Source organism: Nerophis ophidion, linkage group LG01 (assembly GCF_033978795.1).
Source record: "Nerophis ophidion isolate RoL-2023_Sa linkage group LG01, RoL_Noph_v1.0, whole genome shotgun sequence".
Taxonomy (NCBI): Eukaryota; Metazoa; Chordata; class Actinopteri; order Syngnathiformes; family Syngnathidae; genus Nerophis; species Nerophis ophidion.
The window spans coordinates 59308636-59452814 of NC_084611.1; the positions used below are offsets into that span (position 1 = coordinate 59308636).

Below are 144179 nucleotides of genomic sequence, written 5' to 3' on the forward strand. Positions count from 1 at the left end.
TAATACCACTTCTAAATTAAAAATGTTACTCCTTGAAAAATCCTTGCAAGATTTAAACAATTACAACACCAACCAACTCATCTCATTCAGGACATGCATTCTCTTAATATTTTTTTTAAAATCCCACTTTACCCACAATTCCCAGAAAGTTCCCATTGAAATGAGTGCAACATTTTTCCAAGTTGCACATTCCCACACTTTTTTTTTAACCTATTCAAACAATTACGTCAACACAATCCACTCATCCTGGACATTCAAACTAACTTTCCCAAGTTTCATACCAAATTCCTGTTTTCCTGGAAATTCAAACAATTCTGACATTCATACTACATTCTGTCGGCATTTCAGTTCAACTTCAGTATTGGAGCATTCACATGTAATTCCTTCAGGAATTGGCTCATCTAGTTTATATAATGGTTGAAAAATGTCTCTATTGTGCATTCATCAGACCAATTTTAGGAAGAGTCTGATCAGTGAAAAAAAAGGATCTTAACCTTGAGCTTAAAATAAACACTTTAAAATAAGATCAAATTTGATTGTGGAAAGAAAATGGACAAGACCTTATCTTTTATTGACATCAACATTTCTGCCTTTAAGCGGAAAAAACACTTATTCTCTCGTTTTTCACCAAGATGTGGTAAAAGGGTCAACAACACATGAAAGATTATCATGGTGGAAAGGGTAAATTATTTATTATAAGTCATGTACACAGAAATGAGAGAAAACGGTCTGTTTCTAAGAATTCATCCGTGGTAAACTTGTATATAGAAAATGTAAATTTATCCCAAAGTCTGATGTATTTTACAGACAGTAGTCATTGAACATTATCTTACCGGAAACAAACTAGGAAAATGACAAATGAATTTAACAGCAAAAAAAACCAAAAAACTGTTTTTTTAGTTTGGTTTTAATACAAAAATCCAGATATACATGGAAAGCTCAGGTTCTTTTTTCTTTCACAGCCGAATTAGAAGGAAAACAGGGAAACAAGGGTTAAAAAAAAAAACAAAAGATCAAAATTCAGGTGTTGAATCTTTGCCTTTTAATGTTTGAAAGTTTTACCCCAGAAAAACAGGTTTGGATGACAAATATTGACCTCGAGAGTAGGATTTCAGTGGAAGACCCCGCTGCAAGAATTCTTGTGTTGATGCAAAAAACACTCCAATGACGTCTGAGCAATCCCCGAGCTTTAAAACTAGAACTGCTGCAAGATGGACAGGAAGGTGTCTTACAATATTGCTTGGATCCATCGCTCTCTTCCAACAACATGTTGAACTGGAGCAGTCTATTTGAGAAGCGCAACCTTTAAGTTTTCATTCTGTGCTACGAGCTGCTCAGTACTGGTAAGATTTCAACCGTGTATGTGTGTGTGTGTGCGACAGTCATGGTTCCTGCAAGGTGGTTTGTGAGAACGACTGCTGCCTAAATGATTGTTACAGCGGATACAAATCTGCTTAACGCCTACTTCAAGTCCCCTTCAGAACTCTTTGTGCTGATCTGATGACTCAAATCCAGTCCAAATCCCACTGACAACTTAAATGTAAAACAAAGAATGAGTTTGTAGAAGCAGCACAGAGTCAAACTCCAGTGGTTGTCATCTCAGAGAAACCGCAGTCAGCTCAGTTTCACATTTGCCAATAATTCTTTTTTTTTGAAAATTCAGTGTGGTTGGTAGCGCGATTTAAAAAAAGTAAAATGGCCATTTTGTTATCTTCCTCCCCTTTTATCACAAATAAACAACCGCACACATGCTCAGATTCATTCACACCCTTGACACACACACGCACGCACACAGTCCTGATTTTCAGCATATGGGAAAGAGCCAAGCCATGCCGGGTCAGACCCAATTAAGCTGAGCCAAAGAAGGAAACATTATTTCGCTTCCCGTGTGTCTGGCTCTACAAAATGACTGCCAGGCGTACCCACAAGGCTCAGTGCAAGGCCCATTTCCGTTCCGCATCCCCTAGTGTCTGGTCATGCTCACATCTCGTTGGCTAGCTCTTCTGTTTCTGTGGAAACGTCTCCGTTGACGATCTTGGCGTTCTCGTATCCGGGCGGCATGAACGCTAGCGTGTAGGGGTAAAGCTTGTGACACTCGGCGCGGTAAATCTCAGCACGCTCCTTTGAGTCACCCAGGACGCTGCTCCGAAGATTCTCCAGAATCTCTGTACAAATCTGACTCACACGCAAAGCACAGAGGTCAATATCTACTTTTAATTTGTGATTACATACCACAATGAATGTATGGGAACACACCTGGATAGTTCTGTTGTCGAGTGACTCATCGAGTGCGGTGGTCAACTCTACTGCCTTTGACACAGTCGACGAGTCCATGTACACCATCATCTTAGCGGCTGAAGAAGGCACAACAATGCAGTTGGAAGCGTCAGCTAATTCTTTACTTGGCTGTGTCCGTGAGTGTGTAAAGCATACCGGCAAATCGGTGGGGTATGGAGTTGGAGTGTTTGTGGAGGTAGGCCTGGTTGAAACTTTCAGCATTGCTGTCCCCAAACAGTCGGGAAACTTCTTGTTTCAGGACCGTTCGAACCACCTCAGGCAGGTCTTTGCTCTCTGAGACTGAGGGAACACAGCAGAGAACATGAGAGCCGATGGTTGGGGCCCCCTATGTCAAATCCAGTAAACACCAGCGCGGCCATTTTGAAGAGCTTCGAGGCTAGCAGCACTTCTGACAAGTTTATTTCCAAAATTGTCTGAGCTGCATCTTAGAGATCACTTTATGTGATAAGAACACACTTTAAATGTGTCTACACTGTCACAGTCATGCTGTATTGCTTTGAGTTGCTAAACAACCACTGAGCTAGCATTTTAGCTAAGTAGTTCTCTGGCTTGCAGAGCCTTCATTTGGAGAATTTTATCAGCCGACAGGGCTTTGTTCCGCAGAAAATTCTTAATTGTGATGAAACCGAAAATAATTTAATAAGGACCTTTTTTACAGCGAAAGAAAGCACCGAAACTAACAGTTGTCAACAATGCTACACATATTCACAGACAGGGTCAAATGAAATTAATGCGCCGCCGTATGCTTAAAATGAGCAAAACAAGTAAATATTACATGTTATGAATGTTCCTGTTTCTACATTACATATATACCGTATTTTTCGGAGTATAAGTCGCACCTGCCGAAAATGCATAATAAAGAAGGGGAAAAAAATATATAAGTTGCACTGGAGTATATGTCGCATTTTTGGGGGAAATTTAAATACATAAATGATAAATGGGTTGTACTTGTATAGCGCTTTTCTACCTTCAAGGTACTCAAAGCGCTTTGACACTACTTCCACATTTACCCATTCACACACTGACGAAGGGAGCTGCCATGCAAGGCGCTAACCAGCACCCATCAGGAGCAAGGGTGAAGTGTCTTGCTCAGGACACAACGGACATGACGAGGTTGGTACTAGGTGGGGATTGAACCAGGGACCCTCGGGTTGTACGCGGCCACTCTCCCACTGCGCCACGCCGTCCCTATTTATTTGTATTTATTTGATGAAACCCAACACCAAGAATAGACATTTGAAAGGCAATTTAAAATAAATAAAGAATAGTGAACAACAGGCTGAATAAGTGTATGTTATATGACGCATAAATAACCAACTGAGAACGAGCCTGGTATGTTAACGGAACATATTATGGAAAGAGTCATTCAAATAACCATATTTACCAAACAATCTGTCACTCCTAATTGCTAAATCCCATGAAATCTTATACGTCTAGTCTCTTACGTGAATGAGCTAAATAATATTATTTGATATTTTACGGTAATGTGTTAATAATTTCACACATAATTTCGCTTCTGAGTATAAGTCGCACCCCTGGCCAAACTATGAAAAAACTGTGACTTATAGTCCGAAAAATACTTTACATGTATATAAAATGATGGAAGTTTTTGGATGTTTTCTATATGCAGAATAGACTAAGTTGACTTTGTATCACATTTATTTACTAGTTGGAATGTATACAAAAATAAAAACATGTTCTTGTGTTACATAAGGATTGTGAATGATGGCAGAATTGCAAAAAAGAGTAGTTCCCCTTAAAGCCAAAAAGCTAAACAAGATGAGATGTTTTCACCTCCTTTGAAGAAGCGCACTAGACACTGGTGTAGCCATGGGTGGTCTTGGTCAATGGCCAACGCTCTCTTCACTGACTGGAGCATCAACATGTACTTTTCTGAAAAAACATAACATAGAACTGATTTTAGTGTAACGTTACGACACTGAAGGAGTTGTATACAGTAGTTTTTAAAAAGAAGCTTAGATTTGATTACACAGTAGACCAAAATTATACACATTTTTCCATCCCTGGCATGAACAGAGACAAACATACCTTACCCCTGCTTTTCCGATCAAATTCAGTGGAGAAATGTATTTTGGAATTGCGTAAGATTATAACCGAGTGATACCTTGGTTTTAGTTAATCCGATCCAAAGAGTGGAATCGTATTAAAACCAGAACAATATTTCCCATAGAAAATAAAATACCAGTAAATCTAATTAGTCCCAGATACACAAGTAGTATTAACGCATTTTTTATTATAAAGAATAAATATTGTTTTACATGCAGAAAACAATATAAAATACATACCATATCACAAATTAATTTGTTGTAGTTTACATATAAGCTTCAACTGTTGAAATTAACAATCGACAAGTTTGTTGTCAATGTTAATGTTGCTATTATTTATCTGTATAACAAAATAATTATTCCTGATAGCGAGAATTTTTTTATATCTGGATCTATATATTTTTTCAAATTCTAAACTTTTCTGATCTATGTTGTAAGAGGTTCTCAGTTTCATATTTTCTTGATCAGCGATTTTTTATCCAGCAAATAGAATGTCCATTAGTGTGGATGAATCTGATCTTAAATCCAGGTATTCTTGTACAATAGGGCCTTGGAACGTAGTAATGTCGATGTAGAATGTAGATTATTCAGAGATTTCCTACCACATCCCTTTTCAGATCATCTGTTTCTTAAAATTACATATGTGAACCAGTAGGTTCTGGTTTGGAAGTTTTGCTTTAATTACATTTATGCATTGCTAAGCAGCCAAATTGAAGCTGTTAACATTAGCTTCAGCAGCCAGCAGCACTTCTAGTTTTAATTCAACAAATATTGTACCTTTCGCCAATCTGATTTGTTTCAGCCTGTTTTGTAGATCCTTTGTGTGATCAAACATGCTTAAAGTTTGTACAATGTTTCACGGTTTGATCGTTGTATAGATTCAGGTTGCTAGGCGACCACTTTGAGCTAGTTTACGGCTAGCGGCACATTCAATTTGCTTATAATAGCATACCCGTGTGTCTCACTGTTTAGAGTTCAGATCGAATATTTTTGCAAGCTGTATTGTGGCTGTGATCACAAACAGTGATCAGGAAAAACTCCTATTTTAGTCAAAACTTGTAACGACAACAGTTTTTTGTTTTGCTTCCACTCATGGTAATAGAAAATCAGATCGGTAATGGCCAAAACTCAAGGCTCCAATATCGGGATAGAACCAAACACCTCTAGTACAGAATTCACTTTCTATAGGGGCTGAGCAATGATTGATGATCACAATAAATTCCAGGTCGATCACAGTGATCAGCAGCCACTATTTTTAACTCGATGAAATATGCCGGCAATATTTCTGACTACTGCCAATCAGAATCTACTTTTTCCCGCCACACCTCCTGTAAGATTGGGTACTTAACAAGTAGTAAGCAAAATGACGGAACTTTGAGATGGACGAGGAGCCGAGAGCAGCGAAAAAAATGTCAGTAATGACTTGGAGAAGGAGTTATCCTTCAAAGATGAGGCTATTGTCGATAAAAAGGGTTACTAAACAACTTTGTGGTGGTGGTTTGAATATCACCAAAGTGACATGGAGTAAATTAAGCCAATTTGCAAGGCATGTTGGCAGCCAATGCCTTCAAAAACCAGCAAAGAGACACATTTATTTAATCAGTTAAAGAAGTACCACATAAGTGACTATATGGAAAGCCTTATAATTTGACAGGAGTCTGCACAGCCTTCCATTGCTTAGAGCACAGGTAACATTAGCACTTTAGCCGCTAATAGCGCTGGAGTAATAGTCTCATCTTTTGCAGCCATTGAGTGGTACGGGCAACATTCCAAGAGGAGAAAAACTATTTCATAGGCATCTGCTTCTTGTCTCGCAAAACAATTATGCCTCAAAACTTAATGGAAAAGGATGTAATAACACATTCAATTAAAGTGTTGGACCCGAGGTACAGATTTCCTGGCAACAAACAATGGTCTAGATCTACTTCTGAAAATCAGCAGGCTACTGAGGTGGAACTAAACAGTTACCTGCAACCACTAAATGCAGATGGTGAAACCAATCCATTGGCATTGCGGAAGACCCACTCCACAACATTTACTCGAATTAACATCTTAGCAAGACATTACCTCTGTATTCCTGCCAGCAGCTCACCCTTGGAGAGAGCTAACTTTAGCACATTGGACAATGTTGTGTCTTGCCACGGAGCAGCTTTAAAGCCAGACGTTGTAGACAAGTTAGTTTTTATTGCAAAAAACCTCATCCTATATCTTAAATAATGTGCATTAGGTCCAGCATGTATACTCGGATGCCTTGCACTTTTTATTCGGGAGGTTTATAATATATTTCCTGAGGAAACTCTCCTGAAGGAATCAATAAAGTACTATCTATCCATCTATCTATCCCAATATAGCCCATTTTTATGGTTATTAAAAATGACATTTAAAAGTAACAATTAAATTAACAAGATATGTAGTATCATAACTTGAAAATAACATTTAACATTTCAAGGTCTGCCATTATATATTAGTTCATATGTATCTTGTGAACTTCCTAAAATCCTCAAAAATATACATAATGCAGTGCTTTATTATAGGATAGGATATACTATTTATCCCACAATAGGGAAATTACACTGTTGCAATTCATTTTTTACATACAAGAGCAGAAATAAAACGTAATGAAAAACAAAAAAATATTAATAAATACTACATATTTTACACAAATAAGTATCGGTAAAAGATAAAATAAAACAGTAACATTTGTATTGCACACAAAAAAAGTTATCACATAAATGCGTTGTAAAGTCTTATGGCTGTGGCAAAAAAGGACCAGCGGCAGGGCTCCTTCTTGCACTGTGGATGTAACAGTCTATTACTGTGTTCACATCCAAAAGGAACCACATGGGTGAGCCTACTTTATACAGCATTTACAACCTTACTAGTTAACTTCACAGCCACAGATTGTTCATCTTGTTATTTACATTATTTACTATAGCATGTTTGCTTTGATGGCTATGACATGAGCTTTTCTGTCAAATTCCTGAGAAGCCTGCATTTTCCTTTTTGTTTCTGCTTTAGTGGATTTTGCCTTGGATTTTACAGCCAAGTTCTGTCTCTCCACTTCTAACTGTTCCAAATGCAAAAATCATAAAGAGCACAAACAATGTTTATTATGTTAGCTAACTTCCTTTATCTGAATATCATGCTATAAATGTGTGATTTATAGCATGAAATAACTAATATCTTGCAGTCATGTCGTTTGTTTCAAAATTATTAAACTAGTCAATGTCAAAATATAAACAGTAATGACCAAAATGTCAGTTACTGTCTTGTTCTAAAACACCAATGAAAATGAAATGTAGAATATAGACAGGCTATACTGTAGCAAAACTCATCACGTCTGCCACAATCATGTGTGTTCTTAAATGTGTATTCCACGTCTTCCATGTCGAGAGCAGTTTGGATTTGGGCTTACATGGTAAAAAGCTAAAAATGAATGTGTGGGGAATTGTTTTATCCAGACGCTTACATTTGTCCAAATGTGGCCAAGTAGACGCATTGTAGGTTTCCTGGACGTCGTCTACATCGCTAAAAGAAAAATCTAAGGAAGAGAACCCCTCTGCCATCTTCCACTAGTTTTTTTTAAAATATAAATCGCTCCCTTGAATATTCCCTCTTCTCTCCTCCGACACTCTTGTCGTCAATTGGGATGTACGTGTCTGTTCTGAGTTCCCTTCCTGGTTTGATGACCCGCCCTATCTTGCCTCTGATTGGCTTGTCCGTAGTGTTTTGCCCTAATCTTAACCAATCGTGACTCATCATAGTACAAACCCCGTTTCCATATGAGTGGGGAAATTGTGTTAGATGTAAATATAAACGGAATAATATGATTTGCAAATCATTTTCAACCCATATTCAGTTGAATATGCTACAAAGACAACATAGTTGATGTTCAAACTGATAAACACTTTTTTTGTTGTTGCAAATAATCATTAACTTTAGAATTTGATGCCAGCAACACGTGACAAAGAAGTTGGGAAAGGTGGCAATAAATACCGATAAAGTTGAGGAATGCTCATCAAACACTTATTTGGAACACCCCCCAGGTGTGCAGGCTAATTGGGAACAGGTGGGTGCCATGATTGGGTATAAAAGCAGCTTCTGTGAAATGCTCAGTCATTCACAAACAAGGATTGGGAAACGGTCACCACTTTGTGAACAAATATGTGAGCAAATTGTTAAACAGTTTAAGAACAACATTTCTCAACAGGCTATTGCAAGAAATTTAGGAATTTCACCATCTACGGTCCATAATATCATCAAAAGGTTCAGAGAATCTGGAAAAATAATTGTACGTAAGCGATGATATAACGGACCTTCGTTCCCTCAGTCGGTACTGCATTAAAAAGCAACATCCGTATGTAAGGGACACTTCAGAAACCCACTGTCAGTAACTACAGTTGGTCACTACATCTGTAAGTGCAAGTTAAAACTACTATGCAAAGCCAAAGCCATTTATCAACGACACCCAGAAACGCCGCCGGCTTCGCTGGGCCCGAGCTCAGCTAAGATGGACTGATGCAAAGTGGAAAAGTGCTCTGTGGTCTGACTACTCCATCCATCCATTTTCTACCGCTTATTCCGTTTTGGGGTCGCTGGCGCCTATCTCCACATTTCAAATTGTTTTTGGAAACGGTGAACGTCGTGTCCTCTGGACCAAAGAGGAAGAGAACCATCAGGACTGTTCTAGGTGCAAAGTTGAAAAGCCAGCATCTGTGATGGTATGGGGGTGCATTTGTGCCCAAGGCATGGGTAAGGCACCATTAATGCTGAAAGGTACATACAGGTTTTGGGGCTACATATATTGCTATCCAAGCAACGCTATCATGGACGCCCTTGCTTATTTCAGCAAGACAATGCCAAGTCACTTGTTACAACAGCGTGGCTTCCTATTAAGTGAAGTGAATGATATTTATATAGCGTATTTTCTCTAGTGACTCAAAGCACTTTACATAGTGAAACCCAATATCTAAGTTACATTTAAACCAGTGTGGGTGGCACTGGGAGCAGGTGGGTAAAGTATCTTGCCCAAGGACACAACGGGAGTGACTAGGTTGGCGGAAGCGGGTATCGAACCTGCAACCCTTAAGTTTCTGGCACGGCCGCTCTACCATAGTAAAAGAGTGCGGGTACTAGACTGGCTTGCCTGTAGTCCAGACCTGTCTCCCATTGAAAATGTGTGGCGCATTATGAAGCCTAAAATACCACAATGGAGACCCCGGACTGTTGAACAACTTAAGCTGTACATAAAACAAGAATGGAAAAGAATTCCACCTGAAAATCTTCAAAAATGTGTCTCCTTAGTTCCCAAATGTTTATTGAGTGTTGTTAAAAGAAAAGGTGATGAAACACAGTGGTGAACATGCCCTTTCCCAACTACTTTGGCACGTGTTGCAGCAATGAAATTCAAAATTATTTGCAAAAAAAAAAAAAGTTTATGAGTTTGAACATCAAATATCTTTTTCTTTGTAGTGCATTCAATTGAATATGGGTTGAAAAGGATTTACAAATCATTGTATTCTGTTTATATTTACATCTAACACAATTTCCTAACTCATATGGAACTGGGGTTTGTAAACCACTCAACCAAACATGGATTTTCTTGTAAACCAACCAATCACCTTTGATGTTTCCCGTATATCTTGTGCACTGCCGGTGGAGTTGCTTGGCTATTTAGCTTCGATTTTTAAATTAATAATTTTTAATGGAAAACTGTAGTTTTTACCACTGGAATATCAAAAACCATATCCAATGCGGGGAAACCGTAGTAGGTCAGAAAAAAACGAAAACTATTTGTAAAATATTTTACGGAGATAAAAAAGACAGATTTCCGACTGTGGACATAAAAATCACATGTCTGAACAGATTAAGTTTTGTGTTATTGTTCAATAGACGTGAGATTAAAATGTGCAGTTAACACTGGAGGTTTATAGCTAACACGATGCATTCATTTTAGCTGCTGCTTCTCCTGCCAACATGGCGATTTAAACAAAACTACTCAAGTGATATTCAGAGCTCTATTGTATTTCTCACCTTCTATATCAGAGTACTGCCTTATTTTAGGGGCTGAATCTACAAATCGTACAAAACCAGGGTACAACTGTATAAAAGGTTGTAGCCTTTTTTTAACTGAAGATATATAGTTTTTGGTTCGTGTTACGATACTTTCACAAACCATTTGAATGATATCCAAACAATGTGTTGCCTGTTTTGAATTCACATGTTTAAAAGCAAACTTTAAGACTATTCTATAGTATTCACAGATTTTCCTGCATATGATAACACTTATTTTCTATTTTTTTACCTTTGGATGAAAACAAAGTGACAGAGTTTTCTAGCTCTTCATTTCCTACAAACCTTTTCTGAAGTAAATTTCAAATGCCAGTAGGTGTGTGTCTATTTTATCTTTGACGAGGTGTTTGAGAGGTATCAGGAACTTGACTGCTTCTTCCAGTGGATTTTCTACCTGTAAACAAGATGTCAGGAACAGTCAACACCACCTTGACCTAGTTGGTCATCTCTAATATCTCCAACTAACCTTGACCAATTTGTCAGGAATGAGCTCCTCTTTCGGGCCTCCAATCTCTTCGTCGTCATCCTCCTTTTTCTTTTTCTGATTCTTCAACTGCTTCTCCTTCTCCGCAATCTTCTTTTCCTCCTCCACCTGAGCCTTCTTCTGGGCTCTCCGTTGTTTGTTTCTGATCTTCTTCAACTCTTTGTCCGACAGGTTAGCTGCAAGAGAGTTCCAAGATGGGTGATGGTAGGAAAGAAGCACAACTGCTCCCCTCACCTCCCAGGGGGTGATCAAGGGTGATGGGTGAAATGCAAAGAATAATTTCGCCACACCTAGTGTGTGTGTGTGACAATCATTGGTACTTTAACTTTAACTGCATTTGTTTCAGAAAACGTTTTCTTTGTTTCCCAGAGGACTACAAAATATTTGTGGCGGTGGGCTGTGACTCCATTTATTTTGCATAATTTGCCATGATGCTGTAGGATTGATTGATACTTTTATTAATAGATTGCACAGTACAGATACCGTACAATAGACCACTAAACGGTAACACCCAAATAAGTTTTTCAACGTGTTTAAGTCGGGCTTCACGTTAATCAATTCATGGAGACAGCAACACCTGCTGCTTGTTTAGGAAAGAGATACATGATTTCATGTTAACCTCCAAAAAGGCCAATAAAAGCCAAAGTTGCATTTGAAAAACAGAATCTCGATAGGTCAGAATTAAATTCACTGTCAATATTGGATCCTTAAACATAGTCCGATAACAATATTGATCCGAAACAGTATTAGCAAGAATCATATATACATTTATTATTATAAGCGTGGAATGCTAGAAAGGGTTTGATCAAGTAAAATTACCCAAACAGAGAACAATGGTTGGTACGAAGAAGTTGAGCTGAAGTGGTAAATATTTTTGGGGACACCTACAGGCCACATTAATTCATTCATCAAATTCATTCATCAAGGTAAGTTCATAATGCACTGCAGGCTTTCTCCTGAATGAATTGATTGTGCTGCAGCGCCACAACAAAAAATAAAAGCAGTAGCACCTTAAAAATGAGTTTTTTTTTAAACATGAAAACAAATTTAAGTAATATGCAGTGGAACCTTAATTTATGTACCCCCGTGTGCAAACTTTTAAATTTTCGAAGCGTGTGCCTCCGTGTGAGAACCATGTCTCTATATACGAACACTCCATTCAGTCATTTATTTTACATGCCTGCCAGGCAAAACCCGGGGCGCATCATTTTAGCAAATGCGGAGCCTTTTACTCAGGTCCTGCTTTCCTAGTCACTTTTATCCTTTTAACAGTCTGAAAAAGGGGTCGGGAACCTGCGGCTCTTTGATCACACTGATGTGGCTAAGCTGCATACTTGCCGACACCCCCGATATTTCCAGGTTTCAGTGCCTCTCCCAGGATTCTCCCGAGGCAAAGTTTCTCCGATTTTACCCTGACAACAATATTGAGGGCGTGCCGTGATGGCAAAGACTTTAACGTCCTCTAGAACATGTCGTCGCGTCCGCTTTTAAACCATGCTATCTCTACGTGCCGGATGTTCACATGTAGTATGCGACCGCTGTTGACACACGTATGTGACTGCAAGGCATACTTGGTCAACAGCCGTACAGGTTACACTGAGAATTGTGATACAAACCCCGTTTCCATGTGAGTTGGGAAATTGTGTTGGATGTAAATATAAACGGAATACAATGATTTGCAAATCATTTTTAACCCATATTCAGTTGAATGCACTACAAAGACAAGATATTTGATGTTTAACCGCATAAACTTTATTTTCTTTTTGCAAATAATAATTAACTTAGAATTTAAGCCATAATAAGTTAGAAAAACATCTTAATATTTGAAATGTTTATCAATGCTTTTATTAAAAAAAAACTTGCATCCGAATCACCCATCAGCAAAAGCATTACAGCTGATTGCGAAACACAGTTGGCCGTCGGGAAAAGAAAAGAGAGAAAACACATTTAGTGAAAAGGTATTTCAAGCTAATGCATTTCTTGTTCTAGCTTGTGAAAACTACCCAAATTTTGACATTACTACCAAGAGTAACATCTCACTTTATGCCGTGTGTGCCTTCAAACCTCTGTTTGGACATCTGTGTGGGTGAACCCCAATGCGTATGTGTTTTATCTGGATACTCCTGCATCCTCTCAAATTCCAAAAACATGCATGTTAGGCGAATTGGAAAATCAAAATTTTTCATAGGTTTGGATGTGAATGATTGTATGTCTATTAGAGGTGGGGAATCTTTGGGCACCTCACGGTTTGATTCGATCATTAAAAATTAATTATTGATGCACCCCTCCGCTACCCCAAAAGGGACAAGCGGTAGAAGATGGATGGATGGAATTATTGATGCATCTTTAATTTATGTATGTTGATGCAGTTTTACAGTTTTTCATGTAACTAAATATTTATTACTTGCAACTTAAAAAAAAATATTCATTTGGAATAAGAAACAGTTAAATGTATTCCCACGTTTTAAATTAGTAAAAATTTGTGCAAAACTGGACCATAAGTGCCCTATATTAAAAGGAGCTGGTCTGATCTCTCGGTGAGGTGGCTCGCTAAAGTCAGCCACAGTTTAGAACTGTCTGCGTTACTTTATTTACAATAAATGACCCCAAAAGGGAATAAGCGGTAGAAAATGGATGGATGATTGATTATTGACGTTTACTAAGCGATTCTATAATTGTCTATGTCCGAATTGCTATGCATCTAAGAATCCATTACGGGGGAAGGCATGGCTTGGTTGGTAATCCGTTGTGTCCTTGAGCATGACACTTCACCTTTGCTCCTGATGGTTCGTGGTTAGGGACTTGCATGGCAACTCCCAGTCAGTGTGTGAATGGGTCAAGGTGGAAATAGTGTCAAAGCGCTTGAAGTACCTTGAAGGTAGAAAAGCGCTATACAAGTATAACCCATTTACCATTATTTCACCCACCTGTCTAATTATGTGCCCTGCGGTGGGGTCATGCTAATTTGGGATAGCTTGTCAATGAGCTGGTCCATTGTATGTCAGCATTAAGCTAGTGGCATTAGAGCAAACCATCATGCTGTAAAATTGTATGGCTTTTCTTAGTTTATTCCAAACTGTATTATTAATTTAACATGATTCCTACATGCATGTGCACTTCATTTGTACTTTCCTTTGTGTCCTTAGTTTCACAGGGTTTTAATTGTGTAAAATATCAATAAAACACCTCAAGTTTAATTTTTCCATCACTAATTCCGCCCGATTGTAGCTGAGATAGGCGCCAGCGCCCCCCGCGACCCCGAAAGGGAATAAGCGGTAGAAAATGGATGGATGGATAATTCAAAGGACTGTTTACATATTTGGCAAACTAAATTCCAACATTCAGAGGTCAAAATACAGTGCAGTCTGTGTTACATTTTACAAAAAGTAAAAACAATTGAAAAATAGAGCAAAACAATATAAGAAACATTTTTAATACTACAGCTGTCAAAATTAAATTACCTCATGTAAATAATCAAAATTATTGCATTAATAATTTACACACCTAAATTAATAGTGCAATTTATTTGGACAGTAAAATCTATTTTACCCTAACCGCTAGACGGCCAGTGATCCGATCAATGCATATGAATGTACGAAAATGAGTAAGGAGACTCTGGCTGGTGTGCTTACTGGTAAATTTCACTGAAAAATACAGTCTGAAAGATCCTTGGATAAAACTGTAACCAGGTTTTGTGAAAATAAATGACATACATTGAAGTAAAACGTTCCTGGATGACATTGTGACAATAACATTGCATTTGTGTACACATATCAGGGTCTTTTCTTAAGATAATTAAAATTATTCAAGCAAATAATCACTCCGGATTAATCTAAATTCCAAATTTAGATTGATCTGATTTAAATAATTAATAATTTGACCATCTGGTTAATACTAAAACATACTAATATACGCTATTATACACACACACACATACAATATATATATAAAATACACTAATATATGTCATACAATAATATATATATACACACACACACTAATATATATATATATATATATATATATATATATATATATATATATATATATATATATATATATATATAAATACACTCGCACGCACTAATACACACACACACACACACACACACACACACATTCAGATTCTCACACATACATACACAAATAGATTCTCGCACGTACATACGTACATTCATATCTAGGTATATGTTTGGCCTTTTTAAAGAATATATATGCATCATTGGGGATTAAAATAATCATGGCACCATATATATATATATATATATATAGGGATGATGTTTGATAAATTATCGAGTTCAAGCATATTTTCGAATCCTCTTATCGAACCAATTCCTTATCGGTTCTCTTATCGAGTCCAGATAGGTTGTTGTACATGTAAAAAAACCCAAAAAACAATATTTGGTTTAACAAAAGCTCACTTTTATTATATAAGAAAAAACATAAAATCTAATAAATATTGACTGTTACCCCCCCCCCAAAAAATAAAATAAATAAATATTGACTGTTGTTACCCAAAGTATATTAAGTGGGATTTTTCAGATAAACAAAAACAACCTGTCTCTGTGATCACTACAGGTGTATAAATAATAATATAGTGTTAAATAAAATCAGGCCCTTGGGCACAAAACTGAAAATAATACAGCTCTCCAAAAAGTGCACTTCTGCTACTATTCGACATAACTGTTTGTTATGATGCTTTGACATTTTTGAACTTTATTTCTTTATTGAAAGAAAATTCTATGAAGAGAAACGTTGTTTGCAAATGTGGTTACAATGCTAAAATATGAAAAGTTAAAGCTAAAAAAAGAAATAAACTTTGAGTTAACATTATTTCTTTATGAGCTACGGAATATAACAAATACACTACCCAGCATGTAACGGGAGTGACGAGAATGCACGGCAGCCCCGAAAAGTGTGTTGCATGTCGTCACCCGGCAGTAAACGTCAAGAACTCAGCCAACACACCTAGTCTGCATTATTTATAATTAGACTGACAACACATACACAGTGTGATTTTGCTTTGTTTACAAGGAAAGAAAAACAAAAGTTAAAAAAGGGGGATATGTTGTATATATATGTATGTGCTGCGTTTGCGTTAAGAACGTTGCGACAGCTGCCGTAAAGGAGGTGCGTTGCTAGCCTGGTTGCTATGTTTCCGGTTGGTTGTAAAAGTGTTGGTCATGTGTTTGTACCCTGCTCAAATCTCTCAGTAAAGCTATTCATTGGATTATGTCTTTTGTTTTGAACTTTATTACACCTTGGAGCGCTTTTTCCTGTCCGTTGTTTTCCTGCTTTCGCTATCCGCGCCTAATGACTGAGCTACGTGACGTCGTTTCTTGTGATGTCTCACGGAGCATTTCTGGTCGGGACGGATTCGAATAAAACACCAACTATTTTTCTTTACTATGGTGGTCTCGATAATGGGTACCGGATATCAAAAAGGGGTTCGAGTCCGAGGACTCGGTTCTTTTCTTATCGAACAACCGGGAAAACCGGTTTCGAGTATCATCCCTACATATATAATTTGTAATATTGGCGACGCGATGAGCCGTGCCCCCATCGCCACATGTATATTGGCAATCCGGGGGGAGGGTGTCCTCCTACAAGCTGAATCATGTTATTTTTAGGACTGATATCTAAAACAATATCATATTGTCTGAATATTCGCTAACAATAGCAACAAAATCGCTAAGTTAGCAACACTGATCCCTCTTGCTGTCTCTTATTCTCTGGTAGACCAGGTGTGTGTTGAGAAAAAGCATTAAAATGCCATCTACTGTACAAAGTTGTAACGACAAGTTTGTTTTCTTTACCAGTGTCAGCCTGCAGTTCCTTGCTGTCATCAGTTAGAGGATTGTCATGAAGGCTCAGGTATATCTGGATGGCTGTGACAGCAGCCTTATAGTAAAAGGGATGCATGCGGAGCACATCCTCTAACTTCAGCAGGTCCACGTACGAGCGCAGCGTCATCTTCCTCATGCAGTAGGTGTGAAAATCAAACTGGTCGTCCGTGATCTCCACAAAATGCTTAACAAAGATAGCGAGGAAAATAATATATAATGTTAAAATATATGTCTGCAATTGCAATTAGGTAAAACCTACCCTTTCAATTTCATGGCACTTCTTGAGAGCATCCCCAAATTTGTTCATTGCTTTGTAGGCAAGTGCACACTCTGTCTGGAACCACATACACTGCATTTCATTCAGATTCTCAACAGCTGACGCCCCCTCCTGGAAAAAAAAACATTCATAACATTGGAATCCTATGGCCAAACCATAAATCATGAGGAAATGCAAATATTTTATTTGATTTTATGAGTTTAATACAGTCTCCGAGACCAATTAAAGTGTTTGTAGTTTTTCACATTTTATGGGATCCTAAATTTGGGCTTTTAATTAGCTGTTAAGTATAAATGATTAAATATATGTTTTAAGTTATTTTTAAATTTACTCTGTGTGTAGTTTGTTCCTGGAAATTGGTTTAAATTTTTGAATACTAAAATGAATGCACTTTTAAAAATAAGCTATCTAAATAATTTTTCCTTTATTGCAAACTACTGCAGTTTTATTCACTTTCTTGAATGTCACACACTCAGTGACATTTGTTTTAAGTTATTTTGTCAAACACTGAAATTATGGCTCAACGTTGACTTTGCCCACTGATGGATGATGTACTACTAAATCAACTTCGTGCATATAAAAAAATTGTAGACTGAGTGTGTGCGCTAAGGGTTCTGGTCCTGCTCCTCCTTTTGCATGGTGCAAGAAGGAGGGACAATCACAGCTTTTAGTGCGCACAGAGTAATCAGTGACACTTCCGTGTCAATCACATTTATTTCAAGCATGTGAACAAATGGGCAAAAATTTTACTCTAGTTTGATCAAATTTGGATGGATTCATTTTAGGAGCAAAATGCCAATTAAGGGGTAAAATCTGTATTCGAACATGTGCTACTTCCACCACCCCCCAATACTTGCATGTCCTTTTATCGCACTGTACAGCCCTGATATATGTCCAATTCTTATCCACATACAAAACAGATGCGGGTTAGGTATAAAAAAATTGGAATTGCACTATTCAGACTGACATGAAAAAAATCTGATACAAGTCGCATAAGGGCAAACAAAGCAGAATTGACCCGAAGAGTGAACAAAGCATTTGTATATTTTCCGTTTTTTTAAGTAGTGGTTTGGGCAATGTATTATAAGTAAAAATTTGGTAGTAGGATCTGTTAAAATACAAACAATACCCACATTCATTGGACCCCAAAAAAAAGGCTGTTGTGATAAAAATTTCCACTGTTTTCTCTATTTTTTTGTTTCTTTACCTCAGACACAAACCCTGCATGCTAGATTTCTGAAAAATAATGATGTAACTATTTTGCTGTTTTAAATTGAAGTTTTTATAGAGCCATCATTAAGCTCAAATTCTTTTTAAGCACATTTTAGAATGTATTTTTGTGTACACTCTCACAGCTTCTCACCCTTGTGAACTTGGAGCACATTTCCTCCGCCTCTTTGACCATGCCGGCCTTCAGCATGTACTTGGCACACTTTGAGTTGATGAACCTATCAGCAGTATCCAGAGCTTGGGCCTCATCCATCCACTGAGCAGCCTCCCGGATGTTACCGGCATGCTGCAGGGCGATAAAAAGCTCAGTACCTGAACTATTTTCAAATATAGGTTGGTAAATGTGCAATTAAGCAGCACAGGCTACCTTGTAAATCTTGGCTTTGATAAGGAAGAGTTCAATGAGGGTTGGCGTACTATCAATGGCTGCATTGATGTAGTCAAGAGCCAGTGTCTGTTGGCCAACCATGTCATAATGCTGAGCCAGGAAGTACTGCACCCAAAGCAATGTGGTAGGTGGCTCCTCTTTACCCTCATCTGGAACAGTTCAATTTAACAATCCGTTCAACTTGACATTCATATACATCGGACTGCAAGAACAAATGCAATTTGACCACTACAATATTTGTATTTTGTGTATTAGTTTTATCTATCAAATAACTTGCATTTGAATTACATATGACTGTGGGTAATGTTGCTGACTGGCCATGGATGATCAAAACTATTCAACCCCCACACAATTTTGGTGTTTTAACAAGTTGGACATTTACTCCATATTTTGTTTATAGTCATATCAAATAAAGATGTGTCAAATAGACAAATGCAACTTAAATTGTAACACTGTATTTTACAAAATACCATAAAAGGACATTTTTCTTAATATCTCATTGACAAAATTATTCAACCCCCTAGTTACATGCATCTTTAGTACTTAGTAGAACACCCTTTGGCAGTAATTACATCCTTCAAACGTGATACATAACCGGACACAAGCTTCTTGCAACGATCTACAGGTATTTTAGCCCATTCCTCTTGGGCAAAGGCCTCCAGTTCATTCATATTCTTGGGCTTGCGTGCTGCAACTGCCTTCTTCAAGTCCCACCACAGGTTTTCTATAGGATTTAGGTCTGGCGACTGTGAAGGCCACTCCAGAGTCTTCCAGCCCTTCTTCTGCAACCACACTGATGTTGATTTAGAGGTATGCTTGGGATCGTTGTCCTGTTGGAAGGTCCAACGTCTCCCAAGCCTCAGCTTCGTCACTGACTTCATGACATTTGCAGCTAATATATCCTCGTAGGAAAAATAATTCATAATACCTTGAACGCGCTGGAGATTCTTGGTACCTGAGGCAGAGAAACAGCCCCAGAGCATGATTGACCCCCCACCATGCTTAACAGTAGGCAAGGTGTTCTTTTCTTTGTAAGCTTCATTTTTTTCTCCTCCAGACTTAACGTTGATTCATAAGCCCAAAGAGTTCCACTTTTGTCTCATCACTCCATAAAACAGTTTCCCATAACCTTTGGGGTTTGTCCAGATGATTTTTGGCATACTGGAGTCTATTTTTCTTGTGCCTGGTAGTCAGAAGTGGGGTGCGCCTGGGAGTTCTGGCACGGAGGCCTTCATCTCGTAGTGCGCGCCTTATTGTCTGGGATGAAACCTGCGTTCCCCCCTCTGCAATGTCCTGTTGTAGTTCCTCAGCTGTTACCCGGGGGTTTTTCACCACTGTACGCTTCAAATACCGGACAGCAGTTGCAAACAGCATCCTCTTTCTACCACGCCCAGGTAGTGTTTCTGTGCCTTTAGCTTTAAACTTGCAAATTATGGTCCCAACTGTGTCTCTTGGAATGTGTAATGTCTTTGCTATTTTTTTATATCCATATCCTTTCTTATGAAGAGTAATTACCTCCTCTCTTGACTTCTTTGACCACTCCCTGGACTTCACCATGTTGCAAATACACCATTGACCATCTACAAGAAGCTGAGCATCACAGTCTTTTTCAATCAGTTTAATTGTTGCTCGTTATGGTTCTAATCACATCTACAGGTGTTTTCAACACCTGATTGAAAATACCTTATTCAAATTCTGTTCTTAAGAGTTATGATCTTCAAGGGACTGAATGATTTTGTCAATGAGATATTAAGAGAAATGACACCGTTTGGTATGTTACAAAATATAATGTCGTAATTCAAGTTGCATTTGTCTTTTTAATGCATCTTTATTTGATATGACTATAAACAAAATACAGAATACATGTCCTACTTGCTAAAACACCAAAATTGTGTGGGGGTTGAATAATTTTGATCACAACTGTAGTAGTATGGATGATCATTCCAATCACAGTTAGTTCTTACCATTTTGGCTGAACAGTCTGGAGCTTTTTAACGAAGTCTCAAACCCAACCACCAACTCTTCTATAATTGACACCTGTAAAGGGAAAGTTGCACAATGAGAGTAAATGTTGTCAAATGAGTCACTTTGATATAATTGGAGTTAAGGCTGGGCGATATTGCCTTTTTTAAAAAGTGCCCTCTTTGGGGATTGTAATAGAGATCCATCTGGATTCATCAACTTCATTCTAAACATTTCATCACAAAAAAAGAAATCTTTAATTTCAATATTTATGGAACATGGCCACAAAAAAATCTAGCTGTCAACACTGAATATTGCATTGTTGCATTTCTTTTCACAGTTTTTGAACTTGCATTCATATTTTGTTGAAGTATTATTCAATAAATATATTTATAAATGATTTTTGAATTGTTGCTATTTTTAGAATATTATAAAAATATCTCATGTACCCCTTTGCATATCTTCAAGTACCCCCAGGGGTACGCGTACCCCCATTTGAGAACCACTACTCTAGCGAGTGACTTTCCAAATGATGCTCCATATTAGCAGTAATGCTACTTTTTATAGCAACGCTTTCCCCCCCACACTTGACAAATTACGGTTGTCTGTTCGACATATTCCCACTTGAAGCCGAACCACCGCCAGACGATGGAAACCCTGCTGTTGTTATTGGGAATTAAGTCTTCCTTCATTTGTTACCAGATCCGCACCATACCATCTTCCTCTCGTACGGCTAGGTTAGCAGCTAACGTTAGCCACGTCGCTACCTCTCTGCCCTGCAAGGGCGTGTATGTGACGTATGACGTGCCAGTTTGTGACGTGTATAAGAAGGTGCGCCTGCTTGTCTGCGAGAAGGAGAGACAGGAAAGAGCGAGGAGAGCCTGAAGTGTACGCCCGCAGCTAAAAGTCCTGCGTGTGAACGTGTACTCGAATTTTACGATATAGTCATTTTCTTTATCGCACAGAGACAAACCCGCAATATATCGTATGTATCGATATATCGCCCAGCCCTAATTGGAGTAATATGTGTTCTGTACAAATTGACAATTGCAGAACTGCCAGTCTTGAAGAAAATGGTACATAGTTTTTACATTTTATTCCACTGTCCTGCCCCCACGTTCTACAAGCCGACCAATCACAGCCTCTCCAGTAGGCGTCGCTGTAATGCAAGGTACATTTTTTTGCAAGCGCACGTCACGCAATAGAGAGGAATGAGCCAGTATGTTGCTGCCTTGACACAGGACCATAATCCAGGTGTCAGGAACTGAACCCCATTCTGGCGAAATGCAGTAAGATGCATATTTGGACAGCTGCAAATTATTCCATTGTCTGACTTGTACTTAAATGTGATTTACATCATTGATTAGGGGCGGAACTCGTTGGTAACCTGATGACCTCTTGTACAAGTTGGCAGGTCTGCATTTGTGTGGTTTAGACATTGGTCTCTGCAGTCACCTTTTCTTTGTCGTTGTAGAGAGACTTTAATGTGGTGAAGACAGGTGGACATCCTTTACTGAAGTTCATTCTCAGGTACCGGTCCAGACAATCTCGGAATTTCTCACCTAATAGATGAAGACAAAGTGAGATGAGGAATTTTGAAAAAAAAAAAAAAAAAAAAAAAAAAAGAAGCAAATAGAGTGAATGTGTTCAAACAATTATTAACAACAGAGATGTAACGATATCAAAATCTTACGGTACGATACTGTCATGGTATCAAGGCCATGGTACAATATTATGTTATTGTCCCAAAAAAATACTTGGTAAAAATGCCATAGTGTGTAAAATAAACTTGTTGCCTGAATGTTTAAAATAACACATTTAATTGAACACAAACATAATACCGAATTACTCTAATCAAATTTGTCACACAAACATGTATTTTCAAGAGCAACGCATTTTGCTGGAACATCCACTTGTAAAGAACATAATATCATGGCTGTCTTGAGTTTCCAATAATTTCTACAACTCTTATTTTTTTGCGATAGAGTGATTGGAGCACATTCTTGTTTGTCACAAAAAACATTCATGAAGTTTGGTTCTTTTATGAATTTATAATGGGTCTACTGAAAATGTGACCAAATCTGCTGGGTCAAAAGTATACATACAGACAGCAATGTTAATATTTGGTTACATGTCCCTTGGCAAGTTTCACTGCAATAAGGCGCTTTTGGTAGCCATCCACAAGCTTCTGGTTTAACTTTTGACCACTCATGACAAAATTGGTGCAGTTCAGTTAAATTTGTTGGTTTTCTGACAGCTGTGGCTACAATGTAGCTTACTACCACCAGGTTCCCACTTCTCTGTGAGCGCTTTGAGTATCTAATAATGGAAAAGCGCAATATAAATGTAATCCATTATTATTATTATTATAATTATAGACTTTTTTCTTCAGCATGGTCCATACATTTAAGTCAGAAATTTAGGAAGGCCATTCTAAAACCTTAATTCTAGCCTGATTTACCCATTACTCACTTTTTCTCCTTCAAACATATTGCTGGGTATTGTGGCCAAACAGCTAAATTTTTGTTTCATTTGACCACAGAACTTTACTCCAGAAGGTCTTATCTTTGGCCGTGTGATGTCAGACAAAACAAAAATGGAGCTGTTTGGCCACAATAAACAGCAATAAGTTTGTTGGAGAAAAGGTGAGGCTTAATTTAATCCCAGGAGCCCCATCCTACCGTCAAGCATGGGGGTGGTAGTATTATGCTCTGGGCCTGTTTTGCTGCCAATGGAACTGATGCTTTAATGAGAGTAAATGGGACTATGAAAAAGGAAGATTACTTCCACTTCAGGACAACCTAAAATCACCAACCGTTAAGTTGGGTCTCAGGCGCAGTTGGGTGTTCCAATAGGTCAATGAGCCCAAACAAATTTCAAAAGTGGTAAAGAAATGGCTAAATCAAGCTAGAATTAAGTTTTTAGAATGGCCTTCCCAAAGTCCTGACTTAAACGTGTGGACAATGCTAAAGAGACAAGTCCATGTCAGAAAACCAACAAATTTAGCTGAAATGCACTATTTTTGTCAAGACGAGTGGTCAAAAATCCAACCAGAAGCTTGCTAAAAGCTTGTGGATGGCTACCAAAAGCGGCTTATTGCAGTGAAACTTGTCAAGGGACATGTAACCAAATATTAACATTGCTGTATGTATACTTTTGACCCAGCAGATTTGGTCACATTTTCAGTAGACCCATAATACATTCATAAAAGAACCAAACTTCATGAATGTTTTTTTGATCAACAAGTATGTGCTTCAATCACTCTATCACAAAAAAATAGGAGTTGTAGAAATTATTGGAAACTCAAAACAGCCATCACATTATGTTCTTTGTTTGGGGTCATTGACCTATTGGAACACCCAACTGCGCCTGAAACCCAATCTCTTTTGACTGTATATATAAAAAAAAATGTATGTCTTCTGCAGTGGATCTTTTTTTATATTAGTTCAGAAAATGTGGTTTCTCAACTGACAACATAACTTTTAATATTGTAAATACCTCAGAGATTAATGTTGAGTAGTTTCTCATATTACTCTTATTCCCGGCAGTGTACACGCTCCAAGCTGGCGCTTTTCCGCCTCGTGGTGTTGGCCTGGAAATACTTAATACGAAGGTAGCGGACTTCGCTTTTCAGTACGCAGACATTATTACTGCAGCAAATGAGGTTTTTTGGCAGTTTTTTTCCCCCTGTTTGTTAACACCATAACTTAAAGTGGAACTACTTTTTTGGGGGGAATTTTTCCTATCGATCAGAGGGACAAAAAGTTGAGAGACAACACAAAATGTTTTTTTTTATTGTTGCATTCTAATTTATAAAAATTGTCTCGTTCTTTGTGACTGACATTAGCCGTAAGCTTGTTTTTGCATGAGCAGCTGAATCGCTTATGAGTTTGTAATGCACAACACAATGCAGTAGGGCAACAATCTGCACTGACTGAAAAACATGAACAATCTTAATGCAGTATCTGTAAATTATTAGCCCCCATTTCATGTTTTGTTTGACAGCTAGCCCGACCGTGTATGTAGTTGTAATCACAAGCATGGTGTGCTGAATAAAAAACAGTCAAGACAAAGGTGGCGCGCTTTGCTTTGCAGTGGGGAAACTTTGAAACCGGCGGCAAAGAGGTTATATTTTCGGCAGGGTTTGTTTATTTGTTAGCAACGTAACTTTAAAAAGTTATGAACTGATTTTAATAAAATTTTCAAGAAACTTCTGAAAAATACAGGTCCTCTTCTCTCTACGAACATGCTTCTCTCACACGCTTCTTCTTATTCTCCGCTTTACGGTGTTAAACAACCCCATTTTGTTGGTTCCGTGCTGCACAGAGGATATGTTGTATATTTTCAGACCGGCAAACGCAAAAGTGCCAATAAAAAACTATACTCACTAAGTTTTCCATAAATACAGCCACAAGTCACGGAAATATTGTGAGGATTTTGAAACCGCAATACAATATCTACAAACCCCGTTTCCATATGAGTTGGGAAATTGTGTTAGATGTAAATATAAACGGAATTCAATGATTCGCAAAATTTTTTCAACCCATATTCAGTTGAATATGCTACAAAGACAACATATTTGATGTTACAACTGATAAACATTTATTTTTTGTTGCAAATAATCATTACTTTAAAATTTGATGCCAGCAACACATGACAAAGAAGTTGGGAAAGGTGGCAATAAACAATGATTAAGTTAAGGAATGCTCATCAAACACTTATTTGGAACATCCCACAGGTGTGCAGGCTAATTGGGAACAGGTGGGTACCATGATTGGGTATAAAAGCAGCTTCCATGAAATGTTAAGTATTTCACAAACAAGGATGGAGCGAGGGTCACCCATTTGTAAGCAAATTGTCGAACAGTTTTAGAACATTTCTCAAAGAGATATTGCAAGGAATTTAGGGATTTTACCATCTAAGGTCCGTAAAATCTTCAAAAGGTTCATAGAATCTGGAGAAATCACTGCATGTAGGCAATGATATTACGGACCTTTGACCCCTCAGGCGGTACTGCATCAAAAACAGGCATCAGTGTGTAAAGGATATCACCACTTGGGCTCAGGAACACATCATAAAACCACTGTCAGTAACTACAGATGGTCGCTACATCTGTAAGTGCAAGTTAAAACTCTACTATGCAAAGCAAAAGCCATTTATCAACAACACCCAGGAACGTCGCCAGCTTTGCTGGGCCCGAGCTCTTCTAAGATGGACTGATGCAAAGTGGAAATCTGTTCTGTGGTCTGACGAGTCCACATTGTGGCGATGGGGACATGGTGTCCTCCGGAACAAAGAGGAAAATAACCACCCGGATTGTTATAGGCGCAAAGTTCAAAAGCCAGCATCTGTGACGGTATGGGGGTGTATTAGTGCCCAAGGCATGAGTTACTTACACATCTGTGAAGGCATTATTAATGCTTAATGGTCCATACAGGTTTTCGAGCAACAAATATTGTCATCCAAGCAACATTATCATGGACGCCCGTGCTTATTTCAGCTAAACAATGCCAAGCCACGTGTTACAACAGCATGGCTTCTTAGTAAAAGAGTGCGGGTACTTTCCTGGCCCGCCTGCAGTCCAGACATGTCTCCCATCGAAAATGTGAGGCGCATTATGAAGCGTAAAATACGACAACAAGACCCCAGACTATTGAACAACTAAAGCTGTACATCAAGAAAGAATGGTAAATAATTCCACTTTCAAAGCTTCAACAATTAGTTTCCTCAGTTCCCAAACATTTATTGAGTGTTGTTAAAAGAAAATGTGATATAAAAATAGACTCCCTTTTTAGACCAGTTGATCTGCTGTTTCTTTTCTTTTTCTTCTATGTCCCACTCTCCCCTGTGGAGGGGGTCCGGTCCGATCCGGGGGCCATGTACTGCTTGCCTGTGTATCGGCTGGGGACATCTCTGCGCTGCTGATCCGCCTCCGCTTGGGATGGTTTCCTGGTGGCTCCGCTGTGAACGGGACTCTCGCTGCTGAGTTGGACCCGCTTTGGACTGGACTCTTGCGACTGTGTTGGATCCATTGTGGATTGAACTTTCACAGTATCATGTTAGACCCGCTCGACATCCATTGCTTTCCTCCTCTCTAAGGTTCTCATAATCATTATTGTCACAGACGTCCCACTGGATCATTATTGTCACCGATGTCCCACTGGGTGTGAGTTTTCCTTGCCCTTATGTGGGCCTACCGAGGATGTCGTGGTGGTTTGTGCAGCCCTTTGAGACACTAGTGATTTAGGGCTATATAAGTAAACATTGATTGATTGATATAACACAGTGGTGAACATACCCTTTCCCAACTACTTTGACACGTGTTGCACCCATGAAATTCTAAGTTAATCATTACTTGCAACAAAAATAAAGTTTAGGAGTTTGAAAATCAAATATATTGTCTTTGTAGTGCATTCAATTGAATATGGGTTGAAAAGGATTTGCAAATCATTGTATTCCGTTTATATTTACATCCAACACAATCTCCCAACTGTTATGGAAACGGGGTTTGTACATTATCGTTACATCTCTAATCAACAATGACTAAATAAACTAAAACGATCTGCTAGTTCTTTTTCACTAGAAGTTGCAATGTTGGTCCTACCAGTAAGAAAGTTGAGGGGCAGTCGGCGAGGAACCAGTCCTTTAGGAAACTTCTCCCAGGCATCCTCATAGACCCTAAATCGTTCCTCCACACTACCTAAAGAAAAGGAAAACACAGGAAAGCTACTTCAACAAGCAGGAAAGACTACTTTTACTATATTTCGTAAACAGTAAATGCCCACCTATTTGTGATTGGCATTTGCTGTGTGCATATAATAACAGATTTATTTTCTTTGCTTTAAATTGTAAATAATTTATTTTCTTAGTGTAACCTAACAATAGGGGCGAGAAATGCATGTTCAGCATAATAGGTGGCCTAGCATGATGATTTCAACTTTCAACTCAGGTAAAATGTCTCAAAAGAGTTTTCGAATAGTGAAAATCGGTCAAGTAAAACCAAATTTGTGATCACAGCATTCGTCATTATTTTACGTTACTTCTCATTTTTAAGCACTTACTGCAAAGGAGGGGAGCTGCTATAAAAGGAAGAGTAAACAGGCAATGAAACATGACACCACCTTTCACCATTCTATATTAAAACAACTCAGTCTATCATCAACCAAAACATGGACAGTAGTTTGGTTATAGAGAAAGAAAAAATGAGGAAAGGTGAGCTATTAGTACCATCAAGTGGCCAACTTACACCAAGATGCACATCATAGCTTTGAAAAGCCAACACAGACCTTTTTTTTCTCTAGACAATGCATGGGGTTACATATATTCAGCTTTTGTTTTTCAGGTTAACAAAAAGTTTTTTTAATGAGATATTTGTCAGTATAGTATGTAATACAACAACTATAATAATAATTCTTGTTAGTGTGAGTTCGTGAATTATACATTTTATGCAGCTGAGACTGGCTCCAGCACCCCCCGCGACCCTGATAGGGACAAGCGGTAAAAAACGGATGGATGGATGGATATTTTCATTCTAAATTAGAAGAAGGGCCTCTAGAGGGGGGCTGGTTGCAAACCCAAGAATTGTCTAGTGCCATCTGGTGGTTCATCCCAATAACAATCGAGAGGGTTTATTACAAGTCACACAATTTTTACTAGGGCTGCGTAAACAAAAACACTTAAAATTTTGCAATATCAATTCACAAGGTATGATATCGATTACACCCACACCGCCGTCTTGCGCGTGAACAACAACAAAAACAAGTGAGGGATTGAGGCCACGAAGATAGAGTAAAAAAGGCTGTAGCAACTTCTTTTGGCAAAGATTTACAATGCTCTTGCCAGCTTCAAGCTGCTTCTTCAGATGCTTAAAGTGAACCATACTGATGATCATGCATCATATATCTCTGACTGAAACTGTTGTTGTTCATTATGCTGCATATATAACTGAAAATCCATCCAACCATCCATTTTCTACCGCTTGTCCCTCTCAGGGTCGCGGGTGGTGCTCGAGCCTATCTCAGCAAATCTTGTAAGATAATTGCTAATGTGATGCAATCTCACTATTACAAAATTATGGCAGCCATACTTAGGAAGCTACTTTTGTTTACAAACCTCCCTAAACAAAACAGTGTCTAATGTGCCAGAGAAACCAAGAGCATACTTCCCACATTTACAATAAAATAGCTGTTTGTTACATCCTGTCTGACTGTAGTAACAAGGGCCTCAAGGAAAATAATTTACAAATTTGGCGTTATTTCACACTTTAAGAAACAATACCTTAATGCCATTTGGAGTGATTAAATGTTGTAATAAAATAAACTATCATTTGCAATTCAGTTATGTCATAATTTTAAGACTTTGGAGAAAGTTTACCCAAGTTATTTATGGTGAAGATATTTGTTTTAAATTTCATAACAGAGTTAAGACATTATTTAAGTGCATATCAAATAAAGCCGGGATTTTTTATTTTGAACCTTATAAATCAAAATCAAATTGATTTAGGAAATTGAAAATGTCCATTTGGATCTCAAGCCCAGTGATAATACATATACTACGTAAAAATAAAAAAATATGTACAGTTTGAGCCTGTTTAAACAAGTACAAAAGCCATAGTCAATTATATGATCATGTCATCTTTGACTTGGCCCCCTGGTCACGCCACTGACCACACCCATGGCCAAACCCCCAACACCACAAATGGAGTTGCATTTTGTGGGGATCGCTGTACTGTTTGTCTTCGTTTTCGAATGTGTGTAACTGAATTTTAGATATTTCTATATAAAAATTAAATGCATTTTATAACATTAAGACTATGAAAAATTGGGATTTCTTTTTTTAATCGTTTATTCATATATGTTTGCCATTTTCCCTATGGCACTTGGAACCTGTGCATAGATGCATCTACTGGATAAGATAATATTTTTTTAGAACTACAATATGTGTGTTTTACATAGGAAGGACAACATATTTTACTTGGCTTTAGGGCATTCTCCATGCCGTGGTAATAGGACCAGTTTTCTGGATTCCTCTCTTGCAGGCGATGGTAGACATCCGTTGCCTCATTCAGGCGCTCCAACTTCAACAGCAACTCTCCTAAATAAATAAGACATTATCAAGTAAAGGCAGTTGTACTGATTCCCAGTAATGCATTTGCAGATTACATTATATGTAGTATGTAGTATCGTAAAGCAAAACTTTCGATAGCCACACACCTTGAATAATATAGCCTGTACCAAACTTACAGAAAAGTTACCTGCTTGCACTATGCCAAAAAATTTAAACTTTCATTGGTCTAGTTCAGGTGTCCAAACATTTTCCACCGAGGGCCACATAGAGAAATAATGAAGGATGCAAGCGCCACTTTTATACATTTTATATATAAAAAAATACTCAAACCAAAACAATGTGGGTGAACATATGCTAACATTTGAAAAACACTTCTATAGTTGTGATCAAAATGATTCAACCCCCGCACAATTTTGGTGTTTTAGCAAGTTGGACATTTATTCCGTATTTTGTTTATAGTCATATCAAATAAAGATGTGTCAAATAGACAAATGCAACTTAAATTGTAACACTGTATTTTACAAAATACCAAAAAAGGACATTTTTCTCAATATCTCATTGACAAAATTATTCAACCCCCTAGTTACATGCATCTTTAGTACTTAGTAGAACACCCTTTGGCAGTAATTGCATCCTTCAAACGTGATACATAACCGGACACAAGCTTCTAGCAACGATCTACAGGTATTTTAGCCCATTCCTCTTGGGCAAAGGCCTCCAGTTCATTCATATTCTTGGGCTTGCGTGCTGCAACTGCCTTCTTCAAGACCCACCACAGGTTTTCTATAGGATTTAGGTCTGGCGACTGTGAAGGCCACTACAGAGTCTTCCAGCCCTTCTTCTGCAACCACTCTGATGTTGATTTGGAGGTATGCTTGGGATCGTTGTCCTGTTGGAAGGTCCAACATCTCCCAAGCCTCAGCTTCGTCACTGACTTCATGACATTTGCAGCTAATATATCCTGGTAGGAAATAGAATTCATAATACCTTGAACGCGCTGGAGATTCTTGGTACCTGAGGCAGAGAAACAGCCCCAGAGCATGATTGACCCCCCACCATGCATAACAGTAGGCGAGGTGTTCTTTTCTTTGTAAGCTTCATTTTTTTCTCCTCCAGACATAACGTTGATTCATAAGCCCAAAGAGTTCCACTTTTGTCTCATCACTCCATAAAAAAGTTTCCCATAACCTTTGGGGTTTGTCCAGATGATTTTTGGCATACTTGAGTCTATTTTTCTTGTGCCTGGTAGTCAGAAGTGGGGTGCGCCTGGGAGTTCTGGCATGGAGGCTTTCATCTCGTAGTGCGCGCCTTATTGTCTGGGACGAAAGCTGCATTCCCCCCTCTGCAATGTCCTGTTGTAGTTCCCCACTTGTTACCCGGGGGTTTTCACCACTGTACGCTTCAAATACTGGACAGCAGTTGCACACAGCATCCTCTTTCTACCACGCCCAGGTAGTGTTTCCACTGAGCCTTTAGCTTTAAACTTGCAAATTATGCTCCCAACTGTGTCTCTTGGAATGTGTAATGTCTTTGCTATTTTCTTATATCCATGACCTTTCTTATGAAGAGAAATTACCTCCTCTCTTCACTTCTTTGACCACTCCCTGGACTTCACCATGTTGCAAATACACCATTGACCATCTACAAGAAGCTGAGCGTCACAGTCTTTTTCAATCAGTTTAATTGTTGCTCGTTATGGTTCTAATCACATCTACAGGTGTTTTCAACACCTGATTGAAAATACCTTATTCAATTTCTATTCTTAAGATTTATGATCTTCAAGGGGTTGAATAATTTTGTCAATGAGATATTGAAAGAAATGACACTCTTTGGTATGTTGTAATTCAAGTTGCATTTGTCGATTTAATGCATCTTTATTTGATATGACTAGAAACAAAATACGGAATAAATGTCCTACTTGCTAAAACACCAAAACTGTGTGGGGGTTGAATAATTTTGATCACAACTGTACATCTTAGCTGTGTGTTATAAATAACAAAGCAATAAAATCATTCGTGATTATTTTAATGATTTTATTCGTATTTGTTTTAACTGTGCTCTTAAGTATGCTTGTATTTACTAATATTGCTACTATACCGTCAACTGAAGTGCTTTTGAGGGCTTTAGTACACTCAAAAACAAAGAAATGTGTACACTTTTTCATGACAGGGCACACGGAAGTCATCAAAGACCTTATTCAGTAAGACGCTCAGGTTGTCCGACGTTTTAGATTTCAGGTCCCATTTTTGGGGGATTTGGTCCTGTTGAACTTTTCATAGTTTTTTGTTCTAATTTGGGACCTGTTTAGTTTGTCTACAGAATGTGTCGCGGGCCAATAAAAATTACGCTTCGGGCCACAAATGGCCCCCAGGCCGCACTTTGGACACCCCTGGTCTAGTTCAACGTGGAAAAAAGTTAGTGTCAGTGAGACAAACTGAGACTTAACACACCTCGTGTCTCCTCGACTGCCAATTTGTCACAGATTTGCTTTTCATAGTTGGAAAGATGCTCCAGGGCCTCCTTGTAAAGACCTGCCTCTCTCAGCACCTGGTTCTGGTAAAGCAGCAACTCACTGTACTCGTAGTCCACTTTGTCAGGAGATGTCTGGATGCACGCCATTTGATACAGAAAACAAGAGAAAGTGGTGATTATTTTCCACAAGCCAAAGTGACCTCTGAGGGCAAAAGTTCCAAGAAACTGCATAACTAAGTAGGGCTGGGAGATATGGCCCCACCCAGGCAGTGGCACAAACATTCATGTCATTTCCAAAACAGAAAGTGCAAGATTGTCAGAGACATTTTAAAACAAGCTATAAGTGCACAAAAACAAATAAAGTGCACTTTTGTGCATGATGTCACACAACGTATTTCAATAACTGTCAAATAAAAATGAGCTGCATAATTGGAAATTAAATAGTGTATTATCTTCGCTATGTGGTAGGTTACTTCGGACGTTATCTCCTGTTGTTGACTATTTTTTTCATACGGTGTCGATCTGGAAATAGTTGCTTTGGCATTTTGTTGGTGTGGCACCGGCCGGAGATGTTGACATGCACGGTTTCAAACACTCTTCATTCTCTAGCGGTTAACTTTTCAAATGATGCTACATTATTAGTGGTGCTACTTTTTGTAACAATGCTTTTGCCGCATAAACGTTCAACGTATTCCTGCTTGAAGCCAAACCACCGCCAGACGATGGATCCCGTGCTGTTTTTCAAGGGAATTAATTCTTCCTCCATTTGTTACCAGAGTCGCACCTTCTCTCTCTCATATTACCACCCGCACCGTACCGTTAGCATCACAGCTAACATTACCATGTCGCTACCTGCCTGTTCCGCTGAAGCGTGTGACGTTGCACACGTGACGTATGTAATAAGGTGCGCTTGTTTTAAGTCACTGTGAGAAAGAGAGACAAGAAAGAGTGGGAAACGAATGCAGTATAATGCCCGCAGCTAAAAACAACTGTGTGAAAACGTACACTCTAATATCACGATATAGTCATTTTCTATATCGCCCAGAGACAAACCCGTGATATAATAAACCGTCAGGGGGTGAAATTAGTAGTTGTACAGTTTGTAGGAAACACAAGGAAAGGGCAATTCATTTAAATAAAATATTACCCGGAATATTTTACCTAAATAGAAGAATTGGCGTTGAACTGAATAAAGCCAATAAACGCACAGCCCAGAAACAACAACAAACATGTGAAAGCTTCAAGTACAATATGCACACTGAAACAACTCAGATGAAAATAGAAACAGTTACAGACAATCAAATTGTATCCAATGGGGAAATCTCTATATGTTGCTGTCCCAATGTTACATTAGGGAAAACACATGCAGCATATTAGTTGCTTTCTTGATACAATACATACATAATGTACTCCAAAAATTCTCACATTAGAAGAAAAACATAAATTAACATATTCTGCTATTAATACAAATGGAATGCTGGTTGTCATACTTTGCAAATATATTAATGTCCAACCTGTTGTGTTTTCCTGAACTCTTCAATGATCTTTGCTGCCATTTCATAATCTTCCAAGAGGTGATAGGCAATGGCATAGCCGATCCAAGAAGCTCGCTGAGCAGGACGTAGCTGCAACAGCTGGTACCTTGTCTCCTACAAGAATATGAAATAATATAGCACAGCTCCAATTTTATTTTGACTTTTCACTAAAAATTCATATTGGAGAGCAATTAGGTTTATGCTCACCCGGTAGCCTTCCAGGTCTCTCATCTGGATCTGCAGCAGAGACAAGTCTCGTAGGATCTGCAGGTTGTCCTTGTCCCACTTCAGCGCATTTCGGTAACACTTGATGGCCTCGTCATACTTCTTATCTGAGCGCTGCAGTAAACCGTATACGTGCCAGCCTGAGAGGTACGGGGACTTAAGAAACATAACAATTCACTTCATTCCATTAGGCAAATAGTATGGAAATTGATCAAGTCAAGCAAAGTAAGTTATGCTCAAAATCCACTAACAAGGCTGCAATAAAAGGGACCAGTAATAATACCTGGCATAGTTAGAAATATTAGTATGAGTCTAGTGATGGTAATTTACTGTAGAGATTGACCGATTATCGGTGCCAATATTTGGTGTTTTGACGTTATCTGTATATACTTTTTAATAAAACTTGACTACAACAGAACTACATTATCAGATACAATAAATATACCAGTATTTATAACAGTATATTAAACCCATAGGCACTGTCACTTAATGCCAGTTTGGTGTTGAAGCATGGTTCTGTCTGATATGGATTAGGAGTCAGAAGGGAAAGAGCTAAAAAGAAGATGTACTGACTGTACTCCACAGACTCAAGCGCGCTCCAACAGCGTGTCCAGTAACACAATGTTTTGTGGCTTGAAGACTAAAGCAAAATCAGATCATGTCAAAAATCACAAACCGAAGCACATATTTTGTCTCCAGTTACAGTATTTTTAAGTATGGTTCCGTTTTGACTAAAAATACTATTGATCACCTTACAGCTCTTCTCCTGTTCACAGTCATGGGGAAGCTGGAGTTTATCCCAAATGGCTTGGGGTGGCAGATGTCTACATCCCAATAAAAGGCAGACAGAGACAGAAGCATTTAAACCCAAACATACATGTTTTTATTCTTTGAAAAAATGCCAGAAAACAGACAGAACCTGCAAACTCCACACAAAAATCTAAAGATGCCAACACACATCTCCTTGCTAAAGAACTTCTATTTTTACTATAATGGAAGACATTATACATACAAATGTAACCAGCCTGGTCCAGGAACTTGTTCAGAACCCGGCTCCCACAAACGCTGGAGTGTTATTCAAAAGACAGTATCACAACATGGCAAATTGCAATACTTGTAAAGTAGATATTTCATCACAGAGAGGAAATACTACCAGAAACATTAACATACACAAAATGTAATAACTTTGAATGAATCCCCTTCAACCCAAAAATTAATCATGTCCTATGCTCTTAATACTGCAGGTAGCTAACACTGCCTAACATGGTAGCATCTCATTGTAAAACCAGCTCCTCTATGCAAAAACCTATACTGCAACAACGTAATTTCCCCATTGTGGGATAAATAAGTCTATCCTATGCCAGCCCATCCTAAAAATAATGATTTTATTAAATATTTTTTATTTTTAAATTACAATATACATTAGTTATTTTCAAAACAATGTTTTTTCCCTGAGGACCTCTAGGACATGGCACCCCATTGAGGCTGTGGTCCTCTTACGACCTCTGTTATTTTTACATTTATGCTTCTTCTTAATTAAACAAAGTTGATGCCAAAAACACGTTTGTTATACAAAATAGCGCATCCTGAAGAAACGGTCAGAAAGCGGTTTGGTGGTCTGTCAAACAGAAAATCTGTGCAAAAATGTTGACCTAAGAATCACCATTGCATGTTATGTAGACCACAAGGAAGTGTTTTAAATCATAATATGGCCTCTTTAAAATGTATTCAAGGATACAGACATGACTCTTAAGGTCATTGCGCAGGCCTCTTCTGACAAGGTCATAGGCCTCCTCCTTCTTCCCCAGACAGTTCAGAGTGAGACCCTTCATCGCCAGGGTTTCTGTAAAGAACAAAAGTATGTTAAAAAACAATGACTGTCCCGCATGGGTCATCATTACACACATACAGTACATCCACAATTTGGATATTTACCTCCATGCTCTGCAAACTTGGGGTTGGAAAGTATTTGTTTGCAGAACTTGAGTCCATTTCTGTACTGCTTGTGCTCGTAACATCGCTGTTAAAGAAAGGAGAAAAGAAACCTTGAGGTCAAAAGTACAGGTAACTCTTCACAACTTCAGAGAGCAAATTAAAAAGGATGGTCGGATGAACTAGAAAAGCACTCAAGGGCAGCGTGGCTCGGTTGGGAGAATTGCCGTGCCAGCAACTTGAGGGTTCCAGGTTCGACGCCCGCTTGCGCCATCCTAGTCACTGCCGTTGTGTCGTTGGGCAAGACACTTTAGCCACCTGTTCAGAGTGCCTTTCACACTGGTTTAAAAGTAAGATAATGGGTTTCACTATGTAAAGCGCTATGAGTCTTCCGCCCGATTGTAGCTGAGATAGGCGCAAGTGCCCCCCGCTACCCCAAAAGGGAATAAGCGGTAGGAAATGGATGGATGAATGGTTTGTTCTGTGTCGTGTTTGTGTTTCCTCTCAATTACTCAGTTTTTTGCAGTTCTGAGTGTTGCTGGGTCAGGTTTGGTTTTGGAATTGGATTGCAGTGTTATGGTATTGCTGTGTATTGTTTTATTGGATTGATCAAAAAAATATATATATTTTAAAAAAAAAATTGATTTAAAAAAAAAAAAGAGAATCGATTCTGAATCGCTAGGGGTGTAACGGTACCTGTATTTGTATTGAACTGTTTCGGTACGGGGGTTTCGGTTCGGCACGCGGGCGTACCGAACGAGTTTGAAAGTCTTCACAAGCTGCTCTGCTTTCTGCCTCTGTCTGAGCAGTGAGCATCCAGCATTGTCCCGCCCACACAACCATCTGATTGGTTACATACAAAGCCAATCAGCAGTGCGTATTCAGAGCGATGTAAGAGCCAATCAGCAGGGCGTATTCAGAACGCATGGAGTCACTGCTTCAGTCGAGCAGATATGTGTTTAGCAGGTGAGCAGCGGACATTGTACACTCCCCAAATTATAAAAAACACTTCCAAGTCAACTACTTTCTAAACATCACTATGAGCCCGTTGACTTTCTAGAAACTTAAACTGCAGCCAGCTTGCTCGCAGTTCTGGCTTGAGGTGAAGGCTAGTTAGCTTTTAGCGTAATGCTAGCTCATTTTGCTGTGTGTGTGTGTGCGCGCGTGTGTGTGCGTGTGTGTGCGTGTTAGGGGCAGCAAAGCCCTGTCTGTCTGTTATTTCAATGAACTCCATGGTCTTCAGGGATGAATAGTCTCTCCTATTGCTTTTGTACTATTTTTTCAGCTATAGTTACATTAATCATTAGTAATGTAGCAGCCTAGTTTTGAATGGCAGGGTCCATGTTATCACATATTGATACAAATATAACATTTACATAATAAAAGTCTTCCCAAATGCTGTAATAAATTAAGCATGATGAGTTGACTTGAAACTGTTTAATGTTGCACTTTGTATATGTAGAAGAAAGGTTTTTTCATTTTATTTAATCAAAGCAAAAACTTGAGTCAGTTTAATGTGGATTAACGTCGGCAGAATTATTATAGTGTACCCAATGTTAAAAGGATAAAGCGATTGTTTACAAATTTGGTAAATAAATAACCAAAAAATTTAAATTTTGTTGTTTTCTTACTGTACCGAAAATGAACCGAACTGTGACCTCTAAACTTAGGTACGTACCGAACCGAAATTTTTGTGTACCGTTACACCCCTATGAATCGCACAACAAGAGAATTGTGAATCGTATTCGAATCGATATTTTCCCACTCCCCTACTGATAGCCTTTGTGACTTAACTACTGCGGGCTACTGGTCCCGACTGGGAGAATAAACTCACCTACTAATTTAGTTAAAAAAATAAAATAAAAAAAATTGATATTTTTTTTTTATCCAAAAACTTTGAATTAGACTTTGTTTGCACTCTGATTACTATCCTTATTTATTAACATGTACTAAAAACTGCAGACACTTTTCTTTTCAAATCATTTTTGAGTTTGTGGATAGAAACACTTTGTTCCTGAAATTAAACTTGTTTTATGTTGGTATACATTATTTTACACAACCTCAAGTTTGAAAGGTACTTTAATATACTTTCAATAAATATAAACTACAGTGTTTAACCACTTGCCGTTTGCCAAACCACCGACGAAAACCACCGACGTATACAAGTAATTATAAAATACACATTAGGGCTGTGCGGTATCGCAGTGTTATAGTTAATACCGGTGTATTTTAGAAAGCGGTAGGCTATATATTTTAGATAATACCGCCATACCTGTATCTTTTAATGTGCCTTTGGTAAGGCTGTTTGCGCTTCTCTGCGTCTGACAGACAAACCACACCCCTTAAAAGGTAAAGAATCTGGGTATTATCTTCAACCCAACTCTCTTGTTTGAGTCACACATTTAGAGTGTTACTAAAACAGCCTTCTTTCAATTTCGTAATATTGCTAAAATTCGTTCCATTTTGTCCTCTGGCGACGCTGAGATCATTATCCATGCGTACGTTATGTCTCGATTACTGTAACGTATTATTTTCGGGTCTCTGTATGTCTAGCATTAAACGATTACAGTTGGTACAAAATGCGGCTGCTAGACTTTTGACAAGAACAAGAAAGAGGAGAAAAACTGTTATGTTGGATCCACTATGGACTTTCACAATATTATGTTCGACCAGCTCGACGTCCATTGCTTTCGGTCTCCCCTCACTGGGATGAGTTTTCCCTTGTCCTTATGTGGGTTCTGTATGTCATTGTGGCTTGTGCAGCCCTTTGAGACACTTGTGATTTAGGGCTATATAAATAAGCATCGATTGTCTGATGATTGAAAGCACGCTTGAAGCACAATGACGCACTGCGCATCAATTTTTTTTTGTTTTAAATACGGTGGCGCGGTGTGGACTTGTCTATTCTCAAGTGATGCAATGCTTTGGTCAGCGACTCCATTTGGTTATTGCTGAGTGACTATAGCTTTATCCAAACCTACACCAATTTGCTTGAGAACCTGCTGCTCGCTCAATGTGTCAAAATGTTTAGGTACACCTCGGCTCTTCCTATAGCCTGTACGGACTAAGGTACTGTAGTATAGTGGCTGAAAAATAGTTTTAAACAGTCAGCGGGTTTTACATAGCGCAATGAAGAAAAACTTCTTTGACATAGCAACAACAAACTAATTACTTTATAAGAATAAAAAACATGTTACTACTTACAACGAAAATAATCTGAGTAGTCTCAACACTGGTTATCTAGCCGTAGCGACTTAGGCAACCTTAAGCACTTTGCACATTTTTTTCCAGATACCGGTATATACTGTATACCGCCCTCTGGACTAAAAATACCGCGACTGTGTTGAGGTCAAGGATAAATTGTAAATTTGACCAATCTGACTGAGAAATAACTGATCAGCAACGATAAATTGTTTTGTTTTTTCTTCTCTTGCTTTCAAACAGGGTGCAAGAGGTTTTAGTCGTTGCACCGCTCTCAGCACCTGAGCGTGTTTGTTCAATATCAGAATAAAATTAAACGTTGCGCTAAATGGCTATTTTTAAGAATTTATTTTCAGGACCCCAAAAATATAAAAATGTTCGCTGAACCTGACGTGCCAGCATACTTTGAGGACTTTTAGTGCATGTAAAGGGCCTCAAAAAGGAGACATTTAACAATTTAACACATACACATTTGGAAAAGTATTAATTGGAGAACTGGTGTTTGATTTTTGGACACCAACTGCAGATACTAAAATATCCTCATCAGGGCTGAAAGCTTAGCTTTTTCACTAGTAGCACCGGTGTTACTAACTGAAAAGCATTTGTAGTACAGACAAAATCTTAAAGCAATATGACATTTCTCAAATATCACTCAAACAGGGTGCACGTGTGCACTCATACATATAAACACATTGCCATCACAAGGCCTTCTGTATCACTGTATTTAAACACAGAGAACATGTGCTATAAATGGAAATATCCTGTGACAAAAGTAATTATCTCTACAGTGCCTTGATTTAAAATTTTTGGGACTGATGGGGATCTAAAATATAACAAAAACAAGTACCACCAAGTAAGAAGCGTATGTTTTGCATATTAGGATCCCAATTTAAGAGATGTTTTGCAGTAAAACAAAAGGGCTGTGAAAATAATTTAAAAAGTAAAATATACTCTCCAAACTCCTTGGAATAAAAACCTTTAGCTATACTCAATTCTTCAGCAAACAAAAACAAAAGAACATGTGACATTAAGTGCCTTGGTTTAAGAGGACATGTTTAAACAGCAGCAGCAACATGAAAATAATTCACTTTCAACTATGGCTGTTTTTTATGTATATCAATAGCGATAATTTTTTATACTTTTTAATGACTTATTTAGGACTGCAACAATTCGTCGGTTTAGTCAACGTCAATTGCCCTGCGTCGGCACATTGTGCGAAAATGTCCGCGACTCTTTGCCATTGTTGATGGAGAAGGTTCGTGAAAGGATTAATACATATCACTTAGGAATACACACTTCCCACCACAGAGAAAAAATATGAAACCACTATTGAAAAAGTGAGAGTGGAATTTAAAAATGCATCAAAATATACACTCACTTTAGATGTTTGGACAAGTCTTGCCACAGAGGCATATCTTGGAGTCACATGCCACATTGCTAATCAAATTGGAACATTGATTCATACGCACTTACCACAATGCCACTTGACGAGCGACATACAGCAGAAAATATTGCTGGTAGAGTGGAAAAAGTGGCAGAAATGTTTGGTATTTCTCTAAGAAACGTACTGGGTGTCATTCAAGATAAGGCCTTGAATGTAGTGGCCGCTCTAAGGATCTTGGAAGGGAAGCATGCAGCAGTGTGCAGGCCATACCCTTCAACTAGTTGTGAATAACTCCCTAAAAGAGGGTTTCGAGATAAGAAAAGCACTTTGGGCTGCTGGGAGCCTTGTGGAACTTAAACAAAAAAAAGGACGTTGAACACTATAAAATACCGAGACTACAATGACCTTGATGAATGACAACATCCATAGACATGTTTTTTTTTAAATTTGCTTCCAATAAATACCTCTACAAATACAATATGTGGGAAATTAATCCGTAAAATTTGTTGTACACCTACCTAAAAAAAAAAAAAAAAAAAAACAGATTTATCAAAAAAATGATCAATAGATTAGTTGGGTTGGGGAGGAGACCCTGCCCCAAGTGGAGGAGTTCAAGTACCTAGGAGTCTTGTTCACAAGTGAGGGAAGAGTGGATCGTGAGATCGACAGGCGGATGGCTGCAGCGTCTTCAGTAATGCGGACGTTGTACCGATCCGTTGTGGTGAAGAAGGAGCTGAGCCGGAAGGCAAAGCTCTCAATTTAAATAAATGATAAATGGGTTGTACTTGTATAGCGCTTTTCTACCTTCAAGGTACTCAAAGCGCTTTGACACTACTTCCACATTTACCCATTCACACACACATTCACACACTGATGGAGGGAGCTGCCATGCAAGGCGCCAACCAGCACCCATCAGGAGCAAGGGTGAAGTGTCTTGCTCAGGACACAACGGACGTGACGAGGTTGGTTCTAGGTGGGATTTGAACCAGTGACCCTCGGGTTGCGCACGGCCACTCTTCCACTGCGCCACGCCGTCCCTACCAGGACGGCGTGGCGTTACCAGTCGATCTACGTTCCCATCCTCACCTATGGTCATGAGCTTTGGGTCATGACCGAAAGGATAAGCTCACGGGTACAAGCGGCCGAAATGACTTTCCTCCGCCGGGTGGCGGGGCTCTCCCTTAGAGATAAAGTGAGAAGCTCTGCCATCCGAGAGGAGCTCAAAGTAAAGTCGCTGCTCCTCCACATTGAGAGGAGCCAGATGAGGTGGCTCGGGCATCTGGTCAGGATGCCACCCGAACGCCTCCCTAGGGAGGTGTTTAGGGCACGTCCAACCGGTAGGAAGCCACGGGGAAGACCCAAGACATGTTGGGAAGACTATGTCTCATGGCTGGCCTGGGAACGCCTCGGGATACCCCGGGAAGAGCTCTACGAAGTGGCTGGGGAGAGGGAAGTCTGGGCTTCCCTGCTTAGGCTGCTGCCCCCGCGACTCGACCTCGGATAAGCGGAAGAAGATGGATGGATGGATGGTCGATTTGAGAAATAAAATAGTTTGATGCAACACTAAATTTTAGAAATAGTTTGATGCAGATCTAGACTTATTTAAAGTGCAACTGCACTTCAATTTTTTTTTGCCAACCTTCAATCATTATGAGAGACTACACACATTTTAAAAAAAAACATTTTAAAAGATCAGAAAAAATGTTTGCAATTTGCTGCCAATGGGAGTCGTTGCTTTCAAAAGTCTCTAAAACAACTTCAAAGCTCTCCGTCAATGTTTTATATACACGCTGCAAATCTCTATATAATGTATTAACAGACACGATCATAAAAATATGCAATATGTAAAATATTTACCGTATTTTGGTCATTTTATGCACAGCCAAAACTAGTTCTTCGGCACATATTTTTCCTTTTCCGTAGCAGCGTTCTTCAGACTTCCCGCAACAAATATGTTCCTTCTCCCTGTTTTCCAATCATGGCAGACTTGGTAATAAGACAACAAAGACAATTATTTTTGGATAAACAAGGATTCACGACCTTATCTTATTGAAACTTAATATATGGAGGATGAACTACTGACGAAGTAGGCCAAAACACTGGAGGAGATGGAAGAGAGAGTGCTGCAAGGTCACGCCGCAAATCTGGAACTTTTAAGCCAAGCTATGCTATGTAATTGGAAAGGTCCCTGCTTGACCACACGGACAACGGTCTATCGATTGAGTCACTATACTACTGATAATGATACATGCAGCACATCACCGTACACTACAGTGCAAGCTGTGTACAAACAAAACATGAAATGTGGGCTAATACTTTACAGATACTGTAAATAAGATTGTTCATGTGTTTTAGTCAATACAGATTGGTGTCTTATCGCATTGTGCTGTGCATTAAACTCAAACACATTTCATGCTGGCGTAGACGCTAGCTTATCTCTTGCCGTGATTAGCTACTACAGCTACTACCGTAGCACGCCAATGTATTTATACGCTAGAAAAAGAGTTCCTCCTATCGCTACAGTTAGGTTATTATACAGGTTACCGAAAGTAAATGAAGTACAAACCCCGTTTCCATATGAGTTGGGAAATTGTATTAGATGTAAATATAAACGGAATACAATGATTTGGAAATCCTTTTCAACCCATATTCAATTGAATGCACAACAAAGACAACATATTTGATGTTCAAACTGATAAACATTTTTTTTTTTGCAAATAATCATTGACTTTAAAATTTGATGCCAGCAACACGTGACAAAGAAGTTGGGAAAGGTGGCAATAAATACTGACAAAGTTAAGGAATGCTCATCAAACACTTATATGGAACATCCCACAGGTGTGCAGGCTAATTGGGAACAGTTGGGTGCCATGATTGGGTATAAAAGCAGCTTCCATTAAATGCTAAGTAATTCACAAACAAGGATGGAGCGAGGGTCACCACTTTGTAAGCAAATTGTCGAACAGTTTTAGAACAGCATTTTTTCAACGAGCTATTGCAAGGAATTTAGGGATTTTACCATCTACGGTCTGTAAAATCAACAAAACGTTCAGAGAATCTGGAGAAATCACTGTACGTAAGCGATATTACAGACTTTTGATCCCTCAGGCGGTACTACATCAAAAACCGACATCAGTGTGTAAAAGATATCACCACATGGGCTCAGGAACACTTCATAAAACCACTGTCAGTAACTACAGTTGGTCGCTATATCTGTAAGTGCAAGTTAAAACTAATATGCAAAGTCAAACCCATTTATCAACAATATCCTGAAACGCCGCCGTCTTGGCTGGGCCCCGAGCTCATCCAAGATGGACTGATGCAAAGTGGAAAGGTGTTCTGTGGTCCACATTTCAAATCATATTTGGAAACAGAGGACGTGGTGTCCTCCAGAACAAAGAGGAAAATAACCATTCGGATTGTTATAGGCGCAAAGTTCAAAAGCCAGCATCTGTGATGGTATGGGGGTGTATTAGTTCCCAAGGCATGGGTAACTTACACATCTGTGAAGGCACCATTAATGCTGAAAGGTCCATACAGGTTTTGGAGCAACATTTGTTGTCATCCAAGCAGCGTTATCATGGACGCCCCTGCTTATTTTAGCAAGACAAGTGTTACAAGAGCGTGGCTTCGTAAAAAAAAGAGTGCGGGTACTTTCCTGGCCCGCCTGCAGTCCAAACGTGTCTCCCATCGAAAATGTGTTGCACATTATGAAGCGTAAAATACGACAGCGGAGACCCCGGACTGTTGAACGACTGAAGCTCTACATAAAACAAGAATGGGAAAGAATTCCACTTTCAAAGCTTCAACAATTAGTTTCCTCAGTTACCAAACGTTTGAGTGTTGTTAAAAGAAAAGGTGATGTAACACAGTGGTGAACATGCCCTTTCCCAACTACTTTGGCACGTGTTGCAGCCATGAAATTCTAAGTTAATTATTATTTGCAAAAAAAATAAAGTTTATGAGTTTGAACATCAAATATCTTGTCTTTGTAGTGCATTCAATTGAATATGGGTTGAAAATGATTTGCAAATCATTGTATTCTGTTAATATTTACATCTAACACAATTTCCCAACTCATATGGAAACGGGGTTTGTGTTGTTGGCGGTTTTGGAATGCATTTTAAAGTGATTTAGAGGTAGAATTGATTGCTCCCATTGAAAGGCATTGCTAGCTACCAAGAACAAGACGATTTTTATATGTTAGAAAGCGATTGTGAACAATAGGCAAAATTCCAATTTTGGGTGAGTGAGTGGAAGACGTACAAGAGCGAATGGTAGCATGCAGCAGTAATGGTAACTGGCGAACGTGTCCTGCAGAAATAAGAACAAAGCGACCAAATTGTCACAAGTTTGCGGCTCGTCATTCTGACCCGAAAGCGGAGCTTAGCAGACCCATTGTCAGGTGAAGTGAAGCGTGTTACCCCCGTCAAAAACATCGGCCTTGGAGGGGACGTCTCCCCTGCATTCCTCGACTACTGTCTGTGAGCTGAACCGCTGGAAAGGTGTAGTTGATACTATCACGTGATTGGCTGTAAGCGTGTCACTCCCATTGCTCAGTCAATACTGTTAACTGATTTTGCTGTTAGCGTGTCCCTCTCATTGCTCAGTGACACTTCCTCTTTCCTGTATTCCCAAAGCGCGAGTGGCTTCATGAAACAAATCTTGCTTTATAATTTCTGGCTTATTCCAAAAAAAAAAAAAAAAGATAAATATGTATCAAATATCTTATTGAACTTATTTTATACTGATATCCATTATGGGTCTATTGCAATATAGATTGGTATTGTATTGTTGGCCCAGCTTTCCTTTAACAATGGTGACATACATACAAAGATTTTAGCTAGGAACACCAACTTGCTAACTGCCCCATGATGCTGTGTGACAGGCTGTTTTTTGACAATTACTTTAAAAAGTAATCAGTTACTTTGCCAAAAAAGTAATTGAATTACTAACTAAATTACTCTTTCATAAATGTAGTATTACAAAGGAAAGTAATTAATGTGTTACTTAAAAAAATTCTAATATCTGGCATAATGCTGTTGAGTGTAAAGTAGGGCTTGGCGATATTGCCTTTTTTTTAAATGCCGCGATATTTTTAGGCCATAATCGCGATATATGATATATTTCTCTGTATTTTGCCTTAGCCCTGAATGAACACTGGATATATATAATCACAGCAGTATGGTGATTCTATGTGTCTACATTAAAACATTCTTGTTCATACTGCACTAATATATGTTACTTTTAAACTTTCATGCATAGAGGGAAATCACAACTAGGTCAATTTACCAAAACTGTATTTATTAAAGTTATTAGCATGTGACTTTTCAAATGATGCTACATATTAGCAGTAATGCTACTTTTGGTAGCAACGCTTGTGCCCCACACTTGACAAATTACGGTTGTCTATTTGACATATTCCCGATTGAAGCCGAACCACCGCCAGACGATGGGCACCGTGCTGTTTGTCTTGGGAATTAATTCTTCCTTCATTTGTTACAAGATTCGCACCTTCTTTCTCTCGCAACAACCCGCTAGCATCACAGCTAACGTTAGCCACGCTGTTACCTCTCTGCTGGATGAGGGCGTGTACGTATGTGACGTATGACGTGACAGTATGTGACGTACGTAAGAATGTTCGCCTGCTTGTCTGTGAGAAGGAGACACAGGAAAGAGCGAGGAGAGCCTGTAGTGTAATGCCCGCAGCTAAAAACAACTGCGTGAGAACGTCTACTCGAATATTACAATATAGTAATTTTCTATATTGCACAGAGACAAAACCGCCATTTATATTGTATATCGCCCAGTCCTAGTATAAAGCATATACCATAAATCCCGGACTATAAAAGGCTACTTTTTTCCTAGATTTGGAACCCTGCAGCTAATGAAACGTAGTGGCTAATTCATGGATGTTTTTCCTGCTAATGCCCGTAATGTTTTGTGTTCAATAGTTTGCAATAAACCCACGCAGAGGACTGAAATGGTGTTATTGTTTGTGCTATGGCGCCATCTTTTAGACAAGTACGCTCACTGCAGGCATTGTGGGTTGAACATGTACTTCCTTTTTTGGTGCCGTAAACCAGAAATAACGTAGCGTTTTTGCACGAAGGGATTCTTCATTTAAAACTCCAAACAACGTTTGTAAGTTTCTCAGTTTAACTAAACCAATTCTTACTTATTAAACCGTCCCATGTTTGTCGTCTGTAGGAGTGTTTTCATGCATATTTTTACATGCTGTCATAATGTTACGAAGTTAGCGTCGATAGCATTAGCTAGTATGCAAACACGTTTGAGTATCTTTGTAGTTCAAATCCCGGCCGAGTCATACCAAAGACTAAAAAAAATGGGACCCTTTACCTCCCTGCTTGACACTCAGCATTAAGGGTTGGAATTGGGTGTTAAATCACCATTAATGATTTCCGGGCGCGGCACCGCTGCTGCCCACTGCTCTCCTCACCTCCCAGGGGGTGATCAAGGGTGATGGGTCAAATGCAGAGGATAATTTCGCCACATCTAGTATGTGTGTGACAATCATTAGTACTTTAACTTTAATATTAGTACCTCACAAGGGCATTCTTTTTGTATGGTTTAAGTTTCACAAATTTCTTAATAAATTTGCCAAAACGTAGCCGCGGCCTAAATGAGTTTGTTTAGCTGATTGGAGAGCTAGCTTCCACAGCTAGTGGATCCATGATAGGGATGTCACAATTTTTTTGTTATTGTGACCAAATGTATCAATTATCATCGCGGTATTATGAAATGTGCTAAAGATTTGCAAAAAGTACTTCTACTGAACTCTTTGAATCCAGTTTTATTGAAATAAACAAACACATTGAAAACTATTTCCTTTAAATAGATAAGAACACTGTACTTGTGCCTGAAGCAAACATTTTATGTGCATATTGAAAAAACAAGCACAAATATGACATAACTGCACTTTTTGTTTATATAGATAAAAATTGTGTTTTCATATATGAGATCTAGTCTTAAACATAGGACTGCACGATTATGGCCGCAATAATACAGATTTTATCAATAGTGAAAACACGATTCTTAATCAGGATTATTTAATTCATTGTGAATGTGACGCCGTCATGTAATTTGAAATTAGATCACATCCTCCCTCCAGATGTCTGACATCATGCCTTCGCATTAAATGCCAGGGGAAATTGTCATAAATAAAACAGAAATATTTTCATTGCCAATATGTCACCTATACTGTCATTGAATAACTGCTCCAAATATCCATGATAGGCCTCACTCACTACTAATAATTGGTATCGGCCCTGAAAAAAACATATCGGTCGATCTCAATTGTGGACATTAAGGTTTCCCATTATGTATTTGATTGTGGCAATGGCCACGGCAAAATACTAGCCGGCACACCTTAAAAACTAGTTTTTTTTTTCCTTTGTGAAAATATCCATCAATCGATCCATTTTCTACTGCTTGTCCCTTTTAGGGTCACGGGGGTGCTGGAGCTAGGGCTGAGCGAAATGGGTTTTTTTTAGTGTTGCGATATTTTTAGGCCATATCGTGATACACGATATATATCTCGATATTTTGCCTTAGCCTTGAATTGGCACTTGATACATATAATCACAGCAGTATGATGATTTTATGTGTCTACATTAAAACACTGTTGTTCATACTGCATTAATATATGCTCATTTTAAACTTTCATGCAGAGAAGGAAATCACAACTAAAAAAATCACTATTTTTTCATATGGTGTTGATCTGGAAATGTTTGCCTCAGCATTTTGATGGCGTGGGCGTGTGGCACCGAACGGAGGTGTTGACTTGTGGAGTAATCACTCTTCATTCTCTAGAAGCTGACTTTTTAAATGATGCAACATATTAGCAGTAATGCTACTTTTTATAGCAACGCCGTTTTGCCCCACACATGACAAATTACGGTTGTCTGTTTGACATATTCCCACTTGAAGCCAACCACCGCCAGACGATGGACCCCCTGCTGTTTTTCTTGGGAATTAATTCTTCCTTCATTTGTTACCAGATTCGAACCTTCTTTCTCTCTTATTACCACTCGCACCACAGCTAACGTTACCCATGCTGCTACCTCTGCTCCGCGAGAGCGTATACTTATGTGACGTATGACGTGACAGTATGTGACGTATGTAAGAAGGTGCCCTTGCTGTCTGGGAGAAGGAGAGACAAGAAAGAGCGAGGAGAGCCTGTAGTGTAATGCCAGCAGCTAAAAGCAACTGCGTGAGAGAGTATACTCGAATATCACAATATAGTAATTTTCTATATCGCACAGAGACTGTCCTGCGATAGAGTATATCGATTTGTATCGCCCAGCCCTAGCTGGAGCCTATCACAGCTGCATTCGGGCGGAAGGTAGGGTACACCCTAGACAAGTTGCCACCTCATAACAGGGCCAACACAGATAGACAACAATTTAAAGTGATGTAATGCACTATTGGGGTTAACACACTTTTTGTGTCTTTTTACGCATTGTATTTAGAAAGGACGCGCTTTTACGGAAGTTTGCGGGTCCACGAGAGGCCTTTTCTTTTTTTTTACCGACCCTGCCTTCTCTGTGTCAAAACTTTGTCTTGAATTAAAAAATAAATAAATACATTTATTTTTCACTAAAGAAGGGTTCGGTGAATGCGCATCTGAAACTGGTGGTGTTCTGTACCTCCAACAAGGTTAAGAACCACTGCACTAAGGTGAGTGTAAAGTCAACCTTTTTAACTTCATCCTGTGCAATGTCGCCAGTAAATGAGTTGTTTTAGTCTTTGTGAGTCCATAGAAACGTCACTTTTATCTACCACTAGATCGACATAGTTCGAGGATGGATACAGGCTAGCGGTTATCTTCAAGTAGGGCTGGGCGATATGGCCTTTTTTTATTATGTCGATATTTTTAGGCCATGTCATGATACACGATATATATCTCGATATTTTGCCTTCGCCTTGAATGAACACTTGATGTATATAATCACAGCAGTATGATGATTCTATGTGTCTACATTAAAACATTCTTGTTCATACTGCATTAATATATGCTCATGTTAAACTTTCATGCAGAGGACAATCTCAACTAATTCAATTAACCAAAACTATTTATTAAACAGTTATTAAGCAGTGGCACAAACATTCATGTCATTTCAAAACAAAGTGCAAGATTGTCAAAGAAATTTTAAAACAAGCTATGTGTCCACTTTTGTGCATGATGTCACTAAGATGACATATCAAAACAACACTAAATTAAAGTGCACTTTTTTTTTTTACAGAACGCCACTACAACAGTTTAAAACAAAGTGCACTTTGAGCGTGCATGCGTTGCCAGGCTTTGATTTTTATCAATAGACTTATCAGATTTTAATTTTTATTATCTACAGCAGAGGTGTCAAAAGTCTGGCTCGGAGGCCATTTGTAGCTGCAGCTAATGTTTTAAAGGCCCATGGCATATTCTAAAAATACTGTTAAAATAAACAAAAACAAAACAAAAGTGGAATAAGAAAGCTTACAGTAAGCAATGTTGACTAATAAAACAAAGCTGTTTTTTTCTTTAAAACAGTCATTGCCCAAAAAATATTGAATCAAAGTCAATGTTGTTCTGAATTATTGACATATACAGGGCTCTGATTACTTCACATCAAATATTCCACTTTGAAAAATAATTTTTGTGGAAGATTTAGCATATTTTGTGTGTTTGCCATAAAAAAAGTTTTCTTTGACAAAAAGGGCAGAAAACAAACCAACAGAAAAACATGAAAAAAAAAACCCACTTAGAATTGACGGATAGATCTGAAGTTGATGTAGACTCTAGAGATTTAACCGTTAAATAATGTACATGTATGTCCTGGCACACGATTATCATCATTTCCTGACCGCAGCAAAACATTTTTTACACTTTTATACTGAAATAAATATGCCTACAACTTATTAAATACAAATATATAGGGGTGTAACGGTACGTGTATTTGTATTGAACCGTTTCCGGTTCCAGTTCCAGTTCGGTGCGGAGGAGTTCCACACAAACATATGCTAAAGTCTTAACAAGCTGCTTCGCTCCGTTCTGCCTCTGTCTCCTGCACAGCACCCTGCATTGTCCCTCCCATACAACCATCTGATTGGTTGCAACAGTAGCGATAACAAGCCAATCAGCAGTGCGTATTCAAAGCACATCTAGTCAGCGCTTCAGCGTCGAGCAGATAGGTGTTAAGCAGGGGAGCAACGGACTTTTCCCAAATTATACTAAACACTTCCAAGTCAACTACTTTCTAAACAACACTATAAGCCCATTGACCTTCTAGAAACAAACTGCAGCTCAGCTCATTCGCAGTCCTGGTTTGAGGTGAAGGCTAGTTAGCTTTTAGTGTAACGTTAGCTCATGCTGCGGTGTGTGCGTGTGTGTGTGCATGTGTGTGTTACGGACAGTGTTGATTGAGGTGTGTTGAAGCAACAAAAAAGGACATTATGTTAAAAGAAGAGTTTCTGATAGTGTATTTAATAATGTAACTGCATCATAAAGCCTACATGACCTCCATGGTGTTCAGGAATGAATAGTTTCTCCTATTGCTATTGTACTATTTTTCAGCTATAGTTACATTAACCATTAGTAATGTAGCAGCCTAGTTTTGAATGGCAGGGTCCCTGCTATCACATGTTGACAAATATATAACATTACTTAACATCGAAATTAAACACTAAAGAGTGGGCCAGAATTTAATTGTTTATTTTTTATCGGAATGCTTGATTAATACCGGTAATAAAAATTGGATGGGGAACTTTAAACTTGGGCGGTGAGGCAAAAACTGAGACAATGCTAGAAAGTAGTTCTGCTCCCTCTGATGTGCAACTTACCCTCCAAATGCAACTGAACTACACACAACTATTTGTCTAGACCAGTGGTTCTCAAATGAGGGTACGTGTACTCCTGGGGGTACTTGAAAGTATGCCAAAGGTACGTGAGATTTTTTAAAAATACTCTAAAAAAAGCAACAATTCAAAAATCCTATATAAATGTATTTATTGAATAATACTTAAACAAAATATAAATGGAAGTTCATAAACTGTGAAAAGAAATGCAACAATGCAATATTTAGTGTTGACGGTAGGGCTGGGCGAAATATCGATATAAACGATATATCGCGGGTTTGCCTCTGTGCGATATAGAAAATGACTACATCGTAATATTCGAGTATACGTTCTCACGCAGTTGCTTTTAGCTGCGGGCATTACACTACAGGTGTTTCTCATTCCTTCTCGTCTCTCCTTCTCACAGAGACGTAAAACAAGCCCACCTTCTTACATACGTCACATACTGTCGCGCATGTAGCGTCATACGCCCTCGCAGAGCAGAGAGGTAGCAGCATGGCTAACGTTAGCTGAGGCAGGTCGTGCAAGCGGAGCGAGTGACATTACAAGAGAGAGAAGGTGCAAAACTGATCACAAATGGAGAAAGAACAATTAATGCCCAAAAAAACAGCAGGGGGTCCATCATCTGGCAGTGGTTTGGCTTCAAGCGGGAAGATATTCAGCAAACAACAGCAATATGCAAAGTATGCATTAGAAGTGTTGCTACAAAAGGTAGCAGCACTACTAATTCATTATTTCCAGGGTTTCCCACACATTCATTTATTTGAGGCGGCCCGCCACAAAAGAATTACGGCCGCCAAAAATAGATTTTTCGGCTTTTGACTCGCTCGACCGCTCATAAAAGCTATGGGACTCTTGTCTGTGAATGGAGCCTGTAGTAACAACTCCGGTGCAGTAGGTGCCGGTAGCCTACTATGCATTGTAACTCCGCCAATTGCACTTAATTCACCTGGTGGGACAGAAGAAGAAGAAAAAGACAAGGACGATGAAGTAAAGGAATAACGGACCGACCGGATCAAAATACGAGGGTAAGACGTCTTGGCAAACAAGTTCAAAAGTGGTCCGAACCTGTGCAGTGTGCAGCACCGACTCAGATTTTCTTAATTTTTATTTTCGGGACTGGGGCAGACGCACGCAGTAACAGTCACCTGTTACTAGGGCTGGGCGATAAAACAAAAGCAATACATATCGCGATAGACGTGATCAATATCAATAGAAAATAGGGTCGATAAAACATTCGATAATTTCACTCAGTTCTGTTAGAAAAAAATAGGAAGAAAGGCCGATGCGGAACCGCACGGCATTCTGGGGGGTGTAGGCAGAGGAAGGGCTTTGGCTTCTCGATCTATCACGGCCGAGCCTGAACCGCAAGGCAATCTGGGAAATGCGAACAGGAAAAAATAAAAATAAAAAAAGCAACAACGGCTAGCTGACGACGAGGAGTGATACGAAACGGGAATATGAGTGCGGCAGCACGAGAGGAAATTGTAAATAAAAAAGGAAATGTCACGTCACCAGTTTGGCAGTATGTTGTCACAGATGTTCAGACGCAAGTTTATTCCGATGTTTACAATATTCTGTAAGACGTTTGTTTCTGCTAGCTTAATGTGACTGTTATTTGCAAATATTGTTACCAATATGGCTTTAAAGCCTGAGTTGTACACTACTAATTTCTTGATTACAATACTTTCCACATTTTGTTGGATTAAGCATTTATTTAATTTCATTATTTGCACATCGACCAGTATTTTCATTTATTTGACTGTTTTTCATAATGCTGACCTTGTTCCAAAGGTTAAAGGTTATATTTAAAATAAAAGTATTTAAATTCAGCCTTTTTTCTCCAGGTCTTTATTTAGAATATATATATTTTTTTTTTAATCAATAATTTTAGATATCGACTGATATGTAGGGTTGGGTATCGAGTATCGATTGGAACCGGGACTAATTTTCCGATTCTCCCGGAATCGTTCAAAAGTTTAAATTTCGATTCCTAGTTTCGATACCCTGTCCACCGACCGGAAAAAAATAATAATTCCGCCGACTCGGAAGAAGAAGCCGCTGAACACCAACGAAGAAGCGCCCACCGCCGGAAGTGTTAGCATAGCCGACCGAGCCTATGTAGCCGAGCGAGTCAGTCAAGCATGGATAGCGGGCGTCGACGGTCGAAAGTGTGGCTTTATTTTACTAAAATAAATGAACTATCGGCGAAATGTAACACGTGCGACAGGACTGTTTCATGCTTAGGAGGGTGCACGTCGAACAAGATGAAGCAACCCCGAGTTCATGGAGTATAAATAAATGCGTGTCCCGTCTTCGACAGGAGACACCATCTGTCCAGAACGCTCACGTATCCTGCCTGAGAAGGTGGATATGGTCATTTTCCTAAACAAGAACTGTCTCTGATTTTATACTATACCTGCTGATAATCTGGACTGGGTTTTGCAAGTTGTTTATTATTGTTTATTTGCTTTTCTGCACCAGGTTAGCCCATCAGTGGGAGCACGGTAACATGTTTAAGTACCTGCAGCATCATTCACTTGTGTGTGTAAATGTGTTTTCATGAGGGAAACTGTAGCATCATACACCTTTATGGAAATGTGTTTTCATGAGGTTTTCAAAAATAAAACTCTCTTGATGAAAGTGTGCCCCTGTGAAAATGTATTCATAATTTATAATATTTATATTCATGTTCATAGATTTGATATTTATGTTCTAGTTGAAAACAGCCCTGTGAGGAATTTATAGTAAAGTTCATAAAAAGTTAATAGAAATAAAATTGATGGACAATGTCAGACTATTTCATTCAGAAAGACTGTAGGTAGGGCTGGGCGATATATCGATATATACGATATAGCGCAGGTTTGTCTCTGTGCGATATAGAAAATGACTATATCGTAATATTCGATTATATGTTCTCACACCGTTGCTTTAAGCTGTGTGCATTACATTACTGGCGTGTCCCACTCCTTCTCATCTGTCCTTCTCACAGAGACGTAAAATAAGCCCGCCTTCTTACATACGTCACATACTCTCGCGCATGTAGCGTCATATGCTCTCGCCGAGAGCTAACGTAAGCATGGCTAACGTTAGCTGAGGCAGGTCGTGTTGCATTTAGCTGCGTCACATACTCTCGCGAGTCTTGCGTCAGAGCTCTCGCCGATCGGAGAGTTAGCAGCATGGCTAACGTTAGCTGACGCAGGTCGAGCGAGCGGAGCTTGTGACAATACAAGAGAGAGATGGTGCGAAACTTATCACAAATGGAGGAAGAACAATAAATGCCCAAAATAAAGAGCAGGGGGTCCATCATCTGGCTGTGGTTTGGCTCCAAGTTGGAAGATATTCAGCAGACAACAGCAATATGCTGTTCAATGTATATGCTCTGATGATTAACCTGTGTGATGACTGTATTATGCTGATAGTATATATTTGTACCATGAATTGATTAACGTGGACTCCGACTTAAACAAGTTGAAAAACTTATTCGGGTGTTACCATTTAGTGGTCAATTGTACGGAATATGTACTGTCCTGAGCAATCTACTAATAACATTATTAATCAATCAATGCAAAGTATGCAGCAGAAGTGTTACTACAAAAGGTAGCAACATTATTAATTTGTTCTTTCATTTAAAAAGTCACCCGTGAGAGAATGAAGAGTATTTAATGAATACAGTTTTGGTCAATTGACTTAGTTGTGAGCTCCCTCTCTGCATGAAAGTTTAAAATGAGCATATATTAATGCAGTATGAAGAAGAATGTTTTAATGTAGACACATAGAATCATCATACTGCTGTGATTATATGCATCAAGTGTTCATTCAAGGCCAAGGCAAAATATCGTAAAACATATCGTATATCGCAATATGGCATAAAAATATCGCGATATTGATAAAAGCCAATATCGCCCAGCCCTAACCTTTAAGCTAGCTCATTTAAAATATCCTAAACTTTTTTTTGACCCTGCCTTTTTTTTTTTTTTTTAAAAGAAAGAATCGGAATCGAAACAAGGAATCGCAATCGTTCGAATTCAAACGATACCCAACCCTACTGATATGAAACACTTATATCGTGATACATTTTTTAGTCATATCGCCCAGCCTTACCTGTTACCATACCGACGAGCTAACATGTCCAGGTTATAACTCTGTTGTCAATAAACACACGTGAAGACGGTGCTTCAGATACTGCATTAATACTGAAAGCTAAATTGTGCACTGTCCACTGCAGCATGTGAATGAAATGAAAAGAAGAAAATCTGAGCAAACCAGCAGTTAAAATGTTATCCAGGTTAATGATTTAGCCATAAAAGGCCCTTCATTTCAAGATTTCAACTGTGATCGGGCACAATTAATAAATATATTTTAGTGAATAACTAATTGTTCAAATCTGTATATAAATTTGTACATAAAGTGTTGTAACTATATTCCAACCCCCCCGCCCACCACCACAAATAGATAGCCTGACCTGTGGGAAACACTGATTTCATCTAAAAAGTCACCTGCGAGAGAATGAAGAGTATTTAATGAATACAGTTTTGGTAAATTGACTTAGTTGTGATATCCCTCTGCATGAAAGTTTAAAATGAGCATGTATTAATGCAGTATGAAGAAGAATGTTTTAATGTAGACACAGAATCATCATACTGCTGTGATTATATGCATCAGGTGTTCATTCAAGGCTAAGGCAAAATATCAAGATATATATTGTATATCGCGATATGGCCTATAAATACAGAGATATTAATAAAAGCCAATATTGCCCAGCCCTAGTTGACAGCTAGATTCTTTGTGGACATGTTCCATAAATATTGATGTTAAAGATTTCTTTTATTGTGTAGAAATGTTAAGAATTAAGTTCTCTATTACAATCCCTAAAGAGGGCACTTTAAGTCGATGATTACTTCTATGTGTAGAAATCCTCATTTATAATTGAATAACTCGTTTATTTTTCAACAAGTTTTTATTTATTTTTATATCTTTTTTTACTAACAGTTCAAGAAAGATCACTACAAATGAGCAATATTTTGCACTGTTATACAATTTGATAAATCAGAAACTGATGCCATAGTGCTGTATTTTACTTCTTTATCTCTGATTTGCTCTGATTAGGGGGTACTTGGATTAAAAACATGTTCATGGGGGTACATCACTGAAAAAAGGTTGAGAACTACTGGTCTAGACTTAGTCGTAAGTACACATGGATCCTCTCTGACAAGCACCGAGCAGACACATGGGTCTAAACAGGGACCAGGGAAGGAGGGGTCGGGAGGGTTCATGGGTGGTTGCTTGCTAGCTGTGCAAGTAACAGCAGGCCCAAAAGCTGCAACGGAATTGCTGACACAATCATGCCGGACCTAACTCGACTGTAAACTGTATTTCCATGCAACATTTACAGTTGCAAATGGATACGACTCGATTTGTTTTAAGCAATCCATAAATCAACAAGCCTCGCAAAACAGAGAAATTACCAAAGTGATTGAACTCAAGTCAATAAGCTAGCTATCTTGCTAAGATGAGCCTGTAGACGTCACATTTCTTAGCAGATGTTTACATAATACTTTAAAATGTAGGAGAAACTATTTGTTCATACGAGGCTGCTTCACATGCATTCCATCATCCAGACGACACTTGACTCCTTGACAGTCCAAGCAGACGAACCACGCGACACCTCGCTAACGTTAGCAGGAAGCCATGATGGGCTTCTTTGTAGCCGACCATGTTTGGCACATAACGTTGTTGTTGTCTCCACATGTATTCCGTCATTTTAACCGTTTTGTATAAAGCGCTACCAATGTGCAGCCCCCATCACCTCAAAGCCACGAACAAGCATTTTGGCACCGTGACACGGCCTGGCGAGCAAACCCATTCAATGATGCCATTTTGCTAGCTCATGTGCTAACAGCCCGAGCGCTGCCGGTGGTGGTGGTTCCGAAAACTCGGCACTTCCACGGCACTGACACCACTTATCACATATTTCGAGACGTAGACTCACCAAAATCCGTTTAAAGAGAGCATTCTCTTTTGGTGGTAAAGTAATTGTCGGCATCTTAGCAGCAGATGGGATCAATTCCCCCTCGACCTCAGCACATGTAACGCTAGCTAATGCTAGTGCGGACAGGCAAGACAAGTCGAGCGGAGGCGAGTCAAGTGAGGGCCCTGGCTGCCTTGCCCCAGTCGCTCCGTTCGATTGCTCGGTTTTCTTCTTCCTTCTTCCTGGAACCTGACCGTTTCAAAATGGCGGCGGTCAACCGTTGTCATCTACTGGGAATGAATTCGCTAATAGGTACGCAAAACAAGCAACCACTAAAACAGAAGTAAACATGGACACTAAGCACAGTAAATAAGAAGTGATGAACATAATCAAGATAGAACACAATAAAAAGTGGCAGGATAATTGCAATAAGGAAAGAAAAGGTAGAGAGTATTAGAAAGTCCAGAGGAGAGTAGGTGCCGGTGTCAAGCGAAATAAGTGCTCGCTGCAAAATAGGTGCCCAAGCGTGTTGGGACGGGACATATATTTAGCGCCTTAAGAGCGAAATATATGCCCACCCTATTGTATACAGCAGGGGTCTCAAACACGCGGCCCGCGGGCCATTTGCGGCCCGCGAGATGTTATTTGGCGGCCCGCACCTTGATTTGAAAATTTAATGTTGGTGCGGCCCGCGAGTTTTACATGACTGGCGCTTTACAGCATCATGCTTTCATGCCCTCGATTTTTCCAGGAGACTCTCAATGTCAGTGCCCCTCCAGGGATTATCATCTTCTCAATTTACACTTTAACATCAATATTAAAAGGGTAACGTGGAGGCACTGCTTTAAGCTTCCTCTTCAACCTGTACCAACAGCGTGCCAGCCCACCCACATGTTGTAGTCGGTATAAACAGACGCAGTAAGCGACAGCAAGACATAGTTGATCAACAGCCACACAGGTCACACTGAGTGGCTGTATAAACAATTTTAACACTGTTACATATGTGCCACACTGTGAACACACACCAAACAAGAATGACAAACACATTTTGGAAGAACATCCGCATCGTAACACAACATAAACACAATAGAACATATACCCAGAATCCCATGCATCCCTAACTGTTCCGGGCTACAATATACACCCCCGCTCCTCCCAACCCCGCACAGTTACTTCTCATCCCAGTGGGTCTGCAACAGACGGCACCATCATTGATTGATTAATTGATTGATTGATACTTTTATTAGTAGATTGCACAGTACAGTACATATTCCGTACAATTGACCACTAAATGGTAACACCCGAATAAGTTTTTCAACTTGTTTAAGTCGGGGTCCACGTTAATCAATTCACCCATCTCAAGTGGGTCTGCAACAGACGGCGCCATGATCTCCGGTGGGTCTGCAACCAACGGCGCCACCACGCACTCCGGTGGGCCAGCAACCTACGGCGCCACCACGCATTCCGGTGGGCCAGCAGAATCCGCCATCTTCTCCGGTGGGCTAGCAGCAGGGGGCGCCACCATCATCTTCGATGGGCCGGCGGCAGGGGGCGGCAGGGGGCACCAGCAGCAGGGGGCGCCACCATCCTCTCCGGTAGGCCAGGAGGGCCAGCAGCAGGGGGCGCCACCACCATCCTGTCCGGTGGGCCACCTGAGGGCGCCACCATACTCTTGTCAGCCACAGAGGTGGTCGTTTCATGGGCGACCGCCTCGCAAATTGCAGCGGCTTTCTATTTGCTGTCGCCACTTGACTCTTCCCCGCTAGATGCGGGGACACTTGGCCTGGGGGCCCACCGCCTTGTCCTCCCTCCACCCTCCCTTGACTTTGGACTGTTTTTTGTGGGGGGGGTTTTCTAGGGGGGGAGGGTTCGTAAAACGTCTAGTATCCGTTATGGGAGGGGGGGCTACTGTCAGGCTTGCCATTGACAGATTGTTTGTGTTTTAGTTTTTCCACTCTGTGTGTTTAGTATTTCCTGTTTTTAGTTCCTGTCAGCGCTCTTATTTTGTCTGTTTCCTGTTTTTTTCCCTGTGCGCTGTTTTCCCCTCAGTTGCGGCTGATTGGCACCTGGCCACACCTGGTGTCAATCAGCCCGATTCCTGTTTTACCTGCTTTGTTCCTCCAGTCAGTGCTAGATTATTGTCGATGTCACTTCTTGTCATTGCTACCTGTCGTGTCGTATCATATTGTGTCAATGCAGCATTGCGGTAAGCTATATTTGATAGTGGTTGGTAGCTTATTGTCTTTTGTTCCCTGTTTCCAAGTTTGTTTTCATATAAGTACGACTTCTGTTTCTTGCTCAATACCTGCTAGCTTCCACGCTAGGCCTTTTTGTTTGTTACCCACCTACATGCGCGCTTTTTGTCTGTACCCTTTGTTTGTTTTTTGTCTTATTGTTTTAAATTGAATCATGTTTTCTCACTCCATGCCTGCCTCCTTCTCTGCATCTTGGGGTTTGTCACAAACAAACTCTGACAAGGAGCTGTAAGTCTATCTTTATAAGTTTTTTGGAAGGAAGTGTCCAAACCGTATACATCTCTAGATCGTGCGTTTGATAGTGCAGAGAGGATTTTGTTTACCTTTGTTTCATTTGTTAATTCTAAACTTAGACCATCCTGAATAAATGGCAATTCTTTGCACTGATTTTGAGGAAATGTTTTATTCAGGGTTTGTTCTGACTGGATGAAATGTTCATTAAAATGTCTATGTTACTTATACTTATGTTCAGAGTGTCTGTGACAGTAGTGCCATTAATATCTAATTTTATAGTGTTGTTTCTTGTTTGTTTTCTTCCAGTGAGTTTGTCAATGGTTTGCCGTAACTGTTTAATGTTCCCTTTTGCAGCTTTGATTAATTCTAAGTGAAAGTCAGTCCTAACCTTCCGCAGCAGCATTGTAACTTTGTTCCTCAAACTTTTAAAGATCATACGATCCGTATTTAGACCTGTTTTAATTGCTCTTTTGAGAGCTGAGTCACGATTTTTCATCAGAATCCAAATTGTTTCATTAATCCACGGTTTTTTTATTTTTGCACTTTTCTTTCTGGGTTTTGTTTTAGTGTATTTACAGATAATCTCTTTGATTTTTGTCAATAGGTCGTCACAGGCATGTTCAGTGCTTATCCAATTTATGTCACTCCATGGTACAGTTTTAAGTTCATTCTCTAGTAAGTGTTGGTCTTTTTTAGGGATATGGAGCAAGCACTTTTGTGCACCTTTTTGGCTGTGATGCCTAAATCTTGACAACTTCTGTGTCATCAATGTGATTTTATGGTCTGATAAGCTGGTTAGTAAATTGTAAGTTTTTTTTATGCGATCAGGTTTATTAGTAAATACCAAGTCCAGCAAGGTTCGGGAGGAATGTGTAATTCTAGTAAGTACTGTACTGTGCAATCTACTAATAAAAGTTTCACTCAATCAATCAATCAGTCCCTTTCAGGGCTGTGGGGGGTGCTGGAGCCTATCGCAGCTGCATTTGGGCGGAAGGCGGGGTATAGCCTGGACAAGTCGCCAACTCAATCATGCTTAAAAACTGTGCACAATCTAACGCAGGGGTGTCATACTCATTTTACTGGACAAGTCGCCACCTCATCGCAGGGCCACAGTTCAGTACATATTCCGTACAATTGACCACTAAATGGTAACACCCGAATAAGTTTTTCAACTTGTTTAAGTCGGGGTGTAAATAAATCAATTCATGGTTAACATCATCATGTGGTTTAATTTTTTTTTTTAATAAGTAGCAAAAACTACAAAGATTCAAAGAATTGCTATTGCGACATCAAGTGGACACATTTAGAACAGCAGTTTCTTTCATTAAAACATTTCAGCTAATTTTTATACTTAGCAAATTTATCCCGCGGGCCGTATGTTTGACACCCCTGATCTAACATGTCTGAAAAATGTTAGGAAGGGGCAGAATGTATCTAATCAGATTATTATTTGATTAGTATGTCCGTCCATAAATCTATTTTCTACCGCTTGTCCCTTTTGGGGTTGCGGTATTTAACAAAAATAACCAAATGTATCAAATGAAATATTTCCATCGTTCTTTAAATGTGCATAACGTGCAATAAAAGTGTGTTTTAAGTATGTTATTGTTTTTGTTTTTTTTAGACATAGCATTTTTAATATTAAACAGTAAATAACAAATTAACTGTTGGATAAAAAAAAATGGTGGACTCTCCTCCCCAAATAAATTAAACAGATAGAAAGCCACTTGGATTTGAAATTTCACTAAAATAAATAACTCTGCATTATAAATCACAAGCCTGAGAGTTGACTGTTTTATAATATACATGCTGATACAGTCAAAACCTACACAGTCACACAGAAAATATACAATGTGACAGAAAAAAGTATGTATTAGTACATTTGACTGAATGACAAATAAGTGAAATGCTCTTCGGTTTACCAGAGCAACTGTGTAGTTTGAAAATGAAAAAAAAAAACAAGTAAATAAAAAAGTGAATACCGTGACGCTTCGGTGGCATCGTGGCGGTGTTTGCGTTCTCCCGTGGGTGCAGCGAAGATGGACACAGCGTAAAGGTAGGAACAATAATTTATTTATACTATAAAACAAACTAGAAACAAAGACACTTGCACAGAGGCACTACCAAAAACCAACAGAACTAGCAAGGGAGCTAGAAGGAACAAAAAGCGCTAGCGTTGGAGCTCGGGGCATAAACAAAACAGGAATAGCGTGGAAGCTAACAAGTAACAAAAGTATTTTTTTACCATAATGCAGGATGAGCGGCGTCAACTGTTGCGTGGGAACAAACAGGAGTCCAAGGACGTGTGTCAAACAAAGGTGGTCTTAAGGAGATAATCTCAAATCAGGTGCGCGACGACAAACAAGAGACAGGTGACACTAACGAGTTACCATGACAACAGAAACCAAACAGGAAGTGCCACAGGGAACCAAAGACATCAAATACAACAGGATGATAACAAAACAAAACAAAACCTAGAATATGACATGGTCCAAGATCCCAGATGTCCCCAAAAAGTCTAACATGAACCCCCCCACACAAAAAAGTCCAAACATGAAGGGAGGGCGGAGGGAAGACATGGTGGAGGGTCACCAGGTCGCGTGTCCCAGAGTCCACCGAGGACAAGTCAAGTGGCGGCGTAAAAGTCTTGGAGGGCGACTTCGTAGAGGCCCCACCCGTGGCCGACTTGCAGGAGGAGACACCCGGCGAGGAGGACGACCTGGGCACGGCCACATCCGTGGCCAATGTGGAGAAGGAAGCGCCCTGCGAGGACGGCGACCTCATAGAGGCCACACCCAAGGCCGACGTGGAAGAGGAAGCACCCGACGAGGAGGGCGACCTTGTAGAGACCCCACCCGTGGCCGACGTGGAGGAGGAAGAGCCCGGCGAGGAGGACGACCTCGTAGAGGCCACACCCGTGGCCGACGTGGAGAAGGGCGTTTCAGCGCCAGCATGGCAGGCTAGGAAGCTGCCGACGAAGGTGCGGGGACTGCAACCAAAGCAGGCCCGAGTGCAGCAGGCGAAGACAGCGCTGGGGCTTGGAGCGTCAGCCGAGGAGCAGGAGCTGGTGTCGGCCGAGGAGCAGGTGCTGGTGTCGGCCGAGGAGCAGGTGCTGGAGTGGGATCCAGCATTGAGTCCTGTGCTGGAGTGGGATCCAGCACAGTGTCGAGTACTGGAATGGGATCCAGCACGAGTCCGGTGCTGGAGTGGGATCCAGCAAAAAGTCAGGTGCTGGATTGTGATCCAGACCTGGACTAGGACTATGACGCAGACTCAGACTAAGACTTGGACTCAAACTATGACTACGACTGCGACTAGGACTACGAGTATGACAAAGACTAGAACTAAAACAAAGACTAGGTCTAAGACAAAGACTAGCACTAAAACAAAGACTAGGACTACGACTGGGACCAGGACCCAAACTAGAACTAGAACTGTGGCTAGGACTTGGGCTAGAACTGTGGCTAGGACTTGGGCTAGGGCTGTGGCTAGGACTAGGACTAACAGTCACACTAGGGCTTGGGCAAGATCTAGGACTAACAGTCATACTAGGGCTTGGGCAAGGACTTGGGCAAGGACTTACTACAGCTAGCCGTGGTGCTGGTGGAGGCAGCCTAGGAGGTGCTAGCCGTGGTGCCGGTGGAGGCGGCCCAGGAGGTGTTAACCGGAATACCGTTGGAGGCGGCCCAGGAGGTGCTAACCGGAATACCGGTGGAGGCGGCCCAGGAGGTGCAACCGGAATACCGGTGGAGGCGGCCCAGGAGGTGCTAACCGGAATACCGGTGGAGGCGGCCCAGGAGGTGCTAACCGGAATACCGGTGGAGGCGGCCCAGGAGGTGCTAACCGGAATACCGGTGGAGGCGGCCCAGGAGGTGCTAACCGGAATACCGGTGGAGGCGGCCTAGGAGGTGCTAACCGGAATACCGGTGGAGGAGGACGTACAGGAGGTTGCGGTCAGGCGAGACGAAAGACCCGTGGAGGAGGTCATTGTGGAGGTAGAGGCTTGGCTGAAAGCCGCTGTGCTACGGAAGTAGCACAGCTACCAGCACGAGCCCCCCCTTCCAAAAGCGGATGCCAGACGCTCTCTCTACGGTCTGAAACTACGTCTAGGGGTGGGTGGGGGGAGGAACAGAACGAGGTAGACAGGGTGGGGGAAAGGTCAACGGGGAAGAGGGCCAAGTCACAGGTTGAGGGGTTTCAGAAAATAAAGACATACTGTGACTGAAAGCAAATGTCTTTAAGGAGTGTGATGGCTTCATTTAAGTCCCCTGTGGACGCTGAGGGAATGCATGATTTAAAAAAAAATCCTCATCTCCACTCTCCTCAGGAGACGTCGGAGGAGTGACGTCACGGCTGTAGTACCCGTTACTGACAGGCACGCCGGAGGAGTGAAAGGAGGGACAAAAAAAACAAAACATTACCAGATGTGTAGGGGGAGTCCTGGACGGGTTGGAACTGGCTGTGTCCATGAGGTAGTGATGGCGGGGTTAGCGCGTCTCTGTCGCTAGGCGAAGCCTTTCCTTTTGACTTCCGCCCTTGCTGACGCGTGCGAGCCGGGCGAAGCCACATCGAGTCGAGAGGCGTCGGGAGAAGCCCGGGCTCCCAGATCCACTCTGGCGTGTGGCGAAAGTCCCTGCCTCCATTGCTTGGGCTATCTGCCCCTTATGCACATCAAAAGCCTCAATTTCGGCTGCTAGAGAACGTCTACTTGCTTGGACTCTTCTGTGACGCTTCAGTGGCATCGTGGCGGTGTTTGCGTTCTCCCGTGGGTCTAGCGAAGAGGGACACAGCGTAAAGGTAGGAACAATAGTTTATTTATACTATAAAACAAACTAGAAACAAAGACACTTGCACAGAGGCACTACCAAAAACTAACAGAACTAACGTGGGAGCTATAAGGAACAAAAAGCGCTAGCGTGGAAGCTAGGGGCATAAACAAAACAGGAATAGCGTGGAAGCTAACAAATAACAAAAGTAGTTTTTTACAAGAATGCAGGACTAGCGGCGTCAACTGTTGCGTGGGAGCAAACAGGAGTCCAAGTACGAGTGTCAAACAAAGGTGGTCTTAAATAAGGAGATAATCACTAATCAGGTGCGCGACGACAAACAAGAGACAGGTGACACTAACGAGTTACCATGACAACAAAAACCAAACAGGAAGTGCCACAGGGAACCAAACGCGTCAAATACAACACAGGATGATAACAAAACAGAACAAAACCCAGAATATGACATGGTCCAAGACGTGGACTATGACAAATACACTGTAATTAGCTTTCATTTTATGTGGGACATTAGGTATTCCCTGCCTACTGCCTGAATGCAGCTCCAGGACCCCCTCGACCCCAAGAGGGATAAGCAATAGAAAATGGATGGATGGATGGATAATAATGCACTGAGAGAAAAAATATATGTGCTATTATGTTTATATAAAACAATGTCCTTTTTATATTGTAAATAATTTAATGTTTATCGTTTTTAAAAAGCATTTTAGATTAAAAATGCACCTTAATCCTGGATTGTGCCTCTCTATTTTTCTCTCGCAAACATCATTCAATTAATCAATCAATGTTTACTTATATAGCCCTAAATCACTAGTGTCTCAAAGGGCTGCACAAACCACTATGACATCCTCGGTAGGCCCACATAAGGGCAAGGAAAACTCACACCCAGTGGGAAGTCGGTGACAATGATGACTATGAGAACCTTGGAGAGGACGAAAGCAATGGATATCGAGCGGGTCTAACATGATACTGTGAAAGTTCAATCCATAATGGATCCAACACAGCCGCGAGAGTCCAGTCCAAAGCGGATCCAACACAGCAGCGAGAGTCCCGTTCACAGCAGAGCCAGCAGGAAACCATCCCAAGCGGAGGCGGATCAGCAGCGCAGAGATGTCCCCAGCCGATACACAGGCAAGCAGTACATGGCCACCGGATCGGACCGGACCCCCTCCACAAGGGAGAGTGGGACATAGGAGATAAAGAAAAGAAACGGCAGATCAACTGGTCTAAAAAGGGAGTCTATTTAAAGGCTAGAGTATACAAATGAGTTTTAAGATGAGACTTAAATGCTTCTACTGAGGTGGCATCTCAAACTGTTATCGGGAGGGCATTCCAGAGTACTGGAGCCCGAAATGAAAACGCTCCATAGCCCGCAGACTTTTTTGGGGCTTTGGGAATCACTAATAAGCCAGAGTCCTTTGAACGCAGATTTCTTGCCGGGACATATGGTACAATACAATCGGCAAGATAGGATGGAGCTAGACCGTGTAGTATTTTATACGTAAGTAGTAAAACCTTAAAGTCACATCTTAAGTGCACAGGAAGCCAGTGCAGGTGAGCCAATACAGGCGTAATGTGATCAAACTTTCTTGTTCTTGTCAAAAGTCTAGCAGCCGCATTTTGTACCAACTGTAATCTTTTAATGCTAGACATGGGGAGACCTGAAAATAATACGTTGCAGTAATCGAGGCGGGACGTAACAAACGCATGGATAATGATCTCAGCGTCTTTAGTGGATAGAATGGAGCGAATTTTAGCGATATTACGGAGATGAAAGAAGGACGTTTTAGTAACGCTTTTAATGTGTGGCTCAAAGGAGAGAGTTGGGTCGAAGATAATACCCAGATTCTTTACCGAGTTGCCTTGTTTAATTGTTTGGTTGTCAAATGGTAAAGTTGTATTATTAAATAGAGGTCGGTGTCTAGCAGGACCGATAATCAGCATTTCCGTTTTTTTGGCGTTGAGTTGCAAAAAGTTAGTGGACATCCATTGTTTAATTTCATTAAGTAACGCCTCCAGCTGACTGCAATCTGGCGTGTTGGTCAGCTTTAGGGGCATGTAGAGTTGGGTGTCATCAGCATAACAGTTAAAGCTAACACCGTATTTGCATATGATGTCACCTAGCGGCAGCATGTAGATGCTGAAGAGTGCAGGGCCAAGGACCGAACCCTGGGGAACTCCAAACGTTACCTTAACGTAGTCCGAGGTAACATTGTTATGGGAGACGCACTGCATCCTATCAGTAAGATAAGAGTTAAACCAAGACAGGGCTAAGTCTGACATACCAATTCGTGTTTTGATACGTTCTAATAAAAAATTATGACCGACGGTATCAAAAGCAGCGCTAAGATCGAGGAGCAGTAACATAGATGACGCATACATAAAAAGCATTTTAGATTAAAAATGCACCTTGATCCTGGATTGTGCCTCTCTATTTTTCTCTCGCATACATAAATGGGCTTTTTGATAAGTACATCTAGATCAGGGGTGTCCAAACTTTTTCCACTGAGGGCCACACATGGAAAAATTAAAGCATGCGGGGGCCATTTTGATATTCTTCATTTTCAAACCATAACAAAATATATGGATTTTTAAAATATATTTTCCCTTTAGGGGTCTTGGGAACCATAAAGGGTCTCAATTATTAAAATGTTAAAAATAAGTCAAATTTTAATTATTATTTTTTATTTAACGCTTACAGTAAATCTCTATATCAACTTAAAAAAAAAGGTTTAATGGCTTTTCTGTCAATTTTTTTATTTTTATAGTAAAACTAAAATATGCAGTATTTAGTAATTAGAGCCCTAAAAGATCAATAATGCAGGACCCAATTGATTTTAATTCTTTATTATTTTTGAGTAATCACTGAAAAGATAAATAAAATACCACTAAGTATATTTGAGATCCAAAAGGTGCCTCACTCATAAAGTAATACATTTTTATTAGGTTGTTGTTGTTTTTTTTACTTTCAACACTTACGTTACGAGATCAACTTCAGATATATCTGTTGATTTTATGTTTAAACTATTATTTTGTTTGTTTTATGCTCTTTTGTCAAAGAAAACGTTTATGTTTTTATATGGCAACTACACAATATATGCAATATTTACCACGTAAAACAATTTAAAGTGAATTATTTGAACTAATTGGAGCTTTGAAAATAAATCATTATGACATGGATTATTTTGTCATTATTTTTTTTTGAGCAATGGCAAAAAAAATAAAAATAAATTGTAGATTAAAACTTGTAATTAGTAGATTGCCCAGTACAGTACATATTCCGTACAATTGACCACTAAATGGTAACACCCGAATAAGTTATTCAACTTGTTTAAATCGGGGTCCACGTTAATCAATTCATGGTAAATATGTTTTTTACATGTTAAAATTGTCATGACGCGGAGTTGAACCTACTGCGCGCGCCCCTGCTGGCAGCGGGCTAAGAGGCGCCTTTGCTGACAGCGTGATAAGACGTGCCTCTGCTGACAGCACGTCCACGCAGCAATGAGCCTGCACACAATCAAGAATCAACACGCCCGGAATTGATGAAAGGAAGCGGCATACAAACCAGCAGACCCGAGGAACATTTGACAGAACGTCGCTAACTCTTCAGTAAGCATTACATCTGGCATTCCTTTCCCCGTGATTTTCTTGCCTTTGTTTTTGCTCTCTCTCTCTCCGTGTATTCCTGGTTCATGTTCCTTTGTGTTTTTATAGTGACTCCTGTGCCTTCCGGGATCGAGCTTTGTCATTTGACACCCATCCGTATTACTGACTGCTCTCCTCGATCCACGACCTCCCTGCTCGGACCCAGGCCACGCTGCCTCGCTCCTGCCCACGACCCCTTGCCTGTTCACGAACTGCCTCTTCGCTTTGCCCCTCTTGATTCGACGAAAGATTACAACCAACACTCACAGACAACAGCCCTTGGTAACATTTACATTATTAATACTACACATAGTCACACTCATTCACTTGGAGTAGCATACACACGCCACATATTCATCAAAGGTTTAAAATAAACCTTGAAAATCGCAGTTCCGCCTTGCTTGTCGCCTCCTTCCCTCCTCTGTACATAACAAAAAAATTGACAAAAGAAAAAAATCGCCTGCATGGCAGCTTTGTGTCAAAATTGCAACTTTTTCCCGATAGATTTTACCTCATTCCAATATTTTTAATGTTGTTTTTTATTTTTGCAATAGCATTTCCAGAATGCTGCGGGCCGCATTTTGGGCCCCCGGGTTGCACTTCGGGCACCCCTGATCCAGATAAAATAATGAGCTTTGTAGACAAAGTTACTGTACCAACAAGCCTGTCTTTACCATGCAATGTTACATAAAAAAAAATAAATAATATAATCAAGTAATTTTTTTATTTTTTTTTTGCTGCCAGTGGCTGAAACATCCTGGGCGAAACCTTCAGAACAAAAGCACATTCACAACTTCAATTGCCGACCTTTTAATTATGACATTCTGTGCTCTCAAATTTTAACATATGACTATTTATATGCACAATTAGATATGTTTCTGTTTACCGGTTTCACACCTTATTCTGTAAAGGGCGCTGGAAGTTGGCAGACCCGTCAGCGATCCTGTTCTGTCTCCCTTTAATGTTTTCTGCTCTTTAATGGGATTGTGCTGAAAATCTCAATTTTCCCTCGGAGATTAATCAAGTATTTCTGATAATAAGAATGGGTTTAAAATGATATCAGTTTGTTAGATTAACCACTTGGGGGCACTATTTCAATAGAAAAGGTGAACACTAAGGACCGTCGTCGGTCAAAAAAAACAACTATTGACATTAATTTATGAGATGAAATATGTACTGTTTTCATCAACTAATCATGGACTTCACTGTCATCTTAAATCAAAGGTTAAATGAATAGTCTTTTTTTTGCCAGGATTGAATAATATAAATACAACCTGCATCCTCAATTACTTAAAAAATGTATCATTATGGTAATTTCTAAATCATTTTGGATTTCCTCAAATTGAAGCAAAGTCATAATCATACAATGTACAGAATGAACGACCTGTCCTCTGCATTTTATTTTGTTGTTGCCTCTACATGCTGTCATTTGTGCGTCCGCCTCAGCTCACGTGTTTCTGGTGGTCCTGAGCGGAACAATGAGCACACTCGCAACCGTAACCATATCAAACAGGAATAAAAGCCGCATTGGGTGCTGTGGTGCAAGAAATTCGGCCGCCATCTTGAACCGGTATTATGCTCCTTTTTGAGCAGCAGAAAGAACAAAGAAGAACACAATGGCAGTGCGTATTCATGCCCAGGGGACCATGGAAAGGTCACGGGGAAATTTCTTATCACTAATAAGAGTGAACATTTCTGTTGGTTATATTTTGTGAATCAAATAATATTGTACTGTGTAGGGACGGTGTGGCGCAGTTGGGAGAGTGGCCGTGCGCAACCCGAGGATCCCTGGTTCAATCCCCACCTAGTACCAACCTCGTCACGTCCGTTGTGTCCTGAGCAAGACACTTCACCCTTGCTCCTGATGGGTGCTGGTTAGCGCCTTGCATGGCAGCTCCCTCCGTCAGTGTGTGAATGTGTGTGTGAATGGGTAAATGTGGAAGTAGTGTCAAAGCGCTTTGAGTACCTTGAAGGTAGAAAAGCACTATACAGGTACAACCCATTTAACATTTATGCCCACCAGCAAAATTGTTGGTAGCTTAGTCAGATACTGTTTGTTGAGTGCCAGTCTGTCCTGGGCATGACGTTAAGTGCATCCGGCAGTGGAGGTTCCTCTTAGGGGTCTTGGGGCACTAGAAGGTTAACTCCTTTACTACTGTTACCCCATGGCAGGTGGCCCTTGGCAAAGGCCTAGTACATGACTGCCCACTAGCCGGGGATACGGTGAAGACCTCAACGGCGGAGCAGGCGCAAGACGGTAGATTTAAGAACAACCACAACGGCTGCGATGGCGGAAAAGGCTGCAGCAAAAAAGGGTCCCTAGTCATCTTGGACTCCATGCCACTGGACCCTGACCCGTTTCTGTCGGGGTAGTTAAAGAGGGAGGAGTTTATATATATATATATATATATATATATATATATATACATATATTATTAAAGAACTACCTGCATTTCAGTGTTCATTTATTTAAACATGTAAACATTCCTCTATACTCATTGTTGTATTTGAAAGTGCAATGCTTTGCAGCCAGTAGCAAAGCCTTTGAAGGTGCATAAGTATGGGCAGCATTTGTGACATTTAATTTGCAGAAAAAGGAGTGAGTTTAGGGTTGAATTGTTCATCCTCGTTCTATTCTCTGTCACTATCTTTTTGGACATTACTACTTGCCATAGTTTTGAAGCAATGCATGATGGGAATCCGGATGTTGTGTGTCAGTGTATTAATCTCCCGGCTGGAATAAACACACGCTGAGAAATAGCTTTGTGCCAGTCTACTTTATAGGTTATAGATAAACCTTTGGATAAAGGAGACATATATAATAGTCTACTTCTTGTTGTGTGTGCAGTTGTGCACTCCCCAAAAGCCGTAGATGTTATAACGTGAATGGGTCGGCACACTGTTTATATGGAGGAAAAGTGGACATGACGACAGGCAGTCCTCACTCAGGTCCTGCTGGAAATCGGATAATAAACAGGATAATGATAAAGCGTGATAAAATTCCCGACGGTTAGTAATACCATCTAATTTTGTAATTACTGAAAAACCGTCATTTATTAATGTATTTTAGGCAACACTGCTTTTTTTCCTGGAAACAAAGTCAGGTGCATGCACACTAGCGTCGTTTGGCTTAAAAATCATGGTGGACAAACTACACCGACATTGCTACGGAGCTTTCCCCTTCAACGTCATTTTCCCTCACTTCTTGGCGTGCGTTTAAGAGCACACTGCTTTTTTAAAGATAGAGACAGGTGTGGACAATATTGGAGACAAACGCACTTGTCCCACACTAAAAGTATACAACGAAGGAGAAAACCATTTGATGTTGCTTTTATTTTCTCAACATAGCTCTCCTCAGCTGCTGTCACTGAGAGTTAATGACGTGAGGAAACATGCAGCGGGCGATGCGTGGTGAACGTTGCCACAACTTGTTTATAAAGTCCTTAGTTTGTTTACTGGGATGTTAACTCATCCTTTATTTAACTGCAAACTTTATCAGTGTTCAAATTCCATCAATACTAACTATAATGTTTTGTCATTTCATTAAATTGAACGCAGGCTGTGAAAATTGTGTATTCAATGTGAGAAGTGTGACTGTTTTTTATTTTGTTGGACAAGCTGTTGCACTGAACCACATGGCGTTGCTAGAGAAGAACAAAACTTGTTTATTAGACTTCATCTTCATTAGCCAAACGGCTTTGAGTTTTATATTGATATCAAAAAGTAAACATGTTTTTTTTACATTACTTGTGTTTTTTCACGTCACAAAGGTATTACTTTAAAAACCATTCATGTGACACAGCATTTTGTTAACGTTTTATTGTGTATAGTTAAATTACTGTACAACATATTTCTGCTCAAACTCTTAATGAATCTGTCCCGATACAGCATCTACATGTACACATAAATTGAGAAAAATAAATAAATAATAAAAAAAATGCATCCCTTTATTAAAATGTAAAAATAGAGATAAAGACATCATGGAATGGTAAAAAGCTTATACGTTGATATCATTAATGAACAGAAAAAAAACAAATACTCATCTGGTGGTGCGGTATAGCTTGGTTGGTAGAGTGGCCGTGCCAGCAACTTGAGGGGTACCAGGTCCGATCCCCACTTCTGCCATCCTAGTCACTGCCGTTGTGTCCTTGGGCAAGACACTTAAACCACCTGCTCCCAGTGCCACTCACACTGGTTTAAATGTAACTTAGATATTGGGTTTAACTATGTAAAGCGCTTTGAGTCACTAGAGAAAAGTGCTATATAAATATAATTCACTTCGTCTTTAGATATATGGATAATGTTTATCTACAGCCTTTTTACAAACCCCGTTTCCATATGAGTTGGAAAATTGTGTTAGATGTAAATATAAACGGAATTCAATGATTTGCAAATCCTTTTCAAACCATATTTAATTGAATGCGCTTTTACAAAGACAAGATATTTGATGTTCAAACTCATTAACTTTATATTTCTTTTGCAAATAATAATTAACTTAGAATTTCATGGCTGCAACACGTGCCAAAGTAGTTGGGAAAGGGCATGTTCACAACTATGTTACATCACCTTTTCTTTTAACAACACTCAATAAACATTTGGGAACTGAGGAAACTATTTGTTGAAGCTTTGAAAGTGGAATTCTTTACCATTCTTGTTTATGTAGAGCTTCAGTCGTTCAACAGTCGTATTTCAGTCGTTCAACAGTCGTATTTTACGCTTCATAATGCGCCACACATTTTCGATGGGAGACAGGTCTGGACTGCAGGCGGCCCAGGAAAGTACCCGCACTCTTTTTTAAAGAAGCCACGCTGTTTTAACACGTGCTAAATGTGGCTTGGCATTGTTTTGCTGAATTAAGCAGGGGCGTCCATGAAAAAGACGGCGTTTAGATGGCAGCATATGTTGTTCCAAAACCTGTCTGTACCTTTCAGCATTAATGGTGCCTTCACAGATGTGTAAGTTTCCCATACCTTGGTATCACAGATGCTGGCTTTTGACCTTTGCGTCGATAACAGTCTGGATGGTGTGCTTCCCCTTTGGTCCGGATGACACAATGTCGAATATTTCCAAAAACAATTTTAAATGTGGACTCGTCAGAATACAGAACACTTTTCCACTTTGCATCAGTCCATCTTAGATGATCTCGGGCCCAGAGAAGCCGGTGGCGTTTCTGAATGTTGTTGATAAATGGCTTTCGCTTTGCATAGTAGAGCTTTAACTTGCACTTACAGATGTAGCGACAAACTGTATTTAGTGACAGTGGTTTTCTGAAGTGTTCCTGAGCCGATGTGGTGATATCCTTTAGAGATTGATGTCGGTTATTGATACAGTGCCGTCTGAGGGATCGAAGGTCACGGTCATTCAATGTTGGTTTCCGACCATGCCGCTTACGTGGAGTGATTTCTCCAGATTCCCTGAACCTTTTGATGATATTATGGACCGTAGATGTTGAAATCCCTAAATTTCTTGCAATTGCACTTTCAGAAACGTTGTTCTTAAACTGTTTGACTATTTGCTCACGCAGTTGTGGACAAAGGGGTGTACCTCGCCCCATCCTTTCGTGTGAAAGACTGAGCATTTTTTGGGAAGCTGTTTTAATACCCAATCATGGCACCCACCTGTTCCCAATTAGCCTGCACACCTGTGGGATGTTCCAAATAAGTGTTTGATGAGCATTCTTCAACTTTGTCAGTATTTATAGCCACCTTTCCCAACTTCTTTGTCATGTGTTGCTGGCATCAAATTCTAAAGTTAATGACTATTTGCACAAAAAAAAACATTTATCAGTTTGAACATCAAATATGTTTTCTTTGTAGCATATTCAACTGAATATGGGTTGAAAATGATTTGCAAATCATTGTATTCCTTTTATATTTACATCTAACACAATTTCCCAACTCACATGGAAATGGGGTTGACCATTTGAGGGTGTCGAAGTCCTGTGGGGAGTGCTCAGAGAGTATGGGGTATCGGACTGTCTGATTGTGGCGGTCCGCTCCCTGTATGATCCAGTGACATGCAGTCAGGGGAGGCAGGTGAGGCGGGGCCTCACCTGCCATCATGGAAAGAAAAAAATTTAAAAAGAAAAACAAATAAATTATGTTGTTATATGCATCCAGTGATTATACTATAAAGTTATTTTCCATTTAACTTCACCAGTTTTAAATTATTTTTTATTCAAAATCGCTTAATTTTCACATTTGCCGTTCAAATACTGAGAACAGACTTGCGGTGAGTCACAGCCACTTGAGCCTCACCATATATTGCGCAATGACTCGGCTAACTGATGTCTGCTGTGCAGTGAGACCATACTGCTATATGAATTATATTATACATTTCCATAGTTTAGTTAGCTGAGGTATATAATATACAGTGTATTTTGTCAACAACTGTATGTGTGTAACGTATTTCTTATGCTGGGCAATCATAAAACGGTTGCGAAACACGTACAATCTGAGGCACCTGTTGTCCGGCCTCCTGGTTTTAGAGGGCAATAGTGATCCCAGAGATCATTCTTGCACTACTCGGCTAAGCCTGGGGACATCTGAAGCCGGTATGTTTTAAAGTTGTCGTTTGCTTGTATATTGTAAAAACAACTGTCCAACATTTTACAACTAATTGTAAATTTATAGGTGCCGACCATCAGGGCTGAGTTGCGACGAAAGAGTGTGTCGATGTTGAGATATTAAGCTGAGTTGGTAAGTGAATTTGTTTGCTAATAGTAGCTACTAGCCGTACCCATGTACTTTCTATGGGCGCTTAGCATTGGGTTTTAATCCCGTTTCCTCCAATGTTTCTGATCTAATTGAATTTATATTTATGTCGAGTCTTTATTTTGGGTACTTAAATATGGTGACTGAGTATTGTGGCGTTTTAAGGCCATTTGCATTTTTTATGCTACAGCAAAGACAATGAATGAACACTAACGCTGGAGCGCGGTTACACCTGTCATAGTGACAACATTGTGTACTGTCGTGTTTCTTATTTTGTACATACATGTGATTATTTAATATTGTTAATGTCAGCAGTATTATCGCCAATAATGATAATAATAAGTGTAATTTATTTATACTATACTATACTAGCTAAAGTAACTGCTACATTAAGTTAAAGTACCAATGATTGTCACACACACACTGGGTGTGGTGAAATTTGTCCTCTGCATTTGACCCGTCCCCTTGTTCACCCCCTGGGAGGTGAAGGGAGCAGTGAGCAGCAGCGGCCGGGGATCATTTTTGGTGATTCAACCCCCAATTCCAACCCTTGATGCTGAGTGCCAAGCAGGGAAGAATGCTGGTATGAGCTTTTAAACATAACCCGTTAACTGCTGCCAATCAAATGGTGAAAAAGGTACTCTATAGGGTTCATATGTTTATAAATCTGACTGTGATGAAGTCAGTGCCCCACCAGCCATGAACCTCACCGCACGTCACTGGTATGCTCAGTCTCAGAGCTTGGTCCGCATTGCCGGCAGTAAGTCGAACATGTTTCCAGTGAGGGTTGGACTCCGCCAAGGCTGCCCTCTGTCACTGATTCTGTTTATAACTTTTATGGACAGAATTTCTAGGTCGAGTGTGACAGTTTGACCCCACACTGTAACTGTTTGACCTTTTGGCTTCCTCTCAAACCATGCACATTTTTTTAGTCAGTGGAAAGCATGCTCAACAAAAAAATTGTAACCTGTCACTCACCATGGCTCTGCATGTCTGGCTAAAAGAGTCAGGGTGGGACTGAAGGCTTTATGTAGCTGAGCACACCTGCTTTGACTGATTAGGCCTAATTTGGGCCAAACCATGACTTTCAGGAGCTGCGCGTTGCTGAGGGACACTGGACATTTGAAAGTTGTGTTGTCTAAACCTGAATACACTGTGTACAAAAATGACTGCTTTAAAAATGCAAACGTACTATGTGAATACTTTTTAGACATCTGATGGTTATTTATGGTTAAATTTAGAAAATAAGTGTTTTCTTAATTTCCCCTGTCAAATTGGTCCCAGCTAGTCGGCGGGGCTATGGGCTATTTAAGTGGGGCAAATGCCATTTTTCTGCCAGTCTGCTGCCTGTCACTGCCAGAGGAGGTTCTCTGTCCTGACCAAGAGTTTCGGTCTTCATACATCAAACAACTACTGAGATTGTGGGTGCAAAGGCTCTCAAACCAGTCCTCTTGATAGGGGACTATTCCACTCTAGTGTTGCCAGGAGTGAGTGACGACGGTGGTTGGGGTGTCCCTTTGGCTCATTGGACTCCAGAGGCAGAGGAATGGTACCGACAAGCCAAGCGGTGAGAAGCTTTGGCGGTTGCGGAGGCAAAAACTTGGAGTTTGGAGAACCATTGGAGGAGTTTGGAGAACCATAGAGAACAACTTCCGGACGGCTTCGAAGCGATTCTGGACCACCATCCGCTCTCCTCCTCAGGAGGAGAAGCAGTGCACCATGCACACTGTGTATAGTAGGGGACGGTGTGCTGCTGACGTCGACTAGGGATGTTGTTCGTTTGGGGAAGGAATACTTTAAAGACCTCCTCAATCCCACCTACATGTCTTCCACTGATGAAGCTGTGCCTGGGGTCTCCGCGGTGGGCTCTCCTATTTCTGGGGCTGAGGCTGCCGAGGTAGTTAAGAAGTTCCTCGGGGGCAGGGCCCTGGGGGTGGATGAGATCCACCTGAAGTTCCTTAAGGCTCTGGATGCTGTGGGACTGTCGTGGTTGACTTGTCATGGTGGTGGAACTTTGGACCAACTCTATACTCTCGGCAAAATCCTTGAGGGTGCTTGCCCAACCAGTCTACATGTGTTTTGTGGACTTGGAGAAGGCATTCGATTGTATCCCATGGGAAGTCCTGTGGAGAGTGGTCAGAGAGTATGGGGTATCGGACCGCCTGATTGTGGCGATCCGCTCCCTGTATGATCAGTGTCAGCGATTGGTACGCATTGCTGGCAGTAAGTGGGACTCATTTCCAGTGAGGGTTGGACTCCGCCAGGGCTTCCCTTTGTCACCGATTCTGTCCATAACTTTTATGGGCAGAATTTCTAGGTGCAGCTAGAGCGTTGAGGGTATCCGGTTTGGTGGCTGCAGGATTAAGTCTGTGCTTTTAGCAGATGATGTGGTCTTGATGGCTTTATCTGACCAGGATTTTCAGCGATCACTGGATCAGTTTACAGTTGAATGTGAAGCAACTAGGATGAAAATCAGCATTTCCAAGTCAGAGTCGATGGTTCTATCGAACACTACTAATATAGTAGAGCATAAACTTGATTGCGTGAGGGACGGCCTAACCATGAAGGCATCATCATTACTGTCTAAGAACACAGATTATTGTTTGTGTCACACTTGACTAACTACACTAGAGCAAGCTCGGTCACAGGCAATTACAGTGTCTGTTAGTCCTGGTGAGGAGTCAGTTAAGCTAGAACGAGCCAGCGCCAGGCTGGAAAATCCCTGCACACTGCATTTCTTCTACAATGATACACAACTCACATCATTTTTTTCTGCAGTGACTGTGCCAGAGGTGGACATGCATTCTACTGAGGTGGAAAATTATGACGCGTTCCGTGTACCGCAGCACTGAGTAAACAATCACAAGATTGCGTCAAATCAATTCCTAGATATGGTCGATATTATTTAAAATACACTATGCAAAATGAACGCAAAATTATTAATAACACTACTACGGATAACTTTAACAAAAAATCCTCAAAACAGCCCATTACCTATAATATGGGCTTTTTAAACATAAGATCATTGTATCCCAAAACGTTATTAGTTAATGAGGTCATTAGAGACAACAATCTTAACGCCATTGGTCTCAGCGAAACCTGGCTCAAACCAGATGATTTTTTTGCGCTGAACGAGGCATCTCCTCTGAACTATACGAATGCGCATATTACCCGTTCCCCTTAAAAGGGTGGGGGGGGGGTCGCACTAATATACAATGAACCTTACCCCTAGCCTAAGTAATAATTATAAATCATTTGAGGCGCTTACTATGAGTTTTGTGGCACCGCTGCCTCCCTACCTGACTGTTATCTACCGCCCCCCTGGCCCTATTTGGACTTTATCAGTGAATTCTCAGAGTTTGTCGCTGATCTAGTGACGCACACCGACAATATAATTATAAATACCCCATCAGACCCTCCGTGCATGCCGCTCTAGACTATAATTGATAGCTGTGGTCTTACACAAATAATAAATGAACCCATGCATCGCAACGGTAATACGATAGATTTAGTGCTTGTCACCACCTCCAAAGTTATGATACTCCCGTATACTAAAGTAATGTCCGATCATTACCTTATAAAATTCGAAATTCTGATTCATTGTCAACAAGCTAATAATAATAACTGCTTTAGCAACCACAACATTAATGCTGTCACAACGATGACTCTTGCTGGCCTACTGCCTTCGGTAATGACGCCATTCCCAAATTATGTGGGCTCTATTGATAACTTCACTAACAACTTTAACGATGCCCTGCGCGACACCATTGATAGTATAGCTTCGCTAAAGCTAAAAAAAGGCCCCTAAAAGGCGTACTCCATGGTTAACAGAAGAAACTAAACCTCTTAAACTGTCATGTAGAAAGCTGGAACGCAAATGGCGTGCGACTAAAATTGAGGTTTTCCATCAAGCAAGGAGTGATAGTTTAATAACTTATAAATGCATGCTATCATTAGTTAAAGCAAATTACTACTCAAATCTCATCTGCCTCAACAAAATTGATTTTATCCATATTTGTTCAGTACAGTAGGATGGCTAACCCAACAAGGGACTCCTCCCAGTAGCTCCACACACTCAGCAGATGACTTTATGCATTTCTTTAATAAAAAAATTTAACTCATTTGAAAGGAGATTGAAGACAACGCATCACAGCTACAACTGGGTTCTATAAACACAAATACGACTGTATATAAGACGGATATGGATGGAATATGGATATGGATGGAATCACATTAGAGGAACTGCTACGGTGTATAAATGGGATAAAACAAACATGTTTACTTGACCCACTTCCTGGGAAACTTATCAAGGAACTGTTTGTAATATTAGGACCATCACTTTCCTCTGGCACTGTTCCCTTAGCATTAAAAAAAAGCGGTTTTTCATCCTCTGCTCAAAATACCTCACCTCAATCCTGACCTCATGGTAAACTAAACTACCGGCCTGTGTCCCACCTACCGTTTATTTCGAAAATCCTTGAAAAAATTGTTGCACAGCAGCTAAATGAACACTTAGTGTCTAACAATCTCTGTGAACCCTTTCAATCCGGTTTCAGGGCAAATCACTCTACGGAGACAGCCCTCGCAAAAGTGACTAATGATCTATTGCTAACGATGGATTCTGATGCGTCATCTATTTTGCTGCTTCTTGATCTTAGCGCTGCTTTTGATACCTTTGATCATAATATTTTATTTAAACACATCAAAACACAATGGTATGTCAGACTTAGGCTTGTCTTGGTTTAAGTCCTATCTTACTGACAGGATGCAGTGTGTTTCCCATAACAATGTGACCTCGGAGCATGGTAAGGTGGAGTTCCCCAGGGTTCGGTCCTTGGCCCTGCACCCTTCAGCATCTACATACAGCCGCTAGGTGACATCATACGCAAATACAGTGTTAGCTTTCACTGTTATGCTGATGAGACCCAACTCTACATGCCCCTCAAGCTGATCAACACGCCGGATCGCAGTCAGCTGGAGGCTTAATGAAATTAAACAATGGATGTCCGCTAACTTTTTGCAACTCAACGCTAAAAAAAGGGAAATACTGATTATCGGTCCTGCTAGACACCGACACCTATTTAATAATACCACCTTAACATTTGACAACCAAACAATTAAACAAGGCAACTCGGTAAAGAATTTGGGTATTATCTTCCCCCAAACTCTCTCGTTTGATTTACACATTATGAGTGTTACTAAAACAGCCTTCTTTCATCTCTGTAATATCGCAAAAATTTGTTCCATTTTGTCCAGTAACCGACGCTGAAATTATTATTTCTGCGTTCGTTACATCTCGTCTCGATTACTGTAGCGTATTATTTTCGGGTCTCCCCATGTCTAGCATTAAGAGATTACAGTTGGTACAAAATGCGGCTGCTAGACTTTTGACAAGAACAAGAAAGTTTGATTATATTACGCCTGTACTGGCTCACCTGGACAGGCTTCCTGTGCACTTAAGATGTGACTTTGAGGTTTTACTACTTATGTATAAAATACTACAAGGTCTAGCTCCAGCCCATCTTGCCGATTGTATTGTACCATATGTCCCGGCAAGAAATCTGCGTTCAAAGAACTCCGGTTTATTAGTGATTCCCAGAGCCCCAAAAAAGTCTGCAGGCTATAGAGCGTTTTCTATTCGGGCTCCAGTACTCTGGAATGCCCTCCCAGTAACAGTTAGAGATGCTACCTCAGTAGAAGCATTTAAGTCCCATCTTAAAACTTATTTGTATACTCTAACCTTTAAATAAATCCCCCTTTTAGATCAGTTGATCTGCCGTTTCCTTTCTCCTCTACCCCCCTCTCCTTCGTGGTGACCACAGATGAGGCGCTCGCTGTCCAAATTCGGGACCCAGGATGGACCACTCATCTGTGTATCAGTTGGCGACATATCTGCGCTGCTGACCTGTCTCCACTCAAGATGATTTCCTGCTGATCCCACTATGGATTGGACTCTCACACTATTATGTTAGATCCACTATGGACTGGACTCTCACAGTAATATGTTAGATCCACTCGATGTCCAGTGCAGCGGTCGCCCTCCAAGGTTTCTCATTGTATCCCATTGGGTTGAGTTTTTTCCTGCCCTGATGTGGGATCTGAGCCGAGGATATCGTTGTGGCTTGTGCAGCCCTTTGAGACACTCGTGATTTATGGCTATATAAGTAAACTTTGATTGATTGATTGATCGTGTTTTATAGAAAATATTGCGTTATATCGAACTTTGAGTGTATCATTATGATATACAGAAAAAACATTTGTGAACTTACTTCTGTTCTTTCACTAGCCTGAAGAGGATGAGAACGATCCAACTTCCTGTGGACCATTTGACTTGTGGAATTTTCCAAACTTTTCAGGAAGTGAATGAAAACCAGAGGACTTACAGTATGTGTGAATTTTACTATTTTCCGGACTATAAGGCGCACTTAAAATCCTTAAATTTTCTCAAAAATCGATGGGGCGCCTTATAACCCGGTGCGCCTAATGTACGGCATAATTTTGACCTCGAAGCAATTTTATTTGGTACATGGTGTAATGATAAGTGTGACCAGTAGATGGTAGTCACACATAAGAGGTACGTGTAGACTGCAATATGATTCAAGTAAACAATACCAAAACTTTAAATGTTCCATTGAAAATAAAACACATTACACACAGCGCTCAAAGCCCGCCAAAATGTTTTAGTTTGACTTTGAAGCTGCACAGTTTGATGGATTGTCGGACTATTACGGTTATTGTAGTCAGACATACAAGTATTACGATGGTGTGTGTCTCAGGACCGCAAAATGGCACCCATGAGCAGACATACTATCTGGCCTTTTGTTTCACAATATTATGCAAAACTAACTTTTCTTACCTTCTGGTACCTGCTGATCTGTATTTGGGATCTGCATAAGTCCTGAACATTATTCTGTGCCAATGCCGTTGTCGATAAGCTTCTTCTTTTTCACTATCTTCTTGTTATAGGGCATTCAACATCTACTGTTGCCATTTCTAATATAATTTAGTGTTAAGTTCTAACTAATATCTCGCTATGGAAGCGCTAAAAACTACCAGTGTAGTGAGTTTACATTATTCACATAAGGAACTTTAGTTATTACAGAGTTCCGGTCGGACGGTGTTTCACGGGACACATTTCAGGCGTTGTTATTGCACTAGTGAGTCACGGATGAGGAGATGCTCCATTTTTGATTTAAGTAAATTCTGAATGGCATTAGCTCCATCTTTTAACACTTCTTCCACTACCATTCTTGCACGCATCACCGCTACAACAAAGATGACGGGGAGAAGATGCCGTCGAAGGTAAGCCACGTAAATAAGACTGCCTAAAAAAGGGCGCATCCTGAAGCGACTGTCAGAAAGCGGCTTGAAGATGATCTGTAAAATATAAACTATGCAACACTTTCACCAAAGAACCATCATTACATGTTAGGTAGACCACAAGGAAGTGTTTTCAATTCAGAAAAAGATCATAATATGACCCTTTTATTGTGTCGGTGCGCCTTTTGCATGAAAATAAACCAGACTAAACCCGCTTATCGGCAGGGCGCCTTATAATCCGGTGCGCCCTATGGTCCAGAAAATACGGTACATAGTTTTATATACAGTAGTACTTCGCAATACGAATTGAATCGGTTCTGTGACAAAGTTTATATCCGTAAAAATACCTCTAAAATATACTTAACCGGTGCTTTGTCCCCAAAACAGCACACTTTTAAGATGTAACTTGATTATGCACTTTTCTACTGTCAAGGTACTCAAATCGCTTTGACAATGTTTCCACATTCACCCATTTACACACACACATTCATACACTGAGGGTGGGGGCTGCCATGCAAAGGGGGTGGGGACCCTAACCACGACCCATCAGGAGCAAGGGTGAAGTGTCTTGCTCAAGGACACAAGAGATGTGACAAGGTTGGTGGAAAGTGGGGATCGAACCAGCAACCCTCAGGTTGCTGGCACAGCTGCTCTCCCAACTGCGCCACGCCATCTCTAAGATGTAATATACTTCTTGGATAATAAATATTGCATGTGACACAATATATTAGAATGTACTACAAACAGTTACAGTATGTAATGTAATAATAAAGTAAAACACTTACCTTGGAGAGTGAATTTGTACGGTTTCTCCTTTCTGCTGCGTCTCCGCCGAACAATCAGCAGTTTCTCCATATTTTCATGGAGAAATGTCCACCGTTGAGATATAATTTCAACGCACAGTGCTGGGCTTATTGACTCACTCTGCTTCACGTTGTTGCAGACAAGCAGTCGCACAGCAAACGTCACAGCATAAATTAAAGCGTAGGAATTAACCAAGAGACGGGTCTAATTCCGCAAAACTCATAAGTTGGAGCAGGTAATACTTGTGTCATTTTACTTAAAACTTGCTCCTTGGTTCAATAGAGTGAAAAGGAGTTTGTCTTGTTTTATTCATGCACGGCCGACAGCTAAGGCCTTGGTCTGCTGTTATCTGGTGGCCCCCGACTCCTAAACCACCACCATGGCTCCTGCTACCACATTCATCACTTTGACACAAATCTCACACACACACACACACGCACGCACGCACGCACGCACGCACGCACGCACGCACGCACGCACGCACGCACACACACACACACACACACACACACACAGCCATATAACACCCCCCAGCATCTGCATTTGTCTAGTTCCCACTTTACATGAGTCCACACACTGCATTTTTTCACCTAATTTGTCTGTGAGGAGCAAGCCAATGATCCTGCTACAAGAAGTCATTACAGTATCAGTCGGGGACGTCTCTGTGCCCCTACGTGTCTCCATGCAAGAGGATTCCTGCAGGCCCCACTATAAATAAAAACAGAATGATTTGCAAATCCTTTTCAACTTATATTCAAATAAATAGACTGCAAAGACAAGATACTTAACATTCGGACTTATTTTCTTTTTGCAAATATTAGCTCATTTGGAATTTTGATGCCTGCAACATGTTTCAAAAAAGCTGGCACAAGTGGCAAAAAAGACTGAGAAAGGAATGCTCATCAAATGCTTATTTGGAACATCCCACAGATGAACAGGCTAATTGGGTGCCATGATTGGGTATAAAAGCAGCTTCACAAACAAGGATGGAGCGAGAGTCAGCACTTTGTGAGCAAATTGTCGAACAGTTTAATAACAACATTTCTCAATCAATAATTGCAAGGAAATTAGGGATTTCACCATCTAAGGTTTGTAATATCATGAAAAGGTTCAGAGAATCTGGGGGAATCACTGCAAGTATGCGGCAATGCCTGTGACCTTGGATCCCTCAAGTGATACTGCATCCAAAAGCGACATCAGTGTGTAAAGGATATCACCACACGGGCTCCGGAACAGTCGAGGATTCCTGCTGGCCCCACTATGGACTGGACTCTCACAATCTTAACCGTATCCTCTCGGCATCCATTGCACCGGTCGGATCATGACCCCTTTAATGCGCCTTATTATCCGGTGCGCTTTTTGTATGAAAATAGACCTAAATAGACCCACTCATGGACAGTGCGGCTTTTAATCCAGTGTACCCTATGGTCTGAAAAATACGGTAGTTGCATTTCAAGTTAGAATGCAGAAAAACCCTGATCTTAATCTCATAATGATTGTGAACGATAGGCACAATTTAAAAAAAAGTGCAGTTCCCCTTTAAAAGAAGCTGAACTAAACACTCTATTACTTGCTTTCCTTGCATCTCTTTCCAGACAGTCAGAAATTATACAATTATCTTTAAAATTGCAAACTTTTCTCACTCCTTGATTAAAACAAATTTGAGAAAGCCACAACAAGGAGACAGAAGAACAGTATGTGGCTCCAGAGCCCTGGTCTACACCCTTAAGAAAAATTAAGATACATTTATTGGAATATTTTTCAATCAATTAAGAAGACTCACATCACAGTACAAGCTGTTTTAAAGGTTGAATTTCAAAATAAAATGTTTGATCAAACAATTGGATTTGTGTGTTGTAAGTCATGACGTTCAATTTTCAAACTAGTAGATCTACTTGCCCCACCCCATTCATTTAAGGCCTCACTGTCCATTGCACTCTCAGGAGATGAAGCGGTTGTGGTGGAATGGAGCAAACATCTCCATTGCCCTCCATGCCGTCTCCCCGCTGTCCTTCATGTGGTCCTCCTACAACTCAGCATGAGTAATAACGTTGTAATCGCTGCAAGTCTTCATTTATCAACGTCAGATGGGAGAACCATGGATGCACCAGGGAGTGCAGGAGAAAGAAGGCAGTGGGCGAGACGCCATAGAGCAGTGGTCCCCAACCACCGGGTACCGGGCTGCGGCTCGATTGGTACCGGGCCGCAGAATAATTTTTTATTAATTTAAAATTTTTTTAAATAAAAAAAAAAATAAAAAAAATGTAAATATTTTTTTTTTTTTATTAAAACAACATAAAAAACACACGATACACTTACAATTAGTGCACCAACCCAGAAAACCTCCCATTTTCATGACAAAAAAAAAAAAAAAAAGAATTCCCCCCGCCGGGCCGCGGGACAAATTATCAACCGTTGACCGGTCCGCAGCTACAAAAAGGTTGGGGACCACTGCCATAGAGGAAGGAGCGAGGCATTTGAGGTAGAGGAAGGTGGCTGCAGTGACCAAGACATCAAGGGTGGGAGAAACATTTTTTTGAAGACAGAGCAACAAGGTCAAACAAGTTTTTGGGTCTGCATGTGAAGCAACACCATCACCGTTAATGCAAGATACATCAGTGATTCTAAAATTGTGCCTTATTTTCCTATTTTGAAACACAGTGTTACCGTTCAAACCTCTGCCTTGTTGGCAGGGGACTCTCAATATAGTGGTATGCCAAAAATTACCTTGCTAAATATTTAAACATAGTGTTACTGTTCAAACTGTCTGTAATGTTACAGTGGGCAAAATATCAAAATATCAAATATGTTTGATATATATAAATATATGTATATATAAACATATATATATATATATGTATGTATAGATGTATATATATATATGTTTATATATATTAATACATATATATGTATATATATGTATGTATATATATATATATATATATATGTATATATATATATATATATATATATATATATATATATATATATATATATATATATATATATATATTGAGAGGAGACACAAACACGACACAGAAAAAAACAGAAGTAGTGAAACAAAAATGAATATTATCAACAACAGTATCAATACTAGTTATAATTTCCACATAGCAGTGATTAAAAATCCCTCATTGACATTATCATTAGACATTTATAAAAATAAAAAAAAGAACAATAGTGTCACAGTGGCTTACACTTGCATCGCATCTCATAAGCTTGACAACACACTGGGTCCAATATTTTCACAAAGATAAAATAGGTCAGAATTTTGGTCCATTTAATAGTTAAAACAAATTTACATTATGACAATCAGTTGATAAAACATTGTCCTTTACAATTATAAAAGATTTTTACAAAATCTACTACTGTGCTTGCATGTCAGCAGACTGGGGTAGATCCTGCTGAAATCCTATGTATTGAATGAATAGAGAATCCTTTTGAATTGGAAAAAAAAAACGTTTTTGAACGGAGAATTGTGTTGAATTAAAAAAAATTAATCGATTTTGAATCAAATCGTGACCCCAAAAATCGATATTGAATTGAATCGTGGGACACCCAAAGATTCACAGCCCTAAAAAACATGTATGCATATAAATACAGATATAGACACAAATATATATATATATATATATATATATATATATATATATATAGGTATATATATATATATGTATATATATATATATATATATATATACAGTATATACCCGTATATAGGTATATATATGTATGTATATATGTATGTATATATCAGTGACGTGCGGTGAGGTTCATGGCTGGTGAGGCACTGACTTCATCACAGTCAGATTTATACACATATGAACCCTATAGAGTATCTTATCCACCATTTGATTGGCAGCAGTTAATGGGTTATGTTTAAAAGCTCTTACCAGCATTCTTCCCTGCTTGGCACTCAGCATCAAGGGCTGGAATTGGTGGTTAAATCACCAAAAATGATTCGCGGCCACTGCTGCTCACTCCTTCCCTCACCTCCCAGGGGGTGAACAAGGGGATGGGTCAAATGCAGAGGACAAATTTTACCACACCTAGTGTGTGTGTGACAATCATTGGTACTTTAACTTAATGTAGCAGGTACTTTAGCTAGTATAGTATAGTATAGTATAAATTAGACTTATTATTATCATTATTAGCAATAATACGGCAAACATTAACTATATTAAATAATCACATGTATGTACAAAATAAGAAACACGACAGTACACAGTGTTGTCACTATGACAGGTGTAACCGCGCTCCAGCGTTAGTGTTCATTGTCTTTACTGTAGCATAAAAAATGCAGACGGCCTTAAAACGCCACAATACTCAGTCACCATAGTCTGGGGGTAGGCAGTCCTTTTGCAATTGCTTTGTTGTGGTTTGAAATGATTTGTTGCATGTTATTCATACAGCTGTAGCTCAATTTATTGTTGTTCTTGTTGAATATTTTTCTTAGGGTGTTGCCTTTGGGGAAGTGTTTGTCGATCAGAGTGAGGAACTTGTGGACGATATTGGTTGAGACATTCTTGCTCTCTCTCTCTCTCTCTCTCTCTCTCTCTGTCTCTCTCTCTCTCTCTATATATATACATATACAAACCCCGTTTCCATATGAGTTGGAAAATTGTGTTAGATGTAAATACAAACGGAATACAATGATTTGCAAATCCTATTCAACCCATATTCAGTTGAATGCAGTACAAAAACAAGATATTTGATGTTCAAGCTCATAAACTTTATTTATTTTTTTTGCAAATAATAATAAACCTCGAATTTCATGGCTGCAACACGTGCCAAAGTAGTTGGGAAAGGGCATGTTCACCACTGTCTTACATCACCTTATCTTTTAACAACACTCAATAAATGCTTGGGAACTGAGGAAACTAATTGGTGAAGCTTTGAAAATGGAATTCTTTCCCATTCTTGTTTTATTTAGAGCTTCAGTCGTTCAACAGTTCGGGGTCTCCGCTGTCGTATTTTACACTTCATAACGGGCCACACATTTTCGATGGGAGACAGGTCTGGACTGCAGGCGGGCCAGGAAAGTACCCGCACTCTTTTTTTAAAGAAGCCACGCTGTTTTAACACGTGCTGAATGTGGCTTGGCATTGTCTTGCTGAAATAAGCAGGGCCGTCCAAGAAAAAGACAGCGCTTAGCAGCATATGTTGTTCGAAAACTTGTATGTACCTTTCAGCTATAATGGTGCCTTCACTAGTAGTGTAAATTACCCATGCCTTGGGCACTAATGCACCCCCATACCATCACAGATGCTGGCTTTTCAACTTTGCGTTGATAACAGTCTGGATGGTTTGCTTCCCCTTTGGTCCGAATGACACAATGTCAAATATTTCCAAAAACTATTTGAAATGTGGACTCGTCAGAATACAGAACACTTTTCCACTTTGCATCAGTCCATCTTAGATGATCTCGGGCCCAGAGAAGCCGGTGGCGTTTCTGAATGTTGTTGATTAATGGCTTTCGCTTTGCATAGTAGAGCTTTAACTTGCACTTACAGATGTAGCGACAAACTGTATTTAGTGACAGGGGTTTTCTGAAGTGTTCCTGAGCCCATGTGGTGATATCCTTTAGAGATTGATGTCGGTTATTGATACAGTGCCGTCTGAGGGATCGAAGGTCACGGTCATTCAATGTTGGTTTCCGGCCGTGCCGCTTACGTGGAGTGATTTCTCCAGATTCCCTGAACCTTTTGACGATATTGTGGACCGTAGAAGTTGAAATCCCTAAATTTCTTGCAATTGCACTTTGAAAAACGTTGTTCTTAAACTGTTTGACTCTTTGCTCACGCAGTTGTGGACAAAGGGGTGTACCTTGCCCCATACTTTCTTGTGAAAGACTGAGCATTTTTTGGGAAGCTGTTTTTGTACCCAATCATGGCACCCACTTGGCCAGGCCCTCAGGGTGTGTTCATCAGAGCTGGCTGACGTACTTGCTGACATATACAACTTGTCACTAGCACAAGCTGTTGTGCCCACCTGCTTCAAGACCGCCACCATCGTGCCCCTGCCAAAGAAAAACACTGTGACCTGTCTGAATGACTCTCGCCCTGTTGCACTCACCCCAATAGTGATGAAGTGCTTCAAGAGGATAGTCATGTCACACATCAAGAAGACCATCCCAGACACACTGGACCCTCTACAGTTTGCCTACCGGCAGAACCGGTCCACTGAGGATGCAATCAACACCGTCATCCACACCACCCTCACCCACTTAGAGGGCAAGGACACCTATGCCAGGCTATTATTCATCAACTACAGCTTTGCTTTTAACACGGTTAACACGGTCATCCCACAAAACCTCACTGCTAAACTCCTCACTGTTGGTCTGACACCAACTCTCTGTGACTGGGTCCTGAACTTTCTCACAAACCGGCCCCAGTCAGTCAGAATCGGCAACCAGACATCAGGCACAAAGGTTCTAAGCATAGGGACCCCCCAAGGCTGCGTGCTGAGCCCCCTACAGTACACCCTCTTCACACACGACTGTGTGGCCTCCCAGAACAACACCAGTATCATCAAGTTTGCAGATGATACTACGGTCGTCGGAATGATCACTGGGGGAGCATACAGAAGAGAGGTTGCAGAACTGGTGGCCTGGTGTCAGGATAATAATCTTTTCTTGAACACACACAAGACCAAGGAGATGATTATTGACCCACGGAGAAGGAGTCCACAGTACACACCTTTGTACATAGGGGGGACAAAGGTGGACAGGGTGAAAACCTTTAAATTCTTCGGGACCCACATCAGTGAGGACCTCACCTGGGATCACAACACACAACAAACAATAAAGAAAGCCCAGCAGCGACTGTACTTCCTAAGAAGGCTGAGAAAATTTGGTATGCCACCCAAAATTCTCAGCAACTTTTATAGAAGTACGGTTGAGAGTGTCCTTACCAGCTCAATCACGGTCTGGTATGGAAACTGCACTGCTAAGGACAGGAAGGCAGTCCAGCGAGTGATTAAACCTGCTCAGTACCTTCCCCTCACTACAGGACATGTACTCTACCAGGGCGACCAGGAGAGCTCACAACATCATAAAGGACAGTACACACCCTCAGCACAGTCTCTTCAGCCTCCTACCGTCAGGCAGACGATACAGGAGCCTGAAATCCAGGACTACGAGACTGACAAACAATTTCTACCCTCAGGCCATCACGCTTGTGAATGCTAGCTTCCCCCACCCCCCATTTTTACTTTGTCTTTTTGAACAAGACAGGTACCTTGACCACCCCTGAACTGTGAACAAGGTTAAGAACCAGTGGTTCTTAACCTTGTAGGAGGTACCGAACCCCACCGGTTTCATACGCTTATTAACCAAACCCTTTTTTAGTGAATATTTTTTTCTTAATTTAATCCAAATTTATAAATATTAATCATGAAATTATGTAATTATATTAAATAAATACTAATAAAGATATATTTTACAAACAGAAAGTTACAGGAATGTAAACATGATCCCATGTTTACATCTCATTGTGCAACGTGTGAATGTTTAAGTGGGAACTAAATGCGATATCTTAAAGGGGTACACATTATTTCCAAACCAGGACCCCCACCCAAACATACAATACTAGTAGACAGCTCCTGAAAATGTTACGTCTCCGAGGGCGCATGGCTTCGATTGTTGTGTTCCTCAGCAACGCAGGAAGCAAGCAGGCATAGCGTGGGGGTAACATTAAGTATTTTTTAATATAATTAAAGCAGCATCAACAAAATACAAACTGAGGACGCTAACAAGCGTGGAGCAAAAACCAAAATGTCACCAAAGTGAAAACACGAGGAATGCTAGTCTATACAAACGTACTATTGCAAGGAGAAGAAACAGGAGAACGTAAATGTTGCCTTCAGCAAACATTGACCCAGCAACTATTGCTGGGTGATAGCACACTATAAAGGGAGGTGATGAACCAAAACACCTGGTGGGAACACTAATTGCAAAACTAAGACAGGTGAGGAGAATTAGTGCCCATGGAAACCGACAGTAAACAGGGAAAGAGGGCGCACCCAGGAAACAGACTAACACAGAAAAACTACCAAACGTAAATCATGCCATGACCGGGGTAACGGGTCATGACAGAAAATACAATATGTTTTGATATTGTCATTGTAAGTGGGCCAAAACACTTATATTAGAAAATTATCTCATGGAAATGACTGCTGTCATTTGATTATAATGATAAAACATTTAACTTGTTATTTAGTCAGGTTTGGGACAAGTGTGCTGCTGGTGTGGCCACAGTGCATCTGCACGTCTGATGTCGCTCACATGTCCTCCACTGAATGCTCAAGGAGTTTTTGTGTTTGCTCACACATGTGGAAAAGTAGAGGGGACATTGTTTGGGGGTATCCATAATACGCCGATAGGGAAAGTTTATTTACATGATGAGTCGCGTGTGTCTTGACCTCCGCGGCGGAGGCTCCGCCGACCCCCTGAGGCCAACTCACCGGACCCCTAGGGTTCGATCGAACCCAGTTTAAGAACCACTGCTGTAGACACTTTTCACCTTTGATCACTAAAGACACTTTCCTGCTGCTGTCACCCAGGGTCACCTCCATATTTATACTGTTGACTGTCAATCATAATGTGCACTAATGTTATGTTACTTACTGTGCCTTGTACTGTATATACATTTTTATTTTTTTTATTTTTAGCTAAGTACCGTGTGACTTGTTGAAGGGTGGACTAACAAAGTAAGATTTTCACTGTATGGCAAACTGTCTGTTTAACTGTGCATATGACAATAAACAATCCTGAATCTTGAATCACCTCTTCCCAATTAGCCTGCACAACTGTGGGATGTTCCAAATAAGTGTTTTTGATGAGCATTCCTCAACTTTATCAGTATTTTTGCCACCTTTCCCAACTTCTTTGTCACGTATTGCTGGCATCAAATTCTAAAGTTAATGATTATTTGCAAAAAAAAAAATGTTTATCAGTTTGAACATCAAATATGTTGTCTTTGTAGCATATTTAACTGAATATGGGTTGAAAATGATTTGCAAATAATTGTATTCCATTTGTATTTACATCTAATACATTTCCCAACACATATGGTAACAGTGTTACTGTTCAAACCTCTGCCTTGATTTTAATGAATAGTTAAGGTCTAATGCGCTACACTATTTTTACCTTGGTCATTATGGTGGTACCTGGAGAGCCAGGTTTTACTTCTGAGGTGGTACTTGGTGAAAAAAGTTTGGAAACCACTGGGTTAGACAGTTGCGTTGTGTTTGAGTGCTAATGGGACAAATAGGATTGGCCAAAAAGGTTCAGGGAAATTTCGGGGATTTGACAAAGATGCGAGTTTGTTGAATTTGCGTGATTGCAACATTGTGAAATCCTAGAGGAACTGATTAACGTCATAAAGCCGGCCTTCTGAGGGGCCGCGACAAAAATGAGTTTGACATCTCTGCAGTTTAAAGCAACAGTACTTTTACTTTGGGTGGGAACAGACTGTGTTTTTGCATTTGAATAAACAAACGGCAATCATCATTGGATATGATCAGCGAGAACGTTCTCTTTATTGTTTATGTTTGGAAAAAGCAAAAGAAAAAAACTTGTCGTCGTAGTTCTCTTTTGTTATCGTTTCAGAGTTCTGTACAGCATAAAAAGAAAGAAGCACTGCTTAAGAACTAGAAAAAGCAAAGAACAAAAGAGGAGTTTACAATAGAAATTAGTAGTAAGACATTGTCTGAAGTGCAATGGCGAAGCTCAGATGGGTTAAAGTCAAACAATTCTAAATAAAAATACTTCTGTATTTTTCCAACAAACAGTATTATTTTTTACACAGTAGACTGTATTATCTGATGTATCTAAACCTGTAAAAACGTATTTACAAATAGCCATTATCTTTTATATGTTTTTTTCTTTCTTATAATCACATATGTCAGCACCAGGAAAAAAAAAAAAAAAAAAAAATCCTAAAACAATGAACAATAACAACAATATTTATATTTTAGTTCAAACGTGGTCTACAGACTTGGTCCCAGTACACAATGATATTTGGAGGAAGACAGCGTTTGTCCTCCTGAGGGGACGACAAACGTGACTGCCTGCCACTTTAAAGACTAAGCTCCTAACACCATGAACCTAAAAGGTGTTTTTTTTTCTCCCCACTTTCCTTTCATTGGACTGACAGTTTTCATTCATTGTTACTCATCGGAACCTGCCTGGAGTACTCTGCAAAGTCTTGGACATAAACAGTGAAGTACTGCTACAAACTCAAACAATACATAAAACCATGGACCACTTCAGGGGTGGGCGGAACCATTCAAACAGGAGCGATACCAAGGCTGGTATTGGCATTAGACTTATACTGTGTTTTTTTTAGGATTCTATCTGAACTGATATGTTTGTAATTATTTTTTTGTGTGTTTCATCGCATTTCTGGGGGGCCATAAGACGCATGAAAACTGCAAAATGTGGTATTTCGAGAAAAAACCCCTCATGTGGATCATTTCTTCAATTTGTTAAATGGGGGGGTGTACAATTCTAATCATAATCATGATGAATAAATTAGTATGTAGGGTCAAATGGGACAAAACAAATATATATTTATTTACATAAATACACAATACAGGTCAAACATTTGGACACACCTCATTCAATGTGTTTGAAGGCATCAAAACTATGAATGTACTTAAGAAAAAAAAAAAGTGAAATATCTGAAAACATGTTTTATATTCTACTTTCTTCAAAATAGCCACTCTTTGCTTAGATTACTGCTTTGCACACTCTTGGCATTTTCTGGAAAAGATTCGAGAGGTGGTTTTCACTTCACAGGTGTCCTAGTTTTGATGCCTTCTGCGACAATCTACAATGTAAATAGTCATGAAAATAAAGAAAACGCACTGAAATGAGAAGGTGTGTCCAAACTTTTGGCCCGCACTGTACTTAAATGTGCCATCAATTAATTATAGTTGGAATTAAAAATAGAAATATGACATTAATGTATTTGATATAAAAGTACTTTTAAATATTTCAACATTCATTTATTTCAATATTTAATACTTTTTTAAATCAGTTAATTCATTATTGATTTAATTGTTTCACGATCGAATTAATTACTTCCCAGTCTATAAGAATGATCTGTCAAACTCAGCCATTAAATTCAGTGGGCGGGGCTAACAGGACTCTAGTCCAATGATTGCTTTGGTCTGGAGCCTGGAACTTTAGAGGTACTTTATTTAAGAACATGGCGGCTAAGGAGGATATATTCGTACATTTTGGAGAGTTGCTGGTAGATATTTTAAATCCTGTAGCGCAGGGTTCCCCAAACTGCGGCCTGCAAGCTAAATATGGATATATCTTTTTTTAAATAATAAAATAAATCTGTCTTTTATAATCCGATTTCTATCGCTTGTTATTCTCGGGGTCTCCGAGCTGCTCAGACAAATCATATAGTCTAAAAATGCTTTTTTTCCCCATCGATAACGTGATATCATCGCACTCTTTCAGTTAATCAGTGCGCGAGGATTGATTGATTGAAACTTTTATGAGTAGATTGCACAGTTCAGTACATATTCCGTACAATTGACCACTAAATGGTAACACCCAAAAAAGTTTTTCAACTCGTTTAAGTCGGGGTCCACGTTAATCAAATCATGGTAATGAATTGGCAGATGGGTTAGTGAGTCTGCCTCACAATAGAAAGGTCGTGAGTAGTCCTGGGTTCAATCCCGGGCTCGGGATCTTTCTGTGTGGAGTTTGCATGTTCTCCCCGGGTACTACGGCTTCCTCCCACCTCCCACATGCACCTGGGGATAGGTTGATTGGCAACACTAAATTGGCCCTAGTGTGGGAATGTGAGTGTGAATGTTGTCTGTCTTTCTGTGTTGGCCCTGCGATGAAGTGGCGACTTGTCCAGGGTGTACACCGCCTTCCGCCGGATTGTAGCTGAGATAGGCACCAGCTACAATAAGCGGTAGAAAATGGATAGATGGATATATTATACATATATTTATATATATATACTGTATATATATATATATACTGTATATATATATATCTATATATATATATATATACATATACTGTATATACATATATATATATATATATATATATATATATATATATATATATATATATAGACAGCCCAGGCCCCCGGCCTGTATATATACATATGTATATACATATGTATATACATATGTATATGTATGTATATACATATGCATGTGTATATATACATACATATGTATATATATATACACATACATATATATGTATATATATATATATTTATGCATATATACATATGTGTATATATGTATACTTGTATCTATATATGCGTATATACATATGTGTATATATGTATACATGTATATATATGTATGTATATACATATGCATGTGTATATATACATACATATGTATATACATACATATGTATATACATATACATATATATACGCATATATATATATATATATATATATATATATATATATATATATATATATATATATATATATATATATATATACAGCCCAGGCCCCCGGCTAAATTTTTTTAATCCAATGAAGCCCCTCAAGTTAAAAAGTTTGGGGGCCCCCGTTGTGGGGTATGTGGAAACAAGACCTGCTGACCTAGACCATGGAGCAGTTCAAGTAGAGAAATGTACTCGAGATGTCAGAGTTAATTCCGCACTTTCACACCAAGATATTAAACAACACTCCCCCACTTGTCTAGTCCAAGTTCCTCGGGCAAGTGGAAGTGTTGAGATCTGCCCACTGACTTTGACGACTGAGTTTGACGGATAAAATGAATGAATTAAAGCTGACGCATGTTTGTAAAATAAGTGTCCTGGAGAGTACAACCACTGGAGGGACATGATATGAAGAAGTAACGAGGTAAAGATTTATTTTTTTAGTCAATTTTGTCCTATTTGACCCTATACTGTGAATTAGAGGAAAAAACACACAATTGTTAATTTGATGATTTTCAGTATCGGTATTTCCGGCTCAGTATTTACTCGTTATCGGATCGACACCATCATTTGCCGTATCGCCCACCCCTGTAGCATTAAGTCCTGACATAAATCAAAGTTTTTCATTCTAAGTTTGTATTTAAAGGGTCGGTTTATACGACAAGCGGGAAGCTGAAGGTGTTTAACAAAAATAACCTTACGCTAACTGGAAGTGAGCTCAAAGAGTTTGATGAAAAAAAAACGATCGACGTCCACTTTGATACGGTGAATGTCAAGGCTGAGCAGTGGCTTAGGTTTGGGGGACAACAACTTGTGTCTTCACAGCAGTTTTACAAACAACACAATTGTCTTTCCTGTGTGACAGTAGGAGTGAACAAACCATTTACAAGAAGAAATAAGGCTAATCTGTTTGGGGACAAAAAGGGACAGAAACACAACCAGCGTTCGTACACAGAAACAAACAAGAGTGGCTTTGATGAAATGATTCATAAACCAAGAAGTCACTTGTGGTGCTAAAATACATTCAGTGCCCAGTCAGCATTTCTTTCCACGTCATCACGTTTGTGCCTCACAGGCTGTCAGCTCCTTCTGCTCTTTGCTTGTGTGTGTATACATAAGTATGTACTCATTATGTAACAGTACGCCATAATCAGGCTTCGGTACATTGCTTGGTCTTCGGTTCATTTTAAGTATAGGAGGAAACCAGCTTTGAACAAAGACACTCCCATGAACTGTTAATGATGCTTAAGAAGAAAACTATTTTATAATGTGTTTTCTTGCCCTTCATTATGCCTGCCAAGGATAAGGCATGCTCTTCTGATGGTAGTGCGTCAAAGAAACGGAAAGCCACCACCACGGACGAGGTAAAAAATACTTTTCAACAATGATGCTTTTTTGTGCATTTAAGATGTTACACAAAAAAACAAAACTTAACTTTGAATCACAGGTGACAAAGCAAATGAGTGTAACATCTACTGATATATTTAGTCATTATTCATTAATGGTGTTTTTAGACAATGAACTGTGTTCATCAGGAGTGTTTGCTGAACTCATGAGTGACGGCTTGTACTAAAAATAAGTCGGAGGAGTGTCATGTTTGCCTTTGACGTTGATTTTTGTCGCCATCAATGATTGAAATCAGGGGTCGGCAACCCAAAATGTTGAAAGAGCCATATTGTGAAGTGAATTGTGAAGTGAATTATATCTATATAGTGCTTTTTCTCGAGTGACTCAAAGCGCTTTACGTAGTGAAACCCAATATCCAACTAACATTTAAACCAGTGTGGGTAGCACTGGGAGCAGGTGGGTAAAGTGTCTTGCCCAGGACACAACAGCAGTGACTAGGATGGCGGAAGCGGGGATCAAACCTAGAACCCTCAAGTTGCTGGCACGGCCGCTCTACCAACCCAGCTATACAGCCCCCCAAATTTTGGACCAAAAATACAAGAAAATATTGTTTGGAGCCGCAAAAAACTAAAGGCCTTGTATAAGTGTTATAATGAAGGCAACACATTATACAAGTGTCTATATTAGCCTACTATCAAACATTATTTTAAAAGTCTCATATAAGTGTTATAATGACGACAACACATGTAAGTGTCTTTATTAGTTATATTTGTCTACTCTCAAAATGACTTTAAAAGTCTAATATAAGTGTTATAATGAAGACAACCCAAAGGCATAATGATTTCAGCCTAAATAGCATGTTAGCATCGATTAACTTGCAGTTTATGCACAGACCAAATATTCCTGATTAGCGCTGAAACGACAAATAACATCAACAAAGCTCACTATTGGGCATTCACGCGTAGCATAAAAAGTTTGGTGGACAAAATGAGTCAAAGAAGGGGTGGCATAAATGGCATAAACAGCGTCGGAGAAAGTTGTACATGTAAACAAACTACGGTGAGTTTAATGACTGTGCGCCAAATACTCTCATTAGTGAAGCATGTTTAATACAAACAGTGGGATTTCTAACAATAAGGAAGGTTTGTGTCATGTTCGTCTTACATAGACTGTTGGGGCATTCTTATGTATACTTATATTCTTGCATATATTATAGCGCCGATTAAGGTAAATGTTTTTATTTAATAAAATGTTTTTCTCTTTTTAAAAAAATATTGAAATTCAATTTTATTTGCAGGTCAAATGTAGTGACTTTTTAAATCCAGCAGGTGGGGACTCACCATCACTTTCTAATGTATAGCATGTAGGTACTCCGTGCACTTCTGAACCAAATCCAATATTCTGTATCGAAAAATCTGATTATGACTTCATGTACTGTTACACCCCTAATATACAGTATATAAATATATGCAGTATTCAGTACGCATGTGCTTGCTTTTAGCTGCCTGTTCTTTCCTTCTTTTTCTTCTACTGTACATCAGAAAATTAGGGGAAAAAAACATTGGTTGCTTAACAAAAGCAGGCAAGCCCTAGGAAAATGAAATAGATGAAAATTATTATCATATTTTTATGACACACTTAATGTGTTGTCTTCCTCACCATTTCATCAGTGAGAGTGTTGGGAGCAAGTAAAGATCCTCTGGAGAGAAGAAGTAGGCTGAGAGAAAGATCAAATGAAGATAATTATTTGTGTGTTTGTGTGTGTGTTTGTGAGTGTGTGAGTGTGTGCGTGTGTGCGTGTGAGCATTTCCAAGACAGGAAGTGATAGAAGGCAGAGAGGACTTAGGACTTCCTCTCGCACAGCAGAGATCTGAAGCACTGAGCTGGGAGGCACAAACATTTTCTTCCTCTCATCAGCCTGACTGACGCTTCTTTCACAGAAAAATGTGGAACACGTTTATGTCTACGACCCTTTCAGTGGCTGACTCGCCTCGACAGAGCGCGCAGTCAGCATAAGCGGTTGTCAACATACCCGTTTTCTATGTTGGGGATTGTCAGCATTCTTATTTGTCGATATAATAGGATGTCGACATAAAGGTTTGTCAATGTGAACGGTTGTCAACATAAGCGGTTTTCTATATTGGGATTGTTGGCATCATTGGTTGTCGACATGGGGGTTGTCAACATACTTGGTTGTCAATATAAATGGATGTTAATGTAAAGCGTTGTCGACGTCAGCGGTTGTCAACATACGTTGTTTTCTGTATTAGGGGTCGTCATCATACTTAGTTGTCGATATAAGTTGACGTAAAAGGTTGTGGAAGTGAGCGGTTGTCAGCACAAGCAGGTTTCTATATAATTGGGATTGTCGACATAATTGGTTGTCGACATGGGGGTTGTCAACCTTTCTTGGTTGTCAATATAATTGGATGTTGATGTAAAGCATTGTCGACGTCAGCGGTTGTCAACATAAATTGCCTTCTGTTTTAAGGGTTGTCAACATACTTAGTTGTCGATACAATTGGATGTTGACGTAGAGGTTTGTCGACGTGAGCGGTTGGGTTGTCAACAGAAGCAGTTTTCTATATAACTGGGATTGTCGACATAATTGGTTGTCGAAATGGGGGTTGTCAACACACTTGGTTGTCAATATAGTTGGATGTTGACCTAAAGGTTTGTCGATGTGAGCGGTTGTCAGTATAAGCGGTTGTCAACATAAGCGGTTTTCTATATTGGGGTTGTCGATATAATTGGGTGTTGACGTAAAGGATTGTTGACGTCAGTGGTTGTCAGCATAAGCGGTTTTCAACATAAGCAGTTTTCTACATTGGGGGTTGCCCACATACTTGGTTGTCGATATAATTGGGTGTTGATGTAAAGGATTGTCGACATCAGCGGTTGGCAACATAAGCAGTTTTCTGTATCGGGGTAGTCAACATACTTGGTTGTCGATATAATATGATGTTGACGTAAAGTGTTGTCACTGTAAGAGGTTGTCGCCATGATCGAAAGCAAAACTAACTGTTGCTGTTGTCGACATAATTGAAAGTTAAACTAGGCAATGCGGATGTCCATGTAATCATAATGAAATTTTGTGTCGACAAAAGCGTTCGTCAACGTATGTCAACGTCCATGTCTTAGTGGATAAAAGATCGGGGCTTGATGAGTTGGGCGATGCAAATGGGTTGTCGACATAAACGGGTTGTTGACATAAACGGGTTCCACTGTAATTCTTTCCGATGGGAAACAAGGAAACTAAAAAAAACACTTTTAAATCTCTAAATGGATTTTCATTATTATGCATGAAACAAAATGATTTCTGAGCCCTCACGCACGCACGCACGCACGCACGCACGCACGCACGCACGCACGCACGCACGCACGCACGCACGCACGCACGCACGCACGCACGCACGCACGCACGCACGCACGCACGCACGCACGCACGCACGCACGCACGCACGCACGCACGCACACACACACACACACACACACACACACACACACACACACACACACACACACACACACACACACACACACACACACACACTTCATTTGTAACATCACTCAACAAAACATGCCAGCCTTAAGTCGACATTTGACTTCTTTTAGTCTCAGATTTTTATCTAAAGTGTTTTTTTGTTTTAGTTCATCCAGTAAAAACTTGTCTCCAGTTTCCTCGTTGGCTATTGGTTTGGGAAAAACTCCTCCATCCAACCGTCGCTTGAGTCCAGCTCCGCCCCTGATCCATCGCCCAATCCGAAGACTCCTGCGCTGGAGGGCCCGCCCCCATATCCATAGGATGACATGTCTTGATTGGATGTCCTTTGGTAGGCCTGTGTCTGACTACCTACACCTGATCCCCCGGGTCCGTAATGTCCGCCTCCGCCCCCGGTTCCACCGAGACCTGGCCCGAACCCCCCCATTCCAGTCACCCCCGGGCCCATAACCCCTTGGTTTATTCCCTGGCTCATGACCATGGGCCGAGACTGGTTGGTCCTGGACTGTCCGCCCATGTGAGTGCCAATGGGGCCACCCATCCCCGCTGCCGGGTTTCCCACCCTGGGGTCCATCCCCTGCCCTATTCCTTGGCCGGGCCCTTGAAAGTGTTGCTTGGCCATGCGTGGAGGCTGACCAGTCTGCAAGCCGTATCCCTGGCCTGAGCTAAACCCGATCATGTCCCCACCAGCTCCTGTAGTCCTTACAACGCCTGCCCCCATGCCCTGCAGACTCTGTCCTTGCTGCTGTGGCCAGCCTCCACCCGTCAATCCTCCGCCACCCGCTCCTCCTCCCAGCATGCTTTGCAGTCTTTGTGCTTGGGCTTTGGCGTTAGTCGGGCCCTTGAGGGATTGCTGAGCCATGGGGTTTATCAACATCCCCTGCCCCGCGTACCCTCCAGCGCCGCTCCCTCCAGGACCCCCAGGCATTCCTCCGACGCCCGGACCTGCCCCTGCCTGCCGGGCCTGTCCTCCGACTGGGTTGTGCTGCTGTGTAAGACCGAGGGACACTTGTACACTTTGACTCTGGTGTTGCTGCTGGTGGATCATCTGGCTCATGGAAGGGTTGAGGCCGTAAAGGGAACCCTGGTTGGATCCTGGGGTGCTGTACGGTAGGCCCATGTCAGACTGAGGTCCTACAGAGCCCCCCTGGCCCTGGACAGAACTCATCTGGACCATATGCTGCTGGTTCTGCTGCTGCTGTTGGAGAAGACGCGCAGCCCTGATGTTCTGGAGAGCTTGACTCCTGGATGCCAGATCTTGAGGAGGACCTGAAGGTGATGTAAAAGCCAAAAGTGATTACAAAGGAAACATTGGTTCAAAATAAAATAATACAAAAAAAAAAAAAAGAAGTTAAAGTAAAAATGCTAAAAATGAAAATATGTAAAGAAAAATGGACAATGTAACTTTGTTAGTGTCATCAGATTAACTTTTTCTTTCCACATGAAATTTTTATTGTTTTTGTTGCTGTTTTTTTAGTCTTTCATTTTTGAGCCTTGGCCCACAAAGGGACCCGAGGACACATGTTGGACACATTTGCTCTACTTTTCAAAACACTGCGGCACAAAAAACAAGAATCGTGCAGCAAAAGGCAGAAGAAATAGTTTGAATTAAAATTCAAGCCAATCAAAAATGATCGATAATTCCTCAAAGCCTTCTTGTTTTAATAGTAAATCTTTGATATTGTGGAAGACTTCAATGGACGTGTAAATTGAATATCTGGATTACATATTTTTTCATTATATTAAAATGTTCTGTGTGTGTGTAAATATGTATTGACAATATTAAAACTTTTTTGTTTTACATTGAACATCATATGCTTTCTAACACTACCGTATTTTTCGGACTATAAGTCACAGTTTTTTTCATAGTTTGGCCAGGGGTGCGAATTACACTCAGGAGCGACTTATGTGTGAAATTATTAACACATTACCGTAAAATATCAAATAAAATTATTTAGCTCATTCACGTAAGAGACTAGACGTATAATATTTAATTGGATTTAGCTATTAGGAAAGACAGATTGTTTGGTAAACGTATAGTATGTTCTATATGTTATAGTTATTTGAATGACTCTTACCATAATATGTTACGTTAACGTACCGGGCACCTTCTCAGTTGGATATTCATGCGTCATATAACGTACACTTATTCAGACTGTTGTTCACTATTCTTTATTTATTTTAAATTGCCTTTCAAATGTCTATTCTTGGTGTTGGGTTTAATCAAATAAATTTCCCCCCAAAATGCGACTTATACTCCAATGCGACTTATACATGTTTTTTTCCTTCTTTATTATGCATTTTCGGCAGGTGCGACTTATACTCCGGAGCGACTTATACTCCGAAAAAAACGGTAATTTGCAAGTATTATGTAATGGATTTTGCATGCAGTTGCAATTCCAAAACGTTGGTGGTGTTCCGATACATTTTTGCACTAAAATATTGGTATTTTGATACTTTTCGGTAGTTTTCCAAATAAAGGGGACCACAAAAAAGTGTCATTAATGCTTTATTTTAAAAGAAAATCTTATAATATTTCTTATTGCACTAAAAAGAACAATGTTAGAACAGTAAAAATAAAATGGTATCAAGAAACATGGTGAACATACAGGACAACTTCTCTTTAGTACAAAGCCCAAAAACCAGTGAAGTTGGCATGTTGTGTAATTCGTAAACAAAAATAGAATACAATGACTTGCAAATCCTTTTCAATTTATTTTCAGTTTAATAGACTGCGAAGACAAGATACTTGATGTTTGAAATGAGAAATAATCAGTAACTTGGAATTTAATTAACACATTGCAAAAAGAGTTGGCATAGAGACGTTTATACAACTGTGTTACATTGCCTTTCTGGCGTGGAAATTGCTGCAAATCCTATAATAAAGTTGTTTTTTGATATCAGTCTACAAATCCCTCACCACATAGTGTGATATGCTAACAATGCAAGAACAAAGACACACGTGGAAACAATACAGAACTGATGCAATTGTATATATTTTCTCTTGCCTTCCACGTAACTCCTGGATTTTTGGTTCAATTTTCTCTATAATATCTATTTAGACGCTTTTCAATTCCTCGCTGGCGGAATATTCTTCCTCTCTCCGTCATCCTCGCCCCCAGTTCTCTGTCACTTTCTGTCATTCATCTCAGCCTCGCCACGTTTCACATCATCTACCTATTCTTCTCCTCCCCTCCCCCAAACGCACGCAAACACTCGCACACACGTCTCTCCCACTTCACTCCTCTCATCCGTCTCTGACTCCACCGTAACTCTGGGGATCCAGGACAGACAAGTTGCTGTGGTAACAAGCAGAGCAGGAAGACTCATATGAAAAAAAAGAGGAAAAAAAAAAAAGAGCGACACAGAATGGGAAGCAAAAGCACATCTAAATGCCAATAAAAGACTCACACGTTGAGCTTCAAGTGTAATTTGATGTTCGGAGAGAGCAGCTGCGGCTACAGTAGGAGAAATAATTGCTGCTCATTTTGTTTACTGCTTTAAATTACACAAACTGTCCATCATTTTTGTGATAGGTTGCTTTAAACAGACAGGAAAAACAAACCCAATACATGTATTTTAGGGATTTTACAGGTATCAGCAAATCCAATTTGTTGCTGTTTATCGCCATTTTAAATACCACTTAAATAATGTAACACCCATGTTCTACTGCTTACGGTTATTTTAAATAGTCAAAAGCTTCCACTTGTCTGTATGCACATATTTGTAAACATTTTACAAGAATAATCTTGAATAGTTTGAAAGTTTACAGCAACTGTTTCTATCTAGTAAATTACCGTATTTTCTGGAACATAGGGCGCACCGGATTATAAGGCGCACCGCCGATGAGCGGGTCTAGTCAGGTTTATTTTCATACAAAAGGCACATCAGATTATAAGGCGTATTAAAGGGGTCATATTACGAATTTTTTCTAAATTGAAAACTTCCTTGTGGTCTACATAAAATGTAACGGTGGTTCTTTGGTCAAAATGTTGCATAGATTATGTTTTACAGATCATCTTCAAGCCGCTTTCTGACGGTCACTTCAGGATGCACCTTTTTGTGGGCGGTCTTATTTACGGAGCACACCTTTGACAGCGTCTTTTCTCCGTCATCTTTGTTGTAGCGGTGTAGCGTGCAAGGATGGGGGTGGAAGAAATACCAAAAGATGGAACTAACTGTTATAATGACATTCAGACTTTACTTAAATCATTCGTGGCTCACTAGTACAACAACAATGCCGGAAATGTGTCCCGTGAAAAACCGTCAGACCGGAACCCTCTAATAACTAAAGTTCCGCGAGTGAATTATGTAAACCCACTACACTGGTACTTTTCAGCGCTTCCATAGCGAGATATTAGTTAGAACTTTACGCTACTTTTTATTAGAAATGGCAACAGTGGAGGGTGAATGTCCCATAAAAACAAGGTAGACAAAAAGAAGAAGCTTATTGACTACGGAATTGGCATGCACTACAGTGGTGGACGTGCAAACATTTTCAGGACTTATGCAGATCCCAAATACACATTAGCAGGTACCATAAGGTAAGAAAAGTTGGTTTTGCATAATATTATGAAACAAAACGCTAGATAATACTGTATGTCTTCTGATGGGTGCCATTTTACGGTCCTTAAACACACACCATAGTAATACTAGTAATACCGTATCTCTGACTATGGTAGCCGTAATTGGCTGACAATCCAACAAGTGGTGCGGCTGGAAAGTCGTACTAAAACATGTTGATGTAGTAAAACAGGTTTGATGTTGTTTACTGGCTTCATATTGTAGGCTACACGTATCTCTTATGTGTTACTACCATCTACTTGTCACACTTATCATTACACCATGTACCAAATAAAATTGCTTCGAGGTTGGTAAGCACAACCAGAATTATTCCGTACATGATGCGCACCGGATTATAAAGTGCACTGATTTTTGAGAAAATGAAAGGATTTTAAGTGCGCCTTATAGTCCGAAAAATACGGTACAATTGGCTCGCAGGACTGTTTCACTGAGAATGTATTTGTATCAATCTTTTTTTTTTTAAATAGCATCTAGTGTACTGACCTTGTGCACGGCTGTAGACAATAGCCTACTAAAAATGGTTCCGCCTGTCAATCATCGCACTGCTCTTTCAATCATCGCACTGCTCTTTCAATCAAAATGTTTTAAAGGGGAATTTAACTTAAGCCCTCTACATAAATAAATATCCCCTTAAAAGTGTGACTTATAATAACAACAAACTGGAGAATGCGTTTTTCAATCAGGGTACATTTAAAAAAATAGTTAAACGGTTTTATGGAATAATAAATGAACATCATACCAGGAATGCAAATGATGAATGTGTTTGGCAATGGATGATGGATTAAAAAAATAAAAAAAAATACATGGAATGTTATTTGGAAAAATGCCGAAAAGAATAAAAATAAACTAAGTCAATTAAATCTGTATTTGGATCTGCACAAGTACTGAAAATTTGCATGGGTCCGTAGTCACCATAGTGGATAAGCTTCTTCTTTTTCTCTATCTTCTTGTTATGGGACATTCATCTTCTGCTGTTGCCATTTGTAATATAAAGTAGTGAACAGTTCTTACTTATATCTGTCAGTAAACTTGCAATGAAAGCGCTAAAACATACTGGTGTAGTGAGTTTACATTATTCACTCAAAGAACTTTAGTTATTAGAAAGTTCCGGTCAGACGTTTTTTCACGGGACACATTTAGGGAGTTGTTGTTGCACTAGTGAGCCACGAATGAGGAGATGCTGCTCCATTATTGATTTAAGTAAAGTGTGAATGTCATTAAAACTGTTAGCTCCATCTTTTGACACTTCTTCCACCCCCGTCCTTGCACGCTACACCGCTACAACAAAGATGACGGGGAGAAGACGCTGCCGAAGATGATTCACGTAAATAAGACCGCCCACAAAACGGCGCATCCTGAAGCGACTGTCAGAAAGCAGCTTGAAGATGGTCTGTAAGACATAATCCATACAACATTTTGACCAAAGAACCACCATCACATGTTATGTAGACCAGTGGTCCCCAATCACCGGGCCACGGCCCGGTACCAGGCCGTGGCCCGGTACCAGGCCGTGGCCCGGTACCAGGCCGTGGCCCGATTGGTACCGGGCCGCAGAAGAATTTTTTATTAATTTTTATTAAAAAAAAAACAAAAAAACTTTTTTTTATTTTATCAAATCAACATGAAAAACACAATATACACTTACAATTAGTGCACCAACCACAAAAACCTCCCTTTTTCATGACAAAAACGTCCCTTTTTCATGACAAGGTGTCGCGGGGGGCGCTGGTGCCTATCTCAGCTACAATCGAGCGGAAGGCAGGGTACACCCTGGACAAGTCGCCACCTCATCGCAGGTCGCGTTCCCTGACATGTCAAACTACCTGGTGCTCCAGATGACATTCTACACGACAAAACAGACACAAACTTGGAAAAGCACACAGGTCTCCAACTTTTTTGTGTGTGGCTGGGTCGAGGAAATTGGAAATCATACATCGTTTTGCTTCGGTAAAGTTGCATTTCATGATTTCAGTTTGCGTCTTGCGAGGACGCGACCTTGTAAACAAACTGCGAGAAGCACTTGATAGCCTTGAGTCACTGTGACAACACTGAAGACTTGGCTGGTTGTGAATGAAGACGGACAATTGGTCACAGCTGTAACTGCATGGCCAAGAGCCTTGTTGTTTCTTTATTTCTTTTCGAAATAAAGGGGATCACAAAAAAATGGCATTATTGGCCTTATTTTAACAAAAAATCTGAGAGTACATTAAACATATGTTTCTTATTGCAATCGAAGAACAATTTTGTCCTTAAATAAAATAGAGAATACACTAGACAATGTGTATTTTAGTAGTGAGTAAGCAAATAAAGGCCCCTAATTTGTCTGCTGACATTTTGTGTCATTAATCATTCTATTATTTTGTCAAAATTTTTAAGCACAAGTTGCAAAAAATGATTATTAATCTACTTGATCATTTACTGTTAATGTCAGTTTTTTTTCCGTTTCAATATGTTCTAGCTACACTTCTGTTAAAATGTATAATCACTGTTGTTTGGTACTTTACATTACTTTAGGTATCAATCCGATACCAAGAAGTTACAGGGTACTCATGTGTCCAGGGACGTATTGACTTAGTTTATGAATATAATCCATCCATCCATTTCCTACCGCTTATTCCCTTTGGGGTCGCGGAGGGCGCAGACTGAGTTTATTAATATAAGCCATCCATCCATTTTCTACCGCTTATTCCCTTTGGGGTCGCGGAGGGCGCTGGTTCATGAATATAATTTTTTTTTTAAAAGAAACAAATATTTTGTGACGATAAAAAATATTGATGTAATCATAGTAGTATCGACTCAATTAGCTCTTGTACTTGATATCATTACAGTGGAAGTTAGGTGTAGATCCACTCATGACATTTGTTTGCATCGTAACACCGGGTGAGCTGTTGTATCCTCTTACGGTGTGTAGTGAAGCATGTTTAGCTATTCTTCATCCTGCAGCGATGATACTCGTAAGAAAACTCACTTTATTTGTCGCCATGGAGGTGAGCGTTAGTGATTTAGAATTAGCTAAAATACTGCCGATTGCGGCTAGACATTAGCCGCTCATTCGCCAGCCATGTTTTAAAAAAACACTTCTTGAGGGTGTAGGGCGTTTCAGTGTTATAACTTCACCTTTATCATCAGTTTTTAGGCCAAAATGCATCCGTTCTCCCTTTTCTGTCGACACACCTTCTCCGCTCATAAGTACTCTGTGATTGTGCGCTGCCGAATAATGCTCCTCTACTTGTAAAACCAACAATGTTATTGAATGACGACGATGCACCGTCATGCCTGTAAAAAAAAAAAAAACATATGGCTAACCGGTACTTTTCAAACAGAGTATAGTACCGTTTTTGATTCATGAGTACCGCAATACTACACTAGTACCAGTAAACCGTACAACTCTTATTTGGACTCACCAAGTTGTTGGTTTACAAAACACTCGTAGCAAAAATGCGTTTTAAGAACTCCGAAACGAGATAAAATACAAATAACATCAAGATAATACTTAAATGGAAAAACTTAACATTAAAAATATATCCAACATATTGTACTTTTAACGATCACTGCAAACTTGTGCTTTTTTCGGTGAGATATTTGAGAGCCACTTTTCTCATTGTTGTTTTGTAAAATCAATGATATCTTTCACCCTTCTTAAATTCCTATCAACAAATCTTGAAAAAAAATGTTTGTGATGATCCGTTGCCCGGATCATGTTTTGTTTTGGTTTAAGTCTCTCTCAGTTCTGTTTCAGCATCCCTGGCTTTCTGTTTCTTGGTTGCCATGGGTGCTGATTATTTTCACCTGCCTCTGATTAGTGTTCGGGACGCTCACCTGCTCCCGGGCACAAATCCGAGAACTATTTATTCCAGCCTTCCTCCACATTCGGTCTGGCTGTTTTGTTTGCTCCTGCAACAAGTTACCGTATTTTTCAGATTATAAATCGCTCCGGAGTATAAATTGCACCAGCCGAAAATGCATGTTAAAAAAGGAAAAATACTTATATACCTCGCACTGGAGTATAAGTCGCATTTTTGGGGGAAATTTATTTGATAAAATCTAACACCAAGTATAGACATTTGAAAGGCAATTTAAAATAAATAAAGAATAGTGAACAACAGGCTGAATAAGTGTACGTTATATGACGCATAAATAACCAACTGAGAACGTGCCTAGTATGTTAACGTAACATATTATGGTAAGAGTCATTCAAATAACTATAACATATAGAACATGCTGTACGTTTACCAAACAATTTGTCAATCCTAATCGATAAATCCGATGAAATCTTTTTCTTTGATGTCGCTTCTAAACAACTCTGCCAACTCCAAAGGTATGCGCCGCTTCCTGTTGTCGTTTTCTGCTGCATATTTCACTACGTCCAGCTTGTAATCTGCAGTACATGATTTCCTTTTCGGTGCCACTTTTGTTCTACCCTTTTCAGTTTTTATAAGTTACCGCCAACGTTGAAATGATCCATTTTAATAGCTACGGCAGTAGCATATAGCATATACCAGTTAGCATGCCATGACCCTTATTGGTTGCCGTGTGTGACGAATGCTGACGTGTGTGTGACGATTGCTGACATTTTCTTCGTCTCTTCCGCGAATTAAATTAATCATATTATTTAATATTTTACGGTAATGTATTACTAATTTCAGACATAACTCGCTCCGGAATATATGTCGCACCCTCGGCCAAACTATGAAAAAAACTGTGATTTATAATCCGAAAAATACGGTACGTTAGTACTCCTTTGATTCCTGTTTCTAAACTAAGCATTCCAGTGCGATTTCTTTGCTTTAGCTCCCCGTGCAATGGGCACGCTTTCCTTTTTCTACCTGCCTGCTGAATCCGGAATGCAGTCTGCTTCTTGGGGAAACCGTCACAATGTTATCACGATTTGAACGGCCAAACAGCCAAAAACAACGCAAGCATAGGGTATTTTTCTTCGAGAAAGACAAAATGCAGCCTCGAATGATTTGACAATAGACTACAACTTTGGGCCTCACATGTTTAATGAGCCGGACGTGATGTCTGGTGAATACAACCTATACTACGCCTGTTTTGGACCACGTTGTTGTCATTATTCTCAATTGTTTGAACACAAACTTTTGTAGTTATGGCTACTCTCAGAGGGCCGATTTTAATTGTGAGTAATATATGAATATTAAAAAATAAGGATGATATTATTACACAGTTGCTTGTGCATTTGATCATTATATTGTTGAATTTTTTTATTTTTTTAAATGTAAGAAGAAGAAAAATAGTTTTTTTTGGGTTGTGTTTAAACAGCATATTTCACGGTCTAATTCTGGTGAGAGAGTGGATGTTTTTTTTTTTTTATTGTAAAATCTATGGTTCTTGCGTTTTTGAATATAACATTTTACGACCGTTTTCTTTTGGGGTTAAATTCTGGCGACTGTGCAGCCAGCGTTTTTTTTTTTTTTTCAAATAATAATAAAGCTTCTATTTTTATTTTAGGAAATTAAAATGTAATTTGTTCATATATGATTGAATAAAAATGTATGCAATTTCATGTATTTTTTTCTTCTGTTGAAATGAAAAGAACAAATATATTTAAAGTACTTTATTGACGCGTATTGTTTCCAGGCTTTCGCGGGCCATGTTAAATGATGTGGTGGGCCAAATCTGGCCTCCGGCCTTGGGTTTGACACTTCTGTGTTAAACTATGAGTACCCAAACATAGAATCCCAAATCTTGGTGACTTGGATGATTTTTGAGTGTCTGGAAGGGATTCATTGGAATTATAGGATATTTTACGGGAAAAATGGATTTGGTTTTTGTCAGACCTTTTGGAAAACATTACTAATGAAAACCGAAATACTACTAGAAAGCCAAATCATCCGGTATTTAAAAAGAAAATAAAAAATTGAAGACAGCTAAAAATGTTCACAATAAACATCACTGATACAATTTAGATCCAATTCTACCTCTTTCCAAATGTATTGATAAACGTTATGTCTTTGCTGGTGTTTTGCTTACCTTGATACTGACTGACTTGAGGGTAGGGGTTCCTTTGGCCTTGGCTCATCTGTCTTGGAAGATGCTGCTGTTGGAGCTACACACAAACACAGAAATATATTGGAATATAAACATATAATTTCAATTTGTTGGAACGATAGCTTTACAACCTGCAGTAGAGTAGAGAGAAGAAATATCTTTAGAGGAATAAATCAGATTTAAGAGAGAAGAATGCTGTTAAGTAGAATACATAGAAAATAACAAAATTGACAAGATCTCGGGTTTAGGTTACCTGCCTGTCCTGATGGAACGGTTGTTGCTGGACACACTTAGGAGAGGCGGAGTGCTGCATGCCTGGCGACCCTTTCAATTGAGGATGTTGAAGATATATACCTATTTGGAATCATGACGGCATGACATCTGCCGATTGGAGTGTGTATCAACAAATCGGAAGATGCTGGCAGCCGGCAGTCGTTTAAAGTACCTTAACGTTGCCACAGCGAATTCGAGGATGCGGGCAGTGCTCCGGGCACTCAGACTGTTGTGATTGTTTTATGTCCGTGAGAGACAGTGAAGGAGTTTGTTGCGGAGAGTCTCGAAAAAACGGCCTTGTCACGTCGCTTGGAGCCAGGGAAAACCATCCAGATTCAAATGTTCAAATTTTTCACACAAAGTTTCCAAGATGTTTTCAGGTTCGCAATGTAGTCCAAAATCACAAAGTCTACGTGCCTGGTAGCTCTGCCCGCATCCTCCAATGATTTGTGGCAGCGTCAGAGTACTTTGAACGACTGCTAGCCTCTTCCAGTTTGTTTATACACCAGGGCAACGCTTACTGCAATCGGCAGATGTCGTGTCGTCATGATTCCAAAAAGGTAGGTACCTTCAACATTCTCGACTGAAAAGCTCACCAGGCATGCAGCTTCTCTCGTCTGTCGTGTGTCCAGATACAACAGATAGGTTCCCCCAAACCTGAGATCTTGTCAATTTTGTTGGGAGGCAAATTGATCAATTCCATTATCCATATATTGGAAAACGGTGCAAAAAGAGGCTACAAGAAAGTTAAAGACGAGACAAAACGTAGAAGGGGAAGGGGAATGTCCGCCTTTGATGAATGTCAGAGAGAAGGAGAGAAAAATAAACAGAACAATTACCGTATTTTTCGGACTATAAGTCGCAGCTTTTTTCATAGTTTGGCCGGGGTTGCGACTTTTACTCAGGAGCGACTTATGTGTGAAATTATTAACACATTACCGTAAAATATCATATAATATTATTTAGCTCATTCACGTAAGAGACTAGACGTATAAGATTTCATGGGATTTAGCGATTAGGAGTGACAGATTGTTTGGTAAAAGTATAGCATTTTCTATATTTTATAGTTATTTGAATGACTCTTACCATAATATGTTACGTTAACATACCAGGCACCTTCTCAGTTGGTTATTTATGCGTCATATAACATACACTTATTCAGCCTGTTGTTCACTATTGTTTATTTATTCATTTATTTCAAATGTCTATTCTTGGTGTTGGGTATTATCAAATACATTTTCCCAAAAACTGCGACTTATACTCCAGTGCGACTTATATGTTTTATTCCTTCTTTATTATGCATTTTCGGCAGGTGAGACTTATACTCCGGAGCGACTTATACTCCGAAAAATACGGTATCTAAAAAGGAAGAGGCGATTATGGATTGAAAGTGTCTAACATTCACATTTGAGCAGCAATGTATTTCATATTGAATACATTTTCGCCTGCTTTTAGTGATTTTTTTTTTTAAATACTGTATGTTGCAAATAAACAAGAACTCATTATTACTTCAGCATGACAAGGTGACATTCCACATATTAACAGTGTCCTCACCTATTCACAAACTGATCCTTGTACAGGTGTTTGTGGTCTTTTAGCATCATTTGACACAGACTTGTCCTGGATTTTCACTTTCACCGCAAAGTTTACAAACACTGCCCTCCATTATGTGGATCCACAACCGGGTCCTGATCCCAGATATGATATCGGTGAAAACCTTTTATACGTTTCCATCCACCGGCTTCAATCACACATGAACTTGTTTGTACTAGACCCACAGATATAGTTGAGTTGAGTTTGTGTTTATTTCGTACATGCATGCATTCAACATGATACATCACAATTTCCAGTTTCTCTATTCAACAGGTTCGAAAAGGAGTAGGAAGAAGCCGAGTTTATTTCATCCTCCCCCTTTTTGCTTTACATAGCATCTGCTAAAACTTTTGTTCACTTCCTGTTATCAATGTATTCACAATGTACTAAAATAAGTAATAATATAACAATTAAAGCTGCAAGCAGCGATGGATGGGACAGAGTATTTACAGTCATCTTTTGTATTGAAGGGGGAATTGCAAACTTCCTGTTCTTTTTAGCTGGGGGTGAAATATATGTCTAAGTGAGACCTACATAAAGGTTTTTGTTTCATGTGTCTACAACATTCCTACTGGGAGTTAGAGGCAGTTTTGTTTCTGTTTTCTTCCTAGGGGGCGCTAGAGCGCAATTTTGAGTTTTGGGGTTTGGTTTTTTGATTAGATCGCAATTTTCGCCAGTCCTGATGTGTGTGTCCAATTTGGTGAGTTTTGAAGCATGTTAAGGGGGTCAAATTACAGCTCAAAGAGACACCGGTATTATAATAACGATCAAAGAATAATAATAATAAGAAAACGCTAGAAATTCAATAGGGTTCTCTGTCCCGTTGGGACATAGGTCCCTAAATACTAATTAGTGAAGTAAGTTATATTTCATATGGTGAGATAAATAAGATTATGTAGACAATTAATGGATGGATGAAATAAATTCAGAATGTTTATAACGGCTTTTCTTCTTTATACTTTGTAAAAAATTTGAGTTTGAAGAGTTTCGTGAAGTGGATCATATTAGTACACTGTTTGATTTCTTTGCTTAATCTCTGTTGCTAAATACATTGTTACCGGGCTACACAGCTAATTAATTAATTCTGTTTTCTATATACGAATAGTGTCCTCAACATTCGAAACATTTAAAAGTGAGTTTGAAGTTTATGAATTTGTTTTAAACAAAGTTCATATACTTTTAATCCCGCTCATAGCTGTATTTAAGACTCTTCACAAGGTTTTGATAAAATTCAATACATTTTAAGGACTGAAATTCTAATTATTTAGGTCCTATTAGGCGGTATATCTCTGCATTGCCGCCACAGTTTGATTTCACATTTTTGGGACTGACCGTATTTCCTTGAATATCCGCCGGGCAGGTAATATGCACCTGCCTTAAACTACTGTCGGGTCAAACTCGCTCCCGAAATGTATTAGCGCATGCTTTCTTTTACTGCCGGGTCAAAGTCGTGACGTCACGAGTGACGCTTCCCCTGTCGTCATTTTCAAAATGGCGGAGGAGTTTTATTTTGCTTCTACTATGTGTAAACCAGGGGTCTTGTTCCACAGCAATACAAATCACACTAATGGTTGTGATATAAAACAACTTTAACACTCTTACTAATATGCACCACACTCTGTGAACCCACACCAAACAAGAATAACAAACACATTTCGGGAGAACATCGGCTCTGTAACACATTATAAACGCAACATAAGAATAACCCAGAATGCCATGCATCCATGACTCTTGGCTATATTATACACCCCGCCCCCTCTCCGTGCGTCGGTTGCGGTGGGCGGGGCTGGGGGCGCGTGTATAATATAGCCAAGAGTCATGGATGCATGGCATTTTGGGTAATTCTCATGTTGCGTTTATAATGTGTTACAGAGCCGATGTTCTCCAGAAATGTGTTTGTTATTCTTGTTTGGTTAGGGTTCACAGAGTGTGGCGCATATTAGTAAGAGTGTTAAAGTTGTTTATATCACAACCTTCAGTGTAAACGGTATGGCTGTTGACCAAGTATGCATTGCAATCTCGGATAAAAAGCAGCGAAATGCATGCGTCCGGCCGTTACCCACGCAGAAAGCATGGTGTAAAGGTGGGCGTGATGACATGTTGTAGAGCAGTGGTCCCCAACCACCGGCCCGCGGAATAATTTTTTATACATTTTCTTTTTTTGTATCACATTCAATTTTTTACTGCATGCCATTGGTAAGCGCAGGGGTGAGAAGAGGTTTTAAAACTATTAGCGCCTGATTACTTTTACCGCATGCCTTGAATAAGCGCAGGAGTGAGAAGAGGTTTTAAATTAATTAGCGCCCCGGCGGCTATTCAAGGAAATACGGTACGCAGATCCCAAATACACAAAAACAAGTACCAATAGATAAGAAACCTTGGTTTAGCATAGTAGGCCCTTATTTAAATATTTTGCCTTAGTTACACCAGCAGATACCTCCATATATGGTAGAAGTTTACTCAAAGAGCTTTGCTCTAGTCTGCCATTTTAATTTAGTTGTAGTCAACAAGCTTCTTCTTATTCTCTAACCTCTTGTTGCAGGGCAAAATGACAACATGGCTGACGGGGAGAAGACGCTGTCAATGGGGAAGCACGTAAATAAAACTATAAAAGGGCACATCATGAGAAGACAAAGCGACTTGAAGATTGTCTGTAAAACACAATCTAAGGAACATTTTGACCAAAGGACCACCATCCCATCTTATGTAGACCACAAGGAAGTTGTTTACACGTAGAAAAAAAAAGTATGATATGACCCTTACAGACTTTTCAATATTCCGCTGATACCCTGACATTCCATTGGCGAGTTTCCACGTGGTGCCAGATGTGCTTCCGAGCTAGGCTGCCTTCTTGTTTTTGTTCATACTTTGAGTGTCTTACTGCTCCAACTAAGCTCCCCTCGTGTCACAATAAATACTTTTTTTGTCTGCACCTGCAGAAAATGTCATGGCACCTTGACACTTCGCACTCAAACACTATTGTTCTTTTGGTAGTAAACTCTAAAGAGCCAGCTGGCTCATCTTGCTTGTCTGCTATGTTTTTGTGAGAAGCGTGGCTTGTCATCATGCGTTAATGTGTTGAATAAATAAATTAGTTTTTGCCGTTAAAACGGTTTTATGATAGCCCAGTTTGATTGAATGACTGCCTGAATGAATGGATGAATGACAACAATGCGAAAGACGAGCGAACAAAGCTGCTGTTGTAAGAGTTGCAGACACAAACATATAGGAATGTACAGACGTGATGATGAAAATCTTAAGAAAGTCTGAATTTAAGAGCTGACCTGCTCGGCCAGAAGTTGCTGCTGCTGCCTCTGCTCTCTGAAGAGCTGCTGCTTCTGCTGTTCCATCATGTGCATCTGCACTCTCTTCTCCTGCTCCATCGCCATCATCTGTTTCATCATGGCTGCTTGCTGCTGGTTGCCCACGTAGCCCGGAGGTGGACCCGAGCCCTGGTTGGGACCCACTCCTGAGGCCACGCCACCTGCGGGGTGTGGAGGTGGGATGGCGCCGGGTGGCCGGGACATTCCCACCACGCCTTGCTCCTGCAGGGACAGCAAAAAGATGACAACACTTATTCATGAATTCTTATTAATCCATTATAAAGTCAATTTGAGATGACACACTTCTAAAGTTGACTCATTTAAATTCAAGGTAGCTAATTTTCCAACTGAGTAAACTACTTTGTTCTCCTTTCGAAGTGGAAGCTGAATACATCAATCCCGCTTATGCCGACAACCCGTGTGTGTTGACCAACTCATCAAGTCTTGGTCCATTCTGTTCTTATTATCAATAAAAAGTGCTCGCTTAAGCTGGCGTTGACATATTTAGACATGGAATTTTAACTTTTTTAAGTCAAGGCAAGCGTTGCCTTAAATGAGTGCTCTAACTTGCACCAAGGTGTATATATATATATATATATATATATATATATATATATATATATATATATATATATATATATATACATATATATATACATATATATATATACATATATATATATATATATATATATATATATATATATACATATATATATATACATATATATATATATATATACATATATATATATATGTGTATAACTTATCTTTGTACATGTGGTGTCAAAAACACAGCAAAAACACAAGTAATATAAAAAAATCTGGTGTTTACATTTTGATATCAAAATAAAACACAAAGCAGTCTGGCTAATTGGTTAAAGTCAAATAAACAAGCTTTGTTCTTCTCCAACGCCTCCTATTAGTATAACAGTTTGGCCAACAAAAATAAAGAGCGACACCCCTCACATCGAATACACAATCTTCACAGCCTGCGTTCAATTCGATGAAATGACAAAACATTATAGCTAGTATTGATGTTATTTGAACACTGATAAAGTTTGCAGTCAAATTAAGTTACGAGTGATCACCCCAGTAAACAAACTAAAGACTTTATAAACAAGTTGTCACAACATTCACGACACATTACCTGTCGCATGTTTCCTTACATCATTAATTCTCAGTCACAGCAGCTGATAAACGCTGTATTGACAAAATGAAAGCAACATCAAATAGTTTTTTCCTTCGTTGTATACTTTTAGTGTGGGGACAAGTGCGTCTGTCTCCAATATTGTACACACCTGTCTCCATCTAAACACAGCACTGTGCTCTTAAACGTACGGCGGGAAGTGAGAGAAAATGACATTAAACCAAGCGCTTGGCTCCGTTTACGCAGAGGCGAAATCTCCGGAGCAAAGTCCGTGTTGTTTGTACGCCATGACTATCAAGCCAAACGACACCAGTGCGCATGCGCCTGACTTTGTATTGTCTAAAAAGCATTAATAAAGTAAGTATTTTCGAATATAACACAACTAGCATGTATGCACGTTCGAAATAAAATGAAACTGAACAGAACTGAAGAAAAAAACATACAGTACAGCAGATTTTTACAGCTAAATGTGTTATCATTTATACACACATACACATTGGGCCCCCAGACACATTTTTGTCTCTCAATGTGGCCCCCGAGTCAAAATATTTGCCCAGCTCTGCCCCAGCATTACAATGCTTATTTGTGGCTTCAGTCGGATGATATTGCAAACAACTGCCTTCCACACGGCCGAGCCTGCATGAAAGCGGCCGCTAATGTAAGGGAGTGAGGTTTCTATGACTGCAGATAGTGTCCTCACAATGCATGATCTCTTCATTAGCATATAAAGAGCACTTCCCTCTACTCAGCCGTATGCTAATCTCTAATAGGACCAAATATGAATCTTTCTCAACCTGAAAAACGGACGTTGTTTCTACCTGCAGCAAAGCAAGAGGAGAGGGAAGTTGTGCGTCAAAAAATGCATCAACAAAGTATTTGAACACAACTATTATACAAAACAGTAGCAATGGTAACTGAGATTACAGCAGATCTGATCCATGCTCTCGTCTACAGAGGCGTAGTTCCAAGAGAAAATCAACAGGTGGCAGTAGTGACCTTCAAACATCTGTGTGTGTGTTTGTGTGTGCGTGTGTGTCGCTGTCTCCTCTTAGCAGATGGCTCAATCATGACGGCTCTGATCTACGATTCTGCCTTTTCCCCCACACTCGCCTTTTGTCACATCCTCTAAGCACGACAAACTTAACTCCTGCCATCTCTTTGGAAAACATGCTGCGAGTACGTGTGGTACTGCGTGTACTATACAGCACTGCATGTACTTCGTGTACACAGTATGTACTATACAGTGCTACATATACACTGTACATAGCATACAGTACTGCATGTAGACGGTACATACTACAAAGCACTACATGTACAGAGTATGTACTATGCAGTACTACATGTACACAGTACATACATTACAGTACTGGATGTACACAGAACGTACTATAGACTACTATATGTTCACGGTACATAAAATACAGTACTACATGTACATGATGTATACTATACAGCACTAAATGTACACGGGACATACATGTGTGAGTTACAAACTATACAGTACTGCACGTACATGGTATATGTATATATGTATATATATATATATATATATATATATATATATATATATATATATGTATATATATATATATATATATATATATATATATATATATATATATATATATATATATATATATATATATATATATATACATAAATATATATATATAGGGACGGCGTGGCGCAGTGGAAGAGTGGCCGTGCGCAACCCGAGGGTCCCTGGTTCAAATCCCACCTAGTACCAACCTCGTCACGTCCGTTGTGTCCTGAGCAAGACACTTCACCCTTGCTCCTGATGGGTGCTGGTTGGCGCCTTGCATGGCTGCTCCCTCCATCAGTGTGTGAATGTGTGTGTGAATGGGTAAATGTGGAAGTAGTGTTAAAGCGCTTTGAGTACCTTGAAGGTAGAAAAGCGCTATACAAGTAAAACCCATTTATCATTTACACACACACACACGCGCACGCACACACACACACACACACACACACAGTACTGCACGGACAAGGTGTATACTATACAGTAATTTTCGTACACACAATATATCCTATGCAGTACTGTGCATACAGTTTTTATACTATACAGTACTGCAAAAACAAGTTAGAAATATATATATATATATATGTATATATATATATATACATACATATATATATACATACATACATATATATATATATACATACATATATATATATATACATACATATATATACAAATGTATACATACATATACATACATATATATATAAATATATATATAAATATATATATATATATATATATATATATATATGTATATATATATATATGTATGTATATCCCTTTTTTTTTTTTCCTTTGTCATGAAAAAGCGAGGTTTTTTTGGTTGGTGCACTAATTGTAAGTGTATATTGTGTTTTTTTATGCTGATTTAATTAAAAAAAAAAAAAAAGTTTTTTTATTTTTAATTTTTTTAATAAAAATGAATAAAAAAATTATTCTGTGGCCCGGTACCAATCGGGCCGCGGCCCGGTACCACTGTACCAAGTTTCGGCTACTTTGCTTCTGTAGCCTTCATCAGAGGTGTCACGTGATGTTAGCGTGACGTTGTCCGTGACGTGTTATATGGATTGTACCATCAAGTGTTGTCAGGTACAACACTTTACCTTACTACCCTATATAAATCAACCATTTATAAATACACATCAGTAGGCTAAATGAACCTCTTCAACATAACAGCCTAAGCAGAGAAGCCCAGACTTCCCCCTACCCAGCCACTTCGTCCAGCTCCTCCCAGGAGACAGAGTCTTCCCAAAATGTCCTGGGTCCTCCCCGTGGCACGTTCGTCTTCCCGTCGGACGTGCCCTAAACACCTCCCCAGGGAGGCGTCTGGGTGGCCTCCTGACCAAAACCACCTCATCTGGCTCCTCTCGATGCGGAGGAGCAGCGGCTTTACTTTGAGCTCCTCCCTACAGAACCCTTCACCTTATCTCTAAGGGAGAGCCCCGCCATCTGACGGAGGAAACTCATTTCAGCCACTTGTACCCGTGATCTTGTCCTTTTGGTCATAACCCGAAGCTCACGACCATAGGTGAGGATGGGAATGTAGATCCACTGGTAAATTCTTCATCACAATGGATCGCTGCAGGGTACACATTACTGAAGACGCTGCACTGATCCGCCTGCCGATCTCACGATCCACTTTTCCCTCACTTGTGAACAACACTCCGAGGTACTTGAACTCCTCCACTTTGGGCAAGAACTTTTCCCCAACCCCGAGATGGCACTCCACCCTTTACCGGGCAAGAACCATGGACTCAGACTTAGAGGTGATGATTCTCATTGCAGTCGCTTCTCACTCAGCTGCAAACCGATCCAGTGAGAGCTGGAGATCCTGGCCAGATGAAACTATCAGGACCACGTCTTCTGCAAAAAGCAGAGACCTAATCCTGCAGCTACCAAACCGGATCCCCTTAATGTCCTGACAGCGCCAAAAAATTCTGTCTGATAAAAGTTATGAACAGAACCGGTGACAAAGGGCAGCCCTGGCAAAGTCCAAGCCTCACTGAATACGGGTTCGACTTACTATGCAGACCAAGCTCTGAGACTGATCATACAGAAAGCGGACCGCCACAATCAGACAGTTCGATACCCAATACTCTCTGAGCACTCCCCACAGGACTTCCCAAGAGACATGGTCGAATGTCTTCTCCAAGTCCACAAAGCACATGTAGACTGGTTGGGAAAACTCCCAAGCACACTGCCAAGAGTATTGAGCTGGTCCAGAGTTCCACGACCAGGACGAAACCACACTGCTCCTCCTCAATCCGAGATTCGACTATCCGGCGTAGCCTCCTCTCCAGTACACCATGATAGACCTTACCGGGAAGACTGAGGAGTGGGATCCCCTTCTTAAATAGAGAAACCACCACCCCGGTCTGACAATCCAGAGGTACTGTCCCCGATGTCCATGCAATGTTGCAGAGTCTTGTATACCAACGCGAACATAAAACATTGACATTAGCTGGTCGTTACAGTTTGAATATATAGATATGTAGCCCATTATTTGCGTGCCATTGTCAACTACCGAAATTTGACCACCGAAAAAAGAATTTGATCACCGAAAATCACGCTACCAAAACCAAAGGCATTCTGTTTGTATCGTTCCAGTTTCCTAATTTCACCAAAACGTCACCATGGAATTATTGGGTCTATTTAGTTGATTGGAGAGCTAGCTTCCGCAGCTAGTGGGTCCATGACGATGAGTTCTGTTTTGTTTGATCAGCAATTTTACTGCCATGTTACAGACACCGTTAAGAAACAATTAAGGTATGTAAATAAACATTTACAAAATCTTTCTCGGGCAATAATTTCACAAAGTATACATCTGTGGCTTATTAAAGTTAAAGTAACCATGAATGTCACATAGACCGGTGCGGCCAATAAATGAAAACATTTTTTTTCTTCTAAAATTTAGTAGGTGCGGCTTATATACGCTAATTAAATGAAGGTAATGATAATTAATCAAGAATGTTGATGAATATAAAGACGATCCACAGTCCAACGAGCCATATGTTCTTTTTTACTTCAGGTTGTTAGTGGCAGGAAAAGAAGCGAGGATGCAGTGAACGAAAAGGTACGACAGGTTGCATGTAGAGGATGTGTATGTGTGTGGTAGAGGCTATCCGTTTTATTGAGTTAGGAAACATGCAGAACCAGGCAATTACATTACATGTGAAGCAGGAAGGGTACTTCATTAAATTCCCATCTCTCAGCAAAGCAGAAAAGTGTTTTTTTCTTCTGTGTGGAAGTGTAAGACATTACACGCATGTGCACAAATTTGCGCACACACACACACGTACGCACGCATGCACGCAGGCAGGCACACACACTCACACACACACACACACACACACACACACACACACACACACACACACACACACACACACACACACACACACACACACACACACACACACACACGCACACGCACACACACACGCACACACACACGCACACTATAAAGGGATTGGCATCTGCCAACTCAATGCTGGCCAAAGTGTATCACATGGAGATCGGAACGTACAAATGCGTCTTTCCAATTAAGGTGAGTAATGAAACACTTAGAACACCCGTCATCCTTCTTTTGCCGATGCAGCAGTTTGTGCTTGAAAACGGGGCGCTCACAGCTTCATTAAGCTTGGCGCCGACTGAACACCTCACAAAAAGATGACCTTGTACAATTCTGGGGGTTCTATTCTGCAGCTAGAGATGAACACACACAAAAACAGGACAACTGGTAAACTTTCACACAGGACCCTTTGGTCTGGTTTAACCACAGTCCTGGTTTGGACAGCAACAATAACACCTGATGCAAACTGAATTATACCAGTGGTGGGGTGTGGTGTGCCGTCAGGGCCAGCAAAGCCTTCTCTGCTGGCCTAACAAAACCAGAAATCATGATCCTAATTAAAGATAAAATTAATTTTTCAAATTTACTTTCCCTAAATATCTGAAATTATTTATATTCTCTTTATGTCATATTATGTATCTTCCAGTGCTGTTGTTTTTAGGTTAGACTTTTTATCCAATCAGAATTCAGCTAGCTTATGTTGCTATGCTGCACCAAAGCTGCTCGGGGCCTTCAGAATCAACAATGCAGGCGTCCGTGCGCTGTTACTGAACAGACACATACAGTTGAGACAATTGCTTAACCAACCGGATCATTATTTGTTGTTGGTAAGGCCTTATAGCTGGCCTCACGTTAAAGGGGATTGGATACTCACTTTTGGGAGGTCCAAATGAGTATCCAATCACAGGTTGCAAAAACAAGAAGTGGCACCGGAGCCATACAAGCCATAGAAAGCCACAGAAAACTCACCGGTACTCAAAAAGAAGGAGAGCAACATGTTGATTAGGTGGCAGATATACATTTGCAAAGCAATTTTGAAAAAGGATACTTAAGAGAAGCTACATCTTGTGAGACGAGGTCGGCCAACCCCGGAAGCTATCCTGGCGGTGAAATGATTTGCCCACCACTTTCACACCGACTACGACCAGCTATTGACTATGATGGCACCTCTGGCTTAACCTACTCAGTTGCCTAGAGGTTAGAGCAGGCCTGGGCAATTATTTTGACTTGGGGGGCCACATTTAAAGAAAAAAATGTGTCTGGGGGAAAGCTAACATAAAACATCACAATAAAGTCTGATTGAATGCTAAAAATGTTATGACAGACCGCCTTAAAATGCAAGCCAAATGCAAAAAAAATGCAACAAACAGTGAAATATGGAGGCGAAGGGTGAAAAAAACATCTACAATCTGATATATCACTGAACTTTAGAACTTTCTTGTAAAAATCTCCTTCTGCATCTGTCCCTGACAGACTCTGGAAACACTCTGTGGAAACGCTCCCCACACACACTGCTTGGTGCCTAGTCTGAGCCGCTGTGACATAGATTACCATAGTCACTAGTAGGGTTACCATAGTCACTAGTAGGGTTGTACGGTATACAGGAATTAGTATAGTACCACGATACTAATGAATCATATTCGGTACCATACCGCCTCTGAAAAGTACCCGTCCGCCACACCCTAAGATTTTTGTCAAAATAAAGCCAATAATGCATTTTTTCCGGTCCCCTTTATTTAGAAAAGTATCGAAAAGTACCGTAAAGTATCAAAATAATATTGGCACTAATATAGTCACTAAAATATCATGCAAAAGTGCGGATTCCAACCATTGAAATACTTTGTATAGTTGAAGACTTCCGGTCATTTGAAAACATCACTGCACATCATAATGGCAGCTACACTTTCCATCTTAAAGATCTAAAATAATTATTTGGGAATGTCCTGCGGGCCAGATTGAAAAGCTTAACGGGCCGCATGTGGCCCCCGGACCTTAATTTGCCCAGGTCTGGGTTAGCGTGTCCACCCTGAGATCGATAGATTGTGAGTTCAAACCCTGGCCGAGTCATACCAAAGACTATAAAATGGGATCCATTACCTCCCTGCTTGGCACTCAGCATCAAGGGTTGGAATTGGGGGTTAAATCACCAAAAAGTACTCCCGGGCGCAGCCACCGCTGCTGCTCACTGCTCCCCTCCCCTCCCAGGGGGTGATCAACGGTGATGGGTCAAATGCAGAGAATAATTTCGCCACATCTCGTGAGTGTGCAATAATCATTGGTACTTTAACTTTCAACTCGTACAGCGTTGAATGGGTGCTACAAATTGTGAGTTTAAATATTCAATGTTCATTTGTTTTATACAATTATTTAAATTTTGACTGTACCCATGTAAGATATGTTTTAATTGCTAAAGTTGATTTATTGAATGCTAAATGCGCCGAAAAATAGACCGTTTTGTACACTGTTGAGGGGCTTCAACACGTAGGAGTGTGCAAGTGTGTTTCTCTATAATATCTTCTGCCGTGTCCATGCGGTAACATAAATTATGGTATTTTGAGAGGTAAAGTCGGACTAAGTACTGAAGGCCTAGGTGAGAAACGCAGGGCCCGCCACTGTATTATATGATGATGTCATGGTTTGGGTATCAATACTTGAATGAAGGTAAATGTACTACAAACTCTTAATGTTTCGACATTTGCCATTAATATCTTTGTTAGAGACCAGCAAGTTATATAAACAGAGTTGCAACATATCACAGTATGTCATTGCCTATTGTGAAGTCTATCCCAGCTGACTGCGTGCTGGTCACCAATCAATAATGCGTTGCCATTCGCTTCATTTTCCAAATTTTTTTTCCAAACACTGCTGTGACAAGCAAACAAAATATATCTTATTCATCTGCATCTAATTTTCTTCCTGGCTAAATATTCCTCTCGATCTGTTTTCGCTTGCTCCAGTGATTAAAGGTGAAGTATTATTGAGGAGCTTATAGCATTACGGGCCAATTATGGTCAATAGTGGACGAGCAGGCGGGGATATAAGGCATACTTTTATTTTTTTTTAAACTGATTATGATAAACAATTTACATTGCAAACAGTGGAAGCCATTTATGCCAATCACACTGACTGGTTCACTGACATCAATAGAATAGAACGTACTTTATTGATCCCTGGGGGAAATTCAGCACCACAGTTTGCTCACAATAGACAATAATAATAATAATAAATAATATGATTTATATCATATTATATATATGATATAGTAGTATAATATATATTAATAATATAAATAAATTCCACATATATTCTACATATAAGTACAGTCAAAAGGATAATATGCATTATACAGTCTGATGGCTGTCGGTATGAAGGACCTCCTGTGTCGTCCTGTGTTGCATTTTGGGAGTCTGAGCCTTCCACTGAACATGTTCATTTTCTCCGCAATGTCCGAGTGTAGTGGGTGGGAGGTGTTGTCCATAATGGCTAGAAATTTTGCTAGACTTCTTCTCTCCGACACCACCGCCAGAAAGTCTATCTCCACTCCCACCGCGTTACTGGCCTTCTTTACCAGCTTGTCCAATGTGTCTGCTGTCCAAGCAGGCCACGGCGTACAAGAAGGCGCCCGCCACCACCGACTCGTAGAAAATCTTCAACATCTTTGTAAATACGTTGAAGGATCCTAGCCTCATTCATACAGAGGCACTGAAAAGGTGTGTAATAGTTTGTGCTATGGTGCCATCTTTTGGACAATTTCACTCACCGCAGTTTCTGCGGGTTGAAAATCGACTTTCTGTTTAGTGCCTTAAACCGCAAGTATAACCGTCCATAGCGTTCTGCTCAAAATGATTCTTCATTCATTCATTCATTCAATCTTTGTTTTACAATACAAACAAAACAATTCATACTTAATAAACCGGCCGATGTGTGGTGTCTGTAGGGCTGTTTTCATGCATATTTGTATGTCCTATCGTAATGTAGTAAAGCTAAAAAAAACAAAACATAGATTTGTGTTGTGTTGGTTTACACAGACATTGTTTTAAATGTTTTCAATATAGCATACATGAGTGCGATGTATTATAAATACCCCGGTATTTCAGTTTCAAAGTCTTCTCAATAATATCGTGATGCTGTAATGGTATCAAACAAAACTGTGTGAGTGTAGTTTTTCTCTAGCGTTCTAGCGTTTTCCGGCTCTGTAAATAAACTCCATCCCCCAGAATAGTCTGCGAAGCACAAGAAGGGCAAGATAGGGGCGTTGAACAAGGTAAGCAGGATATGAAGTGTGTTTATACTTGTAGTTAAAATGTATTGTTTTTTGGATATTAAATCTGTCCAGAAGTGGTTGAGTTATGTTGCTAACAAAACATAACCTTTCTGGCAGAGGCAAGAAAGTCTGGTTTTGAGTGTTTACAAGGTGACACCGAGTTTTTTTTTTTGTAGATTTACAGGATAAAACTATCATATACTCTACATAACATGCAACTCAAGATCTTTCCAGCCTTCTTTTGATATAATAATTTTGATAATTATGGCTTACGGTTCATTAAAACCTTGAATTGAAAATCTCAGAAAATGTGGAGTCTTCAAAAACTGTAAGCTATGATCATCAAAAATATGATAAATTTTAGTTACACATTTGAAGTTACAAACCCCGTTTCCATATGAGTTGGGAAATTGTGTTAGATGTAAATATAAACGAAATACAATGATTTGCAAATCATTTTCAACCCTCTCGGATTTTCTGGGAGATTCCCGAAATTCAGCGCCTCTCCCGAAAACCTCCCAGGACAAATTTTCTCCCGAAAATTTCCCGAAGGCCACGCTCCATGCGGACCTGACTCAGCAATGTTGTGAGACTCTTAAACAGGACAATACTGCCATCTACTGTACATAGAAGAGAATACAATGTAGAAGAGAATGTACTTTATTGATCCCTGGGAGAAATTCAGCACCACAGTTCGCTCACAATAAACAATGATAATAATAAATAATATAATATATATAATATATTATATATATAATAAATAATATATGAATAATAGAAATATATTCTACATATATTCTACATTTAAGTGCAGTCAAGGAACATATGCATTATACTGTTTATACAGTCTGATGGCTGTCGGTATGAAGGACCTCCTGTGTTGTTCCGTGATACATATTCGGAGTCTGAGCCTTCCACTGAACGTGCTCATTCTCTCCGAAAGGTCCGAATGTAGTGGGTGGGAGGTATTGTCCATAATGGCTAGGAGTTTTGCTAGACTTCTTCTCTCTGACACCACCGCCAGAGAGTCTAGCTGTGCATGCATATGGTTAGAAAAATAGTGACAAAGAATATGGACAATTCAACCCTTAATTCAACAATGAGTAGATGAGTGTTATGTGTACGTATATGTGTAAATAAATGAACACGGAAATTCAAGTATTTATTTTATATATATATATATATATATATATATATATATATATATATATATATATATATATATATATATATATATATATATATAAATATATATATATAAAATAAAAAAAATATATAGATAGCTAGAATTCACTGAATGTCAATTATTTCTTATATATATGAAATACTTAACTCTTAACCACGCCCCCCCAGCCCCACCTCCCGAAATCAGAGGTCTCAAGGTTGGCAAGTATGACCCATATTCACTTGAATATGCTACAAAGGCAACATATTTGATGTTCAAACTAATAAACTTTTTTTTTTTTTTGCAAATAATCATTAACTTTAGAATTTGATGCCAGCAACACGTAAAAAAGAAGTTGGGTAAGGTGGCAATAAATACTGATAAAGTTGAGGAATGCTCATCACACACTTATTTGGAACATCCCACAGGTGTGCAGGCTAATTGGGAACAGGTGGGTGCGAAAAAATGCTCAGTCTTTCACAAGAAAGGATGGGGCGAGGTACACCCCTTTGTCCACAACTGCGTGAGCAAATAGTCAAACAGTTTAAGAACAACGTTTCTCAAAATGCAACGGTCCATAGTATCATCAAAAGGTTCAGAGAATCTGGAGAAATCACTCCACGTAAGCGACATGGCCGGAAACCAATATTGAATGACTGTGACCTTCGATCCGTCAGACGGCACTGTATCAAAAACCGACATCAATCTCAAAAGGATATAACTACATGGGCTCAGGAACACTTCAGAAAACTACTGTCACTAAATACAGTTCGTCACCACATCTGTAAGTGCAAGTTAAAGCCCTCCTATGCAAAGCGAATGCCATTTATCAACAACATCCAGAAACGCCGCCGGCTTCTCTGGGCCCGAGATCATCTAAGATGGACTGATGCAAAGTGGAAAAGTGTTCGGTGGTAGGACAAGTCCACATTTCAAATTCTTTTTGGAAACATTTGACATCGTGTCATCCGGACCAAAGGGGAAGCGGACCATCCAGACAGATTCGACGCAAAGTTCAAAAGCCAGCATCTGTGATGGTATGGGGGTTGCATTAGTGGCCAAAGAATGGGTAACTTACACATCTGTGAAGGCACCATTAATGCTGAAAGGTACATACAGGTTTTGGAAAGACATATGCTGCCATCTATGCACCGTCTTTTTTATGGACACCCTTAATTATTTCAGCAAGTGTTACAACAGTATGGCTTCGTAAAAAAAGTTTGGGGATACTTTCCTGGCCTGTATCCCATCGTAAATGTGTGACGCATTATGAAGCGTAAAATACGACAGCGGAGACCCCGGACTGTTGAACGAATGAAGCTCTACATAAAACAAGAATGGGAAAGAATTCCACTTTCAAAGCTTCAACAATTAGTTTCCTCAGTTCCCAAACGTTTATTGAGTGTTGTTAAAAGAAAAGCTGATGTAACACAGTGTTGAAAATGTCCTTTCCCAACTACTTTGGCACATGTTGCAGCCATGAAATTCTAAGTTAATGATTATTTGCAAAAAAAAATAAAGTTTATGAGTTTAAACAGCAAATATCGTGTCTGTGTAGTACATTCAATTGAATATGGGTTGAAAAGGATTTGCAAATCATTGTATTCCGTTTATATTTACATCTAACACAATTTCCCACCTCATATGGAAACAGTGCTTGTAAATTGCTGATATGCCTGGATATATTCTAACTCAGAGCTTCTCAAATATTTGAGAATGAATGTTCTAACTGTATGAGTTTCATCCATATTATATATAATGACTGAGTGAAATGTAGTTGCAGGAAAACATGAAATTTGTCTCCGAACACTATTGAATATTCACCTCTTGAAAATCAGGAGCACTGTGGCAAATTGGTTCAAGCTTTTGATCACAAAACTTATTCACTGCTTGTCTGTGCAGCATGTACTTTTCCCTGCCGTGGTGAAAAGAGAAGTTACAGCCAAACTGAAGCTCGTACTTACTGCCCGCCTCGGAGCAACTCAGAATCTATCTCTCGTTTTGCTCATTTAAATGACACGGCATTAATTTCAATTTCACAATTATTAACGCTAACATGATAGGCAGTGAGTTTGTAAGTAAGTAAGTGAATTTTATTTATAAAATGCTTTTCACAGATAAAAATCACAAAGTGCTGTACAAAACACAGGTGAAAATGTCAACAATTTAACTTAAACAACAGGGGCCTCATCATAAGAAGGATAAAAATGATAAAAAAGTGCATTTAAAAAAAGAGGTTAAAAATTCCATTAACTAAAAGCTTTTCTAAAAAGCAAAATCAAATGTTTTTTTTAAAACAGTTAACATAGTCAAGCTCACAAAAGGACTGCTTCAAGTCATTACTGACTCTGGAGGCTAAAGCCTGGAATGGCAGGTCTCCCATGGTTTTAAAATGAGTTTTGGGGATCTTTAGGAGACCCTGGTCTAAAGACCGAAAATATTAAAGGAGAACTACACGTTTTTTTTTAAAAATGTTGCCTATTATTTACAATCATTATGAGATTAAAGACGACACAAGTTTTTTGTCCCGCTTTTCTAACATGTAAAAATTGGCTGGTTCTTGGTGGCCAGCAATGCAGCTAATGGGAGCGATCAATCCTAACACTAAATCCCTTTAAAATGCATTCAAAAACCATCAAAAATAGTTCATTTACCCGGTATAATAACCAAACTGTAGCAACATCTATCTACAGTATCTGTACAGTATTAGACCACATTTCATGTTTTGTTTGTACACAGCCAGCCAGACAGTGTATGCTGTTTCATGATACATGCATGACGTGCTGGTGTATCATGATCAATATAAAGTGTGACTCACTCGATGTACAGTTGTCTATTTGGTCCAACAGGCCAGGGATGTTTTTTTCCGGTTAATTATGGGTAAGCACACCATTTATGTCGAAATAGCTTGGCTTCAAGTTACACATTTTGCAGCTTCACTTTCACCTCACTGTCTCGGCTTCTGTTTCACTCTTATTTCGTGCTGGCTTCTAAAAGCAGTAGTTCATCCTCCATAAATTCATATCCATAAAGATAAGGTTGTGAATCCTCATTTGTCCAAAGATAGCCGTCTTTGTTGTTTTTTATCGAATCTGTCAGGATTCGAACACACTCAACCGTTTTGTATTCGGAAGTAGGAACCAAGTTGTTGCCAAAAGTCAGAGGTGCGCTGATATTGTAACGCAAATAAATGCGCCAAATAATTTTTTCCGGCGTTCATAAAATGACCAAAATACAGTAAATAATGAACATATTGCATATTGTTATGAACATGTCTGTTACATTATATAAAGACTTGCACTGTCTATACCAAACATTGATGGAAGGTTTTCAAGTTGTTTTATAGGGCTTTGAAGGCTACAACGATAACTCCTATTAGCCACATCTTCCAAAAAAAGACATGTGTGTTCTTGTCTCTCATAATGAATGTGAACGATAAGCAAAATCCCAAAAAAGTGCAAAATTTGACTGGAAGCCAATGAAAACTGGATAGATGGGGGGAATGTGAGCTGTTCTGGGTGCACCGGCCAAAAGTCTGGCAGCCACATTCTATACAGTCTGAAGTCTCTTTAGAAACAGAATTAAAATAGTCAATGTGAGACGAGATGAATGTATAACATTTGACAACAAATTCCTCATTTCAGAGATACTATTTCTCAGATGATATAAACAGTTTTTGGTCAGTAGACAACAGTGACGCTCCAAAACATTGACTGATCAAGGTTTCTGAGGTTGGTTTTAAGAGCTGCACCCAAAGCACCATGGGAGTTCTTGTTTAGGGGAATCTTTTTACCGGGAGCAATTATAAGAGTTTTCGTTTTGTTAGAATATATCTAAAGGAAATTTGAAGGTATTGAGTTTTTGATACAAGATACACATTCCAAGAACTCAGATAAATAGTGAAACTCTGAATCATGAAAGGAGCAATAGAGGAGAATATCATCTGCATAGAAATTATTTAGAAATGGTCTATATTATAGAACCACAAACCAAGAGGCATCAGGTACAACAACAATAAAACAGGCGCCAAAACAGAGCCCTGAGCAACTCCACGTCATTAAAAGCTACATTAAAAGTTTTTCCATTTATATAAAAAGTAAACCACTGGAGAACAGCACCAGACAACCCCTCTAAGATTTAAATCAATGAATCAGTACATTGTGACACACAGTAGTGTCAAAGGCAGATGTCAAATTGAGTAAAACCAAAACCGTTTAGCGACCAAAGTCAGTGGCCATCATCACGTCACTGAAAACTTTTAAAAGAGCAGTTTCGGTGGAGTGACTTGACCTATAGCCAGATTGATATTTATCACAAAAATCATGATGTTCCAAAAATGAGGTTAGAAGCTTTGCTCCTCGAGGTGAGAATCTTTGGCCACCTCACCATTGGGTTACAATTAGGATTCAAGAGCTAAAGATTTGGTAAAAATCAATTAGTTACGCATTTTTAACTTATGTGATTTGATGCAGTTTTACATTTATTTTCGTTTCACTAAACATTTATCACTTACAAGTTTTAAAAAAACAGTGCATACAAGGAATTTCCATCACATTTCTTAAATTCATGGAAATGTGTGCAAAACTAGAACATAAGTGCCCTATAACAATGGAGCTGGTCGGCTTTCTCGGTAAGTCAGCCACATTTTAGAACTGTCTACATTACTTTATTTACAATTAATACATCTACTATCAATCATTGACTAAACGATTTTATAATTGTCCATGTCCGAATTGCAATGCATCTAAAAAAAAATGATTATTTCTCCCACCCCTATTAGCTACCACGTTTTCCATGGGAAGGGAAGTTTTTATATGGGCCAGTAATTTATAGGCTCTACCAGATTAAGATTAGTCTTTGTAAAAATTGGAGTCACCAAAGATTGTTGAAAAAAATGGGGATCAAGCCAGACTGTAGTTAAAAGTGTGTCAATTTTACCACCCAACCGACAACATCAAAAATATTTAAGAGCAGTGGACTAGGAACAGGGCAGCACTGTGGACCAGTGGATAGTGGTCGTGCTTCACAGTTCGATTACCTGCCTCGGAGTCTTTCTGTGTGGGGGTTTCCTTGTTCTCCTCGTGAATGCGTGGGTTCCCTCCGGGTACATCCCACCTTGGGATAGGTTGATTGGCAACACAAACTTGGCCCTAGTGTGTGAATGTGAGTTTGAATGTTGTTTTCAATTGTGTCAAATAAGACTTTTATGCAAAACAAGATGTGGAAAACAAACTGAGTGAGCGCGTTGTATCATTTCACTTAGTTTCATTATCATTTCTTTAAAATGGAGTCCATGCACTTCTAGCGTTGTAGCTTTCCACAAACGTTCCACTTTTTGACAGCTTCTCCAGAAAATAGACATTAATTCAGCTTCATTGACCCATGGACAAGGTTTTCTTATGAGAGCCTAGAGTGTTTTTAGCTGGTGCTAGAGTCAGAAAAAGTCGATTGAAGTTGGTCTTAAATGTGACAACATCATCATCGGTTAGTAAAGGTGCTTGGGTCTAAGGAAGCAGAAAACCTACTGATTGCTTAAGTGAATTAATTAACTCATGTTTTGCATATGGTGAATGTTTGTATTGATTAATTCAAAGCCAACCACCAGCTTTAAGTAAATAGTAGCATTTCAGTTTGGGAACATAATAACATAGGGCCTTTTAGTATTGAGGTTTGAGTGTGGATTGGATTAGTTCTCGCGGAAGAAAAGGCAATAAAATTGGACCTTGGTATGCAAAGGTGATGGCCCTATCAGTGACAAGAGACTACATGATTAGCTTAATGACAGAGTCAAAGATACGACCTGCATCTGTTGTCTTTCCAGACACTTACACACGAGCATATCCTTTTATGGTCAGGGTGTGCTGTCCTGACTTAGCAAAAACAGAGGCTCCGATTTCTCTCGCCCAGACGTGGGTCACCGGGGCCACCCTCCGGATGGCGAGCGCTTGGGGGACGGGCCGGTCCCCATGGGGCTCGGCCGGGCACAGCCCGAAGAGGCAACGTGGGTACCCCCTCCAATGGGCTCACCACTCATGGGAGGGGCCATAGAGGTCGGGTGTGATGTGAGCTGGGCGGCAGTCGAAGGCAGGGCACTTGGTGGTCGATCCTCGGCTACATAAGCTAGCTCTTGGGACATGGAATGTCACCTCGCTGGGGGGGAAGGAGCCTGAGGTAGTGCGCGAGGTGGAGAAGTTCCGGCTGGATATAGTCGGACTCACTTCGTCGCACAGCAAGGGCTCTGGAACCAGTTCTCTCGAGAGGGGCTGGACTCTCTTCCACACTGGCGTTGCATGCAGTGAGAGGCGACGGGCTGGGGTAAAAATTCTTGTTGCCCCCCCCCCGTGCCTGGGGAATCTGTGGTGGGCTCTCCTATTTCTGGGGCTGAGATTGCTGGGATAGTTAAAAAGCTCCTCGGTGGCAAGGGCCCGGGGGTGGATGAGACCCGCCCGGAGTTCCTTAAGGCTCTGGACACTGGGTCTGTCTTAGTTGACAAGACTCTGCAGCATCGCGTGGACATCGGGGGCGGTACTTCTGGATTGGCAGACAGGGGTGGTGGTTCTTCTCTTTAAGAAGGGGAACCGGATGGTGTGTTCCAACTATCGTGGGATCACACTCCTCAGCCTTCCCGGTAAGGTCTATTCTGGTGTACTGGAGAGGAGGCTACGCCGGATAGTCGAACCTCGGATTCAGGAGGAACAGTGTGGTTTTTTTCCTGGTCGTAGACCTGTGGACCAGCTCTATACTCTCGGCAGGGTCCTTGAGGGTGCATGGGAGTTTGCCCAACCAGTCTACATGTGCTTTGTGGACTTGGAGAAAGCCTTCAACCGTGTCCCTCGGGAAGTCCTGTGGGGAGTGCTCAGAGAGTATGGGGTATTGGACTGTCTGATTGTGGCGATCCGCTCCCTGTACGATCAGTGTCAGAGCATGGTCCTCATTGCCGGCAGTAAGTTGCACACGTTTCCAGTGAGGGTTGGACTACGCCAAGGCTGCCCTTTGTCACTGACTCTGTTCATAACTTTTATGGACAGAATTTCTAGGCACAGTCAAGGTGTTGAGGGGATCCTTTTTGGTGGCTGCAGGATTAGGTCTCTGTTTTTTGCAGATGATATGGTCCTGATGGTTACAACTGGCCAAGATCTTCAGCTCCCCCATGGATCGGTTCACACCCGAGTGCGAAGCGACTGGGATGACAATCAGCACCTCCAAGTCGGAGTCCATGGTTCTCTCCCGGAAAACGGTGGAGTGCCATCTCCGGGTTTGGGAGGAGACCCTTCCCCAAGTGGAGGAGTTCAAGTTCCTAGGAGTCTTGTTCACGAGTGAGGGAAGAGTGGATTGTGACATCGACAGGCGGATCGGTGCGGCGTCTTCAGTAATGCGGACGCTGTATCGATCCGTTGTGGTGGTGAAGGAGCTTAGCCGGAAGGCAAAGCTCTCAATTTACCGGTCGATCTACGTACTCATCCTCACCTATGGTCATGAGCTTTTGGTTATGACCGAAAGGACAAGATCATGGGTACAAGCGGCCAAAATAAGTTTCTTCCGCCGGGTGGCGGATAGGGTTAGAAGCTCTGCAATCCGGGAGGAGTTCAAAGTAAAGCCGCTCCTCCTCCACATTGAGAGGAGCCAGATGAGGTGGTTCGGGCATCTGGTTAGGATGCCACCCGAAAACCGTGTTTAGGCCCCGAGCAAGACCCAGGACACGTTGGGTACACTATGTCTCCCGGCTGGCCTGGGAATCCCTCGGGATCCCTCGGGAAGAGCTGGACGAAGTGGTTGGGGAAAGGAAAGTCTGGGCTTCCCTGCTTAGGCTGCTGTCCCCGCAACCCGACCTCGGATAAGCGGAAGAAGATGGATGGAAGGACGGATGGAATATACAACATCTCTTTTGATGCAGCCGCACTGCCGGTCCCCCTTCTGTCCGGAGGAGGATGACAAGACCAGAAATACACATCATTGCAAATTCATTGAGAATGCGTGTCTGTTTCTTCACCTTGAAAGTAATTTGTGCCAGTGCGAACGACCGATTAAATACATTAGTGGTCGCTTATTTGAAGATCGTCAATACTTAGTTGGTCAATTTTTACTCCATAAAAAAAAATACATCTAAAGTATGACCTTTTGTGTTAGTACAACCAGACACATACTGTAAAAAGTGAAATAAGTCCATAAGAGATACCAGCTCGGCTACCAAGGACAAGAGGAGTTAACAACATAGAAATTGTCAGGTGATATGTTTTTTTTTTTTTTTTCAAATATAATGAGTACTTGTCGCCATAAAGCTGTGTGAAAAACACCTGCTACTACTGCAGCCACTTGTGGATGCCACTACTGTTTAATCATCGGGGGGTGGGGGGGTGTATATTGAAGCGACCCGGAAGGGTTAGTGCTACAAGGGGTTCTGGGTATTTGTTCTGTTGTGTTTATGTTGTGTTACGGTGCCAGGTGTTCTCCTGGAATGTGTTTGTCATTATTGTTTGGTGTGGGTTCACAGTGTGGCGCATGTTTGTGACAGTGTTAAAGTTGTTTATACGGCCACCCTCAGTGTGACCTGTATGGCTGTTAAACAAGTATGCATTGCATTCACTTGTGTGGGATAAGCCGTAGTTATCATGTGACTGGGCTGGCACGCAAAAGAAGTGCCTTCAAGGTTTATTGGCGCTCTCTACTTCTCCCTACTTCCATGTACACAGCGGCGTTTTAAAAGTCATACTTTTTACTTTTTGAAACCGATACAGATAATTTTGAAACCGATACCAATAATTATCGGACATCCCTAAACAAAGACTTTAGTGCTTTCATACCTCCCATTGTTATCCGTTTGAGTAATTTTACTTGATCAGGCTTTCTTCAACATTCCACACTACAAAATAATAAAAGTATGGAGGATTCCAGCTGGATATTGTGTCGGCTCAATATCGGCCTATATGGAAGGCGCCGATATTGGTATTAAACTGGAAGTGAAAAATTAGGATTGAGACATACATGGTCGACCCCTTTTGTCGACATACCATTTTTGAGCCAACGGGGGTAATTTCTAAGAAAAATATATCAGTTAATGATTTAAAAAATGCTTCAAAAAGGAAAAAGCGAGGCTGTCTTAACCTGGATTCTACCACAGTGAGAGATACAGCAAGTGAAGAAAAATAGTACAACTTTTTTAGAAAATGCAAATAAAGACTGAACACTGTCATTTCTGCTGCAATAACAATGTATTGTTGGACACGGTCTGAAGATGAACAGGCAGAAGCAGTTTGTCGAACGTGCTCTACTTATGTTGCACCCGTGACTGTGATTTTTCAGCACGATAAAACGTGACCAAGTTCGATAAGAGGATGGAAGGAGAGGGTGAGTGAGAAAGAGCAATGTGCGGGGATGAGATCATCGCCTCATCAGGAGCCGTGGTGGCCAACGAGCGCGAGTACCACCCTAAGAAGAACCAGGTGCTACGGTCAATTACCTTGGAAACGGTCACCATGGAAACCTTACAGCGACAGAGCGTTTGAATAAAAAAGCTAGGGATGTTTTGAGTTGGGGAGCATGGTTAAGAGAGAGAACACGTGTTTATGTTTTCTAATTATTGTGGCAGAGAAAGGTACGTCCAAGAGCCATGGCAGATGATCTGCTCGCCTTTTTTCTGCACTGTGTCAGCTGCCATCTGGTGAAGATGCCTCTAGTACAAACCCCGTTTCCATATGAGTTGGGAAATTGTGTTGGATGTAAATATAAACAAAATACAATGATTTGCAAATCCTTTTCAACCCATATTCAATTGAATGCACTACAAAGACAAGATATTTGATGTTCAAACTCATAAACCTTGTTTTTTCTGCTAATAATACTTAACTTAGAATTTCATGGCTGCAAAACGTGCCAAATTAGTTGGGAAATGACATGTTCACCACTGTGTTACATCACTTTTTTTTTTTTAACAACACTCAATAAACGTTTGGGAACTGAGGAAACTAATTGTTGAAGCTTTGAAAGTGGAATTCTTTCCCATTCTTGTTTTATGTAGAGTTTTAGTCATTCAACAGTCCGTGGTCTCCGCTGTTGTATTTTACGCTTCATAATGCGCCACACATTTTCGATGGGAGACAGGTCTGGACTGCAGGAGGGCCAGGAAAGTACCCGCACTCTTTTACTAGGAAGCCACTCTGTTGTAACATGTGGCTTGGCATTGTTTCGCTGAAATAAGCAGGGGCGTCCTTAATAACGTTGCTTGGATGACAACATATGTTGCTCCAAAACCTGTATGGACCTTTCAGCATTAATGGTGCCTTCACAAATGTGTAAGTTACCCATGCTTTGGGCACTAATACACCCCCATACCATCACAGATGCTGGCTTTTGAACTTTGCGCCTACAACAATCCGGATGGTTATTTTCCTCTTTGTTCCAGAGTACACCATGTCCACAGTTTCCAAATATAATTTGAAATGTGGACTCGTCAGACCACAGAACACTTTTCCATTTTGCATCAGTCCATTTTAGGTGAGCTCGGGCCCAGCCCAGCCGGCGGCGTTCCTTGGTGTTGTTGATAAATGGCTTTCGCTTTACATAGTAGAGTGTGGAGAGACGGAGCCGACAGCGGGATAGGACAAATGCCGGTCCTACCCGAGATGGCGACCAGGAGGCGGGGCATGTGGCGGAGAGAAGAGGACGCTCAGAGCGACGCTCCAGCCAACCAAGTCCAGTGCGTACACCACACACCTGCGTTTAATCTGTTCATCTGCTGCTGCAGCACAAAAGAGGAGAAGGAGGAACGATCGGGGCAGAAGTAGGCGAGGAAACCACGGCAACGAACTACCACGAGCACAACGAGGAAGACCCGAGACGAGATGAGCCCCCGCACGAGACGCAGACAGCGGACACCGAAAGGTGTACAGCGACCAGCAGGAAGAGCCCGCGCGCCAGAAAGTGGCGTGACCGAAAGGCAAGAAGAAAGGTTTATTGAAATAATAAATCAAAGTCAAACCTGCTACGATGGGTCTTGTATCGAATGTCAAAGCAACCCATACACGGATGGCAGGAAGTTCGTCACATTGAGTTTTAACTTGCACTTACAGATGTAGCGACCAACTGTAGTTACTGACAGTGGTTTTCTGAAGTGTTCCTGAGCCCATGTGGTGATATCCTTTACACACTGATGTCGGTTTTTGATGCAGTACCGCCTGAGGGATCAAATATCATCGCTTACGTGCAGTGATTTCTCCAGATTCTCTGAACCTTTTGATGGTTTTACGGACCGTAGATGGTAAAATCCCTAAATTCCTTGCAATAGCTCGTTGAGAAATAATGTTCTAAAACTGTTCGCCAATTTGCTTACAAATTGGTGCCCCTTGCCCCATCCTTGTTTGTGAATGACTTCAAGGCAAGCTGCTTTTATACCCAATCATGGCACCCACCTGTTCCCATTTAGCCTACACACCTGTGGGATGTTCCAAAAAGTGTTTGATGAGCATTCCTCAACTTTATCAGTATGCATTGCCACCTTTACCAACTTTTTTGTCACGTGTTGCTGGCATCAAATTCTAAAGTTAATGATTATTTGCAAAAAAAAAAGTTTATCAGTTTTAAAGGCCTACTGAAACCCACTACTACTGACCACACAGTCTTATAGTTTATATATCGATGATGAAATCTTAACATTGCAACACATGCCAATACGGCCTTTTTAGTTGACTGAATTACAATTTTGAATTTCCCGCGGAGTTTCCTGTTGAAAACGTCGCAGAATGATGACGTGTATTTGTGACGTTATTGGTTGGAGGGGACATATTAGCCCAGCACCACTTACGGCTAAAAGTCGTCTCTTTTCATCGCGCAATTACACAATATTTTGGACATCTGTGTTGCTAATCTTTTGCAATTTGTTCAATTAATAATGGAAACGTCAAATAAGAATGCTGTTGGTGGAAAGCGGTGGATTGCAGCTGCCTTTAGCACCAAAACACAGCCGGTGTTTCTTTGTTTGTTGTGAAGCTTTAACACAGAGCGGTCAAGCGAAGGTTGCACTCCGCCAAGGTTGCCCTTTGTCACCGATTCTGTTCATAACTTTCATGGACAGAATATCTAGGCGCAGTCAAGGCATTGAGGGGTTCCGGTTTGGTGGCCGCGGGATTAGGTCTCTGCTTTTTGCAGACGATGTGGTCCTGTTGGCTTCATCTGGCCGGGATCTTCAGCTCTCACTGGATCGGTTCGCAGCCGAGTGTGAAGCGACTGGGATAAGAAACAGCACCTCCAAATCCGAGTCCATGGTTCTCTCCCGGAAAAGGGTGGAGTGCCATCTCCGGGTTGGGGAGGAGACCCTGCCCCAAGTGGAGGAGTTCAAGTACCTAGGAGTCTTGTTCACGAGTGGGGGAAGAGTGGGTCGTGAGATCGACAGGCGGATCGGTGCGGCGTCTTCAGTAATGCGGACGTTGTACCGATCCGTTGTGGTGAAGAAGGAGCTGAGCCGGAAGGCAAAGCTTTCAATTTACCGGTTGATCTACGTTCCCATCCTCACCTATGGTCATGAGCTTTGGGTCATGACCGAAAGGATAAGATCACGGGTACAAGCGGCCGAAATGAGTTTCCTCCGCCATGTGGCGGGTCTCTCCCTTAGAGATAGGGTGAGAAGCTCTGTCATCCGGGAGGAACTCAAAGTAAATCCGCTGCTCCTCCACATCGAGAGGAGCCAGATGAGGTGGTTCGGGCATCTGGTCAGGATGCCACCCGAACGCCTCCCGAGGGAGGTGTTTAGGGCACGTCCAACCGGTAGGAGGCCACGGGGAAGACCCAGGACACGTTGGGAAGACTATGTCTCCCGGCTGGCCTGGGAACGCCTCAGGATCCCCCGGGAAGAGCTAGACGAAGTGGCTGGGGAGAGGGAAGTCTGGGCTTCCCTGCTTAGGCTGCTGCCCCCGCGACCCGACCTCGGATAAGCGGAAGAAGATGGATGGATGGATGGATGGTCAAGCGAACTTTTTGGATGGGAAAACTGTGATATTAAGTCGGCTCTTACCGGAGACTTGAGTGGATTACGCAACCTCATCCTGCAGCCCAAAAAGGCAGCTGTGATCTTGGCTCTTCGGCTTCTCTCAGAGACACTGGTGTTCACCGCAGCCATCCGACTTTCAGGTATGACTTTATAATCCCACTAAAATACTATTAACACAAAAAGCAGATAAGGGATTTTGCAAAATTATCCTAGTAAATGTGTCTAATTACATCTGAAATGCTCCCACTGCCGCCGTCTGGAGCCGTCGCCTTTTTTTTTTCTTTGCTTCACTCTAACTTTCCTCATCCACTAATCTTTCATCCTCGCTCAAATTAATGGGGAAATTGTCGCTTTCTCGGTCCGAATTGCTCTTACTGCTGGTGGCTCACATTAAAAACAATGTGAGGATGTGAGGAGCCCTCACACCGGTGACGTCACGCGCACATCGTCTGCTACTTCCAGTACAGGCAAGGCTTTTTTATTAGCGACCAAAAGTTGCAAACTTTATTGTCGATGTTCTCTACTAAATCCTTTCAGCAAAAATATGGCAATGACGCGAAATGATCAAGTATGACACATAGAATGGACCAGCTATCCCCGTTTAAATAAGAAAATCTCATTTCAGTAGGCCTTTAACTTCAAATATGTTGTCTTTGTAGCATATTCAATTGAACATGGGTTGAAAATGATTTGCAAATCATTGAATTCCGTTTATATTTACATCTAACATAATTTCCCAACTCATATGGAAACGGGGTTTGTACATTCTCACTTGCTATATTGCTGCATGCTCGTATTCAGTATGTTCATGCACTATATATGGACTTACACAATATACAGTATACATGCACTATATATATGCACTAATACAGATGTACAGTAAATGCAGTAGATATGCACTTACACAGTATGTACGAGCACTATATGCACTTATACAGTATAAACATTTATTATATATGCCCATACAGTATATAAATGCACTTTATATGCACTTATACAGTATATACTAGGGGTGTTGGAAAAAATCGATTCGAATACGTTGTGCCAGTCGGAATGGATGAGTGAGGATACGTCCAAGAAGACTCAGGTGTCCGATACCTGCTCATTCAGCCAAGACACTGTGAAGCTTGTCCGTCCCGGTGCTCAGTGCCAGCTTCGCAGCCCTGTCTCTTCATCCGCATCTCCTCCAGTCTCTAAACTGACTCTGGTGTGGCAGAGACCCAGCAGCTGGTCTCCATGGCAAGAAGACTCCCGGGAGGCAGATTCAGAAGTCCACAAAAAAACACCGCAGAGGTCACGAAAGTGCCACCCCTTGTCACACAGTCCCAAAGGGTCCCAGACCAAAAGGCAAAAATATATATATATTTATATAATAACACATGAAAACAAGAGGGAAACACAAAAGGATGACACAAGAGCACAGAGCTCCTGCCAACAGCAGCCATTAGAGCGGCACCATTTTGGAAAAAAAAAGACATAAGTGTATATATAGTGCATGTATATACTGTATGTATACGTTATATATGCACTTATACAGTATATACATACAATATATGCTGTATGCACAAACACTGTATGTGTACATGCAGTATATATACAGTATATATATGCAGTATATATACATGCACTATGAATGCACTTAAACAGGATAAAAATGCACTATATTATACAGAATAAACATGCAGTTATACAGTATGTACGCACTACAAATGCACTTATACAGATATACAGTAAATGCAGTAGATATGCACTTACACAGTATATACGAGCACTATATACATGAATTATATAAGCACAGACAGTATATACATGTACTATATATGCACTTGTACAGATATACAGTATATGCATTAAATATGCACTTACACAGTATATATGAGAACTATATGCACATATACCGTATACACATGCATTATATATGCACATACACTGTATGTGTACATGCACTTATACAGTATATATATGCACTATATATACACTTAAACAGTATAAAAATGCACTATACATGCACTTATACAGCTATACAGTAAATGCAGTAGATATGCCCTTACACAGTATATACGAGCACTATATGCAATTATACGGTATATACATGCATTATATATGCACATACAGTACATACATGTACTAGATATACAGTTAATGCAGTAGATATGCACTTACGCAGTATATACGAGCACTATATGCTCTTATACAGTATATACATGCATTATATATGCACTTACACTGTACATGTACATGCACTTATACAGTATATACATGCACTATATAAACACTTAAACAGCATAAAAATGCACTATACATGCACTTATACAGCAAATGCAGTAGATATGCACTTACACAGTATATACGAGCACTATATGCAATTATACGGTATATACATGCATTATTTATGCAAAAAAAGTATATACATGTACTATATATGCACTTATACAGATATACAGTAAATGCAGTTGATATGCACTTACACAGTATATATGAGCACTATATGTTCTTATACAGTATATACATGCATTGTATATGTACATACACTGTACGTGTGCATGCACTTATACAGTATTTACATGCACTATGTATACACTTAAACAGTATAAAAATGAACTATATATGCACTTATACAGATATACAGTAAATGCAGTAGATATGCACTTACACAGCATATGTGAGCACCATATGCTCTTAAACAGTATATACATGCAATATATATGCACTTAAACAGTATAAAAAATGTGTGCACATACAGTATGAACATGCACTTATACGGTATGTATGAACTATAAAATGCACATATACATAGGGGTGTAACGGTACACAAAAATTTCGGTTCGGTACGTACCTCAGTTTAGAGGTCACGGTTCGGTTAATTTTCGGTACAGTAAGAAAACAACAAAATATAAATTTTTTTGTTATTTATTTACCAAATTTGTAAACAATAGCTTTATCCTTTTAACATTGGGAACATTATAATAATTCTGCCCACGTTAATCCACATTAAACTGCCTCAAGTTGTTGCTTTGAAAAAATAAAACGACAAAACCTTTCTTCTACATATAAAAAGTGCAACATTAAACAGTTTCAAGTCAACTCATCATGCTTAATTTATTACAGCATTTGGGAAGCCTGTAGTTGACTTTTATTATGTAAATGTTATATTTTTGTCAACATGTGATAGCAGGGACCCTGCCATTCAAAACTAGGCTGCTAAATTACTAATGATTAATATAACTATAGCTGAAAAAATAGTACAATAGCAATAGGAGAGACTATTCATCCCTGAACACCATGGACTTCATGTTAGTTCATGTGAAATACAACAGACAGACAGGGCTTTGCTGCCCCTAACACACGCACGCACGCACGCACGCACGCACGCACGCACGCACGCACGCACACACACACACACACACACGCGCGCGCGCACACAGACAGCAAAATTAGCTAACGTTACGCCAAAAGCTAATTAGCCTTCACCTCAAGCCAGAACTGCGAGCGAGCTGAGCTGCAGTTTAAGTTTCTAGAAGGTCAACGGGCTCATAGTGATGCTGGTAGTAGTTGTGACTTGGAAGTGTTTAGTATAATTTGGGGAGAGTACGCTGTCCGCTGCTAAACACATAATATCTGCT

At 40.1% G+C, this 144179-nt stretch overlaps 2 protein-coding genes and 1 long non-coding RNA gene across 3 annotated transcripts in view; 1 reads left to right on the forward strand and 2 right to left on the reverse strand.

Moving 5' to 3' along the window:
• Positions 1 to 1019: 1019 nt before the first annotated feature.
• naa15b (N-alpha-acetyltransferase 15, NatA auxiliary subunit b) lies at positions 1020 to 57452 on the reverse strand. The gene is made up of 20 exons (XM_061908450.1): positions 57288 to 57452; positions 35857 to 35941; positions 35660 to 35764; positions 33904 to 34061; positions 33676 to 33810; positions 32140 to 32293; positions 29597 to 29716; positions 27228 to 27323; positions 22079 to 22185; positions 20626 to 20698; positions 18641 to 18810; positions 18407 to 18559; positions 17026 to 17154; positions 16737 to 16950; positions 10903 to 11096; positions 10722 to 10830; positions 4093 to 4191; positions 2434 to 2577; positions 2257 to 2354; positions 1020 to 2175 (listed from the first exon to the last, which is right to left on the reverse strand). The coding sequence occupies exons 1-20, from the start codon at positions 57339 to 57341 to the stop codon at positions 1981 to 1983; spliced, it is 2592 nt and encodes an 863-aa protein (XP_061764434.1). The 5' UTR covers positions 57342 to 57452; the 3' UTR covers positions 1020 to 1980.
• A 10523-nt stretch (positions 57453 to 67975) lies between these two features.
• On the forward strand, positions 67976 to 68576 carry LOC133537096 (uncharacterized). Its single transcript, XR_009802606.1, has 2 exons — positions 67976 to 68151; positions 68257 to 68576. It is a non-coding gene; the product is annotated as an uncharacterized LOC133537096 (long non-coding RNA).
• A 26957-nt stretch (positions 68577 to 95533) lies between these two features.
• Positions 95534 to 144179, reverse strand: part of maml3 (mastermind-like transcriptional coactivator 3) — a 328731-nt gene continuing 280085 nt past the window's right edge. Inside the window, exons 4-6 of the mRNA XM_061908491.1 lie at positions 116062 to 116322; positions 110894 to 110969; positions 95534 to 101587 (exon numbers count right to left, since the gene is read on the reverse strand). Coding sequence (XP_061764475.1) covers positions 100506 to 101587; positions 110894 to 110969; positions 116062 to 116322 — 1419 coding nt within the window. The 3' untranslated portion in view covers positions 95534 to 100505. The remainder of the gene's footprint in view (positions 101588 to 110893; positions 110970 to 116061; positions 116323 to 144179) is intronic.

Coding starts and splice junctions, on each gene's coding strand:
- naa15b (XM_061908450.1), bottom strand. CDS start 57,341: ATGCCGACAATTACTTTACCACCAAAAGAGAATGCTCTCTTTAAACGG. Junction 27,324..29,596: donor GGAGAATGCCCTAAAGCCAA/GTAAAATATGTT, acceptor CCTTTTCTTTAG/GTAGTGTGGAGGAACGATTT. Junction 18,811..20,625: donor CAGACTGTTCAGCCAAAATG/GTAAGAACTAAC, acceptor GAACTGTTCCAG/ATGAGGGTAAAGAGGAGCCA.